Raw genomic sequence first — 144179 nt, forward strand, 5'->3', positions numbered from 1 at the left:
ACTGCTAACAGTCAGTATCTGGATAACGTGGGAAATGCTTGATAATGTATGCAATATTAACAGAGGTAGATTTTCTGGGTGATTTAAATAGACTGGCTTTCATCAAGCTGCCCACTCAAGAAAAAACTTCAAACTAACCAGTGCCTGCAACATGGTTCACGTTATCAATCAACCCACCAGGGTATTTACAAACAGCACAGGAATGAAATTAACATGTATTGATCACATCTTTACTAATGCTACAGAAATTAGCTTGAAAGCAGTATCCAGATCCATCGGATGTATTGATCACAATATAGGAGCTATACCTAGGAAAACCAAAGTTCCAAAGTCTAGGCCTAATATTGTGTATGAGAGGACATACAATACGTTTTGTAGTGATTCCTATTTTGTTAATGTAAAGAATATTTGTTGGTCCATGGTGTGTAATGAGTTAACAGATGTTGCATTTGGCACATTTAAATGGCTTATTCCAGTTACTAATAAGCACACACCCATTAAGAAAATGACTCTAAAAACTGTAAAATCCCAGTGGATTGATGAGGAATTTAACAATGTTATGGTTGTGAGGGATGAGGCACAAGGAATGGCAAATAAGTCTGGGAGCACAGGCGATTGGCAAACGTATTGCAAATTGACAAATCATGTGATTAAACTGAATAAAAAGAATAAACTACACTATGAAACAAAGATAAATGACATGAAGAATGATAGTAAAAAGCTTTGGAGCACCTTAAATGACATTTTTTGGGGGAAAAAGAGAACTCAGCTACATCATTAATTGAATCAAATGGCTCATTCATCACAAAACCAACTGATATTGCAAACTACTTTAATGATTATTTCATTGGCAAGATAAGCAAACTTAGGCATGACATGCCAGCAACAAACGCTGACACTACACATCCAAGTATATCTGACCAAATTATTAAAGACAAGCATTGTAATTTAGAATTCCGTAAAGTGAGTGTGGAAGAGGTGAAAAAATGGTTGTCTATCAACAATGACAAGCCACTGGAGTCTGACAACTTGGAGGGAAAATTACTGAGGATAATAGTGGATGATAGGAGTTGCACTATTTTCAATTTAAGCCTACTAGAAAGTGTGTGCCCCCAGACTTGGAGGGAAGAAAAAGTCATCAGACCAATCAACCTGTTACCAACCCTTAGTACATTTTTGAAAAAAATGTGTTTGACCAGATACAATGCTATTTTACAGTAAACAAATTGATAAACTTTCAGCATGCTTATAGGGAAGGACATTCAACAACACAGCACTTACACAACTGACTGATTGGTTGAAAGAAATTGACAATAAAAATATTGGGGGGGCTGTTTTGTTAGACTTCAGTGCGGCTTTGACATTATCAATCATAGTCTGCTGCTGGAACAACATGTGTGTTATGGCTTTACACCCCCCTGCTATATTGTGGATAAAGAACTACCTGTCTAACAGAACACAGTGTTCTTTAATGAAAGCCTCTCAAACATACTCAGGAATTCCCCAGGGAAGCTGTCTAGGCCCCTTAATTTTTTTCAATCTTTACTAATGAAATGCCACTGACTTTGAGTAAAGCCAGTATGTCTATTCATGCGTATGACTCAACACCATACATGTCAGCTACTACAGCGACTGAAATGACTGCAACCCTTATAGAGCTGCAGTTAGAGTGGTTGGCAAGGAATAAGTTAGTCCTAAATATTTCTAAAACTAAAAGCATTGTATCTGGGACAAATCATTCACTAAACCCCAACTAAGTCCTGTAATAAATAATGTGGAAATTGAGCAAGTTGAGGTGACTTAACTGCTTGGAGTAACCCTGGATTGTAAACGGTCATGGTCAAAACATATTGATACGACAGTAGCTAAGATGTGGAGATGTATGTCCATGATAAAGCGCTGCTCTACCTTCTTGACAGCACATCAACAAGGCAGGTCCTACAGGACCTAGTTTTGTCGCACCTTGATTACTGTTTAGTCGTGTGGTCAAGTGCCACAAAAAGGGACTGGGGAAAATTGCAATTGGCTCAGAACAGGGCAGCACAGCTGGCCCTTGGATGTACACAGAGAACTAATATTAATAATATGCATGTCAATCTCTCCTTGCTCAAAGTAGAGGAGAGATTGACTTCATCACTACTTGTATTTATGAGAGGTTGAATGCAACGTTGAATTAAACATGTTGAATGCACCGAGCTGTCTGTTTGAACTACAGCTCGGACACCCATGCATACCCCACAAGACATGCCGTAAGAAGTCTCTTCACAGTCCCCAAGTCCAGAAGAGACTATGGGAGGCACACAGTACTACATAGAGCCATGACTCCATGGAACTCAATTCCACATCAAGTAACTGATGAAAGCAGTAAAATTGTATTTATTAAAAAAAAAACATAAAAATACACCTTATGGAACAGCAGGGACCGTGAAGCAGCACAAACATAGGCACAGACATGCATACAAAACACCTTAATGTTTGCTGGACCCCAGGAAGAGTAGCTGCCGCCTTGGATCCATAATAAATACAATCTGTGGGACCTTATATAGGCAGCTGTGTGCCTTTCCAAATCATGTCCAATCAATTGAATTTACCACAGGTGCATCCAGTTTACACGGATCATCCTTGAGATGTTTCTTCAACTTGTTTGTAGTCCATCAACTTGGAGTTTGCCAAAAGGCACCTAAAGGACTCTTAGACCATGAGAAACAAGATTCTCTGGTCTGATGAAACCAAGACTGAAAACTTTGGCCTGAATGCCAAGCGTCACATCTGGAGGTACCATCCCTAAGGTGAAGCATGGTGGTGGCAGAATCATGCTGTGGGGATGTTTTTCAGCGGCAGGGACTGGGAGACTAGTCAGGATCGATGGAAAGATGAATGGAGCAAAGTACAGAGACATCCTTGACGGGGAGGCACACAGCCAAGACAACGCAGAAGTAGCTTCGGATAAGTGTCTGAATGTCCTTGAGTGGCCCAGCCAGAGCCCGGACTTGAACATCTCTGGAGAGACCTGAAAATATCTGTGCAACGCTCCCCATCCAACCTGACAGAGCTTGAAAGGATCAGCAGAGAATAATGGGGAAAAACTCCCCAAACACAGGTGTGCCAAACTTGTAGCGTCATACACAATGCTGTAATCGTTGCCAAAGGTGCGTCAACAAAGTACTGAGTAAAGGGTCTGAATACTTACGTAAATGTTTGTTAGTTTTATTGTTTTTTAAAATTTATTTGTAACGTTTTGTTTTGTCATTATCAGGTATTGTGCGTATATTGACCAAGGGAAAAAAATCTATTTAATCCATTTTAGTATAAGGCTGTAATGTAACCAAATGTGGAAAAAGGTACGATGCCTAAATACTTAATTGTATTTCAAGTTTTGCAAAAGTGGGTCTAAGATATCAAATCCAGATAAAGGCAAGAAAATGATCAGACATTCTGAAAACGTATTTAAGAATTTGACCATAGTTGTTTTCCTATAGATCCACCACAGAGTCAGACCAGCTCAGGACCCACAGGAAGCAGAGACTAGGGTCTAAAGAAGTTGAGAGCAAGGAGCAAAGATATATTTGATCCAAACAGTGAGCGTTACGGTTTTCTGACTAACCCTGGAGCAGAATTTATATTCTTAGTATTGTCAATTGCCCAGCTCCCATTCGTTGAGAAACATGTAGACCGCCACATTTATTTGTTCCACTGTGAGTGGAGATGACATTTCTGAGCAGTCTCAGAGAAGCTCTGCAGACGACTCCCTGACATCACCCACAGCATCTGAACACCGCTCTGCGTTTGGGTCAGAGTTATAGAATCCCATCCCCGAGGTCTAGAACTCTCTCTCTGAGTTCTATAGCTGAGGCTGGGAGAAGTTCAGAGACCAAAGAAGATCCAGGAGAAGCCCTGGAGAGACACAGGGTGCTGTAGTCTGACCAGACCCTGAGACATGAGAAGTGCTCCATCTACATCTCACACTTTCAACAGGAAACTCCTCCTAGTGTACCTCCTGACATTCTTTTCTGTGGCTAGGACAGAACACAAATACTGATTCCATTGAGCTTTGAGGCTCAGTCAGATCTTAGCAAATTCTCAAAATAGTTTAAAATGTTGACCTTTGAATAATAAGGGGGATTACATTTACTCAGTCTGACAATTACTCTTAAATCAAATTAGTTTAACTTTGTTGCTTAGTTTTTCCACAAGAATCACTTAAATTCAATTATGTTCATGTGAAATTTGAATATGATAGATCTAGGAGCCTTTGCTTCAGGAGGTTGTGACTGAATATATTGATGGATGTATTCATGGAAGTCTTTGAAGTGATGGCTTTGATGGGGTAGAGCCTAGCCTCTCTGTATGTAAGGCAGATGTATATCACTGTTTCACTATCTAATAAAACAAATCAAACTGAAAATCAGGGATGAGGAAAAGAGTTTTACACTTTCGTGGAAATATTTTATTTTACATCTAAATTAAACACATAGGTCTGTCGGTTTATCCAAAAACACATTCACTATGATTAACTAAACTAAATCAGATTCAACTAAATCAGTTAAATCATTTCAACAAGATCACAGTAATAACAAGCCAGACAAGATAAGCATTGAACAACATTTAAAATAATTAGAAAGGACCATGGTGACATTTGTCCCATGCATAAAAAGCATTGACACAAGTCAAGACAGTACATAAGGCAGTAATTTAATACTGCAACTAGAGCTTGAATTTAAAAAAAAAATTATTACTAACTTTACCACACTGCAGAGTATTGTGATGTGGTCTTCCACAGTTCAGTGCTGTTTTGTGAGGAAAATGTCACCCTCTGGGCCACATAAAATCTGAGATCAAAGATCATGGGGAAGTCGAAGTCATTGACTTTCCAACAAAACAAACCAACATAAGTGTCAACAAGTCAGTCTAGAAACACAGGAAGACACGTCTTATGTGCCGATTAGAGGAAAGTAATATTAATAAATGCTTATAGGTTTACTAAATTTGATCAATTACCTGGATGAGTTGAACCTCTGCTATCAACAACCTCAACTTGTATAGATTGTGCATTTGGCCCCAGCTTCTTCCTGCAGTCCTCCAGCTGTACTCGAACTCTCTTGAGAGGCAGCAGTATCCTCCGAGCTCCACTGTTACAGCCAGGACTCAGTAATTTCCTGCAGTCCTTCAGCAGTACGGTCACCCTCTTGAGGGGCGAATTGGGATCAGGTTGGTGGGGAAGAGACAGGCTGGGACTGTCCTCACAATCCTAAAATAAAAGACAACAAAAACAGACACTGTAGGTGGTGTCAAATGGAACAATATACATTGATGAACTACATAATTTTGTAATGTATGCTTACTACACTACCTCCTCGAGTTTCATAGACTCTGCATTTGGCCCCAGCAGGTTAATGCAGTCTTCCAGCAGCAGTGCAAGAGGCGGCAACGTGCACTGAGCTCCACTGTTACAGTCAGGACCCAGTGTGACCGTAGGTTCAGGATCAGGTTGGTAGGGAAGAGACAGGCTGGCACTGTCCTCACAATCCTAGAATAATAACAACAGATATTATGGAAGCTTGTCAAATTCAATATATGTCTAGAACAAACACTAGATTTCTGAAAAGGTGTAGCAAGAGGGACGTTATTGAATTGCGGTGGCATTTGGGCATGGCATTTTGGAAAAATGTACATCAACTAATATGGCAGCTTAATGACTTAATGACTATTTTACCTTTATGACAACATTGTGCCACCAGCAAGGTAGTAATACATTTTAGGTCAATTAAAAAACACATTTTATGGAGACCAGAGATGCTCAAATCAAAGGTCATTAAGCCTTTAAAGATCAAAGGTAATATGATTCGTAACTTTGATCACAATGTCATTTCATTTGAATTGAGTAACACCAATTGACACTTTGGTTATAGACACCAAATTGTCAATGGAATTATCAAATTTATGACATAAAAAGATGTGATTATCTTATTTTTTTCTAGACCCCTCCCCCGATAGTTAATACTCAGGATCCTTCTTTGTAAAGAGCGATTTAAGGCAGAAACATCAGTGACAAAACTAAGGGACATATTTTGTAATAAATTAAATTAGGTATTTGGAATAGACTTTGTTTTCATTTATTTAAATACTGGTTTACGTTCTAGCATTCAAAATAATAGATAATATATCCCTAAATCATGTCACTACAACTACTGGGACAAGCCAACTGTACCCTTAGTAAAATGCCTGAACATCATTGATGAAAAGTTCAATATCAACAAAAACATTTATGTTCTGTAACTGTTAGTCATTTTAAAGTGTTTTACATGGTTGCGAGGGGTGCAAATTCCACCACAATTCAAGAACAACCCAAGTCTTATCTTTGGGAAATGACACACATATGAAGAGGATAAGCTAGCAAACCCAACAAGGTCTTTGCATTGGTGAAAAGTAGCTATCATATTCCTGCAAAAGAGTGCACTAGCTAGCTATCTTTTCTTTATGGGCTGTTGGAGGAAGCCTCCCAGGACAAGCTTTGCTTGGTAACATTCCTGTAAAGTCAACCAGCAAGCTACAATTCGGCCTATGTTAAGGCAGGGCAAACCCGTTCTGGTGATTTCTGGTATATCAAATCAAAAATGTAAATTGTATTTGTCACATGCGCCGAATACAACAGGTGTAGACCTTACAGTTAAATGCTTACTTACAAGCCCTTAACCAACAATGCAGTTAAGACAAAAATAAGTGTTAAGAAAGTATTTACTCAATAAAAAATAAATAAAATACATTTTTAAAAAGAAAAACAACAAATAAGGTTAGTTGAGGTAAGAGGTAATATGTAGGTAGAGGTGAAGTGATGACGCATAGATAATAAACAGTAGCAGCAGTGTAAAAATGGGGGGGATAACTCTGGGTCTTAATTGAAAAGGATGCTGCTACCAGTTGACATTACTACATGATTCCATATGTTATTTCAAAGTTTTGATGTTTTCACTATCATTCTACAATGTAGAAAACAGTAAAAGTGTGTGTCCAAACTTTTGACTGGTAATGTACATGTGCAACAGTAATCATATCATATTTTTACGAGAAGCTTTTAATTAAACTGCACACACACCAAAACAGAAAGAAACACTGCTTTGTCAATCACTCATATCAATTATCACTTTGAAATCAGTTGCACGAGTGGGATTGCACATCCTGTTAACACAGCTCAAAAACCACACGGAATCTGGGAATAATGTATACGTCACTGGTTAGAGGACAACTTGTAGAAGACAGCTAGCTACATTGTGAAGTGCTGCATTTTGATTCAAGTGGGTCGCCAACACCATAAATGTAACACCATGCCCAACCCGCCATCATGCGCAAATGGATTTGTCTCCCCACAACACGCCGGTTGAAATATCAAAACCAATTATATTAATTTGGGGACAGGTCGTAAAGCATTAAACATGTATGGCAATTTAGCTAGCTAGCGTGCTGTTGCTAGCTAATTTGCCTGGAATATAAACAGAGTTATTGTACCTGAAATGCAAAGTCCTCTACTCCGACAATTAATCCACACATAAAACAATCAACCGAAACGTTTATAGTCATCTTTCCTCCTTCCAGGCTTTTTCTTCTTTGGACTTTATATGATGATTAGCAACAAACTTTCATAATAAGGTGTATTATCACAACCGTCCTCAGTTCATCTTTCAAACACCCACGTGGGTATAAGCCAATGAGGAGAGGTAGGTCTTGCATTGCGTTCAAATAGAAGCAACTTCTATTTTAGCGCCTAGCAATGCATAAGAGTAGTGTGGGTGCAATGATTGAATAACATGCATGTGTAAATGTATTTTTGTAACAAATGACCAAACAGGGGTGTAGCACTGTTTCAACACTATTCAAAGGTCACATGGAAACTTGCAATAGCCTCTACATGGTTGGTTAGATGAGCATTTGTACAAGGCTTCTATCAATATTTTGGAATGGCAGATGTTGATTTCGGGAGGCTGCAATCAAGGAAAGGGGAACAAAAACAACGACCTGCCAATCAACAGTGGCAACGGCTGGATGCTATTTAAGTGATAGTTTGACTTTAAAAATCAGTCTATTGATGTGTGGCCAGTGACAACAGTGACTTTTTTTTGACGCTCGTCAACGTTAACACATCGCTTGCCTTACTGTTTTAAAAACATAAATGCTATTTCATATCAGCGAGAAATAATAACAATAAACATGTTAAATTATTACACACCTTTACAGGGTTAGTTGTTCCACACGGCCATGTTACATCGCTTGTTTAGGGAAGACCTAGGTGGCCACCTGTGTTAATTACCACCTACCTCACTGATATGAAAGATAAGGGGGAAATCAGCATATGTTTAGGAAATCGGTTTGAAAGCAATAATTGACGTTTCTAAACTTTAAAAACACAGTTTCGGAATTGTAGTTCTCATGGAGCCAACCATGGGCGAATGTAACCACAGAAAACCCTATGTATGAAAAATTAGGGTTTGAGAGCTGTGATCCCACAGTGCTTATGACAAAGTAGACAGTACAAAAACAAAGATATTGTTTTTAGGCAATTGATATTTTGGCATCGTATTAAATAAACTTGAATAGTAACATCACCAATCTGAGGTAAAACGGGTGTAATTCGGTTAATACCCCCCAATTCGATGTGGTCGAAACATCCATGTGTAATGTAACACTGTCCACATCATGGAAAGTAGCGTAATATGCATTAGACGGCAAAATAATTCAATATCTTAATTTAGGATGATAGTAAAAGAAGCAAAGTTCCTTTTTTTTCAAGTATCACACATCTCACTAGTTTGCCCATTTGGACAAAATGCTCGTAAACACAATTTAACCAGGCTCTCTAGACTAGAGCGTCCATGTGCAAATATGCTGTTTGCTTACCATGATATTGAATTAGCTGTGTCCTTTTTTTGTAGGTTCGTTTCACGTTTGCAGCTACAGTAGTTATGTTATTATTAGGTGCGAAATGCTAGGCAAATTAAAGTTTGGAACCTTTTTGACTAGGCCACGAAATTAATAGCATTCTCCGCATGCTCCGAAACGATGTTTCTTTGTGGATAATCATGTCGGTTGGCATGGCTTGTGATGCATTACCGCCACCACCTGGACTGGAGTTTCTTTTGTTTTGACTAACTGACATCATGTAGGCTTCATTTGTTTCTTGTTGACATATTAAATCAAAAGGTGCTTAGGTATAGAGCCCAAAATACCTCGACTTCACGGTCCAATATTTACAAGAGAGAGAGAGATGGCCCAGCAGTGTTGTATACATAACCACACAAAGATGAACCAAAACACACCCCAACATCAAATCAAATCAAATTTTATTTGTCACATACACATGGTTAGCAGATGTTAATGCGAGTGTAGCGAAATGCTTGTGCTTCTAGTTCCGACAATGCAGTAATAACGAGCAAGTAATCTAACTAACAATTCCAAAAAAAAAACTACTGTCTTATACACAGTGTAAGGGGATAAAGAATATGTACATAAGGATATATGAATGAGTGATGGTACAGAGCAGCATAGGCAAGATACAGTAGATGATATCGAGTACAGTATATACATATGAGATAAGTATGTAAACCAAGTGGCATAGTTAAAGTGGCTAGTGATACATGTATTACATAAGGATGCAGTCGATGATATAGAGTACAGTATCAACGTATGCATATGAGATGAACAATGTAGGGTAAGTAACATTATATAAGGTAGCATTGTTTAAAGTGGCTAGCGATACATTTACATCATTTCCCATCAATTCCCATGATTAAAGTGGCTGGAGTAGAGTCAGTGTCATTGACAGTGTGTTGGCAGTAGCCACTCAATGTTAGTGGTGGCTGTTTAACAGTCTGATGGCCTTGAGATAGAAGCTGTTTTTCAGTCTCTCGGTCCCAGCTTTGATGCACCTGTACTGACCTCGCCTTCTGGATGGCAGCGGGGTGAACAGGCAGTGGCTCGGGTGGTTGATGTCCTTGATGATCTTTATGGCCTTCCTGTAGCATCGGGTGGTGTAGGTGTCCTGGAGGGCAGGTAGTTTGCCCCCGGTGATGCGTTGTGCAGACCTCACTACCCTCTGGAGAGCCTTACGGTTGAGGGCGGTGCAGTTGCCATACCAGGCGGTGATACAGCCCGCCAGGATGCTCTCGATTGTGCATCTGTAGAAGTTTGCTTTTGGTGACAAGCCAAATTTCTTCAGCCTCCTGAGGTTGAAGAGGCGCTGCTGCGCCTTCCTCACGATGCTGTCTGTGTGAGTGGACCAATTCAGTTTGTCTGTGATGTGTATGCCGAGGAACTTAAAATTTGCTACCCTCTCCACTACTGTTCCATCGATGTGGATGGGGGGGTGTTCCCTCTGCTGTTTCCTGAAGTCCACAATCATCTCCTTAGTTTTGTTGACGTTGAGTGTGAGGTTATTTTCCTGACACCACACTCCGAGGGCCCTCACCTCCTCCCTGTAGGCCGTCTCGTCGTTGTTGGTAATCAAGCCTACCACTGTTGTGTCGTCCGCAAACTTGATGATTGAGTTGGAGGCGTGCATGGCCACGCAGTCTTGGGTGAACAGGGAGTACAGGAGAGGGCTCAGAACGCACCCTTGTGGGGCCCCAGTGTTGAGGATCAGCGGGGAGGAGATGTTGTTGCCTACCCTCACCACCTGGGGCGGCCCGTCAGGAAGTCCAGTACCCAGTTGCACAGGGCGGGGTCGAGACCCAGGGTCTCGAGCTTGATGACGAGCTTGGAGGGTACTATGGTGTTAAATGCCGAGCTGTAGTCGATGAACAGCATTCTCACATAGGTATTCCTCTTGTCCAGATGGGTTAGGGCAGTGTGCAGTGTGGTTGAGATTGCATCGTCTGTGGACCTATTTGGGCGGTAAGCAAATTGGAGTGGGTCAAGGGTGTCAGGTAGGGTGGAGGTGATATGGTCCTTGACTAGTCTCTCAAAGCACTTCATGATGACGGATGTGAGTGCTACGGGGCAAACAGGCAAACAGGTTTCATACAAAAACTTTATTGGAATTCTTGCATAACTCTACAACTCAACTTGACATCTACAGACATTCAGACAGAGCTAGCCATAGAGGTAAAGTGCTCAATCTTTTATTTGATTTTTTAGGAAAGCTGTGATGTGTACAGAGAGAACAGAGATAGACTTACAGCAAGAGGAGTAGGTAGAACAAATTGTCCCTCATCCCGGGTAGCAAATCCTGGTCTTGGAATCAGGGTTGGGGTCAATTCCTGTCAATTCAGGAAGAACACGGAAATTCCAATTCTCTGTCATGATTTTCAATTAGGAGAATTTGGAATTGGAATTTTGTTTACTGTCTGAATTTACTGGAATTGAAAAGGAATTGATTATTTGCTTTGGACATGTAGGTTAAATGTAGCCAATCATTGATATTGATCTATTAATCCCTCAACATTCCATGAGGTGACCAGACCAGTAGTCAGATAACCAGATAACCAGTAGTCAGGTGCTTAGTTGGAATTAAATCATGCAATATCTGGACACTCGAGGACCAGGGTTTAGGTTATGATTGTGGGTAAGGGCAACTTCTACCATGACAGTAGGCAGGAGAGCTTTAGAGACTGAAAGGGAATGAGTGAGAGTGAGGAGGCAACTGGGAGAAGCACAGTCAATCACACAAGCGGGCACAGAACAAGGATATTTGGGTGTTTGACAAGCAAAAATATGCTACTTTGCTCAGGAACACACTACAGACAGACAGGCAGACACAGAGAGGAACGTGTTGCATCTTGAGGTGCCCAGTGGACACGTCTTTGACGTGTGGTGAAGCATCATGGGTAAAGTATTAGGCATCAGGTGGAAAAACACCAAAGAAGAACTCCGGAGATTGACAGTGTCCTGACACACACACACGAGCAGCAGTGTATTACAAAGACACACAATAGCAGCAGTCTGAGGTGACTGAGGAGTGGCAGGTGTGGTTTAAGGTACCTCTGGACTGATGAGGTAGGCTGGGTTAGAGGCAAGGGAGGGTTTAGTGTACATTGGAGTGTGTGTGTGTATGTAGGTTTGCGTGTGTGTTTGTTCACAGGTAAGGCTGAGAGATTTTGAGGGGTTGTGAGAAAATCACCTGATGACCATAATGGAGAAGACTACTGCAGTTTTATGTGTGTGAGTGAGAGACGGATACAGAAAGACAGGAGAAACATCAGTAAACAAGCACAATCTTTCCCATATTATCAATTTTCCTTTTTTCCTCCTCCTCCTCCCCAGTGCATTCCTCCTCCTCCCCAGTGCATTCCTCCTCCTCCCCAGTGCATTCCTCCTCCTCCCCAGTGCATTCCTCCTCCTACCCAGTGCATTCCTCCTCCTCACCAGTGCATTCCTCCTCCTCCCCAGTGTATTCCTCCTCCTCCCCAGTGTATTCCTCCTCCTCCCCAGTGTATTCCTCCTCCTCCCCAGTGTATTCTTCCAGTAGTCCTTTCTTCCAGTGTTAGGGGTACAGATCCTCTGTTGTTTCACACAGCGCTTGTCAATAGCAAAGACTTCGGATACACCCCCCCCAACCCCTTTAAAAAGTCCTCCACATTCCTCTCTGCTTAGCTCTGAAGCGGCAGCAAAATAAGCACTACTCCAACCTCCATCTGTCCTTCCCTATTTTTCCCTAACTTTCTGAATCCCAAATCGATCCCTAGCAACTATTCCCTACGCACTTCTGAAGCAATCGGCCCTAGGCATTGATCTCTCCTAGCTTCTATAGTTTCTCTCCACCAGGTGGGAGTATAGTACTGCACTACAAGTACACTCACGCTCATATTTTCAGCAGTACTCACAGCCAATCTTCACAGTATAAAAAAATATAATAGTCTTGTTTCACAACCACAGCAAAAGAGCACTGTAACACACACACAGAGTAGACCTTATCAGCTCATCTCTGGGTCTCTTGGTGTGTATCAGAGTACACACACAATCCCCCTCATTCATAGTGGGCTGGCTTTCTGGCCATGAAGCCATTCCCTCTATAGAGAGTCCAATCCAAGTCCAACTGACTGATTGAGGGTTAGCATCTCGCTACTTAGCAACCTCTGTGAAAAGCTGTCCAGGAGTGATCCATCTGTCAGTCAAACTGAAGGCCCCACTTCCTCTCTCACACATTCCTCCTGAATGGGATGGACCTGTGTGTATGTTGCAGGTGGGGAGCGGGACAACTGACAGTTCAGCAGTGATGACATAATTTCCTGTTTCCGGTCAGGCGCTGGCTCCATTGTCACCATTATTAGTGACGCGGCTGAAGCTCGTCCCGTGGGTGATAAGGGTGGGTGTGGCCACGGAGAGATCACACTGGCTGCTGTGCTGTGATTGGGCATCCAGACCGTGGAGGCTGCTGTGAGTGGACAGCAGGTGGTCGTGGCGGGGCGTGCTGCCGTGGGGGGGTAGAGTGCGCTCCTCGCCGCCTCGGTAACTACAGGGGGTGTAGCTGGGCGTAGGGGAAAGAGAAGGGGAGGAGACGTTAGTTCAGTAGTTCACAACTTTATGTACAACACACACATCCACACCAATATGTATGTTTTATCTCAGGTATAGAACTGTTAATAACAGATAGATTAGCAGCTGTCTACAGAAAAGGATCTCTTGAAGTGCCATAACTACAATAGGCTTTGGAAAGCCTGAATCCAGTTTCATCGTGTATTCATCTTTGATTATAAAAACGGCTCATATATAGTGGCATCCGTAGTCAACCCTCTCTTCCTCCTTTCCACCTTCTCTCTCACTCTCCTACCGTCCATCTCGGGAGCGATGTAGACTGCCATGGTAACTGGTCTTGCTGTGCACGCTGCCAGCCTTGCTGCGGGTGGAGGAGGTGTGGCCCAGTGAGTGGATTGGTCTGCGGTCATCAGGGGCGTGTCTAGGGTCGTCAGGCTCGTCCAGGATGGCCAGGTGAGTGGAGGAGGCATGGGTGGAGGTGCCCTGGGGGAGGAGGATTAGGAATGAAAAACAATTAGTGATATCATATTATATTACATTATGAATTATGGTTAGGGCCATGTTTTATGACAAGGTCATAGTGCCAGTAATACCTGGGTGGAGGTTCCCCGTGATTTCCTGATGATGGGGGTGTGGGGGTCCCTCAGTAGAGACTGGGAAAAGTCTGGCTCCTGGAGCACCTGTCTGCTCTCATTCACCCCACTACTGTGGAGGGAGGAGTGCAGGGAGAGAGGAGGAAGTGGGTGAGAGGGGTAAAGGGGTGAAGGGGAGGGAGTGAGAGGGGGGAGGGAGGGAGAGAGGGGGAGGGAGGGAGAGAGAGGGGGAGGGAGAGAGAGGGGGAGGGACGGAGAGGGGGAGGGAGGGGAAGAGAGAGGCATGGGAGGGTAGGAAATAAGTGGAAGGGGAGGGAAAGGAGGAGAGAGGGAGGGGCATGGGATGGCAGAAAATGAGTGGAAGGGGGAGGGAGGGGAGGATGAAGTGAGAGGGGGAAGGTGGGAGGGAGGGAGGGAGGGAGGGGAGGGGAGAGGAGAGGAGAAGGGAGGGCGGGGAGAGGAGAAGGGAGGGCGGGGAGAGGAGAAGGGAGGGCGGGGGGAGAGGAGAAGGGAGGAAGGGGAGAGGGGAAGGGAGGAAGGGGAGAGGAGAAGGGGGGAGGAAGGGGAGAGGAGAAGGGGGGGAGGAAGGGGAGAGGAGGAGGAGAGAGGGAGGGAGAAGGGCAAGCCGAAAGAAAAGGGATGGTGGAGAGAAGGGAAGAAAGGGAGTGATACACAGAAGAGGGCAGGGAGAGAGGGAAGGTAGAAGGGTGAGAGAATTGCAGAGAGGAGATGGAGATATGGAGGAGTGGGAGGGAGGAGAGATTGATGGGGTGAGTGGAGGAGGAGGGTGTTGTTGAGGGTGGGAGAACAGGCACAGAAAATAGCCTAATCACCATGGAGACCGGGTTATGGGAAGTGTGTGTGTCAGGAGGGAGGGAATGACAAGGCTTTTAATGACATTCCACATTCAAATGTTGGTCAAATTGCTCATTTGAATATTTTCTGCAATTTATCAAGCTAGCGAGTGGTTCTACATTACTACGTATTGAAATTACCGGCTTGAAATGAGAAATACACAAACAGACATGAGCACACACTCTCTCGCTTTCTCTCTCCCGGCTTACTCTTTGTTTCTGCGTCTGTGTAGGAAGCTGGCCCATTTGAAGCAGGTCTTCTTGCTGCCCACCCAGAAAACTGAGGGAATCCCCACCACCAGCATCATCAGGTACTTAATGAGGAACAGGGCCAGGTCTGGACGACTGGTCTGCTCAACCTACACAGAGAAAGAGGGGGTTGAGGGAGTGAGTCCAGAATCATCTGCTATTTCATCAGAAACATCTGCTATTTCATCAAAACAACTATTCAACCTAACACACAGCGAAAGAGGCAGGACAGAGAGGAGAGTGAGATGGTGTGTGTCCTCTTCCTCATACTGCACAGCTCACTGCCCACAGACAGTCCTCCCTTCTGCTCTACTCCACATGCCAGCGCAGTGACTGTGTGTGTGTGTCTGTGTGTATGTGTGCACACAGAGACAGCGAGAAAGGCTAGCTACCTGTAGTCTAAAACGGGGCTCTCCAACCCTGTTCCTGGAGACTACTGTCCTGTAGTCTAAAACAGGGCTCTCCAACCCTGTTCCTGGAGACTACTGTCCTGTAGTCTAAAACGGGGCTCTCCAACCCTGTTCCTGGAGACTACTGTCCTGTAGTCTAAAACGGGGCTCTCCAACCCTGTTCCTGGAGACTACTGTCCTGTAGTCTAAAACAGGGCTCTCCAACCCTGTTCCTGGAGACTACTGTCCTGTAGTCTAAAACAGGGCTCTCCAACCCTGTTCCTGGAGACTACTGTCCTGTAGTCTAAAACAGGGCTCTCCAACCCTGTTCCTGGAGACTACTGTCCTGTAGTCTAAAACAGGGCTCTCCAACCCCTGTTCCCTGGCTCTCCAAGAGACTACTGTCCTGTAGTCTAAAACAGGGCTCTCCAACCCTGTTCCTGGAGACTACTGTCCTGTAGTCTAAAACAGGGCTCTCCAACCCTGTTCCTGGAGACTACTGTCCTGTAGTCTAAAACAGGGCTCTCCAACCCTGTTCCTGGAGACTACTGTCCTGTAAAACAGTCTAAAACAGGGCTCTCCAACCCTGTTCCTGGAGACTACTGTCCTGTCCAAGTCCTAAAACTAAAGGGCTCTCCAACCCTGTTCCTGGAGACTACTGTCCTGTAGTCTAAAACAGGGCTCTCCAACCCTGTTCCTGGAGACTACTGTCCTGTAGTCTAAAACAGGGCTCTCCAACCCTGTTCCTGGAGACTACTTTCCTGTACGTTTCCACTCCAACCCTAATGTAGCATACCTTGTAATAATTAGCTGGTTGATAAGCTGAACCAGGTTAGTTAAAACTGGGGTTGGAGACAAAACCTACACGAGGGTAACTCTCCAGGAACAGGGTTGGAGACCCCTGGTCTAAAACCACAACTTTCTCTTGTGGCCACAAATAACATCACTAAAATGTGCCACTCACACACACACACACACAAACACACACATATCGACCTCCGGGAGAGCGATCAGATAACATGGAGTAAAATGTGAATTCCAGTGTGACTACGGGATGCAGAGAGGGTCACTGCACAGGGAGGACACACAAGTCAGAGCACCTGCTCGTACCACATATTCCACATACACACCAACACATTCACACACTCATCACTGCTCATATTACTTTCATTCATTCAGCTGTATACTATGAGAGAGAGAAAGAGAGAGAGAGAGAGAGAGAGAGAGAGAGAGAGACAGATGTAGAGAGAGACAGAGAGAGAGATAGACATGTGTGTACTATTGCAGCTGTAATGTCTACCAGTGGAGGCTGCTGAGGGGAGGATGTTCATAATAATGGCTGGAACAGAGTGAATGGAATGGCATCGGACATATTGAAACCAAGTGTTTGAAATATTTGATACCATTCCAAATATTCCGCTCCAGCCATTACCATGAGCCCATCCTCCCAAATGAAGATGCCACCAACCTCCTGTGATGTCCATCCTTCTCAACTGTTCTACTAACGTACATTCTCTCTATTGCAGTGGCAGACACACATCCACGTTTAACTGATACATGGCCGGGAAGATGAAAGGCTTTCGCCACCTGGTAATCTGTGTGCGGTGTGTGGTTGGTGTGTGTATAACAGAGACGGTGTAAGCACAGCTGTTATAATTAAGCAATAAGGCCTGAGGGAAAAACCCTTGAATGAGCAGGTGTGTTGGGCCGCCAGTTGGGCCGCCAGTTGGGCCGCCAGTTGGGCCGCTAGTTGGGGAACCCTGCCAGAACTCTTTGTGCCACTATAACAAGGGACCAGCTTCTGCATTCAGAATGACTGGGAGTGAATGGTAGCAGTACAGAAAGTTTGGCATCAAAGTGAAAAGTAAACACAATCGTATTGAATTTCAGCTAACTACTCAGCGAACACATATTATAACTGTCATTCTGTTAATAAAAAATGGAAGAATCTACAGCCACGTTACTACTGGATTTTCTGACCGCTGGTCACGTTTTCAAGGCTAATCCTGTAGAATCTAGCAACAGCGCTGGTCCCATTATTTTTTTAATTTTCTAATGCTTCAGCATGGAATTATTATGTTGTCTTTACCTTCCCATTTTCAACCTAGGAGCAAAGCAGGAAGTCAAATCAGGAAGTATATGCTGTGGTTTGTTGATTCCAATCATTTGAATGAACATTCTACATTACCATGGAAATTATTGCATCACAATACCAGGCAGCCATTGCGAGTGTACCCATGAGTTTACCAGCCAAGTTGCCAGGGTTAGAGGTTCCAAACCTGTTCTATTCATTCCTGTTCAATGTGTGCTAGTGCTGCACCTTGCTTTCAGCATTTTATGTGTGCTTGTTTGCTACAACACCTTGCTTCCCACTTGGCAAAACTGGTGGAATCAACGTTGTTTCCACCTCATTTCAACAACCAAAAAAATTGAGGTGATGACGTTGAATCGGCGTAAAAAACTGATTGGTTGGATCAAACGAGATGGTAACATTTTTTGTTGATTTTACATTCAAATCATGTTAGTTGAAAAATCTACCAAATGTAAATCAAAACTAGATATTGAACTGGCATCTGTGCCCAGTGAGTTGTTTCAGCTAGAAGCAACAAAGTTTCGTCACGTTGAATGCCTGGCCATCCTGTCTTCAGTCAGCAGTTCATTACCAAAAAAAATGTTTTACGGTTACACGGTAATTATGCCAGCTCTAACACACACACACACACACACACACACACACACACACACACACACACACACACACACACACACACACACACACACACACACACACACACACACACACACACACACACACACACACACACACACACACACACACACACACACACACACACACACCAGGTGCTTAATAATTAAGAGGGAGCACTACAAAGCCTCCACAGAGTGGAGGAAACTTGATGCCGTGGAGTTGGGTTGGGCAGAGTAACGTTACAATGTGTGGGTTACAGAAAACTAACTAGAGAGGGACTGGTAATAGGAGCAGTAAACTAGCAGACAGAGAAAGAGAGAGACAGAGAGAGACAGAGAGAGACAGAAACGGATATAGAAACAGAGAGACAGAGAGCGAGAAAGAGAGACAAAGAGACAGAGACAGATAGAGAAACAGAGAGCGAGAGAGACAAAGAGACAGAGACAGATAGAGAAACAGAGAGCGAGAGAGACAAAGAGACAGAGACAGATATAGAAACAGAGAGACAGAGAGCGAGAAAGAGAGACAAAGAGACAGAGACAGATAGAGAAACAGAGAGCGAGAGAGAAAAACACCTCTAGACTTACATTGACTTCAGTATGAATTCACACCCATTTCCTTTTTCCACATTTGGTTGTTTTACTGCCTGATTTTAAAATGTATTAAATTGAGATTTTTCATCACTGGCCTATGCACAATACCCCATCATGTCAAAGTAGAATTATGTTTTTAGAAATTGTTAAATATAAATGAAAAGTTCAAATGTCTTGAGTCAATACAATGCATTCGGGAAAGAATTCAGACCCCTGGACTTTTTCCACATTTTGTTAAATTGTATTCGAAAATGGATTAAATACATAAAAATCATCATCAATCGACACACAATACCCCATAATGACAAAGCGAAAACAGGTTTTTGGAAATGTTAGAAATATTTACATACAGTTGAAGTCGGAGGTTTGCATACACTTAGGATGGAGTCATTAAAACTCATTTTTCAACCACTCCACAAATGTCTTGTTAACAAACTATAGTTTTGGCAAGTCAGTTAGGACATCTACTTTCCAACAATTGTTTACAGACAGATTATTTCACTTATAATTCACTGTATTACAATTCCAGTGGGTCAGAAGTTTACATACACTAAGTTGATGTCATCACTTTAGAAGCTTCTGATAGGCTAATTGACATAATTTGAGTCATTTGGAGGTGTACCTGTGGATGTATTTCAAGGCATACCTTCAAATGTAGGGCCTCTTTGCTTGACATCATTGGAAAATCAAAAGAAATCAGCCAAAACCTCAGAAAAATATTGTATACCTCCACAAGTCTGGTTCATCCTTGGGAGAAATTTCCAAATGCCTGAAGGTACCACGTTCATCTGTACAAACAATAGTATGCAAGTATAAACACCATGGGACCACGCAGCCGTCATACCGCTCAGGAAGGAGACGCGTTCTGTCTCCTGGAGATAAAAGTACTTTGGTGCGAAAAGTGCAAATCAATCCCAGTACAACAGCAAAGGACCTTGTGAAGATGCTGGAGGAAACAGGTACAAAATGATCTATATCAACAGTAAACGAGTCCTATCTCGACATAACCTGAAAGGCCGCTCAGCAAGGAAGAAGCCACTGCTCCAGAACCACCATAAAAAAGCCAGACTACGGTTTGCAACTGCACATGGGGACAAAGATTGTACTTTTTGGAAAAATGTCCTCTGGTCTGATGAAACCAAAATATAACTGTTTGGCCATAATGACCATCGTTATGTTTGGAGGAAAAAGGGGGAAGCTTGCAAGCCGGAGAACACCAACCCAACCGTGAAGCACAGGGGTGGCAGCAGCATGTTGTGGGGGTACTTTGCTGCAGGAGGGACTGGTGCACTTCACAAAATAGATGGCGTCATGAGGTGGGAAAATTATGTGAATATATTGAAGCAACATCTCCAAGGCATCAGTCAGGAAGTTAAAGCCTCGTAGCAAATGGGTCTTCCAAATGGACAATGACCCCAAGCATACTTCCAAAGTTGTGGCAAAATTGCTTAAGGACAACAAAGTCAAGGTATTGGAGTGGCCATCACAAAGCCCTGATCTCAATCCCATAGAAAATGTGTGGGCAGAACTGAAAAAGTGTTTGCGAGCAAGGAGGCCTACAAACCTGACTCAGTTACTCCATCTCTGTCAGGAAGAATTGAGCCAAAATTCACCAAACCTATTGTGGGAAGCTTGTGGGAGGCTACCTGAAACGTTTGACCCAAGTTAAACAATTTAAAGGCAATGCAACCAAATACTAATTGAGTGTATGTAAACTTCTGACCCACTGGGAATGTGATGAAAGAAATAAAAGCTGAAATAAATCATTTTCTCTACTATTATTCTGACATTTCACATTCCTAAAATAAAGTGATGATCCTAACGGACCTAAAACAGGGATTTTTTACTAGGATTAAATGTCAGGAATTGTGAAAAACTGAGTTTAAATGTATTTGGCTAAGGTGGATGTAAACTTCCGACTTCAACTGCAAGTATTCAGACCCTTTTCTGAGACTCAAAATTGAGCTCAGGTGCATCCTGTTTCCGTTGATCATCCTTGAGATGTTTTTACAACTTGATTGGAGTCCACATGTGGTAAATTCAATTGATTGGATATGGTTGGAAAGGCACACACCTGTCTTTATAACGTCCCACAGTTAGAGCAAAAACCAAGCCATGAGGTGATGGAACTGTCCGTAGAGCCCTGAGACAGGATTGTGTCGAGGCACAGATCTGGGGAAAGGTATCAAAACATCTATGCAGCAATGAAGGTCCACAAGAACACAGTGGCCTCCATCATTGTTAAATGGAATAATTTTGGAACACCAAGACTCTTCCTAGAGCTGGCTGCCCGGCCAAACTGAGCAATCGTGGGAGAAGGGCCTTGGTCAGGGAGGTGACCAACAACCCGATGGTCACTCTGACAGAGCTCCAGAGTTCCTCTGTGGAGATGGGTGAAGCTTACAGAAGGACAACCATCTCTGCAGCACTCTACCAATCAGGCCACTCCTCAGTAAAAGGCACATGACAGCCCGCTTGGAGTTTGCCAAAAGGCACCTAAAGGACTCTCAGACCATGAGAAACAAAATGATCTGGTCTGATTCACTTTTTGGCCTGAATGCCAAGCATCACATCTGGAGGAAACCAGGCACTGCTCATCACCTGTCACCATACCTACGGTGAAGCATGGTGATGGCAGCATCATGCTGTGAGGATGTTTTTCAGCAGCAGGGACTGGGAGATTAGTCAGGATTGAGGGAAAGATGAATGGATCAAAGTACAGAGAGACCCTTGATGAAAACCTGCTCCAGAGCGCTCAGGACATCAGCGTGGGGGCGAAGGTTCCCCTTCCAACAGGACAACGACCCTAAGCACACAGCCAGTGGTTTTGGGACAAGTCTCTGAATATTCTTGAGTGGCCCATTCAGAGCCCGGACTTGAACCCGATCGGACATCTCTGGAGAGAACTGAAAATAGCTGCGCAGCGACGCTCCCCATCCAACCTGACAGATCTTGAGAGAATCTGCAGAGAAGAATGGGAGAAACTCCCGAAATACAGGTGTGCCAAGCTTATAGTCTCATACCCAAGAAGACTTGAGGTTGTAATCGCTGCCAAAGGTGCTTCAACAAAGTACTGAGTTAAGGGTCTGAATACTTATGTAAATTTGTTAATTTGATAATTAAGTTATGTATATTTTTTTTGCTTGGTCATTATGAGGTATTGTGTGTAGATTGATGAGTGGAAAAAAACTATTTAATCCATTTTAGAATAAGGCTGTAACATAAACAAATGTGGAAAAGGTGAATGGGTCTGAATACTTTCTGAGCTCCTTTGTTATGACAAGCCTAAGTAACTTAAGGAGTAAAAAGGCACATAATAAATTGCATGGACTCACTCTGTGAGCAATAATAGTGTTTAACATGATTTTTGATGACTACCTCATCACTGTACCCCAAGCATACAATTATCTGTAAGGTTCCTCAGTCAAGCAGTGAATTTCAAACACAGACTCAACTACAAAGACCAGGGAGGTTTCCAGTGTCTCGCAAAGAAGGGCAAAGAAGGGCACCTATGTAAAATGTGGCAAGGCAATTCACTTTTTGTCCTGAATACAAAGTGTTATGTTTTGGGCAAATCCAATACAACACGTTATGGAAGACGACTCTCCATAGTGTTATGGGTATGCTTGTAATCATTAAGTACTGGGGAGTTTTTCAGGATAAAAAAGAAACCGAATGGAACACCTGACGCTGAAAGATTAATTCACTTTTCAGCAGGACAATAACCTAAAACACAAGGCCAAATCTACACTGGATTTGCTTACCAAGAAGACAATGAATGTTCCTGAGTGTCCGAGTTACAGTTTTAACTTAAATCTACTTGAAAATATATGGCAAGACCTGAAAAGGGCTGTCTGCACCTGAACAAGGCAGTTAACCCACCGTTCCTTGGGTAGACCGTTAATGTAAATAAGAATTTGTTCTTAATTAACTTGCCTAGTTTATTTTTATTTAACCAGGTATGCCAGTTGAGAACAAGTTCTCATTTACAACTGCGACCTGGCCAAGATAAAGCAAAGCAGTGCGACAAAAACAACAACAACACAGAGTTACATGTGGGATAAACAAAAGTACAATCAATAAAACAATAGAAAAATCTATATACAATGTGTGCAAATTGAGTGAGGTAGGCAATAAATAGGCCATAGTAGCGAAGTAATTACAATTCAGAAAATTAACACTGGAGTGATAGATGTGCAGATGATGATGTGCAAGTAGAAATACTGGTGTTCAAAATAGCAACAAAAAACAGTAAATAAAAACATTATGGGGATGAGGTAGGTAGTTGGATGGGCTATTTACAGATGGGCTGTGTACAGCTGCAGCGATCGGTTAGCTGCTCAGATAGCTGATGCTTAAAGTTAGTGAGGGAGATATAAGTCTCCAACTTTAGCGATTTTTGCAATTCGTTCCAATCATTGGCAGCAGAGAACTGGAAGGAAAGGCGGCCAAATTAGGTGTTTGCTTTGGGGATGACCAGTGAGATATACCTGCGCGAGCTAGGGGTGGGTGTTGTTATGGTGACCAGTGAGCTGAAATAAGGCGGAGCTTTACCGAGCAAAGACTTATAGATGACCTGGAGCCAGTGGGTCTGGAGACAAATATGTAGCGAGGGCCAACCGAAGAGAGCATACAGGTCACAGTGGTGGGTAATATATGGGGCTTTGGTGACAAAATGGATGGCACTATGATAGACTGCATCCAGTTTGCTGAGTAGAGTGTTGGAGGCTATTTTTAAATGACATCTCCGAAGTCAAGGATCGGTAGGATAGTCAGTTTTACGAGGGTATGTTTGGCAGCGTGAGTGAAGGAGGCTTTGTTGAAAAATAGGAAGCCGATTCTAGATTTAATGTTGGATTGGAGATGCTTAACATGAGTCTGGAAGGAGAGTTACAGTCTAGCCAGACACCTACAGTGCCTTGCGAAAGTATTCGGCCCCCTTGAACTTTGCGACCTTTTGCCACATTTCAGGCTTCAAACATAAAGATTTAAACTGTATTTTTTTGTGAAGAATCAACAACAAGTGGGACACAATCATGAAGTGGAACGACATTTATTGGATATTTCAAACTTTTTTAACAAATCAAAAACTGAAAAATTGGGCATGCAAAATTATTCAGCCCCCTTAAGTTAATACTTTGTAGCGCCACCTTTTGCTGCGATTACAGCTGTAAGTCGCTTGGGGTATGTCTCTATCAGTTTTGCACATTGAGAGACTGAAATTTTTTCCCATTCCTCCTTGCAAAACAGCTCGAGCTCAGTGAGGTTGGATGGAGAGCATTTGTGAACAGCAGTTTTCAGTTCTTTCCACAGATTCTCGATTGGATTCAGGTCTGGACTTTGACTTGGCCATTCTAACACCTGGACATGTTTATTTTTGAACCATTCCATTGTAGATTTTGCTTTATGTTTTGGATCATTGTCTTGTTGGAAGACAAATCTCCGTCCCAGTCTCAGGTCTTTTGCAGACTCCATCAGGTTTTCTTCCAGAATGGTCCTGTATTTGGCTCCATCCATCTTCCCATCAATTTGAACCATCTTCCCTGTCCCTGCTGAAGAAAAGCAGGCCCAAACCATGATTCTGCCACCACCATGTTTGACAGTGGGGATGGTGTGTTCAGGGTGATGCGCTGTGTTGCTTTTACGCCAAACATAACGTTTTGCATTGTTGTCAAAAAGTTCAATTTTGGTTTCATCTGACCAGAGCACCTTCTTCCACATGTTTGGTGTGTCTCCCAGGTGGCTTGTGGCAAACTTTAAACGACACTTTTTATGGATATCTTTAAGAAATGGCTTTCTTCTTGCCACTCTTCCATAAAGGCCAGATTTGTGCAATATACGACTGATTGTTGTCCTATGGACAAAGTCTCCCACCTCAGCTGTAGATCTCTGCAGTTCATCCAGAGTGATCATGGGCCTCTTGGCTGCATCTCTGATCAGTCTTCTCCTTGTATGAGCTGAAAGTTTAGAGGGACGGCCAGGCCTTGGTAGATTTGCAGTGGTCTGATACTCCTTCCATTTCAATATTATCGCTTGCACAGTGCTCCTTGGGATGTTTAAAGCTTGGGAAATCTTTTTGTATCCAAATCCGGCTTTAAACTTCTTCACAACAGTATCTCGGACCTGCCTGGTGTGTTCCTTGTTCTTCATGATGCTCTCTGCGCTTTTAACGGACCTCTGAGACTATCACAGTGCAGGTGCATTTATACGGAGACTTGATTACACACAGGTGGATTGTATTTATCATCATTAGTCATTTAGGTCAACATTGGATCATTCAGAGATCCTCATTGAACTTCTGGAGAGAGTTTGCTGCACTGAAAGTAAAGGGGCTGAATAATTTTGCACGCCCAATTTTTCAGTTTTTGATTTGTTAAAAAAGTTTGAAATATCCAATAAATGTCGTTCCACTTCATGATTGTGTCCCACTTGTTGTTGATTCTTCACAAAAAAAATACAGTTTTATATCTTTATGTTTGAAGCCTGAAATGTGGCAAAAGGTAGCAAAGTTCAAGGGGGCCGAATACTTTCGCAAGGCACTGTAGGTATTTGTAGTTGTCCACAGTCAGAACCATCCAGAGTAGTGATGCTAGTCAGCAGGGCAGGTGCGGGCAGCGATCGGTTGAAGAGCATGCATTTAGTTTTTCTAGCGTTTAAGAGCAGTTGGAGGCCACGGAAGGAGTGTTGTATGGCATTGAAGCTCGTTTGGAGGTTTGTTAACACAGTGTCCAAAGAAGGCCCAGATGTATACAGAATGGTGTCGTCTGAGTAGAGGTGGATCAAGGAATCACCCGCAGCAAAAGCGACATCATTGATATATACAGAGAAAAGAGTCGGCCTGAGAATTGAACCCTGTGGTACCCCCATAGAGCCTGCCAGAGGTCCGGACAACAGGCCCTCCGATTTAACACACTAAAGGTAAATAAAAAAATAATAATAATCGCTGCCAAAGGTGCAAAGTATTGACTCAAGGATCTGAATACCTATGTAAATGAGATATTTCATTTTCAAAACATTTGCAAACATTTCTAAAAACATGTTTTCACTTTGTCATTGTGGGGTACTGCGTATAGATGGCTGAAAAAAAATATTTAATCAATTTTGAATTTAAGCTGTAACACAACAAAATGTGGAATACATCCAGGGGTATGAATACTTTCTGAAGGAACTGTACACCTACCTGGAAGGGACAGGGTATGTGGTAGTCTCTGCAGCGCTCCTGGAACCAGGTGGTCTCCCAGACAGACCTGTAGCTGTGTTCATACAGGTAGCAGGAGATGACCGTAAGCAGGGGCACCAGGTAAAGCACAGAGAACACCCCGATACGGATCATAAACTTCACCAGCTTGTCCTGGTTCTCCTTCTCCAGAGGGATCTCCATACGCACACGGTTAAGCGCCACGATCCCCGTCAGAAGCAGAGCCACACCCACCTAGAGGCAGATATATAGGTATTAGACTAGGTTAGAGAACAATCTTCAGATATCGATTATGTATTGATTCAAGGGAAACATATTCAGATATTGATTATGTATTGATTCAAGAGGACCATCTTCAGATATTGATAATGTATTGATTCAAGGGGCCATCTTCAAATATTGATAATGTATTGATTCAAGGGGCCATCACATGCATGTTAGGGATGCATAGGTCAGACTCTAAAGGCTTCTACACATCTATCCAACAGCCAACCCAACCGTCTATGGACGGTTGTTGAAAGAATCTCAGTTGTTCGCCGCAAGACATTCTCCATCGTAGTTGGTCCAGATTTAACACGTAGAATCAGCCACAGACAGTTGGTCTGAGTTGGGGAAAAACTACCCAATGCAAGATGGATAATTAATTTGCTGTAGTTAGAGGTGTAAAAGCCTTTAGAACAACTCTCCTTTCTAGAGCATAAAACACCCACCGCCACGTTGAGGCAGAGCGGCGCCAGCAGGAACCAGCGCAGCGCCGTGATGTCGTAGAGGCCCACGAAGCACACGCCACTCACGCCATCGCCCTCGATCTTGTTGAGGGCCAGCAGGGCCACGGTGAGGCAGCCGGGCAGGCCCCAGGCACAGGTGTGAAAGAGAAGGGCCTTCTTCTCGATGGCCTCGCTGCCCCACTTGGGCACGGCCGCCAGGAACCAGGTAATGGTGAGGATGACCCACCACACGCTTCCCGCCATTGTGAAGAAGTAGAGCACCATGAACAGCAGCGTGCACGCCTGGGAGGGGGAGATTGAAAATATCTCACACTTACATCCTATCATTGCTACCTTCTTTACTATACAGTAGTGGCCCTGAATGTCATAGAGTAAAGCAGCTAATCAATAAATCACTAAGAAAACAGACGGGGATGGCTCACCTTGTTGTGGGAGCCCTGTGTGATGGTGGCCGCCCGGTACTGGGTGGGGCTCGCCGCGTTGCAAGCCACCCTGTCCTCCAATAGGAAGCCCAGGAAGAACACAAGTGACACCATCATGTAGCAAGCGGCATAGAAGATGATTGGCCGCTCCGGGTAGCGGAACCTCGTGACGTCGATGAGGAAGGTGAGGAAGCTGAAGAGTGTTGCCGAGAGACAGACGATGGAAACCACGCCGATGAAGTAGCGGGCAAAGGTGAGTTCCGGGCGCTGGAAGTACATGTTGGGGCAGGGGGGCGAGCACTCCCTCACGCCCAGGAATGAGTAGCCCAGGTCGGGTTCCATTTTGAGCTTGCGGGGGCACCAGAAGCCGAAATCCCTCTGGACAGACATGGGAGAGATATCGGTGGGATTTGCACTGGTCTGGAGGTCCACCGCACGGGGGTAGGGCTCGTCACAGTCTGGGAACCTGGGGGCGGGAGCGGGAGAGAGAGAGATTATAAAAATAGTTAAGGTTGAGTTTAGCTTGAAAGAGGGATTGTGATGTTTGAGTTGAGAACCAGTTCAAGGTTCAGGCTCTACATGGAAATCAGATTAGGGTTGTGATGATGGTGATACTGGTCTATGGACAGTTTAAGATTTCTCCAACAATTTAAGAGTACGTTCATGTTAAAGTAATCTCAGGCTAAATTCAGGTTAAAGTAATCTCAGGTTAAGTTCAGGTTAAAGTAAGCTTAGGCTAAGTTCAGGTAAAGTAGGCTCAGGGTAAGTTCAGGTTAAAGTAGGCTCATGGTAAGTTCAGGTTAAAGTAGGCTCAGGGTAAGTTCAGGTTAAAGTAGGCTCATGGTAAGTTCAGGTTAAAGTAGGCTCAGGGTAAGTTCAGGTTAAAGTAGGCTCATGGTAAGTTCAGGTTAAAGTAGGCTCAGGGTAAGTTCAGGTTAAAGTAGGCTCATGGTAAGTTCAGGCTAAAGTAGGCTCAGGTGTAAGTTCAGGTTAAAGTAGGCTCAGGGTAGGTTCAGGTTAAAGTAGGCTCAGGGTAAGTTCAGGACACAGTGTTGTGTAAAGCCAACACAGAAACAGTCCCATACATACCTGCTACACTCTGTCTCGTCTGGCCAGGCCACCCCAAACATCTCCATGATTTTGTGACAGTCTCTCTTGGCGCGGTGGCACAGGGCTCGGCAGGGCATGGACACGCGGCCATACTCCATACAGACTGGAGCGTAGAGGGCACACAGAAACATCCTCAGGTCCTCCGAACACTGCAGGTTCACCATGGGGTGGAAGGGCTGAAGGAGGAAAGGAGAGAGGGAGGGAAACAATGTGGGAAAGGTGGGAGGGACAGAGAAAGAGAAGGAGATATAGAGGTGGATAGAGATAGCGGGAGATAGAGAGAGAGGGAAATAGAGGGGGATAGAGAGAGGGAGAGATAGAGAGTGGGGGGATAGAGAGAGGTAGATAGAGAGATGGGGATAGGGAGGGGGATAGGGAGGGGAGAGGGGGATAGGGAGGGGGATATAGAGAGGGGGATAGAGGGGATAGAGGGAGGGGGATATAGAGAGGGGGATAGAGAGAGGGAGAGGGGGATAGAGAGAAGGGGATAGCGAGGGGGATATAGAGAGGGGAATAGAGAGAGGGGGATAGAGAGGGGAGAGGGGGATAGGGAGGGGGATATGGAGGGGGATAGAGAGAGGGGGATAGAGAGACCGAGAGGGAGATAGGGAGAGGACGGATAGAGAGAAGGGGATAGGGAGGGGGATAGAGAGAAGGAGATAGAGAGAGGGTGAGAGAATGATATAGAGAGGGAGAGAGGGCGATAGAGAGAGGGGGATATAGAGAGGGAGAGAGGGCGATAGAGAGAGGGAGATAGAGGTGGGATATAGAGAGGTGGGAGGAGGAGAGTGATAGAGAGAGGTGGGATATAGAGAGGGAGAGGGGATAGAGAGGGGGATATAGAGAGGGAGATAGAGGTGGGATATAGAGAGGTGGGAGGAGGATAGAGAGAGGGAGAGAGGGGGATAGAGAGAGGGGAGGGATAGAGAGAGGGGGATATAGAGAGGGAGAGAAGGGGATAGAGAGAGGGGGATCGAGAGAGGGAGAGGGGGGATAGCAAGAGGGGGATAGAGGGAGGAAGAGAGGGGGATAGAGAGAGGGAAAGATGGGGATAGAGAGAGGGGGAGGAAGAGAGTGATAGAGAGAGGTAGGTTATAGAGAGGGGGATATAAAGAGGTGGGAGGAGGATAGAGAGAGGGGGATATAGTTGCGTCAGATGCACCATAAATATTTACTCCAGGCTATAAAATATTCACAGGCAGCCCTCACATCAGAGAACAGTCAGGACACACACAGTGAATATCACGCCTTTGGTCAGCCACAACCAGCCACAGCATCACATCACCCACAGAGAGCAACAAGATAAACATTTATGATATTGAGCAGGGATGGAAACTCTGGTCCTTTGGGGCCCCAGTGTCTGCTCTACTGGTAAACACACCTGGTTTCCCAGATCTAAATCAGATGCTGGTTTGAAGAAGAAGAAACAGCAGATTCTTCAGGGTTAGAAAGATGGAGAGAACCCATCCCTGCTCTAGCAGCTGGGTAGCTAGCTGCTGGCTACATCAGTGCTTTTGTCTGAATGCATTTTCTCTACAAGCCCTAGCAATCTGTGTACTGAGCCCTTGTGTCAAAACACACACACTCTGTATGCACACACACACAATCCCACTAATTTGCCCTGTCTATCACTTTAATGCTGTGAAAAATGATTAGTGCTCTTTCTTAGGCATGTAAGGGCTCACAGAAAACAGAAATCTCTCTCTCTCTCACACACACACACACAATATAATCCCCAGCAGAGAAATATAATCGTGAGAGACAGAGGCAGACAGAGATGGGATTTCCCTGTGTTTGACTAGCAGACAGGCAACCAGTGTAAGGGCTTTACACTGTCTAAATGTCACATCATATGAACAGCTCATACATCTAACACCAACATAGATACACAGAGGGCCAGTCAAATCAACCTGTGTGTACGTCCATGTGTAATTCGTACAATAGTAGCAGGCGTGTGTATACCGTGGTTGTGTGCTGGCAAGTGTCTTCACTGACATTTTCAACCTCTCCCTAACCCAGTCTATAATACCTACATGATTCAAACAGACCAACATTGTCTCTGTGCCTAAGAACGCCAAGGTAACCTGTCTAAATGACTTTCGCCCCGTAGCACTCACATCTGTAGCCATGAAATGCTTGGAAAGGCTGATCATGGCTCACATCAACACCCTCATCCCAGACACCCTGGACACACTCCAATTCACATACTACCCCAACAGATCCACGCAATCTCTAATGCACTTCACACTGCCCTTTTCCACTTGAACAAAAAGGAACACCTATGTGAGAATGCTATTCATTGACTACAGCTCAGTGTTCAACACCATAGTGCCCATGGAGCTCATCAATAAGCTAAGGACGCTGGGACTGAACACCTCCCTCTGCAAATGGATCCTGGACTCCCTGACGGGTTGCCCCCAGGTGGTAAGGGTAGGTAACAACACATCTGCCGTACTGGTCCTGAACACGGGGACCCCTCAGTGGTGCGTGCTTAGTCCCCTCCTGTACTCCCTGTTCACTCACGACTGAGCACAACTCCAACACCATCATTAAGTTTGCTGACAACACAACAGTGGTAGGCCTGATCACCGACAACGATGAGACAGCCTATAGGGAGGAGGTCAGAGACCTGGCAGTGTCGTTCCAGGACAACAACCAGTCCCTCAACGTTAGCAAGATAAAGTAGCTGATCGTAGACTACAGGAAACGGAGGGCCGAGCACACCCCCATTTGTGCACACCCTTATTCACATCAACGGGACTATAGTGGCGAGGGTATAGACCGTATACCTGGGTATTTGTAAAACTGAACCATTTCTTTGAAGTTTTTAAATACATTTGAATATTCGTAGCTACTTTTAAGTAAATACCTGCAGTCAACTTGTGCAATACATTAGGATATAAAGAACATTGTGTTCTTCATTTCACCTGTCACATTATTATGAACAATGAGAGGCACTCACTGTTGTGCAGCATGGGCCAGGTGATTTAATTACAGTATGCAACTAAATGTTTGCCAGCTAGATATCTTATAACTGTTAAGTTAACTGTATAAAATACTTGAATACTTTAGGTCAGAAACTGTACAAAATCTTTGCAATGTGCTCGTTAGCATTCAATTAATTAGCATTCTCTATGGGATTTTACATGTACTTGTTAGCATTGCTAACCTTTGGATTACAGAGTATCAGTGAGGTTTGAAAACAGCACCCCTTGTGTTCAGTGCCGGTATTACCGAATATCCCAGTATGGCACATGGTCGGTATGAAGATCTGACAATCTGAATACCAACCAAGCCTATCACTAAGGACCTATCATGACCCTCAGATCCTCAAAAGGTTTTACAGCTGCACCATAGAGAGCATCTGGACTGGCCGCATCACCGCTTGGTAGGGCAACTGCTTGGCATCCGACTGTAAGGCGCTTCAGAGGGTAGTGTGTACGGCCCAGTCCATCACTGGGGCTGAGCTCCCTGCCATCCAGGACCTCTATACCAGGCGGTATCAGAGGAAGGCCCTAAATATTGTCAAAGACTCCAGCCACCCTAGTCATAGACTGTTCTCTCTGCAACCGCATGGCAAGCGGTACCGGAGTGCAAAGTCTGGAACCAACAGCACCCTGAACACCTTCTACCCCCAACCCATAAGACCTGTAAATAGTTATCCAAATATACTGAACACAAATATAACCGCAACATGCAACAATTTCTAAGATTCTACTGAGTTACAGTTCATATAAGGAAATCAGTCAATTGAAATAAATGATTTAGGCCCTAACCTATGGATTTCACGACTGGGTAGGGGTGCAGCCATGGGTGGACCCGGGAGGGCATAGGCCTACCCACTTGGCAGGCAGTCAATTGAAATAAATGATTTACAGCCCCCCGACAAACGATCCCGCAGGTAAAGAAAATGGATGTGGAAGCCCTGGGCTGGCGTGGTTACATGTGGTCTATAGTTGTGAGGTCGGTTGGACGAACTGCCAAATTTTCTAAAACGATGTTGGAAGAGGCTTATGGTAGAGAAATTAACATTCAATACTCTGGAAACAGCTCCGGTGGACATTCCTGCAGTCAGCATGTCAATTACATGCTCCTTCAAAAATTGAGACATCTGTGGCATTGTGTTTTGTGCAAAACTGCACATTTTAGAGTGTCCTTTTATTGTTGCCTAAAGGAAGATGGTTATTCAGGCGAGTGAGCGATGAGCAGCGCTCAGACATAATTTGACGGTAATGAATCAAGACAAATGCAGAGGAATAAAAAGCTGCACTTAGAGCACGGCCCACCCCACTCTCTCTCTGTGTGTGTGTTGGCCTACCTGCCTTGTTAGGAATCTGTTTTGATCATTCCCGATTGATGCTTTCCAGATCTGTGCACGAGAAAATAAGTTCTACCCGCAAATGGGTGCAGCAATGCATAAGATCCCATGTTTTTTAGACAGTAATAGCACACCATCACAACAGCCTCAAATGACTGAGCACACACACACAGTCAATATTAGGCCAACAGCATACCACCCTGCATCCCACTGCTGGCTTGGATCTGAAGCTAAGCAGGGTTTGTCCTGGATGGGAGACCAGATGCTGCTGGAAGTGTGTTGGTCAGTGTTTTGGGACATGACCCTGTGCAGGGGGACGTTAAACCCACCATTGCGACCTGTACGCTCTAGTTGGCTGGCCCTCGCTTCATACACGTCGCCAAACCCACTGGCTCCATGTCATCTACAAGACCCTTCTAGGTAAAGTCCCCCCTTATCTCAGCTCACTGGTCACCATAGCATCACCCACCTGTAGCACGTGCTCCAGCAGGTATATCTCTCTGGTCACCCCCAAAACCAATTCTTTCTTTGGCCGCCTCTCCTTCCAGTTCTCTGCTGCCAATGACTGGAACGAACTACAAAACATCTCTGAAACTGGAAACACTTATCTCCATCACTAGCTTTAAGCACCAGCTGTCAGAGCAGCTCACAGATTACTGCACCTGTACATAGCCCATCTATAATTTAGCCCAAACAACTACCTCTTTCCCTACTGTATTTATTTTATTTATTTATTTTGCTCATTTGCACCCCATTATTTTGATTTCTACTTTGCACATTCTTCCACTGCAAATCTACCATTCCAATGTTTTCCTTGCCATATTGTATTTACTTCACCACCATGGCTTTTTAAAAAAACTTTACCTCTCTTATCTCACCTCATTTGCTCACATTGTATATAGGCTTATTTTTCTACTGTATTATTGACTGTATGTTTGTTTTACTCCATGTGTAACTCTGTGTTGCTGTATGTCGAACTGCTTTGCTTTATCTTGGCCAGGTCGCAATTCTAAATGAGAACTTGTTCTCAACTAGCCTACCTGGTTAAATAAAGGTCAAATAAATAAAAAACCGCCCTCATACCATCAAGGCCACCTAATCATCCCCAGCTGCCAATTGGCTCATTCATCCTCCTTCCCTTCCCCAGGTCGCTGCTATAAATGAGATTGTGTTCTCAGTCAAGTTACCTGGTAAAATACAATATAATGTAATCTAGTGAGATCTTGGTCATGCATAAACGCCTTTGTGAGAAAGAGTGGTAGAGCGTGTGAGCTTGGGTTTACGGGCCAAAGCTCACAGGTGAACATGTTGGCACCACAAATGGACACCTCTAGATAGTGTGTGTATGTGTGTGTGTGAGTAGCAAGAGCATGAGCGTGTGTTTGTGCATGAGTGTGTGTATGACAATTTCTGTCTCAGTGTTCATCTGGTCATGTCCTGCTCTACCTATCAGAATGGCTGAATGGGAACACCTCACTTTAAAACTACCAATCAGAGGCCTTCTTTTGATATCCCCCACAATGCACGCACACTCCCTCTACATTCCTATTGAGTGCCATGTCCTTACAGAAGCATGGGGAAACCCTTAACACAGCTCGTTTCTGCATGACTGTTACAGGCCAGCCGAATGGAGTGTTCTTTCATACCATTTCCTGCTGTGTGACTCTCTCCACCACTGTGTGTGTGTACTGTGCTGGTCTCAATCTCTACCACTGTGTGTGGGTACTGTGCTGGTCTCTCTACCACTGTGTGTGTGTGTACTGTGCTGGTCTCTCTACCCCTGTGTGTACTGTGCTGGTCTCTCTACCACTGTGTGTACAGTGCTGGTCTCTCTCTACCACTGTGTGTACTGTGCTGGTCTCTCTACCACTGTGTGTACAGTGCTGGTCTCTCTCTACCACTGTGTGTACTGTGCTGGTCTCTCTACCACTGTGTGTACAGTGCTGGTCTCTCTCTACCACTGTGTGTACTGTACTGGTCTCTCTCTACCACTGTGTACTGTGCTGGCCTCTCTCTACCACTGTGTGTACTGTGCTGGTCTCTCTACCACTGTGTGTACAGTGCTGGTCTCTCTCTACCACTGTGTGTACTGTACTGGTCTCTCTCTACCACTGTGTGTGTGTACTGTGCTGGTCTCTCTCTACCACTGTGTGTGTGTACTGTGCTGGTCTCTCTACCACTGTGTGTGTGTACTGTGCTGGTCTCTCTACCACTGTGTGTGTACTGTGCTGGTCTCTCTCTACCACTGTGTGTGTGTACTGTGCTGGTCTCTCTCTACCACTGTGTGTGTGTACTGTGCTGGTCTCTCTATCACTGTGTACTGTGCTGGTCTCTCTACCACTGTGTGTACTGTGCTGGTTTCTCTCTACCACTGTGTGTACTGTGCTGGTCTCTCTCTACCACTGTGTGTGTGTACTGTGCTGGTCTCTCTCTACCACTGTGTGTGTGTACTGTGCTGGTCTCTCTACCACTGTGTACTGTACTGATCTCTCTACCACTGTGTGTACTGTGCTGGTCTCTCTCTACCACTGTGTGTGTGTACTGTGCTGGTCTCTCTACCACTGTATGTGTGTACTGTACTGGTCTCTCTATCAAAATACATTTTATTGGTCACATACACATGGTTAGCAGATATTAATGTGAGTGTAGCAAAATGCTTGTGCTTCTAGTTCCGACAGTGCAGTAATATCTAACAAGTAATATAACAAATTCACAACAACTACCTAATGTACACAAATGTAAAGGGGTGAATAAGAATATGTACATATATAGTAGAAGTCGGGAGTTCACATACACTTAGGTTGGAGTCATTAAAACTCGTTTTTCAACCACTCTACAAATGTCTTGTTAACAAACTATAGTTTTGGCAAGTCGGCTAGGACATCTACTTTGTGCATGACACAAGTAATTTTTTCAACAATTGTTTAGAGACAGATTATTTCACTTCAGAAGTTTCAGAAGTTTACATACACTAAGTTGACTGTGCCTTTAAACAGCTTGGAAAATTCCAGAAAAGTATGTAATCAGAAGCTTCTGATAGGCTAATTGACATAATTTGAGTCAATTGGAGGTGTACCTGTGGATGTATTTCAAAGCCTACCTTCAAACTCAGTGCCTCTTTACTTGAAGTCATGGGAAAATCAAAATAAATCTGCCAAGACCTCAGAAAAATAATTCTAGACCTCCACAAGTCTGGTTCATCCTTGGGAGCAATTTCCAAACACCTGAAGGTACCACGTTCATCTGTACAAACAACAGTACGCAAGTATAAACACCATGGGACCATGCAGCCGTCATACCGCTCAGGAAGAAGACACGTTCTGTCTCCTAGAGATGAACGTACTTTGGTGCGAAAAGTGCAAATCAATCCCAGAACAACAGCAAAGGACCTTGTGAAGATGCTGGAGGAAACAGGTACAAAAGTATCTATATCCACAGTAAAACGAGTCCTATATCGACATAACCTGACTGAAAGGCTGCTCAGCAAGGAATAAGCAACTGCTCCAAAACCACCATAAAAAAGCCAGACTACAGTTTGCAACTGCACATGGGGACAAAGATCGTACTTTTTGGAGAAATGTCCTCTGGTCTGATGAAACAAAAATATAACTGTTTGGCCATAATGACCATCATTATGTTTGGAGGAGAAAGGGGAGGCTTGCAGGCCGAAGAATACCATCCCAACCGTGAAGCACGGGGGTGGCAGCATCATGTTGTGGGGGTGCTTTTCTGCAGGAGGGACTGGTGCACTTCACAAAATAGATGGCATCATGAGATGGGAAAATTATGTGGATATATTGAAGCAACAGCTCAAGACATCAGTCAGGAAGTTAAAGCTTGGTCGCAAATGGGTCTTCCAAATGGACAATGACCCCAAGCATACTTCCAAAGTTGTGGCAAAATGGCTTAAGGACAACAAAGTCAAAGTATTGGAGTGGTCATCACAAAGCCCTGACCTAAATCCTATAGAAAATATGTGGGCAGAACTGAAAAAGTCATGTGCGAGCAAGGAGGCCTACAAACCTGACTCAGTTACACCAGCTCTGTCAGGTGGAATGGGCCAAAATTCACCCAACTTATTGTGGGAAGCTTGTAGGCTACCCGAAACATTTGACCCAAGTTAAACAATTTAAAGGCAATGCTACCAAATACTAATTGAGTGTATGTAAGCTTCTGACCCACTGGGAATGTGATGAAAGAAATAAAAGCTGAAATAAATCATTCTCTCTACTATTATTCTGACATTTCACATTCTTAAAATAAAGTGGTGATCCTAACTGACCTAAGACAGGGATTTCTTACTAGGATTAAATGTTAGGAATTGTGAAAAACTGACTTTAAATGTATTTGGCTCAGGTGTATGTAAACTTCTGACTTCAACTGTATATATATGGATGAGCGATGGCCGGACGGCATAGGCCAGATGCAGTAGATGGTATAGAATACAGTATATACACATGAGATAAGTAATGTAGGATATGTAGACATTATTAAAGTGGCGTCATTTAAAGTGACTAGTGATACCTTTTATTAAATCAATTTATTACATTTATTAAAGTGGCCAGAGATTTGAGTTTTTATGTTGGCAGCAGCCACTCTATGTTAGAGATGGCTGTTTAACAGTCTGATGGCCTTGAGATAGAAGCTGTTTTTCAGTCTCTCGGCCCCAACTTTGATGCACCTGTACTGACCTCGCCTTCAGGATGGTAGCGGGGTGAACAGGCAGTGGCTCGGGTGGTTGTTGTCCTTGATTATCTTTTTGGCCTTCCTGTGGCATCGGGTGCTGTAGGTGTCATGGAGGGCAGGTAGTGTGCCCCCGGTGATGTGTTGTGCAGACCGCACCACCCTCTGGAGATCCTTGCGGTTAAGGACGGTACAGTTGCTGTGTGTGTGTACTGTGCTGGTCTCTCTCTCTACCACTGTGTGTGTTTACCTGGCTGGTCTCTCTCTCTACCACTGTGTGTGTGTACTGTGTTGGTCTCGCTCTCTACCACTGTGTGTGTACGGTGTTGGTCTCTCTCTCTACCACTGTGTGTGTGTACTGTGCTGGTCTCTCTCTACCACTGTGTGTGTTTACCTGGCTGGTCTCTCTCTCTACCACTGTGTGTGTGTACGGTGTTGGTCTCTCTCTCTACCACTGTGTGTGTGTACTGTGCTGGTCTCTCTCTCTACCACTGTGTGTGTGTACTGTGCTGGTCTCTCTCTCTACCACTGTGTGTGTGTACTGTGCTGGTCTCTCTCTACCACTGTGTGTGTGTACTGTGCTGGTCTCTCTCTCTACCACTGTGTGTGTGTACTGTGCTGGTCTCTCTCTCTACCACTGTGTGTGTGTACTGTGCTGGTCTCTCTCTCTCTACCACTGTGTGTGTGCACTGTGCTGGTCTCTCTCTACCACTGTGTGTGTGCACTGTGCTGGTCTCTCTCTCTACCACTGTGTGTGTGTACTGTGCTGGTCTCTCTCTCTACCACTGTGTGTGTGTACTGTGCTGGTCTCTCTCTCTACCACTGTGTGTGTGTACTGCTGGTCTCTCTCTCTACCACTGTGTGTGTGTACTGTGCTGGTCTCTCTCTCTACCACTGTGTGTGTGTACTGTGCTGGTCTCTCTCTCTACCACTGTGTGTGTACTGTGCTGGTCTCTCTCTCTACCACTGTGTGTGTACTGTGCTGGTCTCTCTACCACTGTGTGTGTGTACTGTGAATATCGACATTAAGTGGTTTGATTGTGGTGTCAAAGGAGGGGGATAAGAATGGTGATCAAATCTGTATTCATGACGACCTGGTTTTATTTGGGAGCAAATGTTTTGTTCTGCTGTCGCTGGTCAAAAACAAGACAAAAGCCTTCGCCCCTAAAACAAGCCTTGGGGTGATTGCACAACCCTTTGGCTTAAGGATGGGGAGGAGGCAGGGGTGGTCATCCCCTTGGTTCAGTTTTTCAAAAGTTATTTATCTGGATTTCACCTATCGCATAGGATTTCATGCATAAAAATAGAATGAATAGAACAGACAAATCATTGAATGGAATTGGGACTCCCAATCTATGCATTTTAGTTTTATGTATTTAATCCTATCCGATAGGCGAAATCCAGATAGATAACTTTTGAAAAACCGGTCTCAGGAGAATAGCCATACGATGTGCATGCTTTAGTTTCAGCCCAGCTCTAAATTGAGGATTATGGTGAGTTGAGTATTCTGAACACCTTTAATTAATGGAAGAGTTTTGTATCATACTGTGTGCTACATAGACATGATGTTTCCAGAAGACACAAGTTCATGTTAGATTCTCCATAGGAGAGGAGTGTGTGCTGGCAGCAGCATTGGGGGTGTTTATGGGGTGCTGAGCAGAAGGCCTTGTGGGTTGTGTGTGTAGGAGGAGATGTATGTGAAACAGGGAGGGTATTTTGGTAGGGGCGAAAAAGACCCCGTCTGTTCCTCCTCTACTTCAATAGCCGGATTAAGTTCCCCTCCTTTCCTCTCTCTCTCCGGTAGAAGCCACGGTTTGTATAAAGAAAGACTGAATGGAAGTTACCTTAGTGAGCCCCACGAGAGAGAGAGAGAAGTACATTTAATTTAATTGAAAGAGAGAGAGAGAGAGAGAGAGAGAGAGAGGCAGGCACCAGAGAGGGGTAGTTGTCTGGCACAGACACCTAGCAGACTCTGCCTGTCCTGGGCTGTCAACTGGGAGTTTGAGGGGGACAGTGATGGATGGGTCTGGAGGATAGTTCCAGACAGGGAAATAAATCTCACTCTCTGTTTCATCTCTTTATCTGTCTCACAGCCTCCCTCTATCGCTATAACCTTTCTTTCACCCTCTCTCTCTGTCCCTCCTTCCTCTCATCCCCAGATAGTTGTAAGGTAAAGGGTGGGGCTGTTGGTAGCAGACACAGAGAAAAACAAGTTGCACAGTGCGTGTGTGTGTGTGTGGTGAAGATTAGGGTGACGGGAGGAAAGCCAGTTTGCCAACTCTTGAAGAAACTCTGTATAATGTCTTCGGCTTAAAGAAGAGTTAGGGAGAGAGAAAAAGGGAAAGAATGGGTTTCCCTGAGGATCAGAGAGTCAATGGGATTGGTGTTTGGAATGTCAGAACCTGCTACCTCTGTCTGACCGAGCCCTGTGGTTACCAAACACACACACACAGCTTTATTTTCGTGAAATTTCAGGACTTTTGGGGGAGTCAAATGTTTTGACCATTTTGACACTACTCCTTAACCTAACCTTAACCCTAACCCAAAAACCCTAAACCTAACCCTTAAACTTAAAATAGAATTTTAACAAATTCAGGACATGAAAAGATTCCTGACTTTTCCAAAAATGTCTTGTTTCCCTTACTTGTCAGGACAGTCAGTGAATTGTTGGGGTCCTAATAAGGTAGGAAAACAAGTACACACACACACACACACACACACGGCAGCTCACTTCCTAAAGCTGTCATTAGTAGTGAGATTACTATGGCCCAGTGGTCAGGTCAGCTGACTGGTCTCTATAATATGGCCCAGTGGTCAGGTCAGCTGACTGGTCTCTATAATATGGCCCAGTGGTCAGGTCAGCTGACTGGTCTCTATAATATGGCCCAGTGGTCAAGTCAGCTGACTGGTCTCTATAATATGGCCCAGTGGTCAGGTCAGCTGACTGGTCTCTATAATATGGCCCAGTGGGCAGGTCAGGTGACTGGTCTCTGTAATATGGCCCAGTGGTCAGGTCAGGTGACTGGTCTTACTGTGCCCTAATGCCACTCTGGTGATGGTGACACTTGACACCTCACATACTACTAAACTAGCTGAGCACTAACATGCAGACTGCAATCACATGGTGCTGGGGCTTACACACACTACATATGCTTACACACACACATGCAAATTGGCGCCACACACTCACACTCTCCACATCCGCTGCTGCTACTCTATTTATTATCCCTCCTGATTGCCGAGTCACTTTTACCCCTACCTACATGTACATGCGTCAACAAGCTCAACTACCTCGTAGCCCTGCACAGTGACTTCGTACCGGTAGTACTCTTGTATATAGCCTCGTTATTGTTATTTTATTGTCTTACTATTTCCTTTTTTTAGAATTGGCTCATTTTGTATTACTTTTTAACTCTGCATTGTTGGGAAAGGGCTCGTAAGTAAGCATTTCACATTCAAGTTTAAACCTGTTGTATTCAGCGCATTTGACAAATACAATTTTATTTTATTTGACACACGCCTGTAAAACCAAAGAAGAGGTGAAGCCAATCAGGGAAGGGGAAATCATTGGCATAATTAGAAACCACCTTGTTTTTGTAGTGTGTTGCTTTTGGCTCAACTGTGTTTGTAGTCTATTCTTGTTGCCACCGGGGTCAGAGCACTTAGGGACAGCATCTTAAGACCAGTTCATCTTTTAAAAATAATGCTGACTCATCTCTTCTCTTACTCTATTCAACACTGTCAGCCCTCTCTCCATCACCCATCTTTACCTCCTTTCTCTCTCTCTTTATCGCATAACATCCTTGTATTTCTCTCCATCACCCATCTTTACCTCCTTTCTCTCTCTTTATTGCATAACATCCTTGTATCTCTCCATCACCCATCTTTACCTCATTCTCTCTCTCTTTTATTTAACATCCTTGTATCTCTCCATCACCCATCTTTACCTACCTACATTCATCTCAACAAGCTCTTTTACCTCATAACATCCTTGTATTTCTCTCCATCACCCATCTTTACCTCCTTATTGTTATTTTATTGTCATAACATCTTTGTATTTTTCCATCACCCATCTTTACCTCCTTTTTCTCTGCTTTATTGCATAACATCCTTGTAGCATTCTCCATCACCCATCTTAAACCTGTTTATTCTCTCTTTTTGCATAACATTTTATTTTCCATTTCACCCATCTTTACCGCCTTAAAACCTCTCTTTATTGCATAACATCCTTGTATTTCTCTCCATCACCCATCTTTTTTTAGTGTGTTCTTTTTGCATAACATCCTTGTATTTAGTCTCCATCACCCATCTTTACCTCCTTTCTCTCTTTATCGCATAACATCCTTGTATTTCATCTCCATCACCCATCTTTACTCATCCTTTCTTCTCTTTATCATAACATCTTTGTATCTCTCCATCACCCATCTTTACCTCCTTTCTCTCTCTCTTTATTGCATAACATCCTTGTATCTCTCCATCACCCATCTTTACCTCCTTTCTCTCTCTCTTTATCGCATAACATCCTTGTATTTCTCTCCATCACCCATCTTTACCTCCTTTTCTCTCTCTTTATCGCATAACATCCTTGTATTTCTCTCCATCACCCATCTTTACCTCCTTTCTCTCTCTCTTTATTGCATAACATCCTTGTATCTCTCCATCACCCATCTTTACCTCCTTTCTCTCTCTCTTTTACGCATAACATCCTTGTATTCCTCTTCATCACCCTAAAGCTGTATCACTCTGTCATTCATATTATCCTTCCTCTATTAGCCACATCCTTGTATTTCTCTTCATCACCCATAAAGCTGTATCACTCTGTCATTCATAATATCCTTCCTCTATTAGCCACATCCTTGTATTTCTCTTCATCACCCATAAAGCTGTATCACTCTGTCATTCATAATATCCTTCCTCTATTAGCCACATCCTTGTATTTCTCTTCATCACCCCAAAGCTGTATCACTCTGTCATTCATAATATCCTTCCTCTATTAGCCACATCCTTGTATTTCTATTCATCACCCATAAAGCTGTATCACTCTGTCATTCATAATATCCTTCCTCTATTAGCCACATCCTTGTATTTCTCTTCATCACCCATACCCTAAAGCTGTATCACTCTGTCATTCATAATATCCTTCCTCTATTAGCCACATCCTTGCACAATGTGACACAGTCCCTACTCTTATTGCATCAACCATTTCCATTTTCCAATCCTTCTCTCTCTTGTTCCGTAACCTTATTGTCCATGCTGGGCTGCCTCTCTCCCTCCTCTCTCAGGCATTCCAGAGAGAGAGGTGGCTGGTCATGATAAGAGCAGGAGGACAAACAGTTTAATCTGCACTCCTCTTCTCTGAAAAGAGAGGGACTAAAAGACAGCCCTCTCCCACACTCTCCAAGTCATTCGTCCATTCATTTTATTTATTCATTCCTCCATCATTCAATCCGGATCAGACAAGAGCTGTTCCTGCATTCCAGCACATGCCCACTTCCCCTCCTCGCTCTCTCAACTCGTTTTGCCATTCCTATATACATCCACTTTCTACCCTTCCTATCCATCCTTGCAATACACCCACCTCCTTAATTTACTCTTCACCTCCCTCCATAACTAGCTTTCTCTCTCTCATCAGGTCTCTCCTGCTCCCCTCCTCTCTTCGACTTCCTGGTATTCATCATTTTGAATTCCCGCTCAGGGTACCATAGTAACCGGTGATGAGGAGAAACGGACCAATCTGACATTAAGGCTTCTGATGGTCCTCATCCTGCAGGAGGTCAGGGGGTATGTACATGTGTGTGCGCACCCACACACACTAGGAGTATTTATGCACAGACCCCTGTGAAGAGGAAATCAAAACATGTTCCCATGTTTTGTCTATTTGAAAGTGTATGCACCACAGCCATCACAGCATACAATGAGTACCATCCCTACATACAGTCACACCCACTATCACTACCACCCACACAGCCCCTGTCACACAACATTGCCCTCTGGGCTGCATCACACCCCATTCAGTTACATCAGACTCATATCAACTACTCTCCGTGAGAGGGAAGGGAGAATACTACTCTCCGTGAAGGGAGAAGTACACAGCGTTGTACAAGATCTTCAGTTTCTTGGCCATTTCTCCCATGGAATAGCCTTCATTTCTCAGAACAAGAATAGACTGACGAGTTATTTGTTTCTGGCCATTTTGAGCCCGTAATTGGAGTAATCGAGCTCCCAACCTCACCAGACCGTGAGGCTGGCTGAGAGACCGGCCCATTCAACATCACCAGCTGTCATCATAGACAGCTCTATGGTGAAAAACATCTCGGTCCCCAAGTCAAAAACCCTGTGCTACCCAGGAGCACGAGTACAGGACATAACAAGTCTGCTTCAGACTGTTCTACCACAGGAGCACGAGTACAGGACATAACAAGGCTGCTTCAGACTGTTCTACCACAGGAGCACGAGTACAGGACATAACAAGGCTGCTTCAGACTGTTCTACCACAGGAGCACGAGTACAGGACATAACAAGTCTGCTTCAGACTGTTCTACCACAGGAGCACGAGTACAGGACATAACAAGTCTGCTTCAGACTGAGTACAGGACATAACAAGTCTGCTTCAGACTGTTCTACCACAGGAGCACGAGTACAGGACATAACAAGTCTGCTTCAGACTGTTCTACCACAGGAGCACGAGTACAGGACATAACAAGTCTGCTTCAGACTGTTCTACCACAGGAGCACGAGTACAGGACATAACAAGGCTGCTTCAGACTGTTCTACCACAGGAGCACGAGTACAGGACATAACAAGTCTGCTTCAGACTGTTCTACCACAGGAGCACGAGTACAGGACACAGGAGCACGAGTACAGGACATAACAAGGCTGCTTCAGACTGTTCTACCACAGGAGCACGAGTACAGGACATAACAAGGCTGCTTCAGACTGTTCTACCACAGGAGCACGAGTACAGGACATAACAAGGCTGCTTCAGACTGTTCTACCACAGAGCTACAGGACATTCTGCTTCAGACTGTTCTACCACAGGAGCACGAGTACAGGACATAACAAGGCTGCTTCAGACTGTTCTACCACAGGAGCACGAGTACAGGACATAACAAGGCTGCTTCAGACTGTTCTACCACAGGAGCACGAGTACAGGACATAACAAGGCTGCTTCAGACTGTTCTACCACAGGAGCACGAGTACAGGACATAACAAGGCTGCTTCAGACTGTTCTACCACAGGAGCACGAGTACAGGACATAACAAGTCTGTTTCAGACTGTTCTACCACAGGAGCACGAGTACAGGACATAACAAGTCTGCTTCAGACTGTTACAGGACATAACAAGTCTGCTTCAGACTGTTCTACCACAGGAGCACGAGTACAGGACATAACAAGTCTGCTTCAGACTGTTCTACCACAGGAGCACGAGTACAGGACATAACAAGTCTGCTTCAGACTGTTCTACCACAGGAGCACGAGTACAGGACATAACAAGGCTGCTTCAGACTGTTCTACCACAGATGCCGGGAGCTGACACTGTCGTAGTCCATGTGGGGTCAAACGACATCAGGAGGGCTAGCCGGAACATTTGAAAATGGATTTTAAAGAACTGATTTTAGCGTTAAAAAACTCAAAAAACAGCCAATCATTTCAGGTCCAGTACCATCGTTGGGCCACGGGTGTGAAAGATTCAGCAGACTGCTGGCATTACACATCTGGCTAAAAGACTAGTGTTGCTCTGATGGAGTCACTTTTATTGATAACTTTGACACCTTCTGGAAACAGAAGATACTCTACAGGAATGACGGAGTCCATCCAAATCATCTTGGCTCCTGGACTCTGTCCACACATTTCAAGGCGTTGAAACAATGACTGGTAAATGATCCAAGACCAGCTCAGTTAATCCCTACCATTGTGACAATGAGTCGTCATAATGCTGCATCAAATGTACATGATCTTAGGGGTATTGGCAAACACAATGGAAGTAATTTAATTGCACCAAATACATCTGTTTATCTTACAGCTATTGTAAGCAGTAATCATGAGCTGATATACCCGAGTTACACTATTAGCACTGAGGCGGTGTGCAATAGTAGGAAGACCACTTTATGCAGCTCACCCTGCACTATCAGCTCTAATGTAAATAACATGAGGAAGTCTACCTCTGATAAGCTTCCCAGTAAAGCATTAAAAACAATCAAGCAACCCTGAAAAATGCTAAAAAATAGCCCATATTAACATATGTAGCCTAAGAAACAAGGTCCATGAAGTCAATAACTTGCTTGAAACAGAAGACATTCATATTCTGACTGTCTCTGAAACTCACTTAGATGATACCTTTGATGATACAGTGGTAGCAATACATGGTTATAACATTTACCAAAAATACAGAAATGCCAACGGAGGTGTTGTTGCAGTCTATATTCATAACCACATTCCTGTAAAGCTTAGAGACGATCTAATGTTAAATACTGTTGAAGTAATATGGCTACAGGTTCATCTGTCTCACCTAAAGCCCATTCTTGTGGGAAGCTGCTAACAGTCTATATCTGGATAATATGTGTGAAATGCTTGATAAAACTTCAAACTGTAACCAGTGGCTGTGATTTAAATATTTACTGGCTATCATCAAGCTGCCCACTCAGGAAACAACTTTAAACTGTAACCAGTGCCTGTAATCTGGATCAAGTTGACAATCAACCTACCAGGGTAGTTACAAACAGCACAGTAATTTGCTTTGGTAGCAACAAATACAAATACACAAATTCTGATGCTCCAGATACTCAACTAGTCTAAAGAAGGCCACTTTTATTGCTTCTTTCATCAGCACCACAGTTTTATGCTGTGCTAACATAATTGCAAAAGGGTTTTCTAATGATTAATTAGCCTTTTAAAATTATAAACTTAGCCAACACAACATGCCATTGGAACACAGGAGTGATGATTGCTGATAATGGGCCTCTGTACACCTTTGTAGATATTCCATAAAAAAAATCAGCTACAATATTAATTTACAACATTAACAATGTCTACACTGTACTTCTGATCAATTTGATGTTATTTTAATGGACAAAAAAATGTGGTTTTCTTTCAAAAACAAGGACATTTCTAAGTGACCCAAACTTTTGAAAGGTAGTGTGTATATAATAAATATTTTGGGGGAACTCGCCTGTTTTGCATGTTGTTTTTGGCATTAATACATGTCACATATCAGTTTGCAAACAATGTAAAAAAATATATATATCTAATGTGTCAGTATCACCTATGTTTTTTTATTTTTATTACCTATGTTGTTTTTAAAGGCAGTAAATGAGGCTTAATGAACTGTTTCACTGCCAGACAAGGTGTAGCGGTGGTAAGGTGTTGCTGCTGTTGTGACAGCCCTATGTAGGCCCTAACAGTGTGTGGGCACCGTTTGTCACCAGTATAGTGCAATTAATGTATTGTTTAGTGTGGTGTTGTGTAGTGGATTTGCTGGCATGCATCCCACATTATATTGTTTTGCCCCATACTAAAATCGCACTGCATTTACATAAGTATTCAGACCCATTACTCAGTACTTTGTTGAAGCACCTTTGACAGCGATTACAGCCTCGAGTCTTCTTGGGTATGAAGCTACAAGCTTGGCACACCTGTATTTGGGTAGTTTCTCCCATTCTTCTCTGCAGATCTTCTCAAGCTCTGTCAAGTTGGATGGGGAGCGTCGCTGTACAGCTATTTTCAGGTTTCTCCTGAGAGATGTTTGATTGGATTCAAGTCCGGGGTCTGGCTGGGCCACTCAAGGACATTGAGAGATTTGTCCCAAAGCCACTCCTGTTTAGTCTTGGCTGTGTGCTTAGGGTCATTGTCCTGTTGGAAGGTGAACCTTCGGACCCAGTCTGATGTCCTGAGCTCTCTGAAGCAGGTTTTCATCAAGGATCTCTGTGTACTTTGCTCCGTTCACCTTTCCCTCGATCCTTACTAGACTCCAACCACCATGCTTCACCGTAGGGATGGTGCCAGGTTTCCTACAGATGTGACTCTTGGCATTCAGGCCAGAGTTAAATCTTGGTTTCAGCATACCAGAGAATCTTGTATCTCATGGTCTGAGAGTCTTTTAGGTGCCTTTTGGCAAACTCCAAGTGGACTGTCATGTGCATTTTAACAAGGAGTGGCTTCTGTCTGGCCACTCTACCATAAAGGCCTGATTGGTGGAGTACTTCAAAGATGGTTGTCCTTCTGGAAGGTTCTCCCATCTCCACAGAGGAACTCTGGAGCTCTGTCAGAGTGTCTATTCGGTTCTTGGTCACCTCCCTGACCAAGGCCCTTCTCCCCCGATTGCTCAGTTTGGCCGGGCGGCCAGGTCTCGGAAGAGTCTTGGTGGTTCCAAACTTCTTCCATTTAAGAATTATGGGGCCACTGTGTTCTTGGGGACCTTCAAAGTTAGTTGCAGATTTTTTTTAGTACCCTTCCCCAGATGTGTGCCTCAACACAATCCTATCTCGGAGTTCTATGGACAATTCCTTCAACCTAGTGGCTTGGTCTTTGCTCTGACATGCACCGTCAACTGTGGGTCCTTATATATCCAATCACGTCCAATCAATTGAATTTACCACAAGTAGACTACCATCAAAAATAATGTTCATTATTTGTAATACATTAGCAAACATTTCTAAAAAAACGATTTTTGCTTTGTCATTATGGGGTATTCTGTAAATATTGCTCAGGACATTTTTAAATATTTAATCCATTTTAGAATAAGGCTGTAACGTTCCAAAATGTGATATAAGTAAAGGGGTCTGAATACTTTTCAAATTCACTGTATATGTGCTTGTATACCAAATGTAAGCAAGGTTTGAAATTATTATGTTTTAGTCAAATATTATATCTGTTTGTGCTTCTGTCCAAAAACATAATTCCACTTTCACATTATGGGCTATTGTATGTAGACCAGTTAGAAAAAAATCTCAATTTAACAAAATGTTGAAAAAGGTCAAGGGGTGTGAATACTTTCTGAAGGCACTGTAGGTATGCTTTTCATCACGGGACTGTTCTGCTCTTCTCTGCTGCACCAAGCAGAACTTGGCTCTCTATCCCACTGAGGATATGTCATCACCATATAGGATATAGCTACTACTAGCCTACACAGTATAGATCGATGAATGGGTTTGATTTGTCTCACCGAGGTGTAGGCTAACTGGTGTTATCCCAGCCAACTGTCTGTCTCTGGTGAAGGCTATGTGTGGAAATGCATTGACGTTCTGATTGTTTCTCTGTATTTTAACTAAGCTCTATAGAAATGGCAAGATAATTAAGGCTTTTAAGACTAACTACTAAAGACTTCCCTTCATTTCTCTGACAGACTTTGAATGGAGTAATCACCCAATTCAGGGTAGCAGTGTGTGTGTGTGTGTGTGTTTTTTTTAAGGACACGGTGGTCAAGTGGTGTTCCCAGGGTTTAGTGTAGTTGATTAGAGCAGTAGAGTATGTGGGCTGCCAGGACCCCATGCTGGGAGAGAGACAGACAGAGAAGAGAACCACCACGGCGGAGACAGACCTCCCACACACCCTGACTATCCCTCTCTTCCAGTCTGAGACACTTTCTCTTTCTTTCCCACTCACCCACTTTCCCTCACCCTCCCCGTATCAAATTGACACACACCACATACTCTCTCCCTCTTCTATCCAACCTCCTTTACTCTCTCTCTCTCTCTCATGTAGTTGTCCCTTAGCTCAGGTCTATCTGGTCTCTCTCTTGTACAGGGTTATTATTAGAGGGTAGAGGGGATAAATCCAATCAGTTATTATTAATTAAATATCCTTATTATTCTCCTGTCAGACCAGGCCAACTCCAGAGTGATGTTATCATGCCCAATTTCCCCTGGGAACCGTAAGACCCTGGGAACCACCTGGCTGTCACCACGGCGTCAAATCAAATCTAATTTTATTTGTCACATGCGCCGAAAAGAACAGGTGTAGACCTTACCGTCAAATGCTTACTTAGAAGGGGGGTTGCTTAGTGGGTGCAACATTGGGTGCTCTGTTGTGACTCAAGAGCTCATTTGGCCGTTCACACACTCTTTCTCTTTTAATCTCAACCCTCTCGCCACATCCCTTTCTCCCCCCTCTCCTCCCCCTAGGCTTAATTGACTGCAGTGTCGGGTGAGAGAGAATCGTTCCACGCTGAGAATCAAACCCTCGATTGTGGAGCGTTGGGGCAGATTAGTGGCTTGTTAGCAATGGTGAATAATGTCATCTGGCACCAATAGACCTGCTGTCAATCACTCAGGATACACAGCACAGTACCAAACTGGGCTACAGGCCTCAGACAAACATACAGCACTAAACCCAGGGCCCAGCTACACCACCAACCAGGGCTACAGGCCTCAGACAAACATACAGCATTAAACCCAGGGCCCAGCTACACCACCAACTAGGGCTACAGGCCTCAGACAAACGTACAGCATTAAACCCAGGGCCCAACTACACCACCAACCAGGGCTACAGGCCTCAGACAAACATACAGCATTAAACCCAGGGCCCAGCTACACCACCAACCAGGGCTACAGGCCTCAGACAAACGTACAGCATTAAACCCAGGGCCCAGCTACAGCTCAACAGTCAGGGCTACAGGCCTCAGACAAACATACAGCATTAAACCCAGGGCCCAGCTACACCACCAACCAGGGCTACAGGCCTCAGACAAACATACAGCATTAAACCCAGGGCCCAGCTACAGCTCAACAGTCAGGGCTACAGGCCTCAGACAAACATACAGCATTAAACCCAGGGCCCAGCTACACCACCAACCAGGGCTACAGGCCTCAGACAAACATACAGCATTAAACCCAGGGCCCAGCTACACCACCAACCAGGGCTACAGGCCTCAGACAAACATACAGCATTAAACCCAGGGCCCAGCTACACCACCAACCAGGGCTACAGGCCTCAGACAAACGTACAGCATTAAACCCAGGGCCCAGCTACAGCTCAACAGTCAGGGCTACAGGCCTCAGACAAACATACAGCATTAAACCCAGGGCCCAGCTACAGCTCAACAGTCAGGGCTACAACTCTACTCGATACATGTTTTCTGTTGCTGTAATTGGATGTGGTTCACTAAAGGCAGGGTTTACACAGCGTTCTGGTGAGACAGATGTAAGCCGCGTTCGCGTGCACACACAAAGACACTATGAATCAGAGCGGGTATAGCCAGTGTCCCGTGAGGGATATTATTACATTTCCTCTGCGGGTTCCCACATCCAGAGCCCTCTACTGATGCTGCCAGGGAGACTGGGAGAGACAACTAGAACACTCGCACATTGCAACTCCTCTTGTTGCAACAATTTTGTAAAGCTGCCTTCTGGGGCTGCAGGGTAGGGTTTAGGTTAGGCAACTTCTCTACTGGATTAAATCAAGTTCAACAACAGACGTTAGTTTAAAATCTTAACATTAATATATGTTGATACAATTCAACAACAACAAAAAATGCTCAATGATTGAATACACAGAAAATAAATCACCACCTGGTTGGTTTTCCCCATGTGATGTTTTCGGGTGATTCAGACGGGGTCAAGATCATCTGAAAATGAGGAACAGCTGTGCTGGGAATTTCTGGACCAGATTGGATTTTTACACTTCATTCATAATATATTTACATAACTGGTCCACTGCAGCAAAACATAAGTTATGTCATCATCATCATGCTACAACTAGATTTAGACAGAGGAGAGAAAGCGACGTAAAAGATGAAAGTACAGCCAAATGGTTTTTGGAAGCTATATACACTGAGTGTACATGTGTAGTAAGGTGATGGGTAACAAAACAGATGAGGGCATTTTTAAAGGTTGGAGATAACATTATGCCATCATAGTCATTAATGCCTTTAACTGGAGATGCAGATGATACACACAAGTCAGACCTTTCATCATCCAATCAGAAAATACTGTCTGACACGTCGCCTCCAAGCCACAGGCATACGGACAGAGAAAGGCATGTATTTACAAGGTTTTACCCCCAACTCTACCCCTTTACAAGGTTTTACCCCCAACTCTACCCCTTTACAAGGTTTTACTCTACCCCTTTACAACTCTACCCCTTTACAAGGTTTTTACCCCTTTACAAGGTTTTACCCCAAACCCCTTTACCCCCAACTCTACCCCTTTACAAGGTTTTACCCCCAACTCTACCCCTTTACAAGGTTTTACCCCCAACTCTACTCCTTTACAAGGTTTTACCCCAACACTCCTTTACAAGGTTTTACCCCCAACTCTACCCCTTTACAAGGTTTTACCCCCAACTCTACCCCTTTACAAGGTTTTACCCAAAACTCTACCCCTTTACAAGGTTTTACCCCCAACTCTACCCCTTTACAAGGTTTTACCCAAAACTCTACTACCGAAAAATATGTCAGCCTTGAAATCTGCTGAGAAATAATTGCTAGTAGGCTAAAGCCTACTGACTGTAAAAACCTATCCTTGTCCATTCATTCTGAAGAAGGACAGAACAGCCAGTAACCGGAGTCGGTTGGATTCTATGTCAGCCCAAACGCTCCAATTACAACCTCATATCAGTCTCTATTCATAAACCATTATCCCTTTGGAGCAACAGCAATGCCCATATATACAGACACAGCTATAATCCGTACCTCCATGGCGAGTGCGGCCGTCTTCTGGTCGTAGTGGTTGAGGAGGTTGGGCATGAAGGTGGCGTTGTAAGGCAGGTCCTGGCACATCCGCAGTCCTACTGGCTCACATGTAAACGTACTGTGGCTCTCTGCTGTCTCCGCATGGATGGACAGACAGGTGGAGCAGAGGGATGAGAGGAAGAGAAGCAAGAGGAAGAGTGACCTAGGCATGACCCTCGCTCTGTGCGAGTCTGCTATTGCAGGTGATGTGCAGTCCCACCTCACTGTCATCCTCAATGAGCAGGGGAGGGGGAGAGAGGGATGAAGAGAGGAAAGGAGGGATGAGATAACAGCAGGGCTATTCTTCTTCTTCTACACAATCACACCATGGAGATCAGTGGCACTCACAGGGGAATCCTGCTGCTTCCATCCCCCAGAGGAGTGCACCCTGTCTGGCTACGGGATCCACCCAGTCAGCCTCCTCTGTCTAGGTCTGTACCTGCTGGAGGGCTGTGATCATCAGCCTAGATTTTCCACCGTTTCCCCCAGCACAGCTATGGTCTTCTCTCTCCAATGAAAGAAGAGACTGCCTATTGAAAGCATTCAGTGTTTCTTCACAAAGAACGTCCAATGGCCCAGTAGCACAAGTCAAGCAAGACCTACAAGTTAAAATACAGAAGAATGTTTAGACAAGTGACAAGACAGTCCTATACAATTGTAAATAAGTGACAAGAGACTGGGAGTTGAAAAACAGCAACCCCACCCCTCATTTACACAAGTCCCCATAGATTGTCTTTATTACATTATTATTACAGTCACTGTTATTGTTTTATGTATGTATTGATGCTCAAACAGACAGATAATTGATGAGGGTGAAAACAATTGGGTGTCAGTTCAACTTCACTGGTAAACATAAGCTTACATACAAGCAGATATATTATAAAAATGCATTTCTATCAGGATTGGCTACTGTCAACATGATACTGTCCTATGGGTCTATGACACACCTATAGGTATACAGGCCTATAGTTGTGTGTCGTCCAATACAGTATGTATCTATGTAGTAGTTACTACGCAGAGCAATTTATAGTCATTTTTGCAGGACAACCTTATTGGGCGTTGTTACTACACAGCTGCGCACACGCCCTTCCAGTCAATTCAATATATTATGTCTAGAAAATCATGCATCATCGTCTTGCATTTCCACTCTTTTCATTTAAATGTACACCCATGCAATCCGACCAACTAACGTATTCTCCCAATGTTTCGCATGGGTTGATTACCCTGCCACTGCCGGTATCTGAAAGAAATGCCATTTAAACGGTGTATAGGAGATACAGCAACCTCTGTAAATGTGTAGTAATGTAGCTATGCCGGTTAATAGTAACTAAATGCAACGCAATAATAGTGTAACATTGTTTTTCTATCTAGCCTCATGTCATTTTAGAATGTCTGAAATCTCTGAACTACAGCTCGCGAAGGAACTTGTCTCTGTTCTAACGCTACCATTCGCGTTGCATTTTTTATAGGAAGCAAAGAAAACAAATAATGTATTGGCTTGTTTTAGTAATTGTAAAAATGTATACGATAGCTAACTCGTAAACGTGACATGGTTACATTGCAATTTGTGTCGCAACCTCAAACTGATAAAGTGACTAAATATGCAAGCTATAACAAGAACAAAGTCTACGAATGAACGTCTTGTCCCCCCCCGCCCTCCAAAAAATCCCAAAGCAAATCTTCACCTTCAATTGGAATAATCGTCGATCTGCACTGCTCTTTGCTGCTGTTTCTTCCAGTGACAATACAAGCACGTCGCTAGCTCTCTCGGTCTTCTCTCTCGCTGCTGCACGCAAATCCATGAAATAATCTGTTCCCCGGACGCGCGCTTTGAGCTAGACCACCAGTGTATGCAACATTATCATCGACCAATTCAATTGATTTGTGTGATAATATCAGATAAATCCCAATATAATTCACACCGTGTCCAGTTATATATACACTGTGCATTCCTTCATGGTTGCGCAATAGTTTGCCGACTGAGTAAACTTGAAAGTCCCCATCCCACCTTAACACTGATGTAAACAGTCACGTGAAGAGAACACAGAGGATAGTAATGATAAATCAAAGAGTTAACATTTATTTGAAGAAAATGATTCCATATAAAAACGTTGCACACATTGATCGGTGCAGTCCTTAAATATAAAATCAACTAAACACATGCAACTTCATGTAAAAAATACTGCAGGCAACCAAAACACACCATGCATGAAATGTAGATTGAGATCGTGGCCAGGATCAATTCAGGAAGTTCAACTGACTTCCTGAATAAAAAATGTAAGACCCCAACCCTTACACATAAAATGTTATTGGGCCACATTCCAGTGACAATCCACCAGGGTTTAAACTCAGTGAAATCCAGCTCATTCTAATGAGTAGCCTACACTAGTTTATCCCTCCAAAGTGGTCGACACTAGTTACCAAAGTCATACACCCCACCCATTTCTACAATTAAAGTCTTAAAATGTCATTTTAAACCTAACCTTAGCCCTGAACTTAACCACACTGCTAACCTTAAATTAAAACCAAAAAGTTGTTTTTGTAGCCAATTACAACTTTGTGACTGTGGAATATGACTTTGTGGCTATGGAAGCTAGTGGACACCCACTAAAGTAGTAGTACTACAGTACAACATATGGCAGCCCTGGAGGAACAACATTCAGCTGGCCACGCATAGAAAACAACCTTTGTTGGGACAGGGTCAGTCACCTCCTTATATCAATATTGATTCCCCCCTCAGATCAGGGGATTAGCGTTGTGTGCAAAGATTACGACCCGCTTGATTTAACCCAGCACCAGATGAACCGTTTCAGCACTAAGCTGATCACTTCTGCCTGGTGTCGGGGAATGTGAGCCCATCCCAGCTACACCTGTATGACCTACATACTGGTGTCTACCTGACCACTCAAGCACCCCGGCCCCAGGGGCTGCTCTGCTGCATGGGGTTTCAGTGTGCGTCTCAGTACACTAAAGTGGTTCAGCTCTCCCTGTTCCCCTTCTTCTATATGCACCTGCAGGAGAAAGGAAATTGGGAGAAAACTGCAATGTGGGAGATTTGTTTCTAGGAATTTGAGATGAACCCTCAGAGCACCTCTCAGGCATTCTATTCCCATATCCCCACAGTATACATTCAAGCCAGGAAATAACAGAGTAGTAAACACTATGGAGTGCATCGAGGCCTGGTAGATCAGGCAGGTAGACATAATCAGGTTACAAAAACACACATGACAATAAAACATCTTTGGCTGAGATTGGTAGTTAAATACAAGAGTAGTCATAAAACAAACATCTTTGGCTTAGCTGAGAGTTAGTCGTTAAATTTAACGAGGTATATAACAGTGTGCTGCTGTTAAAAGGAGGAAATAACATGTGCAGAAAATGAAAAAAGCATGAAACATGATAAATGCCAAATGTGATTAAATGCAATTATTTAAAATACTATAACGAAGATATTGATCCATAAATAATCTCTACACTACAGGCGTTTGTAATTTTGCATTTGTGAAATGTTGGCGGATCGAGGGGAGGACAGACATTCTGAGGCAGACACAGAGACAATGTCATCCAGCAGTCTAGCTAGCCTATCACGTTGAGGGAGAGGAGAGTCTTTGGTATGAATGGAGGTAAAGGCACCAGGGAGGTTCTCTGAAGACGAAGAGGCTCAGTCACACCTTCGTCATCAAACACTGTTGACAAGAAAGCACGAGGAGAGATATTACTTCAGCTCAGTTGAAACATATCTTTAGTTGTGGCAGATCTGAAGGAAGCAGATTACATGTAAAACGGTAGCACTTCCGTTTACCATGCAGAAATAACCTCCAATTAAAGGGTAATTACACAAACATAACCTATGAGGTACTTGTGTTTTGCAGGTTCAATAAAACAAGCACAATTAGGCACCGTGGTACCCCCTAGAGCAGTGATGAGTAACTGATGGGGTGTGAGGGCCACAAAAATATGAACTCATCATGAGGGGCCACAGTGGCTTGTGAGTCTGTGTACCCACATCCATACCCACACATGCAGTCAACATTCCACTGAGGGGCCACCCCACCTTGCAAACAAAACATTTTAGCGACCCCCCCCTCTTGACAAGTTTTAAAGCTAATTTCCTGAAATTCTACACATTTTGTCTTTGGACATACAGAAATTGTTGCAGTTTTAAATATGATATCTGAGTGAGAGTAACAAACAAAATCAATGAGGGCCCCCCGGTCGTTAATTTGACCACGATTAGTACAAGTTTAGATAGCTGGCGAAATTAATTTTTTTTAGCTGACATGGGCTAATTGAGTGACTGACATAACTGCTGATGCACAACCACATGTTTAAATTACACCTAGTGTATAATACTATTCTTTTTATCCTGGGGGGATTGATCCAATTCTCAGACAACCCAAAGATTGCTAGATGTCCTTCCAGACTCCCTCCACCTACCCAAGGACGTCAGAGTACAAAAATCAGTTAACCACCTAACTGAGGAACTCAATTTAACCTTGCGCAATACCCTAGACGCAGTCGCACCCCTAAAAACAAAAACATTTGTCCTAAGAAACTAGCTCCCTGGTATACAGAAAATACCAGAGCTCTGAAGCTTCCAGAAAATTGGAACAGAAATGGCGCCACACCAAACTGGAAGTCTTCCGACTAGCTTGGAAAGACAGTACCGTGCAGTATCAAAGAGCCCTCACTGCTGCTCGATCATCCTTATTTTCCAACTTATTTTCCTCAATTAAGAACAATCCTAAATGTTTTTGATAATGTCGCAAAGCTAACTAAAAAGCAGCATTCCCCAAGAGAGCATGGCTTTCACTTCAGCTGTGATAAATTCATTAACTTCTTTGAGGAACAGATCATGATCATTAGAAAGCAAATTACGGACTCCTCTTTAAATCTGTGTATTCCTCCAAAGCTCAGTTGTCCTGAGTCTGCACAACTCTGCCAGGACCTAGGATCAAGGGAGTCACTCAAGTGTTTTAGTACTATATCTCTTGACAAAATTATGAAAATAATCATGGCCTCTAAACCATCAAGCTGCATACTGGACCCTATTCCAACTTAACTACTGAAAGAGCTGCTTCCTGTGCTTGGCCCTCCTATGTTGAACATAATAAACGTCTCTCTATCTATCGGATGTGTACCAAACTCACTAAAAAAGTGGCAGTTTCTCTTGAAAAAGCCAAACCTTGACCCAGAAAATATTTTTTTAAACTATCGGCCTATATCGAATCTCCCATTCCTCTCAAATTTTTGGGAAAAAGCTGTTGCGCAGCAACTCACTGCCTTCCTGAAGACAAAAAATGTATACTAACCGCTTTCGTCTGGTTTTAGACCCCATCATAGCACAGACTGCACTTGTGAAGGTGGTAAATTACCTTTTAATGGCGTCAGACCGAGGCTGTGCATCTGTCCTCGTGCTCCTAGACCTTAGTGCTGCTTGGTCTACAAGGACAAGTTCTGGCCTGGTTTAGATCTTATCTGTCGGAAAGATATCAGTTTGTCCTCTGACAAATCAACTGTAAATTTCGGTGTTCCTCAAGGTTCCGTTTTAGGACCACTATTGTTTTCACTATATATTTTACCTCTTGGTGATGTCATTCGGAAACATAATGTTAACTTTCATTGCTATGAGGATGACACACAGCTGTACATTTCGATGAAACATGGTGAAGCCCCAAAATTGCCCTCGCTGGAAGCCTGTGTTTCAGACATAAGGAAGTGGATGGCTGCAAATGATCTACTTTTAAACTCGGACAAAACAGATATGCTTGTTCTTGGTACCAAGAAACAAAGAGATCTTCTGTTGAATCTGACAATTAATCTTGATGGTGGTACAGTCGTCGCAAATTACATGGTGAAGGACCTCGGCGTTACTCTGGACCCTGATCTCTCTTTTGACGAACATATCAAGACTGTTTCAAGGACAGCTTTTTTCCATCTACGCAACATTGCAAAAATCAGAAACTTTCTGTCCAAAAATAATGCAGAAAAGTTCATCCATGCTTTCGTCACTTCTGGGTTAGACTACTGCAATGCTCTACTTTCTGCCTACCCGGATAAAGCACTGAATAAACTTCAGTTAGTGCTAAACACAGCTGCTAGAATCTTGACTAGAACCAAAAGAAGAATTGATCATATTACTCCAGGGCTAGCCTCTCTACACTGGCTTCCTGTGGCAGAGGCTGATTTCAAGGTTTTACTGCTAACCTACAAAGCTTGCTCCTATCTATCCTATCTTTCCGATTTGGTCCTGCCATATATACCTACACGTATGCTACGGTCACAAGACGCAGGCCTCCTAACTGTCCCTAGAATTTCAAAGCAAACAGCTGGAGGCAGGGCTTTCTCCTACAGAGCTCCATTTTTATGGAATGGTCTGCCTACCCATGTGAGAGACGCAGACTCGGTCTCAACTTGTAAGTAGTTACTGAAGACTCATCTGGGTCATATGATTGTGTAGTCTGGCCTTGGAGTGTGAAGGTGAACGGAAAGGCACTGGAGCAACGAACCACCCTTGCTGTCTCTGCCTGGTCGGTTCCCCTCTCTCCACTGGGATTCTCTGCCTCTAACCCTATTACCGGGGCTGAGTCACTGGCGCTCTTCCATGCCGTCCCTAGGAGGGGTGCGCCAATTGAGTGGGTTGAGTCACTGACATGATCTTCCAGTCCGGGTTGGTGCCCCCCCATGGGTTGTGCCGTGGCGGAGATCTTTGTGGGCTATACTCGGCCTTGTCTTAGGATGGTAAGTTGGTGGTTGAAGCTATCCCTCTAGTGGTGTGGGGGCTGTGCTTTGGCAAAGTGGGTGGGGTTATATCCTGCCTGGTTGGCCCTGTCTGGGGGTATCGTCGGACGGGGCCACAGTGTCTCCCGATCCCTTCTGTCTCAGCCTCCAGTATTTATGCTGCAGTAGTTTATGTTTTCGGGGGGCTAGGATCAGTCTGTTATATCTGGAGCATTTCTCCTGTTTTATCCGGTGTCCTGTGTGACATTAAGTATGCGCTCTCTAATTCTTTCTTTCTCTCGGAGGACCTGAGCCCTAGGACCATGCCTCAGGACTACCTGGCATGATGACTCCTTGCTGTCCCCAGTCCACCTAGCTGTGCTGCTGCTCCAGTTTCAACTGTTCTGCCTGCAGCTATGGAACCCTGACCTGTTCACCGGACATGTTACCTGTCCCAGACTGCTGTTTTCAACTCTCTAGAGACAGCAGGAGTGGTAGAGATACTCTGAATGATCGGCTATGAAAAGCCAACTGACATTTACTCCTGAGTTGCAACCTCGACAACCACTGTGATTATTATTAGACCGTGCTGGTCATCTATGCACTTTTGAACATCTTGGTCATGTTCTGTTATAATCTCCACCCAGCATGGCCAGAAGAGGACTGGCCACCCCTCATAGCCTGGTTCCTCTCTAGGTTTCTTCCTAGGTTCTGGCCTTTTTAGGGAGATTTTCCTAGCCACCGTACTTCTACACCTGCATTGCTTGCTGTTTGAGGTTTTAGTCTGGGTTTATGTACAGCACTTTGAGATATCAGCTGATGTAAGAAGGGCTTTATAAATACATTTAATTTGATCCACAGGCCTACAAATAGTGGCCGTCGTTGCCCATCCCTGGCCTAGAGCAATGGGAAAGGAGAAGGGGCTAGAATCTGTTGGAAGGATCAAGCTCCAGTGGACTGAACCCTTACCTCCCAGTCTGTGGCAGTCCTCTATGCGTAGGCAGAGTGTTGACCAATCAGGCTCCGGACCTGGAGTGAGTACTCTGGATCTGCCCTATTAGTTAGAGCCTCCTCCTCCAGCTGGCACAGAGAACAGAAACAGGAGAGATGGAGAAAGAAGTAAGTGAGTGAGTACGTGAATGCATGAGTGAGTGAGTGAGTATTACCTGTTCTTTGAGGTATGTGTGAGAGCAGGGTCCTAGACCCCTCAGTACCAGTCCCACTATGAAGCACCAGATAGAAAGTCCTGTTTCCAGTCCAGCCAGAAGTACACATGGGAACCACAGAGACAGGGCAGTGTCCTGGAGAGAATGAAAGAGATATATACATACACACACAGCCATTGGAAAGTATTCAGACCCCTTGACTTTTTCCACATTGTTACATTACAGCCTTATTCTTAAATTGATTAAATTGTTTTCCCCCCCTCATCAATCTACACACAATACCCCATAATGACAAAGCAAAAACAGGTTTAGAAATGTTTGCAAATGTATTAATTACAAAAATACCTTATTTACATAAGTATTTGAGACCCTTTGCTATGAGACTCGAAATTGAGCTTAGGTGCATCCTGTTTCCATCAATCATCCTTGAGATGTTTCTACAACTTGATTGGAGTCCATCTGTGGTAAATTCAATTGATGGACATGATTTGGAAAGGCACAAACGTGTCTATATAAAAAGGTCCCACAGTTGACGGTGCATGTCAGAGCAAAAAGGTTGAAGGAATTGTCCATAGAGGTCAGACAGGATTGTGTCAAGGCACAGATCTGGGGAAGGGTACCAAAAAATGTTTTCAGCATTGAAGGTCCCCAAGAACACAGTGCCCTCCATCATTCTTAATTGGAAGAAGTTTTGAACTACCAAGACTCTTCCTAGAGCTGGACGCCTGGCGAAACTGAGCAATCGGGGGTGAAGGGCCTTGGTCCCTCTGACAGAGGTCTAGAGTTCCTCTGTGGAGATGGGAGAACCTTCCAGAAGGACAACCAACTCTGCAGCACTCCACCAATCAGGCCTTTATGGTAGAGTGGCCAGACGGAAGCCACTCCTCAGTAAAAGGCACATGACAGCCTAACTGGAGCTCACCAAAAGGCACCTGAAGACTCTCAGACTATGAGAAACAAGATTCTCTGGTCTGACAAATCCAAGATTGAATTCTTTGGCCTGAACGCAAAGTGTCACGTCTGGAGGAAACCTGGCACCATCCCTACGGTGAAGCATGGTGGTGGCAGCATCATGCAGCGGATATGTTTTCAACGGCAAGTACTGGGAGATTAGTCAGGATCAAGGGAAAGATGAACGGAGCAAAGTACAGAGAGATCCTTGATGAAAACCTGCTCCAGAGCACTCAGGACCTTACTGGGGTGAAGGTTTTACCTTCCAACAGGACAACGACCCCTAAGCACACAGCCAAGACAACGCAGGAGTGGCTTCGGGACAAGTCTCTGAACGTGCTTGAGTGGCCCAGCCAGAGCCTGAACTTGAACCCTATCGAACATCTCTGGAGAGAACTGAAAATAGCTGTGCAGCAATGCTACACATCCAACCGGACAGAGCTTGAGAGCATATGCAGAGAAGAATGGGAGAAACTTCCCAAATACAGGTGTGCCAAGCTTGTAGCATCATACCCAAGAAGACTCAAGGCTGTAATCACTGCCAATGATTCTTCAACACAGTACTGAGTAAAGGGTCTGAATACTTATGTAAATGTGATATTTCAGTTTTTTATTAATTAGCACAAATTTCTAAAATCCTGTCATGGGGTATTGTGTGTAGACTGATGAGGAAAAAACTACTTAATTTTAGAATAAGGCTGTAACCTACCAAAATGTGGAAAAAGTCAAGGGGTCTGAATACTTTCCGAAGGCACTGTGTGTGCGTGTGTGTGGCAATAGTGAGGCTAATAGCCATACAGATTGAGAGCGAGAGAGACTTTATACATATGTATATTTTTGTGGTGTCAAAGGAGCATAGAGACAGAGCGAGAGAGAGAGGGATAGAGACTTACATAAATCCGTGTGGTGTCAAAGGGGCAGTCTGCGTTGACTGGCGAGCGGGCGTTGATTGGCAAGTCAGTGAAGTTGCAGCCCAACATGAGGCCCCTCCCCTCGTTGGCAATGGTGAGGCTAATAGCCAATAGGAGCCCGATGCCACAGGCTGCAGAGAGTAGGGCATTCAGGAAGGAACTAATCAGAAGACCTATGTGCTGGAGTTGGGGAACAGAAGGACAGGGAGAAAGAGAAAGCGAGGGAGAAAGAGGGGTGAAGTCAAGGAGGTGGGGAACATTTTGATGAGAGGAGGTGAAGAGGTGACAGTTGCAGACTTAATGGTGTTCATTGTATCTTACAAATTATATTTTCTTGTTGTTGATGGTCTTACCAGCTTCCAAACTGACAGATTTCTTGACACCAATATGGCAATGATTCCTGTTGCAATGCTCTGAAAATGGAAACAGAACATTTCAGTTTCTGTCTATAACATCACGTTATTACTAATTGTTACTATCGTTATCTATAATTCTCTGACTGACCAGCAGTCCAGAGGTGACGGAGATGATGTTGGCGGCGGTGAACTCGGTGGTGATCTGGTCGTTGGGTTTAGAGATGTGGCGCAGGATGCTGCCGTGGATGATGGCTCCCAGAATGAAGTTAATGTGACCCACCAGGATCAGAGTAAACCCCTTCTTCATCAGACGCCCCGGGCCCTTCTCCTTATCTGACAGATCAGCACACGGTCATCATTGTATGGTCATTTTTGTAAAGTAGGCTACCAGGGTTGGGGTCAATACCATTGATTCAGAAAGTAAAACTAATTCCAATTCCACATTGTCCTCATTGAAAAGCACTGAAGATAATTGTTATTTCAGTGTACTACTTGAATGGAACTGGAATGTAAATAAGATTACAGTCGAGTGCACAGAAATCACCATAGAGAATGGCAGTTTAATCTCATTCTAGTTCTGTGAGTTTACCTATATAAAAGTAAGTAAGCCTCTTCAACTTTGGCCTATTAGTTGGTAGAAACATTTATAACACTAAAGGTGTGGAATGTTGACTTATACAAACAATAGACTGATGGTTCTAATAGGCTCTACATGATCAAACAAGATAGTACTAGTCATTAGTCGGATTTCGTTGCTAAACGTTTTGCAACTGTCTACTCCAAATGGAAAATGTTTTGGTTTCTATTGCAAATTCAGGTAGGACTCTCCCTGTTTCGTTCTGATCGCTATGTTTGCTTCCGTTTGGTTCTTAAACTGTCACTTGTTTCCGTTGCAAGACTTAATGAATACACCCCAGATTTACCTAGAAACCCAATATTGAATTGCATTGAATTCGAGTCAGGCAGAAATTAGCATGAATCAGGGAAGTTAACTCTCACGACCTCTTCAAGCCAGAATTTTGAATAAAACTATATTTTAACATACTTTACCGGACCGTGCGGTTGGTAATTTTGGTGGTAGGAATGTGAGAATATATCCACAGGAAAGTATAATTCTATAACTTTTCAAAGCTATGGTAGAGCCGTTCAGATGAAGCATGTGCAGAACCATGTAAACGTGCACAAGCTCGGTAAATAGGCTATTTCATGCGTGTATTTTTTATGTTGTGAGCAAGATAGAAATCTGAACTCACTACCGGCGCTTTGAAAAATTGATGTAATTACACTCGTGTGGACATATCGTCACACATTCCTACCGCCAACAGGACCAACCGGTAAAGTACGTTAAAATGTACTTTTATTCAAAATTCTTGCTTGTAGCGGTGGTGAGAGGAAACTTTCCCGATTCAAACGCTAATTTCTGCCTGACGTAGAATTAAATTCAATGCAACTCAACGTCGAGTTTCCAGGCAAACCCCATATAAGCATCTGAAACACTGAATCAACAGTGTCCCTTATTGAACTCCCCAGTCCTCACCAAACGTTTAGCTAATTTACTGTTAAAAGCATCATTGGTGGATCATCGGTTTACTTTCGAAATACGCAAATGAACACCTGTGCAACCTAGACATAATGGTTGCCTCTCTAAAGTTAACACAATAAGTTGCTTCCACCACTAAAATATAAGCTATTTAAAGTTAACTTACCGAAACCACACATATCGTTGCCGTATATTACGCAAGATTGTTTCTAAGAGTTAAACAAAACGGCTAATTATTTTTGTTTTCATGAAGCAGTTCCTCGCACTTTCCGAGTCGGTGACGTCACGGGCTTCACCTGTCGAGCGGAAGTTGGGCGTTCATTTTTGTTCTTCTTCATTTGGGGGTTTTCAATAGTGTGCAACTGCAGCACGTAATTCGGGGCGTTCCTGCATGTGGGCGTTCCTGCGTTTGCGAAGGACAGTGCCTACAAAAAGACGCCATTACTATTGATCTCTATGTTAAGGGAATTACTGCTGGTGTTGTGTAGTGACCTACATGTTATGCCGAGAGAGAATAGTTATGTTGTCTTTTTGTAGGCACTAACCCCTCCATGGCTCGTTGGACAAAGCCTATGGGGAAATTAATGGCGTTTTTGACGCAGAAAATAAGGTTTGTGGTAAACACAGGCTTAGAAGATCTCAAATGTTTTGTTCTATGAGATAATCTTAATCAGCCAATGTAATTTTTTGTACATTTTGAAGCATTTATGTCAGAAAAAAACACACAATGCCCATAAAGGGTTCATAATTCATAAAGGTCATGTTAACGAACTGACATTATCTCATAGAATAATACATATAAAATCTCCTAAACCTGTGTTAATCTCAGACCTTATTTCCAGTGTTTATCCCAAATCCCTATTCGTTACCCATTAATTTTCTCCATAGGAATGGCTGAACAAACCAGAAGTAACTAATTTCTGTTTTTTAGGACTACAAGCTGGCGAGCTCTATTAGCTTGGTGGTAGTTGAACTAAATTCATATCTAGGAAGTGTTTCAGTAGTTAACCTTTTTTGCCATGTACTGGTGCAGTGAACTATTGGAACTACACACTACTTTTTTGCAAAAATGTTACCAAATATGGGTGAAGTAGGCAATCATTTCTTGCTTCAGCACACGGTCATCATTGTAAGGTCATTGTTGTAGAGTAGGCTTCCAGGGTTGGGGTCAATACCATTTCGATTAAGAAAGTAAACCAAATTCCATTCCCAAATTTTTCTCATTGAAAAATGCTGAAGATAATTGGAATAGAGTGCTGAGTACCATCACTCTCTTTCTTGGTCAAATAGCCATTACACAGCCTGGAGGTGTGTTGGGTCATTGTCCTGTTGAAAAACAAAGGATAGTCCCACTAAGCACAAACCAGATGGGATGGTGTATTGCTGCAGAATGCTGTGGTAGCCATGCTGCTGTAACCGATGTGAAATGGCTAGCTAGTTAGCGGTGGTGTGCGCTAATAGTGTTTCAATCGGTGATGTCACTTGCTCTGAGACCTTGAAGTAGTTGTTCCCCTTGCTCTGCAAGGGCCGTGGCTTTTGTGGAGCGATGGGTAATGATGCTTCGTGGGTGTCAGTTGTTGATGTGTGCAGAGGGTCCCTGGTTCGGGGCGAGGAGAGGGACGGAAGCTATACTGTTACACTGGTTAAGTGTGCCTTGAATTCTAAATAAATCAGTGACAGTGTCACCAGCAAACACCATCACACCTCCTCCTCCATGCTTCACGGTGGAGCCACACATAAAAATTGTATTTATTTAATTTTACCGGGCAAGAACAAATTCTTATATAGGTCAACTTTTGTACTATGTGGATAGTAGATTGACATAGGCTAGTGTTTTTGCTGTTCGTTAGGCCTACTCATCTTGTTGGCTGATGAAAAGTAAATGTGGACAGTTCTTCCAATATCTTCAATATGTTAAATTGTATTCTTCATGCTATAAAATAATATAAAATAATGCCATGGAATACTAAGCAAATCTTGTCTGGTAAATGATCTAGTGTAGCCCACAGCCATATGGGATAGCCAGATCACGGCCTAACATAAGAACAACTCAGAGTATGGTATTCTATTCTTCTGAAATAGACTACATTATCTTCATATCATGTTTCTTTAGACCGGTCTAAAATAAATAATGGATTTATTTTGATGGTGTATGCTATATTACATGGATTTATTAGACTTTTAAAAATGTAGATGTTCCAAAGATCTGCATCAGTGGCTTGTAGGCTGTGTATGGAAGCTCGGAAATGCTAAATGTGTTTATGTTCATTAACCTTCATTTACTGTGGGACCGGCAGTTATTTGCTTGACAATCACCAGCTGACAAAATTTCATGACCGCAACAGCCCTAATGGAGACTATGGAAGTGTTCTGCACTCTTGTCTACATGAATGGTGGAAGGAAATGATTTTTGAGTGAATTAGTTTGTTCTGGGAGGGTTTGAATAAATTGGGGAGGGTGAAGTTTTCCCAGGGATGTGATGCCTTTGATGTTTGAGTTGGGAGTTCAAGGGAGGGCAATCTCGGTTAAACCAGAAGTAAAATCTCACATAATTTGGTCAACTGTGCAGAATCTGCCCATGGGACATTAACGGGACAAAGGTTATTGGGGTTACATATTATGTTCATAGCTGTTGTTCAGTATTTAGTATACACTAAGGATCATGGTCCAAACACACCAACACAGTTGTGAAGAGGCCACGACAACGCCTTTTCCCCCTCAGGAGGCTGAAAAGATTTCGCATGGGCCTTCCGATCCTCAAAAAATTCTGCAGCTGAACCATTGAAAGCAGCTTGACTGGCTGCATCACCACATGGTAAGGCAACTGCTTGACATCCGACCGCAAGGTGCTACAGAGAGTAGTGCGTACGGCCCAGTACATCACTGGGACCGAACTCCCTGCCATTCAGCACCTCTATACAAGTTAGTGTCAGAGGAAGGCCCTAAATATTGTCAAAGACTCCAGCCACCCAAGTCTCTTTGCTACCGCATGGCAAGCGGTTCCGGAGCGCCAAGTCTGCGACCCAAGGCTCCTGAACCGCTTCTACCCCCAAGCCATAAAACTGCTGAACAGTTAATCAAATGGCCACACAGACTATTTAAATTGACTCCCAACCCCCCCTTGTTTTTACACTGCTGCTAATCGCTGTTTTTGATCTATGCAGTCACTTTACAAATGATCTCGACTAACCTGTACACATTGACTCGGTACCGGTACCCCCTGTATATTGCCTCGTTATTGTTAATAATTTTCGTGTGACTTTAAATTTTTTTTGAAACTTTCATTTATTTAGGAAATCTTTTCTTAACTCTATTTCTTGAACTGCATTGTTGGTTAAGGGCTTGTAGTAAGTAAGTATTCGGCGCATGTGACAAATAAAATGTGCTTGGATTTTATTATCTTTCCTGATTGCATAGTCCCCTTTTTTTTACCCCTACCGACATGTACACATTACCTTAATTACCTCAACTACCTCACATTGTCTCAGTACCGGTACTCCCTGTATATAGACTCACTATTGTTATTTTATTATGTCACTATTTCCTTTTTTTCTTATTTGCTATTCTTTTCTTACTTTTTAACTCTGTATTGTTGGGAAAGGGCTCATAAGTAAGCACTGTATTATGTGACAAATAAAATTGGATTTAATTTGGATCATAATCTATACACACCAACACAGTCGTTAAGAGGGCACGACAACGCCTCTTCTCCCTCAGGAGACGGAAAAGATTTGGTATGGGCCCTCAGATCCTCAAAAAGTTCTACAGCTACACTATTGAGATAATCTTGACTGCATCACTGCATGGTATGACAACTGCTTGGCATTCTACCGCAAGGCGCTACAGAGGGTAGTGCGCACGGCCCAGTAGATGACTGCCATCCAGGACTTCTATACCGGGCAGTGTCTCCAGGCAACAAGTCACAGACTGTTCTCTCTGCTACCGCACGACAAGCAGTACCCACTAATTCTGGAACCAACAGGATCCTGAACAGCTTCTACCCCCCAAATAATACGATTGTGCAATAGTTAGTTAAACCCTCGCCCCCTTTGTATATAGCCAATTTTCATTACTCATTGTGTATCTAATATTACATGTTTTACTTTCCTATTCCTACATTATCTTCCTCTCTGCATTGTTGGGAAGGGCCCGTAAGAAAGCATTTCACCGTTAGTCCACACCTGTTGTTTACAAGGCATGTGACAAATACTATTTGATAATGGTGAGCGTGAACCACACAGAGTAGGTGGAGGTACAGTTGAAGTCGGAAGTTTACATACACCTTTGCCAAATACATTTAAACTCAGTTTTTCACCATTCCTGATATTTAATCCTAATAAAAAGTCCCTGTCTTAGGCCAGTTAGGATCACCACTTTATTTTAAGAATGGGAAATATCAGAATAATAGTAGAGAGAATGATTTATTTCAGCTTTTATTTCTTTCATCACATTCCCAGTGGGTCACAAGTTTACATCCACTCTATTAGTATTTGGCAGCATTGCCTTTAAATTGTTTAACTTGGGTCAAACGTTTCAGGTAGCCTTCCACAAGCTTCCCACAATAAGTTGGGTGAATTTTGTCTCATTCCACCTAACAGAGCTGGTGTAACTGAGTCAGGTTTGTAGGCCTCCTTGCTCACACACGCTTTTTCAGTTCTGCCCACATATTTTCTATAGGATTGAGGTCAGGGCTTTGTGATGGCCACTCCAATACTTTGACTTTGTTGTCCTTAAGCCATTTTGCCACAACTTTGGAAGTATGCTTGGGGTCATTGTCCATTTGGAAGACCCATTTGCGACCAAGCTTTAACTTCATGACTGTTGTCTTGAGATGTTGCTTCAATATATCCACATAATTTTCCCACCTCATGAAGCCATCTATTTTGTGAAGTGCACCAGTCCCTCCTGCAGCAAAGCACCCACACAACATGATGCTGCCACCCCTGTGCTTCACGGTTGGGATGGTGTTCTTCGGCTTGCAAGCGTCCCCCTTTCTCCTCCAAACATAACGATGGTCATTATGACCCAACAGTTCTATTTTGGTTTCATCAGACCGGAGGACATTTCTCCAAAAATTACGATATTTGCCCCCATGTGCAGATGCAAACCGTAGTCTGGCTTTTTTATGGCGGTTTTGGAGCAGTGGCTTCTTCCTTGCTGAGCGGCCTTTCAGGTTATGTCGATATAGGACTCGTTTTACTGTGGATATAGATATGTTTCCTCCAGCATCTTCACAAGGTCCTTTGCTGTTGTTCTGGGATTGATTTGCACTTTTCGCACCAAAGTACGTTCAACTCTAGGAGACAGAACGCATCTCCTTCCTGAGCGGCATGACGGCTGCGTGGTCCCATGGTGTTTATACTTGCGTACTATTTTTTGTACAGATGAACATGGTACCTTCAGGCATTTAGAAATTTCTCCCAAGAATGAACCAGACATGTGGGAGGTCTACAATTTTGAGGTTTTGGCTGATTTCTTTTGATTTTCCCATAATGTCAAGCAGACGCACTGAGTTTGAAGGTAGGCCTTGAAATACATCCAGAGGTACATCCAGAATGGTTGAAAAATGAGTTTTAATGACTCCAACCTAAGTGCATGTAAACTTCCGACTTCAACTGTATTCAGAGTTACTGTTAGCACTTCCTGATTAAACATCCCAGTTGGAAGGAGATTCAGTAAATAATGAAACATTTGGGCAGAGGTGGTGCATTACATATTTATTTACAAATAGAAAATACAAACCATTTAAAGAGGAAACAGAAAGTCATACATTGCAGAGGCTGTCATAGGATACACACTTGTCAGAAGGCACACGAGCACAAACTTACTTCTCATGCGCACGCACACACACCCTCTTTCTCAACCACTAACTACACTGCCCAAGTGCTCCTCAGAACATAGATAGACTACTATAAAGAAAAAAAAGCACATTGAATATTACAGTAACCGTAAAACAGATTTTAATTTCACAACATTGTGTCCTACTGAACGTGACCCAGGTTACCTAACTGCGTTCAACAGCATTTAATTGTTGCATTTGGCAAGACAACAGCTTGGCTAAAGCAGTACCAGTCACACAGCCAGGCCACTACATTAACAATTTATCCACTTATATCTATATATTTACTCCTCATACAAACTCCTCTTTGGATGTGTACAGTAAAGTAAAACCCTTACTTGCTGTACACAACAAAAAAACACTTTCTCAATAGCCAGAATATTCAACGGAACGTCCAAAGGAAACCATTTCTTTATCCAAGTCCACTATAAGAAATAAGGTTTGCCAAACAATGTAAAGTATATATTTTTTTACAGAACAGATAAAGTTGTGATAACAAATCAGAGGCATGAATACTGTTCACCACCCAAACACCTCTTAACTACAGCTCCAGCCATTGGACAGCTCCAGTAAATCATTCAGCTTGTTCCTCTGCTTTGACTGACAGCCTGTAAATACAGCCCCTCCCAGACTATTGGCTCCATCAGTTGAGACCACAGTAAACTCTGAGTGTAAAAAACAAAAATGGGAAAGATACAATGACACATTTGTAACATAAATATAGCCAATTCAGATCTTTTTCATTGGTTAAAAGACCAATTAGTGGAAAAAAAGATCAGAATATGGCAGGCTGTCTAAACGCAGCCTACAATGGTCACCTACAGGTAAGTTCACTGCAGACATTCATGCACAGCTGTGCGTGACCACACTGAAGCAGAGAACTTTAAGGCGGATAGCATGTGCATGTATACAGCCACCGAGAAGGCAAATGGCAAAGATATAAAACACAAACAAGTAACACTGACATATGATAACTGTGTTGGCTTCCTTTCCAAAAGAAGTTGCTACTGTGTATATAGAGAGAACTAAACAGAGTGGGACTGACTCGGACAGCCCCATAATAAGGCTCTATGGTCCTCCAGACAAATAGAAGACACCACACAAGGTTTTGGGTGAAAGAGTCTGAGGCAGGGGGCGTGTGCATGTGTGGTGGTTGGGGCCAGCAGAGGTATAGGTGTAGGCCTAAGCCTGCCAATAGGTGTATATGTACTGAAGTGGGGATCCATGGATCCTTAGGGGTAAGAAAGGGAGGGTTGTAACAAGCATGTAGGGGGTATTATAGGTAATGGAGTGGGGGTCCATGTTGATCCTGTTATGAGGACACAGTAATGGGATTGAGGGAACCGTTCCTGCTGAAGAACTTGGTGAAGGCCTCTTCTAACACAGTGGCCATCCTGCTTTGGTCCACCTGTAGGGACAATCAATCAATTAACATGTTGTTGAGCATATTGAAGATATTATGGATGCCATGCTTCAGAGATATACAGTGCCTTCAGAATGTATGCATACCCCTTGACTTATCCCAGTTTGTTGTTACAGCCTGAATTCAAAATGGAGTAAAAATATTTTTTTCACACCCATGTACACACAATATCCCATAATGAAGTGAAAACATGTTTAGATATTTTTGTAAATTTATTGAAAATTAAATACAGAAATATGCAATCTACACAAGTATTCACACCCCTGAGTGAATACATGTTAGAATCAATCACCTTTGGCAGCGACTACAGCCTAAGAGCTTTCTCCACCTGGATTGTGTTCAAACTGTCAGGTTAGTTGTTGATCATTGCTAAGACAAGCCATTTTCAAATCTTGCTATAGATTTTCAAGCTGATTTAAGTCAAAACTGTAACTAGGCCACTCAGGAACATTCAACGTTGTCTTGGTTAGTAACTAGTGTCTATTTGGCCTTGTGCTTTAGGTACTTGTCCTGCTGAAGGTAAATTTATCTCCCAGTGTCTGTTGAAAAGCAGGACTGAACCTTGTTTTCCTCTAGGATATTGCCTGTTCTTAGCTCTATTTTGTTAATAAATTTGAAAAAACTCCCTAGTCCTCGCCGATGACAAGCATACCCATAACATGATGTAGCCACCACCGTGCTTTAAAATATGAAGAGTGGTAATCAGTGATGTGTTGGATTTGCCCCAAACATAACACTTTGTATTCAGAACAAAATGTTAATTGCTTTGCCACATTTTTTGCAGTACTACTTTAGTGCCTTATTGCAAACAGGATACATATTTTTGAATGATTTTCTTCCTTTTCACTTTGTCATTTAGGTTAGTATTGTGGAGTAACTACACTGTTGTTGATCCATCCTCAGTTTCCTCCTACCACAGACATTAAAAGCTGTAACCTTTTTAAAGTCACCACTGGCCTCATGGTGAAATCCCTGAGCGATTTCCTTCCTCTGCGTCAACTGAGTTAAGGCGGCCACCTATATCCATGTAGTGACTGGGTGTATTGACACACCACCCAAAGAATAATTAATAACTTCACCATGTTAAAAGGGATATTCAATGTCAGTGTTTTTTACCGATCTACCAATAGGTGCCCTTCTTTGTGAGGCATTGGAAAACCTCCCTGGTCTTTGTGGTTGAACCCGTGGTTGTAATTCACTGCTCGACTGAGGGACCATACAGATACTTGTATGTGCGGGGTACAGAGATGAGGTAGTCATTCAAAAATCATGTTAAACACTATTATTGCACACAGAGAGAATCCATGCAAGTTATTAACCTCTTGAAACTAGGGGGCACTATTTTTATTTTTTGGAAAAATAACGTTCCCAAAGTAAACCGCCAATTTCTCAGGACCAGATGCTAAAATATGCATATAATTGACAGCTTAGGATAGAAAACACTCTAAAGTTTCCAAAACTGTCAAAATATTGTTTGTGAGTATAACAGAACTGATATTGCAGGCAAAACCCCAAGGAAAATCCAATCAGGAAGTGCCTCTTATTTTGAAACCGTTGTCTTCCTATTCACCCCTATTGGCCATTGAAAGGGATATCAACCAGATTCCTTTTTCTACGTATTCCCTAAGGTGTCTACAGCATTTTGACGTAGTTTCACGCCTTTATGTTGAAGAATGAGCGTAAACGACTACATTGCGTAAGTGGCCAGCTGAGGGCTCTCAGAGTGATTCTTGTGTAAAAGACAGGTAGTCATATTCCCTCTCGCTCCTACTGAAAAAACAAATTGTCCCGGATGATATATTATCTAATAAATATTCGAAAAACACCTTGAGGATTGATTATAAAAACGTTTGCCATGTTTCTGTCGATAATCATGTTAAACACTATTATTGCAAACAGAGAGAATCCATGCAAGTTATTAAGCACATTTTTACTCCTGAACTTATTTAGGCTTTCCATAACAAAAGGGGTTGAATACTTACTGACAAGACATTTCAGCTTTTTATTTTAAAATTCATTTGTAAAAAATCAAAATCAAAAAAACATAATTCCACTTTGACATTATGGGGTATTGTGTGTAGGCCAGTGACAATCCATTTTAAATTCAGGCTGTAAATGTGGGAAAAGTCAAAGGATGTGAATACTTTCTGAAGGCACAAAGTAAGAGTGGGAGACTCTAAAAACAGACAGTCCTATCTATAGTAGAGTGGAGAGCAGGAGCTGCTATCTGGCATTTGGGTGTGTGTTTATAGGGGTCAGTGAAAGCTGAAGTGGGTGCAGGGTGTGATCCTCTAAATGGACACTCACTGCCTCTCCTATGCCAGCTACAACAATTACACTCTCACAAACCCTGACACACACACACACACACACACACACACACACACACACACACACACACACCTCTCTACCACAGAACCCCTACAAACACTTATTCCTCTCTCTCACAAAAGTACACCCTTACCTCGCTGATGAAGCCCAGTTGTACCAGCTCAAGAGCCAGTTCCTGTACATTCTCATCTGAAGCAGAACAGACAGCAGGGTCAGTGGAAACACACACACACACACACACACACACTGTCTAGCAGTGAAGTTGCCCTTTAGGTGCAAAATTAACTGTGTTGGTAACACCAACATTAACCACAAGAGTTACATTGGACTTTAGACAGAAACCGTAGTGCCTAGTCTCTTCCTGTTATAATCTTACCATCACTGATAGACGCATAATGTGTGTGTCTACTGCAGAAAGTGTCAGTGCCCAGCCCTCCCCAGAGAGCAGCTGCCAGCAGCATACACACGCCTGCCATTCAACACGCAGGCCTGCAACACTAGACGCCTGCCGTGTGTGTCTGGACACACCCACCTGGCCATGCAAAGACTTGTTCCATGTATATCCCTGACTTTAACCTCTATTCCTTACAGGGTTCAATAATATCCCATTTGTACTGTCTAGGGATCCCTGATATGGCCTATGCATTCCCCCACCCCCCCCATTCCATCTTATCTGCACGTTAGACTCTCCCACTACTTTTCACACATACACGGCACACATGCATGTATTTCCACGCACACAGTCTGTTGGTGGCAGCTATGCATGCGATAGGAGCAGCCCCACTGGTGTGGGTTAGGCTGGGGTTACAGTACACTAGGGCAGGCCAGTGTCTGGAGTCATAAAGACAAAAACACAGACAGGCTTGGATGGCCAAAGTCATGCCATTCCCAGACAACACACACAGAGTCCGAAACAAGAGCTGGGAGGGTTATAACTGTAAATCTCTCCAATTGTGAAATCTGACATTGTTTAATTGCAGGAATGGACAACTGATGGGGGTGGGGCCCACAATATATCTGAACTCATCATGAGGGGCAGCAGTTGCTCGCAGGTCTGGTACCCACATCCACCTTGTGTATTCTACTATTCTAACTCACAACAGCAAGTTGAGACCCCGAATGAGTGTACCCCCCCCAAAAAAGATATACATATACAATACCAGTCAAAGGTTTGGACACACCTACTCATTCAAGGGGTTTTCTTTATTTTTACTATTTTCTACATTGTAGAATAATAGTGAAGACATCAAAACTATGAAATAACACATGGAATCCTGTAGTAACCAAAAAAGTGTTGTATATTTTATATTTGAGAATCTTCAAAGTAGCCACCCTTTGCCTTGATGACAGCTTTGCACACTCTTGGCATTCTCTCAACCAGCTTCATGAGGTACCTGGTATGGATTTCAATTAACAGGTGTGCCTTGTTAAAAGCTAATTTGTGGAATTCCTTTCCTTCTTAATGCATTTGAGCCAATCAGTTGTGTTGTGACAAGGTACGGGTGGTATACAGACGAAAGCCAAGTCCATATTATGGCAAGAACAGCTCAAATAAGCAAAGAGAAACGACAGTGCATCATTTAAGACATGAAGGTCAGTCAATCCGGAAAATGTCAAGAACTTTTAAAGTTTCTTCGGGTGCAGTCGCAAAAACCATCAAGTGCTATGATGAAACTGGGACCCAGAGTTACCTCTGCTGCAGAGGATATGTTCATTAGAGTTACCAGCCCAAATAAATGCTTCAGAGTTCAAGTAACAAACACATCTCAAAATCAACTGTTCAGAGGAGACTTTGTGAATCAGGCCTTCATGGTAGAATTGCTGCAAAGAAACCACTACTAAAAGGACACCAATAAGAAGAAGAAACTTGCTTGGGCCAAGAAACATGAGCGATGGACATTAGACCGGTGGAAATCTGTCCTTTGGTCTGATGAGTCCACATTTGACATTTTTGGTTCCAACCACTGTGTCTTTGTGAGACGCAGAGTAGGTGAACGGCATGAAGGAGAGGTGAGGGTGCTTTGCTGGTGACACTGTCAGTGATTTATTTAGAATTCAAGGCACACTTAACCAGCATGGCTACCACAGCATTCTGCAGCGATACGCCATCCCATCTGGTTTGCGCTTAGTGGAACTATCATTTGTTTTTCAACAGGACAATGACACAACACACCTCCAGGCTGTGTAATGGCTATTTGACCAAGGAGAGTGATGGAGTGCTGCATCAGATGACCTGGCCTCCACAATCACCCGACCTCAACCCAATTGAGAATGTATGGGATAAGTTGGACCGCCGAGTGAAGGAAAAGCAGCCAACAAGTGCTCAGCATGTGGGAACTCTTTCAAGACTGTTGGAAAAACATTCCCGGTGAAGCTGGTTGAGAGAATGCCAAGAGTGTGTAAAGGTGTCAAGGAAAATGGTAGCTACTTTGAAGAATCTAAAATATATTTGTTTAACACTTTTTTGGTTACATGATTCCATGTGTTATTTCAGCATTTTGATGACTTCACTATTATTCTACAATTGTAAAAGAAAGAAAAATCCTTGAATTGAGTGTGTCCAAACTTTTGATTGGTATTGTACATATTTTAAATTGATCTGAGGGCTGCCATTTGCCCATCCCTGGTTTAAAGGAATGCTGTGTGGTTATGTTATCTTACCCAAACACCTGTCTATAACACATAGTTTGATGGAGACTTGTGGTCTGTCTGGGCTGTTAGGAGAGGGACCATCCTGTAAGACTTAATCCTATTGGTCCCCTTGGGAGCTGTATATGGGCTGTGGATTGTCAGGCTATTATTATAGAAGACCTAAGGGTCCAAGCGTTCTAATAAAGCACACTGGGTTGCCAATAGCATAGATCTCAGTGTGTGTGCAGTCTTCCTTTTCTTTTAGCTGTTCGTATACTTTGATCTCCAGCCCCTGCCTGCCCAGATCAATGTCTGTGTGTTTCTATCTCTTGTTCTTACTGGGTAACAAGTCACAGCTTAAGTGTCTGTTGAGTTTGTCCTCCAGCTTCAACAGTAGTGTCAGCTGTGGATAGAAAGGAGATGTAACGGTTACACATTCAGTGACTGGCCACTAGAACACACTCGTCTATGGTCATCTAACTTTTATTCACTGATCTAAAAATAATTAGATTAACGCTACTTACATGATGTTTTGCACCCTCCTCCACCGGCTCAATATTACACTGCATCTGAACAACCTGCAGAAGGTAAGAAATGTAGATAGGAATCCAACAAATAAAATGTATTACGTAGTATTACCATTATTAGTTCATTGAGTGGATTTGTATACTTTCCCCACTCACCTTGCGTGTCTCTAGTTCAGCAGGTTCTGGGGTGGGGGATTTGACAGAAGGGGTGACAATGGGGGACTTAACAGGGGACTGCTGGGGCTGCTGGTGAGAGGGCAAGCCAAATGCTGTCAGGGGGTAGATGCCATTCCTGTTGGGTAGGGAGGGCAGCGGGGTTACTTTACATGTCATGATTAGACGGGTAAAGTACACATTTTATTTGTTTGTGACCAATCAGGGGGGGACAAATCACAGACAGGCAATAATCTTACACACATTTAATTAAGGCCAAAGTGAAGACCCCCGGATTGTTCAAAAGCTTGCCAAATCAAAACTCTGGGAGCAAATCTTGAGTTTGCAGGTATTCTCATTCATCTTTCAAATAGAGATTCTAACAATACTTCAACTAAAAGTAAGAGTGGTGGAAGGGCTGGATACAAACACATTTGAGATACAGGCAAAGCAGAATAACAGTCCAAGTTAAATACTGCCACCAGGTGGTTGTATAGTGCATTACAGGATCATTGTCTAGTACTGAGTGCTGTGGGTTAACTACGCCCTCTAGTGGTGAGCATGCTGGACATCTGTCCAGTCGTGGTCAATAGTTGATGGGGAGTTCCTTACCGGACATCCTCCAGGAACTTATCCAGCTCCAAGGCAGGAAACTGAGACAGTCTGATGAGGAAAGAAACAGGATCAGCACAGGTTTCTGAAGAAAATACCCTGAGATCAAAAACCAATTGTGGCTTCCTTGAAGTATAAACTGTTGTCTCTTACTTGAGCTGCACACCCTCCTTGATCTCAGCGATGATGAGGTTGGGGTCCATGTTCTTAGTGATCTCCTCTAAGGCATTCTCAGGGATCATGTCTAAAAGAGGTATGGAAAAGATTAGGGGTACTCACACTGGTGGTGAGAATGCGTGTGTCTTGTGTTTGAGACTCAAACTGGAGTGTGTGATAAGACTCACACTGGTGCCTGATGATACAGAGTATGTGAGTGAGAGTGTATGTGTGTACAATAAAACTCACGCTGGTGGCTGACTATGCAGTGCGCAGCTAACAGCTTCAACAGGGGCACCTCAAACAGAGCCTGGTGGAACAGCAGCTCTCTGGCTGTAGGTCTCTTAAATGGGTCAGCCTCCAGACAAGTCTGGATAAACTCCTGCAAGGTACACACACACACATGGCATCACACACACAGTTCCAGGGAAAATCTTATAATACATGCACGCATGTATATATGTACTTCTGTCCTTGAGCTGTTCTTCTCTATTAATGTTCTGTATTATGTCATGTTTACGCACACAGACAAACACACTCCTACCCTCTGCAGTAGGTCTTCCAGTGACTGTATGGCATTGTTGATGGCCTCCTGAGAGACGTAGGAAGATTCTCCATTCCCCTGGATCTCCAATACTGCCATCTACACAACACACAATGATATCACCACCACCCACGCAACACAAGTCGCAACACCGTCACATAAAAATGATGCGGAGTAATGACATCACAAATTCTGGCACAGAGATAAATCGACATGGGAAATCGGTGATGTTAAGTGTCCCATCTCACCTCCAAGGCACACATCCCAAAGGAATAGATATCCACTGCAGTAGTGACATCTGCAACAGCTACAGGTGAGAGATTGTAAGATAGGAAACAATGGATTGAGTGACTCAATAGTCCATCATTTCCTGAGAATATATGCATTCCTTATACCCTACAAATAACCTATCCATAAATGTCCTTCTTTACCGCCATATTCTGGGGCGAAGAAGTGCAGGTTTTTCTGCTCCTCTCTGCAGGTCTTTACATGGTTGTTGATGGTGTCTGGAGCCACTGAAGGAGAAAAACACAGATATACTGGGTTAGACACAGTCTATAAATCTGTTATAAATATGTTATCTCTGGAAGATAAACCCATACAGGGCTGGCCTGGACATTGCTGCTAAGCCCATAATAAACCAGTGGCTATGACTAGAGTCCTACCTGATCCTATCTTGATGAGTCCGTTGTGTTGGATGAAGATGGTGTCACAGGTCAGGTTCCCGTGGATGATGGGCGGCTCACAGGAGTGGAGGTAACTACAGAGCCACATCAGAAAGCAGAGAAGTAAAGCACTGTGGTTTTTTGGCTGACCTCATAAATCAGGGTAGGTTCAGCAGCGCACGACACAGGATAATATTTTGGAATGGAAATTTAAAAAATGTTGACAACATCGGGTATTAGTACCTCCCCATTTCACTCGGTTTTAAAACGTTCAGCCCTGTTTCGTGCCTACTGAGCAGGACCCTGGCTGCCCATTTGGATTGGATATGGGGTCCAGGTATTAGCATTGCAGCTATGGCAGAGTTGGTCTGTGTGAGAGAAAGACTGACCTGAGGGCTGAGAGGATCTGGGTGCACCATCTCTTCCAGGCCTAAAGAACAAACAACATACTTCCTGTTACATGTAGACTATTGAACTTCTTCTTATACGCTAAGCATCCTTTGATGTGCTACTGTGTTGTAGGTGACGTGGTGGGGAGGGTCAATTCTATTATGATATCTGCACCTTTTCATTCATAGTCTTGTGGTTCTTCTTGGTCTTCTTCAGAAACTGCTTCAGACTTCCCGAGGACATGTACTCAGTGATGAAAATAACCTGAGGTGTAGACAAAGGAAAAAACAAGTTAAGAAGAATCATTCAAATTATGTTGTTACATTGTTCCATAATTTCCCTCACTCGCATTCAGTCCTGATTATATCAACCAGGCCAAACAAGGAAGGTTTCTCCTCTCGTAGCAGACAGAACTTACCCTGGCACGGTTGATGTCATTGATGTCAGCCCAGTACTTGTGGAACTTGACGATGTTGAGATGTTCCAGCTGAATCAGGTTGTCAAACACAGACTTCACCTTCTCCTGTTCACAGAGGTGGATAGACATGGTAAACATTTAACTAAACAGGGTCTGTAGTGGTGGGATCAACTGTTTGTATCAGTGTGCAAGGCATATAACATTAGATATTCGCTCAAGTACAAAGATAACAGTTCTACTAGACAAGAGAGAGGAGGGGGGAAATAACAAATGCTATCTCTTCCTCCAGGCCAGATTGCATCATGAGATAGAAGCCTCAAAGCAAGTGAGTGAAATGATGGAACAATGTAACAACATAATTTGAATGATTCTTCTTTTTTTCCCTTTGTCTTCACCTCAGGTTATTTTCATCACTGAATACATGACCTCAGCAAGTCTGAAGCAGTTTTTCCCCCATGTAAACTACACATTGCATTGCATTCCATGTCTGAAATGTGGTATATAAATAAAATGATGTTATTTTATTGTAAGGCCAGAGCTGCTTGTATTCAGCTACTTAGAAAGGAAGCTTTGAGCGGTTTGAGTTCAGATTAAGTAATGAGTCAATAAAAGGACACTGGGGGTCTGATTTCAGACTGAGCATCCTGCTGGTGTCGCCGCCAGGCATACTGTACCTCCTGCAGCTTGAAGTTCTTCCTCTCTGAGAACATGACCTCGTTCCAGACCACCTCCACCCCTTCCTCCGTGTCCATGGCCAGGTAGGCAGCATCTATCCCTGGGACATTCCGTTGGTTCACCTGGGGGAGAGAACAGAGGCAGAGACATGGTTCAGTACCTTCACAAACACAGTTGCAAAACGTTAATTGACAGTCCAATGGTCTCTCATCTCACCTCCTCTCTGCGTTTCTGCCAGCGGCCGCAGGGGCTCTCCTCCAGGATCTCCGACTCATCTTCGCTCTCCTCCTCCTCATCCTCTGTGGGGGTGGTGGCGGGGGGCCCCGTTACAGGGGGACACACAGACGCAGGTCCCTGGCCACTTGGGGTCACCGTCTCTGCCTTGGCTTCCGGAACCTGGAGGGGTTTACCGTCTCCCTCTGACATCACAGCAATACAGGTCTCTGAGAAGGACTATGCTACTCTTCTCCTCTGGGGGGATGTGAAGGCAGAACACCTTTCTCGCTCTTCTCAAACTGTAGCAGTCGCGCCCCCTTCCACTCCCTCCTCTCTCTCACACACCCTGGGAGCTATGAGACACTATAGGCAAACGGGACACTTAATATCACACACACACACACAACTTACATAGCAATCAATACCTTACCTGTTATATGAAATAAGACCTCAACTTTTCTTTATGAACTACTAATCCAATTGGGTCAAGACTTGCTTTGTCACTCCTCAACAACAACTCTATGGTTACCAGTAAAGGCAGCAAAGAAAAGAGATTTACCAGAATTAAAATTGAAAAGTGGCTTACTTGCTATGCAGTTGTTATAGTGGACTGTAATTAATGAGGCAGCCAAGTAAATTGTTGTGTTAGTTTGCTAACGTTAGTGAGCAAGCTAATTGCCTGTCGGGCACTCAAGTTAACTTTACACGCCTCTCTATACCAAACTCAGGACACTAGATATAACTAACAGAAGCTAGCTAATTGATCAACTTTCACTAAAACGTAAAGTTATCCCCGGCCATTGGTCTCATCTACAAAATGCTACATAAACAGTTACATGCATTCAGAAAATGTCAAGCACTAACTCCGATAAACAACAAACAAGCTGAAAACACAACTTTAGCTAACGTTAGCAAAGTTAGCTAGCTATCTCGAGAACTAGCAAGATAACTTAGGCAAGCAGTTTATTAGCTATTGTCAGCTAGCTAGCGTATTAACAAGTCAGCAATAGTCCCATTGTTACCCAGCAATTATATCAACACACACGGTTAGCTACTTACTTATAAGAAAGCGACGACATGTATTTATTGTAAAACCCCTCACAGTGCGTAATTCATCTAGCTAATAACGTTAGAAGCTAGCTATCTATAAATGGCCAGGGGGAGGGACACCGATTCGCAGAATATCAGAACTACTTCCACCATTGTACGCAATGCGCATGTAAAGCGCAGCTTTGATAACCTATACCTCAGTGCTCGAGAGGTAAACATTGCTCCTCTACCACTGATCTAGGATCAGATAACTCTACCTCCAACTCAACCCTATCCCATTCATTAATTAGGGCATTTGTTGGCAATAGCCCCTTATTTATCAGCGCTTAGTTATCAATGTTGTATTCGCATCATGATACAAAGTAACCATGTTTGGCTAGAAAAAATCTTACAAGGATACAAAAAGTAACGTTTAACGTAGCCACTGTATAAGTTGAAGTATAAGTTTACATTCACCTTAGCCAAATACATTTAAACTCAGTTAACAATTCCTTACATTTAATCCTAGTTAAAAGTCCATGTCTTAGGTCAGTTAGGATCACCACTTTATTTTAAGAATGGGAAATATCAGAATAATAGTAGAGAGAATGATTTATTTCAGTTTTTATTTCTTTCATCACATTCCCAGTGGGTCAGAAGTTTACATACACTCAATTAGTATTTGGTAGCATTGCCTTTAAAATGGTTTAACTCGGGTCAAACGTTTCAGGTAGCCTTCCACAAGCGTCCCACAATAAGTTGGGTGAATTTTGACCCATTCCTCCTGATAGAGCTGGTGTAACTGAGTCAGGTTTGTAGGCCTCGTTGCTCACACACACTTTTTCAGTTCTGCCCACATATTTTCTATAGGATTGAGGTCGGGGCTTTGTGATGGCCACTCCAATAACTTGACTTTGTTGTCCTTAAGCCATTTTGCCACAACTTTGGAAGTATGCTTGGGGTCATTGTCTATTTGGAAGACTCATTTGCGACCAAGCTTTCACTTCCTGAATGATGTCTTGAGATGTTGCTTCAATATATCCACATCATTTTCCCACCTCATGAAGCCATCTATTTTGTGAAGTGCACCAGTCCCTCCTGCAGCAAAGCACCCCCACAACATGATGCTGCCACCCCCGTGCTTCACGGTTGGGATGGTGTTCTTCAGCTTGCAAGCCTCCCCTTTCTCCTCCAAACATAATGATGGTCATTATGGCCAAACAGTTATATTTTTGTTTCATCAGACCAGAAGACATTTCTCCAAAAGTACGATCTTTGTCCCCATGTTCAGTTGCAAACTGTAGTCTGTTTTTTTATGTCGGTTTTTGAGCAGTGGCTTCTTCCTTGCTGAGCGGCCTTTCAGGTTATGTCGATATAGGACTCATTTTACTGTGGATATAGATACTTTTGTACCGGTTTCCTCCAGCATCTTCACAAGGTCCTTTGCTGTTGTTCTGGGATTTATTTGCACTTTTCACACCAAAGTACGTTCAACTCTAGGAGATAGAACGTGTCTCTTCCTGAGCGGTATGACGGCTGTGTTGTCCCATGGTGTTTATACTTGTGTACTATTGTTTGTACAGATGAATGTGGTACCTTCAGGCATTTGGAAATTGCTCTCAAGCATGAACCAGACTTGTTGAAGTTTACAATGTTTTCGGAGGTCTTGGCTGATTTCTTTTGATTTTCCCATGATGTCAAGCAAAGAGGCACTGAGTTTGAAGGTAGGCTTGAAATACATCCACAGGTACACCTCCAATTGACTCAAATGATGTCAATTAGCCTATCAGAAGCTTCTGAAGCCATGACATCATTTACTGGAATTTTCCAAGCTGTTTAAAGGCATAGTCAACTTAGAGTATGTAAACTTCTGACCTACTGAAATTGTGATACAGTGAATTATATGTGAAAAAATCTGTCTGTTAACAATTGTTGGAAAATTACTTGTGTCATGCACAAAGCAGATATCTTAACCGACTTGCCAAAACTATAGTTTGTTAATTAACAAGAAATTTGTGGAGTGGTTTAAAAACGAGTTTAAATGACTCCAACTTAAGTGTATGTAAACTTCCGACTTCAACTGTATGTATATAGGGCAGCAGCCTCTAAGGTGTAGGGTTGCGTAACCGGGTGGAAGCCGGCTAGTGAAGGCTATTTAACAGTCGAATGGCCTTAAGATAGAAGCTGTTTTTCAGTCTCTCCGTCCCAGTTTTGATGCACCTGTACTGACCTCGCCTTCTGGATAATTGCGGGGTGAACAGGCCGTGGCTCGGGTGGTTGACGTCATTGATGATTTTTTTGGGCCTTCCTGTGACATCGGGTGCTGAAGGTGTCCTGGAGGGCAGGTAGTTTGCTCCCTGGTGGTGCGTTTGAGCCCTGCGGTTGCGGGTGGTGCAGTTGCAGTATCAGGCGGTGATACAGCCCGACAGGATGCTCTCAATTGTGCATCTGTAAAAGTTTGTGAGGGTTTTAGGGACAAGCCACATTTCCACAGCCTCCTGAGGTTGAATATGTAACTACTATGATAAGGCATTTTGGCTGATCCAAATGTGGTATCAGGTTGGGTGTAAAAGATGTTGGGTACTGTTAAATTGGTGAAGGTAAGCTGAAGTGACTTGTGAAGTTTGTGTTTCTTCCGCCCAGAGGGAGTGGGCGCTCTGTGCGTTTTGACTTTCGAATCAGAGTCTTTACCCCACAAAGTCATGTTAGGATATTTCAGTTATCCTGTTAGATCTTTAGTGGAAAATCCACTGCTGTGTTTCAGGTACTACGATTATGGTCATGTTGCACCAGTGTTTAGGAGGGAGATTACAAGATGTGGGAAGTGTGCAGGAGGGCATGAGACAAGGGACTGTGTAGTTTCAGTGGTAAAAGTTGTGTCAACTGTAGGGGTGCCCATGTTGCTGGAGATCGGAAGTGCATGTGTTGTATGCTGAGGCAGGTGTTGTATGCCGAGGCAGTGAAGAAAGTAGAGGAAGATGGGTCAAGGGTGAGTTATGCTGAGAGGATCCTTCTGAGTAGTAGATTTGTGACAGCACAGGCCTATGAGTTAAATATGCCTCAGTAAGGTTAGCGTCTTAGCGTTCATTCTGTAGCAATGGTTATCAACTGTACCGCAGAAATGGAAAGTAAATCACAGAAAATAGATGTTGTTTTGGCAGCAGCTGAGAAGTACTTGGGTGTATGAGATTTGACTTCAGAAGAGTTACAGGGTGTGTTGACTGGTGGTGTCCCTTCCTTCCAGGTCGTTGGCCTGGGGTAGGATCAGATTCAATTAGTGGAATAAGGTGGTGGGTTTTAATGAGTGTAGGGTTATTTGGTATGGTAATTAAAAATATATGTTTTATTACACTTTTCCCGTTTCCCACGATGTATTACAACGTGTAATGGATTTATACTATAGTTCAGTTGGGGGCGGTAATGCAACATATTGGATGCCAACCGCCATTATACCTCATCTAAGAAGGTCACAGCATCGAGTCACCGCACGACACAGAAAACGGACCAGACCCTAAAATACACGCCACTAAAATCACACATGGATCTATAGGAACCAGTATATCGGTGAATATAGCTATGTTAGACGCGCCTGTCCATTACCACAAGGTTACACATCGCTGTAGTTTATGCTAGGTTATGTATGCAGGGAGAATTGCAGTTGCTGCTTGGAAGTGAAATCTTTTATGGAGGCTTGGAAGGACGCGGGGGAGCGAGGAGCCGAAGTGGGGAAACTGGAGATTGCTACAACGTACTGGAAACTACAGCTTCTGCTGGCTACGAGTAACCCACGCGCACGGGACGGGGTGAAACATGGCCGCGAATGGCAACAATTTAACATCTGGGATGGGAGAAATTATCCAACTGAACGTTGGTGGGACACGGTATTACATCGTTTAAATTGACCAATTCAGTCTAAAAGAACTGTAAATGTGCTTGATCTCAGGGAGGGCAGGATAGTATTAACAGACTCGGACAGGCAGACAGACGGCTTGGTCGTTTCTTTTTAGGTTGATATGATGTCGCAGACAATAACATGGAATTCGGGCTAAAAATGCACGAAAAGCACGCAACACACGCGTCCGCATTGTCAAGACGTGTTTACATTGTTGCAAAACGTATTTTAGGATATGTCTGAACAATGTGTAGTAAAATGCCCGAATTATTGACGGTGTTCAAGTCACATATGTGTTAGCAGCAGCATATGAATTACCCAAGCATGATATCCTACATTAAACACTTTCCATAATGTATGTGTGTATTGATCTGTAACATGATCCCACCTTGGCTTGGACATTTGAATACAATATGTGGTGATATCCTACACCTGGGCTTGTGTATCTCTCTGGATGAATATGAGGAAAAACGTGAAAACCTATGATAATTCATGAAAAATAGTATTGTACAATACAATCCACTGTTATTGAATCTCATTCATTTTGTGTTGTCATGATATGTCTGAGTCGGTTTGATCTTAGGTATATCCTCTCCTTCCTCAGGTTCAGCACCTCTAGACAGACTCTCATGTGGATCCCAGACTCTTTCTTTTCAAGGTGGGTCAATCCACACATCTCTATCTCTGCTAAAATGTGATCTGGCTACAGCTCTGGAAAGGTGACCCAGTTCACTTCATGTTTATCTCCCAGCGAATCAATTTTGATAATGTACAGTGTATCAAACAGCGTTAGGACTACAGGATTGCCGCACAGTTGAGATAAAGCCAGAGCGAAAACTGAGATTAGCTTTTTTATGGCTAACTCGAGCAAGAGGTTAAGTGTGTGTATGTGCCTGTGTGTGTTTCAGTTTGCTGAGTGGGAGAATATCATCTCTACTGGATGAAACTGGAGCTGTGAGTTCTGCGTCTTTCTAAACTAAACATTCCACAGATGTACTCTCTTATGCTCTTTTATACAGTGATATTACTGTACCAATGGTATTTATCCCCCTAAAAAAACATGACTTCTAAATGTCCCTCTTGTCCTCTAGATATTTATTGACAGGGACCCAACAGCCTTTGCGCCCATCTTGAATTTCCTTCGAACCAAAGAGTTAGACTTAAGGTAAGAATACCTGACCCTCCTTACATACAAGGTCAATATGTGTATATAGTCTACATTATGGGGAAGCATATTGGGCCAGGTTAGGTCTTGACTGATGTTCTCTTCTCTTCGTAGGGGGGTAAACATGAACATTCTCCGCCATGAAGCTGAGTTTTATGGGATAACGCCATTAGGTATGGCCTCCATGCACTAAATTGAACAATTACTATGCTACTATCTGGTATTACTATGGTATTACATAGTTATTTATTTGCTATATTTCTCACTTAATGTCTTTAGCTAATTTGGGGAAAAACACAAAAAATTATCACTTTATAGTTTTCCCTTGTCCACTTACCTATTAGCTAACAGATACAGTATACCTACCTGTATAAAATATACAATATAAAACTACTTTCCTGACACGAAGTGCTGATTTGGTGGCATAATTATGTTTGGTTTCTGAAGTATTTCTGAATATCTGTCTCTTGTGTTGCGGTGGCTGTCTTCAGTGAGGAGGTTGCTGCTGTGTGAGGAAATAGAACGTTCGTCCTGTGGCAGTGTTCTGTTCCATGGATACCTTCCCCCTCCAGGTACTGTATATAGAACGTTCGTCCTGTGGCAGTGTTCTGTTCCATGGATACCTTCCCCCTCCAGGTACTGTATATAGAACGTTCGTCCTGTGGCAGTGTTCTGTTCCATGGATACCTTCCCCCTCCAGGTACTGTATATAGAACGTTCGTCCTGTGGCAGTGTTCTGTTCCATGGATACCTTCCCCCTCCAGGTACTGTATATAGAACGTTCGTCCTGTGGCAGTGTTCTGTTCCATGGATACCTTCCCCCTCCAGGTACTGTATATAGAACGCTCGTCCTGTGGCAGTGTTCTGTTCCATGGATACCTTCCCCCTCCAGGTACTGTATATAGAACGTTCGTCCTGTGGCAGTGTTCTGTTCCATGGATACCTTCCCCCTCCAGGTACTGTATATAGAACGTTCGTCCTGTGGCAGTGTTCTGTTCCATGGATACCTTCCCCCTCCAGGTACTGTATATAGAACGTTCGTCCTGTGGCAGTGTTCTGTTCCATGGATACCTTCCCCCTCCAGGTACTGTATATAGAACGTTCGTCCTGTGGCAGTGTTCTGTTCCATGGATACCTTCCCCCTCCAGGTACTGTGTATAGAACGTTCGTCCTGTGGCAGTGTTCTGTTCCATGGATACCTTCCCCCTCCAGGTACTGTGTATAGAACGTTCGTCCTGTGGCAGTGTTCTGTTCCATGGATACCTTCCCCCTCCAGGTACTGTATATAGAACGTTCGTCCTGTGGCAGTGTTCTGTTCCATGGATACCTTCCCCCTCCAGGTACTGTATATAGAACGTTCGTCCTGTGGCAGTGTTCTGTTCCATGGATACCTTCCCCCTCCAGGTACTGTATATAGAACGTTCGTCCTGTGGCAGTGTTCTGTTCCATGGATACCCCCTCCAGGTACTGTATATAGAACGTTCGTCCTGTGGCAGTGTTCTGTTCCATGGATACCTTCCCCTCCAGGTACTGTATATAGAACGTTCGTCCTGTGGCAGTGTTCTGTTCCATGGATACCTTCCCCCTCCAGGTACTGTATATAGAACGTTCGTCCTGTGGCAGTGTTCTGTTCCATGGATACCTTCCCCCTCCAGGTACTGTATATAGAACGTTCGTCCTGTGGCAGTGTTCTGTTCCATGGATACCTTCCCCCTCCAGGTACTGTATATAGAACGTTCGTCCTGTGGCAGTGTTCTGTTCCATGGATACCTTCCCCCTCCAGGTACTGTATATAGAACGTTCGTCCTGTGGCAGTGTTCTGTTCCATGGATACCTTCCCCCTCCAGGTACTGTATATAGAACGTTCGTCCTGTGGCAGTGTTCTGTTCCATGGATACCTTCCCCCTCCAGGTACTGTATATAGAACGTTCGTTCTGTGGCAGTGTTCTGTTCCATGGATACCTTCCCCCTCCAGGTACTGTATATAGAACGTTCGTCCTGTGGCAGTGTTCTGTTCCATGGATACCTTCCCCTCCAGGTACTGTATATAGAACGTTCGTCCTGTGGCAGTGTTCTGTTCCATGGATACCTTCCCCCTCCAGGTACTGTATATAGAACGTTCGTCCTGTGGCAGTGTTCTGTTCCATGGATGCCTTCCCCCTCCAGGTACTGTATATAGAACGTTCGTCCTGTGGCAGTGTTCTGTTCCATGGATACCTTCCCCCTCCAGGTACTGTATATAGAACGTTCGTCCTGTGGCAGTGTTCTGTTCCATGGATACCTTCCCCCTCCAGGTACTGTATATAGAACGTTCGTCCTGTGGCAGTGTTCTGTTCCATGGATACCTTCCCCCTCCAGGTACTGTATATAGAACGTTCGTCCTGTGGCAGTGTTCTGTTCCATGGATACCTTCCCTCTCCAGGTACTGTATATAGAACGTTTGTCCTGTGGCAGTGTTCTGTTCCATGGATACCTTCCCCCTCCAGGTACTGTATATAGAACGTTCGTCCTGTGGCAGTGTTCTGTTCCATGGATACCTTCCCCCTCCAGGTACTGTATATAGAACGTTCGTCCTGTGGCAGTGTTCTGTTCCATGGATACCTTCCCCCTCCAGGTACTGTATATAGAACGTTCGTCCTGTGGCAGTGTTCTGTTCCATGGATACCTTCCCCCTCCAGGTACTGTATATAGAACGTTCGTCCTGTGGCAGTGTTCTGTTCCATGGATACCTTCCCCCTCCAGGTACTGTATATAGAACGTTCGTCCTGTGGCAGTGTTCTGTTCCATGGATACCTTCCCCCTCCAGGTACTGTATATAGAACGTTCGTCCTGTGGCAGTGTTCTGTTCCATGGATACCTTCCCCCTCCAGGTACTGTATATAGAACGTTCGTCCTGTGGCAGTGTTCTGTTCCATGGATACCTTCCCCCTCCAGGTACTGTATATAGAACGTTCGTCCTGTGGCAGTGTTCTGTTCCATGGATACCTTCCCCCTCCAGGTACTGTATATAGAACGTTCGTCCTGTGGCAGTGTTCTGTTCCATGGATACCTTCCCCCTCCAGGTACTGTATATAGAACGTTCGTCCTGTGGCAGTGTTCTGTTCCATGGATACCTTCCCCCTCCAGGTACTGTATATAGAACGTTCGTCCTGTGGCAGTGTTCTGTTCCATGGATACCTTCCCCCTCCAGGTACTGTATATAGAACGTTCGTCCTGTGGCAGTGTTCTGTTCCATGGATACCTTCCCCCTCCAGGTACTGTATATAGAACGTTCGTCCTGTGGCAGTGTTCTGTTCCATGGATACCTTCCCCCTCCAGGTACTGTGTTCCCACAACTCCTCTAACCTAGAATTCTGCATCCTCTGGCACAGGTGAATTACAGGACATTGTACTCTCTCTCTATTCCTCTGTTTGTTTACAAGGGAAATATAAGTGCTCTAGTGACGCTCTTTCTAGTGTTAGTTGTGTCTTTGTACTTTTGGTATCTTTGACATTTAGAAAATGTGTTAGTAATGTAGAATTTGATGTATTGTTTCATGAGTTAGTTGGTTGATTGGTGGATTAAAGAATGTGCTTCTCCCAGCCCGTAACTCCAGCCCCACCGCTGCAGCCTCTGGCCTTGCCGCTGAGGATCGGCCTGGTCCTAGCGGAGCAGAAGGGGGGTTCCCCCAAACCTGCCCCCCCCACACCTCCCTTCCCGGACCCCCTGGAGCCGAGGCGCCACACAGACTGGGTAAGCAGGGGGGCAGTTAAGGGTTAAAAAACAAGGATGTGTGTAATGAGGCATGGAGCAGGGCTGGAGCTGGGCTGTTCTACTCCCCAGACTCATTAGAACACTGTGTGCCTGTTTAACGAGCAATCAGAATACTCAGTCCTACCATTGGTCAGGAGATGGGCTGTGTGTGTGTGTGCCAGGGTTTCCGTTAGCCTGAAATTGCCGACTTTTGTCCCCAAAAATGTTTTTAGAAAAGCTGATAAATAAAATTGGGGCGAAAAAATGCATTTTAGCCTATTCACTGATGGAAATACCAGTCTATGGAAATACATTTGACTAGTCATACTTATCGGTCTATAGGTCATTTGCATAATTGTATGAAATTAAATTGGCTTGTGTGCACAGTATATTTGTTATTTATCGTATCACAAGTGTACAGCATACAAATGCAGAGCCTTTGAGTAGAAAATCTGTTCGACCACGCTGAGCTGCTGCAGCATCTTGTGGTGCTTTCAACACAACTGGGAAAATACGAGGTCAAATCATGATGTCAGTGATCTTCAGTTCAGAAAGTCAGAGCTCTAGAAAGAGGCCAGAGTTTCCGAGTTGGAATTAGTTCGGAAAGTCAGAGCTCTAGAAAGAGGCCAGAGTTTCCGAGTTGGAATTAGTTCAGAAAGTCAGAGCTCTAGAAAGAGGCCAGAGTTTCCGAGTTGGAATTAGTTCAGAAAGTCAGAGCTCTAGAAAGAGGCCAGAGTTTCCGAGTTGGAATTAGTTCAGAAAGTCAGAGCTCTAGAAAGAGGCCAGAGTTTCCGAGTTGGAATTAGTTCAGAAAGTCAGAGCTCTAGAAAGAGGCCAGAGTTTCCGAGTTGGAATTAGTTCAGAAAGTCAGAGCTCTAGAAAGAGGCCAGAGTTTCCGAGTTCTCAGTTGAACGCGGCATCAATCAGCAATGGAAGGCAGGCTTCATAAAGCGCGTCACACACCACTTTACAATGTGCTGGAGGCAAGTATGCATTTTGAAAACATGCACTTAATTGTTTGAAACCTGAATGTTTTAATACAGTATTATGAGGCATGTCTGAACTTGCTTCAAAGTAGGCTATTAGATCTTCTCTTTCTAAATTTATAACAAATATTTTCATCTCTGTCACATGAAACCGCTCGCATGTGCAGTGCCCTTTTGACAACTGTGTTGTCCCGCTAATGTCATTATGGAACGAACATTCACGCGGAGCCTCCTGCCTTGTGTGCATTGCTGCGCTTATAATGTGAATAAGTAATAGTTTATCAACATTTTAAGCTAAAAGTTCTGATCTGTTGCATCAGACTCATTGCTTTTAAAAGGTATTGTTTGTTTATGTAGCCTAGGCCTACTTGTTGTATGAATTTGGGATCTGTCTATAACTGTCCCAGAGTCTGTTTGGTATAGGCTATTTCTTTCTTAAAAAGCTGACCAATAGAATAGGTAGCCTAAACCTTTCTACTATAGTAGATTGACATAAGTTAGTTGTTTTGCTACTTGTCTTGTTGGATGAGGAAAAGCATATGTGGACAATTATTCTAACATGTTCAAAGTGCACATCAGAATTAGGTAAGGACCGCATATCATTGTATCCTAGACTTGCGTGTTCTGTTAATATGATTTTACATATTCTAAATGTGATTTACATCATTCTTTGCACCATGGGTCGACACCCTAACCAGGTGACGCATCCATTGCGTATGGGTCTGGTCAATGTCTCAAATGTCCAGTAAATTAAAATGGTGCCGGCAAATGTCCGGCGCCACACTTTCCCAACGGAAACCTTGGTGTGTGCATGTTTGTGTGTGTGTGGCTGCATTACAGCTGGAGTTAACATGACATAGTCTGGATGGGGGTAAGAAGCACCAGAGTCAAAAGCTCCCAGTTAACCTAGTTCTGAGATGGTGTGTGTGTGTGTGTGTGTGTCTGTGTGTTAGAGCCACAGCCGGTTTAAGCTGGTCAGAGACCATGACAGGGCTCTTAGTGTAGTACGCACAGAACTGAATTATTCTATGAATTATATTGATGACACAACATTTTGTTGACACCCTCACCCAAATACATTTTACATGGTCATGAACAGACATGTCTAGCATAAAAAGTAGGGGGAAATGGTACCAGCACCGGCCTACCCAAACCAGGCAACTGACAAAATAAAGTGACACCATTCTTTCATGAGAAATTCCATCATTTGGTGTTTTGTTGAAGGTGGTGGAAAATGCTGTCTCAGGCGCCGTGACAGATGATTTACATCGTTTTCATGCTCATCAAACAATTAGTGACATTGTCATTCTGTGGGGGCATAGCCATGGTAGCCAAAATAATGGCCTGCCTAGCATTTTTATACTTGACTCTAAGCATGATGGGATGATATTTTCACCTGTGTGAAAGCACCTGCTTTCAATATACTTTGTACTATATACAATATACTCTGTACAGTTACCTGTACATTGTACAGCACTGTGTGTGTCCAGGCAGTCAGTCAAGTACTATGTTATGTTTCCAGGTGCTGTGGTGGATCCTAGGAAGGTGCTGATTGTAGCTGGACATCATAACTGGATCGTAGTGGCTTATGCACACTTTGTCATCTGTTACAGGTAACTCTGGCCTTTGGAGTTGGATCCATCCACTCAGAGTTGATATTACTGATAGATTATAAATCTGGAGTGTGTGTACTAACGTGTGTGTATTCTCCACTCCAGGATAAAGGAGTCATCAGGGTGGCAGCAGGTGTTTTCTAGCCCCTATTTGGACTGGTCCATTGAGAGAATCGCTGTCAACGCCAAGGTACTGTTGTACTGCTATAATCACAATGGATTGTCCTGAAAGTTGCGTTTTCTATCATATGTATTCTTTTTAAGGTGGTAGGCGGTCCCCATGGCGATAAGGACAAGATGGTGGCTGCCGCCTCCGATAGCAACATCATCCTCTGGAGCATCCAGGACGGAGGGAGCGGCAACGAGATAGGTAGGGGGGGGGGTGTGTTTGAGAGATTGTGAAAGAGAGACATGTTTGTGTGTGTGTTATTGACTCACTCTATCCCCTCCTCTCTCTCGCTCCCCCTTTCTCTCTGTCTCTGTTCTATCTATCTATCCCTCGCTCTCTCTAGGTGTGTTTAGTCTGGGTGTACCAGTAGATCATCTATTCTTCATTGGGAACCAGCTAGTGGCCACCAGTCACATGGGGAAGGTGGGGGTCTGGAACGCTGTCACACAGCATTGGCAGGTAGTAATACATAGGGTGTGTGTGGCTGTGTGTCATTGGAAGTGGGTATGTATGTATTTGACATTGTGTGTATGAGAAAGGGAGAGAGTTTAAACCCTTTCTTTTCTCTCCATCAGGTGCAAGATGTAGTTCCCATCACCAGCTGTGACACAGCTGGCTCCTTCCTGCTTCTGGGTTGCAACAACGGATCCATCTACTATATAGGTACACACACTTCCTGAATTGAAATGGAATTGACCCCAGCCCTTCTTGGTTTCATATGCTCTCTCTCTCTCTCTCTCTCTCTCTCACACTCACTCACTCACTCACACACAGACATGCAGAAGTTTCCTTTGAGGATGAAGGATAATGATCTGTTGGTGACAGAACTGTACCACGACCCATCTGACGATGCCATAACTGCCCTCAGTGTCTACTTCACACCCAAGACCAGTGAGTACATACACAGATACATTCTCAAACACGCATGCGTACATGCATGCACACACACCAACGAAGACTGAAATATTTTATTTGGGCCTCGCGGGTGGCGCAGTGGTTAAGGGCACCAAAGACCCTGGATTCACGCCCAGGCTCTGTCGCAACCGGCCGCGAACGGGAGGTCCGTGGGACGACGCACAATTGGCCCAGCGTCGTCCGGGTTAGGGAGGGCTTGGCCGGTAGGGATATCCTTGTCTCATCGCGCACCAGCGACTCCTGAGGCGGGCCGGGCGCAGTGCACGCTAACCAAGGTTGCCAGGTGCGTGGTGTTTCCTCCGACACATTGGTGGTTTCCAGGTTGGATGCGCGCTGTGTTAAAAAGCAATGCGGCTTGCTTGGTTGGGTTGTGTATCGGAGGACGCATGACTTTCAACCTTCGTCTCTCCCAAGCCCGTACGGGAGTTGTAGCGATGAGACAAGATAGTAGCTACTAAAACAATTGGATACCACGAAATTGGGGAGAAAAAGGGGTAAAATAAAATTTAAAAAAAAGAAAGAAATATATTATTTGAGTTCAGCCTTTCTTAGCAATGATCTTTTGTGACCTATTCTCTCTCTTTCTATGCACAGTGTTGTAATAATGTGCAAATAGTTGAAGTACAAACAGTGCTTTTTTCTTCGGTGAGGGAACTTCATTTACACTTTTTTTATGACATAATTCCTCAAAGTTCGTAGCCTACTGACAGGTGTAGCCTACTGACAGGTGTAGCTTACTGACAGGTGTAGCCTACTGACAGGTGTAGCTTACTGACAGGTGTAGCCTACTGACAGGTGTAGCCTACTGACAGGTGTAGCTTACTGACAGGTGTAGCCTACTGACAGGTGTAGCCTACTGACAGGTGTAGCTTACTGACAGGTGTAGCTTACTGACAGGTGTAGCTTACTGACAGGTGTAGCCTACTGACAGGTGTAGCCTACTGACAGGTGTAGCTTACTGACAGGTGTAGCCTACTGACAGGTGTAGCCTACTGACAGGTGTAGCCTACTGACAGGTGTAGCTTACTGACAGGTGTAGCCTACTGACAGGTGTAGCCTACTGACAGGTGTAGCTTACTGACAGGTGTAGCCTACTGACAGGTGTAGCTTACTGACAGGTGTAGCCTACTGACAGGTGTAGCTTACTGACAGGTGTAGCCTACTGACAGGTGTAGCCTACTGACAGGTGTAGCTTACTGACAGGTGTAGCCTACTGACAGGTGTAGCTTACTGACAGGTGTAGCCTACTGACAGGTGTAGCTTACTGACAGGTGTAGCCTACTGACAGGTGTAGCCTACTGACAGGTGTAGCCTACTGACAGGTGTAGCCTACTGACAGGTGTAGCTTACTGACAGGTGTAGCCTATTGAATATCATTGTAGAATAGGCCTATACATAAAATCCTTTATTAATTAATTTTTTTAATACCCTCAAACTTCAAACTCTAATTTCAAAATAGGCCATCATACGTGTTAATCGTGAATGAAAGTAATTGACATTTTACCGGTGAAATGTCCAAACTTGAATTAGTATTTTGTGAGTGAATTAAAGCAGACGGTGTTAACAAACTATTAGCCTTTCTTGTATTTTGTTTCAGTCAGTGCATATATCCTGCCTAGTGACAGCATCAGATTAGAAAGGACTGAGGAGGTATTTTTGGTGTAACATATTATAAGACTACTATGCTACAGTATACAGTGTATTTGGAAAGTATTCAGACCCCTTGACTTTTTCCACATTTTCTTACGTTACAACCTTATTCTAAAATGGAATAAATCGTTTTTTCCCCTCATCTATCTAAACACAATACCTCATAATGAGAAAGGAAAACCGGTTTTTAGACATTTTTGCTAATAAAAATGGAAATATCACATTTACATAAGTATTCAGACCCTTTACCCTTTACTCAGTACTTTGTTGAAGCACCTTTGTCAGCGATTACAGCCTCAAATCCTGTTGGGTATGACCCTACAAGCTTGGCACACCTGTATTTGGGGAGTTTCTCACATTCTTCTCTGCTGCTGTACAGCTATTTTCAGTTCTGCCCAGAGATGTTCGATTGGGTTCAAGTCTGGGCTCTGGCTGGGCCACTCAAGAACAGTTAGACTTGTCCCGACGCCACTCCTGCGTTGTCTTGGCTGTGTGCTTAGAGTCGTTGTCCTGTTGGAAGGTGAACCTTTGCCCCAGTCTGAGGTCCTGAGCGCTCTGGAGCAGGTTTTCATCAAGGATCTCTTTGTATATTGCTCCAAATATTGTTTCTCATGGTCTGAGTGTCCTTTAAGTGCCTTTTGGCAAACCCCAAGCGGGCTGTGGTACCTTTAAGTGAGGAGTGGCTTCCATCTGGCCACTCTACCATAAAGGCTTGATTGGTAGAGTGCTGCAGAGATGGTTGTCTTTCTGGAAGGCTCTCCCATCTCCACAGAGAAACTCTGGAGCTCTCTGAGTGACCATCATGTTTTTGGTCACCTCCCTGACCAAGGCCCTTCTCTCCCTATTGCTCAGTATGGCCGGGTGACCAGCTCTAGGTAGAGTCTTGGTGGTTCCAAACTTCTTCCATGTAAAATGATTGAGGCCACTGTGTTTTTGTGGACCTTCAGTGCTGCAGACATTTTTTGGTACCCTCCCTCAGATCTGTGCTTAGACACAATCCTGTCTCGGAGCTCTATGGATATTTCCTTCGATCTCATGGCTTGGTTTTTGCTCTGACGTGCACTTTCAACCATGGGACCTTATATATAGACAGGTGTGTGCCTTTCTAAATCATTTCCAATCCATTGAATTTACCACAGGTGGACTCCAATCAAGTTGTAGAAACATCTCAAGGATGATCAATGGAAACAGGATGCACCAGAGCTCTAATTTGAGTCTCATACCAAAGGTTCTGAATACTTCTGTAAATAAGGTATTTCTGTTTTATTTTATTTTTTCAATTTGCTAAAAAAAATCTAAAAACTTGTTTTGTAGGTTGATGAGGAACACATGTATTCCCATCCATTTTAGAATAAGACTAATGTGACAATGTGGAAAAAGTCAAGGGGTCTGAATACTTCCCGAATGCACTGTATGCTATTATATTCAGTTCTGTTGTGTAAAATACTAATGAATCACAGTGATCTTGCGAGACATTGATTCAGCTCTGATTTAACTTTACTAAACAAGCACCATTGTGGGAAGTGATAATCTTCTATTTGTAATAATAATAAGTGATTTTACATTTGTCATGTAGCGGACGCTCTTATCCGGATCGACTTACAGGAGCAATTAGGGTTAAGTGCCTCGATCAGGTTTTTCACGTACTGGCCAAACGTTCTCAACCGCTAGGATGTCTGCTGCCCTAGTGATGAGTAGGACTATTAGACGTAGGAAACAGGTATTGATGAGGGTTATTTTAATTGATTCTTGGTGCAGAAAGGACAGCACAGTAACTAAGTGGTCACATATCGGTCTGGGTTCCACTGCGCAACAGGGCGTCCGTGGAGTTCTCTTAAGGATCGGCCCCTTTTTTCAATTTTAGCCTAAAATGACATACCCAAATCTAACTGCCTGTAGGTCAGGCCCTATAGCAAGGATATGCATATTCTTGGTACCATTTGAAAGGAAACGCTTTGAAGTTTGTGGAAATGTGAAAGGAATGTAGGAGAATATAACACATGAGATCTGGTACAAGATAATACAATCTTTGAAATGCAAGAGAAAGGCCATAAAGTATTATTCCAGCCCAGATGCAATTTAGACTTTGGCCACTATTTGGCAGCAGTGTATGTGCAACACTTTAGACTGATCCAATGAACCATTGCATTTCTGTTCAAAATTTTGTGTCAAGACTGCCCAAATGTGCCTAATTTGTTTAATAATACCTTTTCATGTTCAAAACTGTGCACTCTCCTCAAACAATAGCTTGATATTCTTTCACTGTAATAGCTACTGTAAATTGGACAGTACAGTTAGATTAACAAGAATTTATGCTTTCTGCCAATATCAGATATATCTATGTCCTGGGAAATTTTCTTGTCACTTACAACCTCATGCTAATCACATTAGCCTACGTTAGCACAACCGTCCTTCAGGGGACCCACTAATCCTGAAGAAGTTTTTAAGAACTTGGATTCTAGATCTCCTTCGTGTGATGATAAGGTTAATTCGGTGGATCAGTTTGTGTGCATATGCATTTGAGGTGGTATTTTTCTGTAAACTAAGCACTCGGACATAAAGTCTCTTAAAAAGGTGTTTTGCCACCACGAGCAGATTGTCATGTTCTGACCTTAGTTCCTTTGTTATGTCTTTGTTTTAGTATGGTCAGGGCGTGAGTTGGGTGGGTTGTCTATGTTCCGTTTTCTATGTTGTGTTTTTGCGTTTGGCCTGGTATGGTTCTCAATCAGAGGCAGGTGTTGTTAGTTGTCTCTGATTGAGAATCATACTTATGTAGCCTTTTCCCACTTGTGTTTTGTGGGTGTTTATTTTCTGTCTTTGTGTATGTCACCAGACTGGACTGTTTTGTTTCATATCATTCTCGTTGTTATTTTTGTTTTAGTGTTCTGAGTTGAATAAATATCGTCATGAACACGTACCACGCTGCGCTTTGGTCCGATCCTTGCGACTCCTCGTCAGAAGAAGAGGACGAGTGTTACACAGATTTATAGGAAAATTAAATACAGAAATCTATGCTGAGCAAAAATATACATGTGGAGCGTGGTTCGCTCTGCGTTGTGTACTTTTAATTAGGACCCTGCCGCAACTGAAGGTCTGCTAGTTGAATTCTTTTTATTTGCTCTGCACACAAAGAGACAACACACATTATGTTAGCCCTTGGCGCAGTAATAGCTCTCAGGCACCTTGCTAGCCGAAGGTCAGGCAAAAGAGAGCGTCAAAAGGAAATAACAGGTGCTGTGTGCACACATTCAATGCACAACAGCACAGTATACAATACAAGTAAAATGATACAGAACAAAATTCAGACAACATAAAAGACATACATGCACACGAAGAGACAACACACAATATGTTAGCCCTTGGCGCAGTCATAGCTCTCAGGCACCTCCGCAAGCACATGGACACTCACTCAAACACTGTCCCAAGTACTCACAAGTTACAATGGATACCGTAGTTAGCGAGCTTTGTGAAACTTGTTAACATAAATCTTTATCTTGTCCACATTGTAACAAACTTATGGTTGCATAACAGCACATTGTGTAACATTACCATTACCGTTATATTGAACAATTTCAGAGCCAAGGACAACATACCTTGCTAGCCGAAGGTCAGGCAAAAGAACAATAAGGGGGTAAGGAAATACAGATAACCCGCGATGGGCCAAACCAAAATATACAAAACTTTTACAATCACATGTATGTACAATATTGATATGAAAAAGTGTTTGTACACCAAAAAATAACATTAGCATTGCAGCTGTAATTAAATAAGAAAACACACTGAATTATTATTATTATCAAATTATTAACATCCCTTCTTGACCTGGCCTATTTGAATTGGTCCTCGTGTGCAACTTGGTGCATAATCTAGGGGAACAACATCACACTGCTACACATGCAACATGTAAAATGTTGGTCCCGTGTTTTATAAGCTGAAATAAAATGTATGAAATGTTCCTTACGCACAAAAAGCTTATTTCTCTCAAATGTTGTGCACACATTTGTTTATATCCATGTTAGTGAGCATTTCTCCTTTGCCAAGATAATCCATCCACCTGACAGGTGTGGCATATCAAGAAACTGATTAAACAGCATGATCATTACACATGACAATAAATGTCACGCCCTGACCTTAGAGAGCCTTTTTATTTCTCTATTTGGTTAGGTCAGGGTGGGATTTGGGTGGGCATTCTAGTTTTCTATTTCTTTGTTGGCCGGGTATGGTTCCCAATCTGAGGCAGCTGTCTATCGTTGTCTCTGATTGGGAATCATACTTAGGCAGCCTGTTTTCCACCTGAGTTTGTGGGATCTTGTTTTTGTTCAGTTACTGTGTAGCCTGCAGAACGTTACGTTCGTTTATGTTTTGTTTTGGTGTTCATCTAAAATAAAGAAAGATGTATGCTTACCACGCTGCGCCTTGGTCTCATTACGACGACGGACGTAACAGATGATCTCACCACCAAAGGACCAAGCAGCGTGGCCAGGAGGAGCAGACATCCTGGACATGGGAGGATATATTAGACGGTAAAGGATCCTGGACGTGGGAGCAGATCCAGGCCGGAATGGATTGCCTTCCATGGGAGCAGAAGGAGGCAGCGAGGGAGGAACAACGACGACACCGTGGTTCGCGACCTCGACGCAAGCACGAGAGGTAGCCCCCAATAATGTTTTGGGGGAGGCACACGGGGTGGTTGGTGGAGCCAGACCAGAGCCAACTCTGGTTGCAGACCAGAGCCAACTCCCCGCACTCGCTATAAGGAGCGTGTGACCCTTCAGGCACCATGCTTTGCGGTTACACAGACTGTGTTGCCGGTGCTGGAGTGGGCATTCAGCCAGGACGGATTGTGCCGGCTCAGCACTCCTGGTCTCCGAAGCGTCTCTTCGGCCCAGGATATCCTGCGCCGGCTTTGCGCACTGTGTCTCCGGTGCACCTTCACAGCCCAGTGCGTCCTGTGCCAGCGCCCCACAGTTGCCGGACTAGGGTGAGCATCCAGCCAGCACGCATTGTGCCAGCTCTGCGCTCCAGACCTCCAGTCCGCCTCCACGGCCCAGTATATCCTATGCCGGCTCTACGCACTATGCCTCCAGTGTGCCTTCACAGCCCAGTGCATCCTGTGCCAGCGCCCTGCACTTGCCGGACTAAAGTGAGCATCCAGCCAGGACGGGTTGTGCCAGCTCTGTACTCCAGACCTCCGGTGCGTCTCCACGGCCCAGTATATCCTGTGCCGGCTCAACGCACCAGGCCTCCAGTGCGTCTCTCCAGCCCGGTGCGTCCTGTGCCAGCTCTACGCACCTGGCCTCCAGTGATGATCCAGGGCCCGAAGCCTCCAGTGTTGATCCATGGCCCGAAGCCTCCAGTGATGATCCATGGCACAAAGCCTCCAGTAATGATCCATGGCACGAAGCCTCCAGTGATGATCCATGGCACGAAGCCTCTAGTGATGATCCATGGCACGAAGCCTCCAGCGACGATCCATGGCCCGGAGCCTCCAGCGACGGTCCGCGGTCCAGAGCATCCGGCGACAGTCAGCAGTCCAGAGCCTCCGGCGACGGTCGGCAGTCCAGGGCCTCTGGCGACGATCTACGGTCCGGTTCCTCCGGCAATGATCTACGGTCTGGCCTCTGGCGACGATCCGCGGTCCGGTTCCACGGAAGCGGAGGGATCAGCAAGCGGAGCGGGGTCTACACCCCGAAGCCGCCACCGAGGCTGGATGCCCACCCGGAACCTCCCTCATAGAGTCAGGTTTTGCGGGGGGGGTAGCCTGCAGAATTTTACGTTTGTTTTATCTTTTTTTTTTCGTGTTCATCTACAATAAAGAAAGATGTATGCTTACCACGCTGCGCCTTGGTCTCATTCCGACGACGGACGTAACAATAAAATACTACTCTAAAATATCTCAAGTTTTGAGGGAGTGTGCAATTGGCATGCTGACTGCAGGAATGTCCACCAGAGCTGTTGCCAGAGAAATTCATGTTAATTTCTCTACCATAAGCCGTCTCTAACATCTCTTTAGAGAATTTGTCAGTACATCCAACCGGCCTCACAACCACCGACCACGTGTAACCACACTAGCCCAGGACCTCCACATCTGGCTTCTTCACCTGTGGGATTGTCTGAGACCAGCCAGCCAGACAGCTGATGAAACTGAGGAGTATTTCGGTCTGTCATAAAGCCCTTTTGTGGAGAAAAACTCATTCTGATTGGCTGGGCTTGGCTCCCCAGTGGGTGAGCCTGGCTCCCAAGTGGGTGGGCCTATGATTTCCTTATATGAACTGTAACTCAGTGAAATTGTTGTGTTTATATACATGTTAGAATGACCTTGGGCAGCGATTACAGCTGTGAGTTTCTGGGTAAGACTCTAAGAGCACACCTGGATTGTACAATATTTTAGCACATTTATTATTTTTTAAATTCTTCAAGCTCTGTCAAGTTGGTTGTTGATCATTGTTAGACAGCGATTTTCAAGTCTTGCCATAGATTTTAAAGCATGTTTAGGTCAAATGTGTAACTAGGCCACTTAGGAATATTCAATGTCGTCTTGGTAAGCAACAAAAGTGTTGTGTATATTTGGCCTTATGTAATTGTCCTACTGAAAGGTGAATTTGTCTCCCAATGTCTTTTGGAAAGGAGACTAAACCATGTGTTCCTCTAGGATATTACCTGTGCTTAGCTCTAATCCGTTTCTTTTTATCCTAAAAAACTCCATAGTCCTTGCCAATATCAAGCATACCCATAACTTGATGCAGCCACCACCATGCTTAAAAATACAGTGCATTAAGAAAGTATTCACGACAAAGTGAATTTCTTTGCCACATTTTTTGCAGTATTACTTTAGTTCCTTATTGCAAACAGGATGCATGTTTTAGATTATTTTATGTACAGGCCTCCTTCTTTTCACTCTGTCATTTAGGTTAGTTTTGTGGAGTAACTCCAATGTTGTTGATCCGTCCTCAGTTTTCTCCTATCACAGCCATTCAATTCTGTAACTGTTTTAAAGGTGCACTATGCTGAAATCGACATTTCCTGGTTGCTAAAATTAATAATATTTTGCCTAATTTCAGTTTGACAAAGCAAACAGTCATTGGGAAGAGAATCATTGCACCATCTAAACCACTGTGAAATATATTTTCCATAACCAAAAATATTGTAATTTCAGCTGTTTGAAGCCTGTGTACACTGAGTACACCAAACATGAGGAACATCTTCCTAATACTCAATTGCACCCCCCCCCCCTTTGGTTCAATTTGTTGGGGCATGGACTCGACAAGGTGTGGAAAGCGTTCCACAGGGATGCTCGCCCATGTTGACTCCAATGCTTCCCACAGTTGTGTCAAGTTGGCTGGATGTCCTTTGGGTGGTGAACCGTTCTTTATTCACACAGGAAACTGTTGAGTGTGAAAAACTCAGCAGCGTTGCAGGTCTTGAAAAAACGGTGTGCCTGGCACCTACTACCATACCCCATTCAAAGGCATTTAAATCTTTTGTCTTACCCATTCACCCTAAGAATGGCACACATATACAATCCATGTCTCAAGCCTTAAAAATCATTCTTTAACCTGTCTCCTTCCCTTCATGTACACTGATTGAAGTGGATTTAATTAACAATTGACATCAATAAGGGATCATAACTTTCACCTGGTCAGTCTGTCATGGAAAGAGCAGGTGTTCTTAATGTTTTGTAAGGGAGTTTCTCTCGTTGTCTCTGCTCCCTCTCTCCCTAGGTGTGAGTGGTAACTGGATAGAGATGGCGTATGGGACCAGTTCTGGAGCAGTGCGGGTTATAGTCCAACACCCTGAGACAGTAGGCTCTGGACCTCAGCTCTTCCAGACCTTCACTGTCCACCGCTCCCCAGTCACCAAGATCATGCTCTCTGAGAAACACCTGGTCTCAGGTAAGAAGGGACAAGGGGAATATTGTGATATATTTGATCCGAGTTATTAGAGCTGAGTGATTAAAAAAAAAATGTAGGTCTGTTTTTGAGGTCCTCTTTTTGAGGTCTGTTCGGTTTTGGTTCGATTATTAAAAAAATTATCACGATTTTCGATTCGGTTTTGATAAAACAATTTAAAACATAATTAAATGCACTATGCATTATGTGGATTGAATGCTGTAACACAGAATAAAACAATGAATAAAAGTCCCATGATAGTAGTGACTGCCCATTACTGATTACACTTATTAACCAGCTGTAACGGTTTTCTTCCGTCGAAGGTGAAGTACAGGCGGACCAAAATGCAGCGTGATTGTTATTCATGTTTTTTAATGAAGAAAACTATACATGAATAAACTAACAAAAAACAATACATGTGAGAAAACCTAAACAGCCTATCTGGCGACAACAAACACAAAGACAGGAACAATCACCCACGACACACTCAAAGAATATGGCTGCCTAAATATGGTTCCCAATCAGAGACAACGATAAACACCTGCCTCTGATTGAGAACCATTCAAGACAGCCATAGACTATGCTAGATACCCCTACTATAATACAAACCCAATACCTAACAAAAACCCCAAGACAAAACACACCACATAAATAACCCATGTCACACCCTGGCCTGACCAAATTAATAAAGAAAACACAAAATACTAAGACCAGGGCGTGACACCAGCATTTATTCCCATTACTTTAATAAAATATTTCAGTTGTGTATATTACATTTGTTTTATTTGATTACTTTCTTATTTAATTCAAACTCCTCATCTCTATAGAGCTGCTGCCAATCAAAATCACTATTTTAGGTGTTCTTCAAAGTAAATAAAGGCATATTATTATGACTGCTGAGTACCAACTATCAATCACTTTTTATTTTATTTTACAAGGTAAGTTGACTGAGAACAAATTCTCATTTATAGCAACGACCTGGGGAATAGCTACAGGGGAGCGGAGGGGGGATGAATGAGCCAATTGGAAGCTGGGGATGATTAGGTGGCCATGATGGTATGAGGGCCAGATTGGGAATTTAGCCAGGACATCCGGGGTTACCTTTACGATAAGTGCCATGGGATCTTTAGTGACCACAGAGAGTCAGGACACCCGTTTATCATCCCATCCAAAAGATAGCACCCTATGTCCCCAATCACTGCCCTGGGGCATTGGGATATTTTTTTTAGACCTGAGGAAAGAGTGCCTCCTACTGGCCCTCCAACACCACTTCCAGCAGCATCTGGTCTCTCATCCAGGACCAACCCTGCCTAGCTTCAGAAGCAAACCAGCAGTGGGATGCAGGATGGTATGCTGTTGATAGGGTTGCATGTTGCATTAATACTTTTGTTCAGTATATTTGAAAATAAATCATTTACAGCCAATAATAAAGAGGAAAGACAGCAGTGGGATGCACTTAGATCATGTACAGTGTTTTCAGGTAGAACTGCTCTCTATTTATCCCCTTCTGATCTCACATCCTTCTCTCTTCCGTTGCAGGCGTAAAAGAAACACAGACCGGACACGTAGGCGCGCAATGGATTATGGTCATTGTAGTTGATTATCACGTTTTCTACGCTAAACTATGTAGAATATTGGCCTGTTGGAAACTACAACAGTTCGGGTTGATCTGATTTATCTCTAGATAAAGTGTACAATGTGCACATTGAGCTCACAAAAAAAAAAAAAAAAAAAAAAATGGAATTCAAATAATTAAACCGACATCGGTCAAATTACCAACATTTCAGTTAATCGCTCAGCACTAGTTATTATGGAAGCGGGATACGAAAATGACGATGATGATGATGATATATCTGTATGTATCCAGGGTGGGTCTGGCTCCAGGGTGGGTTTAGCTCCACAGTTGTCTGTCTCCAGAGTGGGTCTGGTTCCAGGGTGGGTCTGGCTCCAGGGTGGGTCTGGCTCCAGAGTGGGTCTGGCTCCAGGGTGGGTCTGGCTCCAGAGTTGTCTGGCTCCAGGGTGGGTCTGGCTCCAGGGTGGGTCTGGCTCCAGAGTTGTCTGGCTCCAGAGTGGGTCTGGCTCCAGAGTTGTCTGGCTCCAGAGTGGGTCTGTCTCCAGAGTGGGTCTGGCTCCAGAGTTGTCTGGCTCCAGAGTGGGTCTGGCTCCAGAGTTGTCTGGCTCCAGAGTGGGTCTGGCTCCAGAGTTGTCTGGCTCCAGAGTGGGTCTGTCTCCAGAGTGGGTCTGGCTCCAGAGTTGTCTGGCTCCAGAGTGGATCTGGCTCCAGAGTTGTCTGGCTCCAGGGTGGGTCTGGCTCCAGAGTGGGTCTGGCTCCAGAGTGGGTCTGGCTCCAGAGTTGTCTGGCTCCAGAGTGGGTCTGGCTCCAGAGTGGGTCTGGCTCCAGAGTTGTCTGGCTCCAGAGTTGTCTGGCTCCAGAGTGGGTCTGGCTCCAGAGTGGGTCTGACTCCAGGGTGGGTCTGGCTCCAGAGTGGGTCTGGCTCCAGAGTTGTCTGGCTCCAGAGTTGTCTGGCTCCAGGCTGGGTCTGGCTCCAGAGTTGTCTGTCTCTGGGGTGGGTGTGGCTCCAGAGTTGTCTGGCTCCAGAGTAAGTCTGGCTCCAGAGTGGGTCTGGCTCCAGGGTGGGTCTGGCTCCAGAGTGGGTCTGGCTCCAGAGTTGTCTGGCTCCAGAGTGGGTCTGGCTCCAGGGTGGGTCTGGCTCCAGGGTGGGTCTGGCTCCAGGGTGGGTCTGGCTCCAGAGTTGTCTGGCTCCAGGGTGGGTCTGGCTCCAGGGTGGGTCTGGCTCCAGAGTGGGTCTGGCTCCAGAGTTGCCTGGCTCCAGGGTGGGTCTGGCTCCAGGGTGGGTCTGGCTCCAGAGTGGGTCTGGCTCCAGGGTGGGTCTGGCTCCAGATTTGTCTGGCTCCAGGGTGGGTCTGGCTCCAGAGTTGTCTGGCTCCAGGGTGGGTCTGGCTCCAGAGTTGTCTGGCTCCAGGGTGGGTCTGGCTCCAGGGTGGGTCTGGCTCCAGGGTGGGTCTGGCTCCAGATTTGTCTGGCTCCAGGGTGGGTCTGGCTCCAGGGTGGGTCTGGCTCCAGATTTGTCTGGCTCCAGGGTGGGTCTGGCTCCAGAGTTGTCTGGCTCCAGGGTGGGTCTGGCTCCAGGGTGGGTCTGGCTCCAGAGTGGGTCTGGCTCCAGAGTTGTCTGGCTCCAGGGTGGGTCTGGCTCCAGAGTTGTCTGGCTCCAGGGTGGGTCTGGCTCCAGAGTTGTCTGGCTCCAGGGTGGGTCTGGCTCCAGGGTGGGTCTGGCTCCAGGGTGGGTCTGGCTCCAGAGTGGGTCTGGCTCCAGAGTTGTCTGGCTCCAGGGTGGGTCTGGCTCCAGAGTTGTCTGGCTCCAGGGTGGGTCTGGCTCCAGAGTTGTTTGGCTCCAGGGTGGGTCTGGCTCCAGAGTTGTCTGGCTCCAGAGTGGGTCTGGCTCCAGGGTGGGTCTGGCTGTGTTTCATATACATTGTGTGTCTCTCGTCTGTCTGTCCGTGGGTGTGTGTTTTGTCTCCTTTCAGTGTGTGCGGACAACAACCATGTGCGTACGTGGACAGTGACGCGGTTCCGAGGCATGATCTCCACGCAGCCTGGCTCCACCCCCCTCGCCTCCTTTAAGATCCTCTCATTGGAGGAGACTGAGAGCCACGGCAGCTACTCATCAGGCAATGACATTGGTGAGAGAGGGGGAGCTGGAGGGAAGGAGAAAGTGAATAGATATGGTAAATGGAAGGGGTGGATGGACAATTGTTAAAGTAAATCTAGAGCCCAGTATCCAGGGTGGGTCTAGAGCCCAGTATCCAGGGTGGGTCTAGAGCCCAGTATCCAGGGTGGGTCTAGAGCCCAGTATCCAGGGGTGGGTCTAGAGCCCAGTATCCAGGGGTGGGTCTAGAGCCCAGTATCCAGGGGTGGGTCTAGAGCCTAGTATCCAGGGTGGGTCTAGAGCCTAGTATCCAGGGTGGGTCTAGAGCCCAGTATCCAGGGGTGGGTCTAGAGCCCAGTATCCAGGGGTGGGTCTAGAGCCCAGTATCCAGGGTGGGTGTAGAGCCCAGTATCCAGGGGTGGGTCTAGAGCCCAGTATCCAGGGTGGTGTGGTCTCCCCTCAGGTCCATTTGGTGAGAGAGACGACCAGCAGGTGTTTATTCAGAAGGTCATCCCCATCACCAACAAGCTGTTTGTTCGCCTCTCCTCCACTGGGAAAAGGTATTACACATCAGTTATACACACATATCATGATGTTATAGCCTTGTCTGATAAACATGGTCATTTAGCTCTTTCATCCAGCGTTTTCACAATTCCTGACATTTAATTATTGTAAAAATTCCCAGTCAGTTAGGATCACTACTTTATTTTAAGAATGTGAAATAATGAAAGAGAGAATGATTTATTTCAGCTTTTATTTCTTTAATCATTCCCAGTGGGTCAGAAGTTTACATACACTCAATTAGTATTTGGTAGCATTGCCTTTAAATTGTTTAACTTGGGTCAAACGTTTCAGGTAGCCTTCCACAAGCTTCCCACAATTTGTTAGGTGAATTTTGTCCCATTCCTCCTGACAGAGCTGGTGTAACTGAGTCAGGTTTGCCTCCTTGCTCACACACGCTTTTTCAGTTCTACCCACAAATTTTCTGTAGGATTGAGGTCAGGGCTTTATGATGGCCACTCCAATACCTTGACTTTGTTGTCTGTAAGCCATTTTGCCACAACTTTAGAAGAATGCTGGGGGGTCATTGTCCATTGGGAAAACCCATTTGCGACCAAGCTTTCACTTTCTGACTGATGTCTTGAGATGTTGCTTCAATATATCCACATAATTTTCCTCTCTCATGATGTCATCTATTTTGTGAAGTGCACCAGTCCCTCCTGCAGCAAAGCTCCCCCATAACATGATCCTGCCACCCCCACCTTCACGGTTGGGATGATGTTCTTCGGCCTGCAAGCCCCCCCTTTTTCCTCCAAACATAACTATGGTCATTATGGCCAAAAAGTTATATTTTTGTTTCATCAGACCAGAGGACATTTCTCCAAAAAGTACGATCAGTAGTCTGGCTGCGTGGTCCCATGGTGTTTATACTTGCGTAGTATTGTTTGCACAGATTAACGAGGTACCTTCAGGTGTGAATTATAAGTCAAATAATCTGTCTGTAAACAATTGTTGGAAAAATTACTTGTCATGCACAAAGTAGATGTCCTAACCGACTTGCCAAAACTATAGTTTAACAAGAAATTTGTGGAGTGCTTGAAAAACGAGTTTTAATGATTCCAACCTAAGTGTATGTAAACTTCCAATTTAAACTGTAAATTCACCAAATGTGGTCCAAGTAGACATTCCACCTATAACCCAGGTATTGCTAGCACTATGCTCCAGCCATAGAAATCCTATGAAATTACTATTAATGTACTATTACTGTAGTATTGTAATTAATTTACTATTACTATAGTATTGTAATTAATTTATTATATTATTGTAATTAATTTACTATTACTATAGTATTGTAATTAATTTATTATAGTATTGTAATTCATTTACTATTACTATGGCTCCAACACACTGAGCTACCAGAACTGTGGCTGCTCTGTTCTGGTCTGAATGCAGTCAGTTCCGGTCTGTCCCAGTCTGATGTGGTCTGTTCTGCTTGTCCCCACAAGGATCTGTGAGGTGGCGGCAGTGGATGGGACCACCATCTCGTGTTTCACAGTTAGGGAGTGTGAGGGTTCTAGCAGGATGGGTTCTAGACCCAGGAGGTACCTGTTCACAGGCCATGGCAATGGCAGCATTCAGATGTGGGACCTCACCACCGCTATGGACACTGCCAACAAGGGAGAGGAGAAGAAGAAAGATGGTAAGGAGAGAGTGTGTGTGTGTGTGTAGTGGAAAGGTGTGTCTGTGTGAAAAGATAACAAATCATTTGTATAGGAACATTATCAAAATCAAATCAAATTTATTTATATAGCCCTTCGTACATCAGCTGATATCTCAAAGTGCTGTACAGAAACCCAGCCTAAAACCCCAAACAGCAAGCAATGCAGGTGTAGAAGCACGGTGGCTAGGAAAAACTCCCTAGAAAGGCCAAAACCTAGGAAGAAACCTAGAGAGGAACCAGGCTATGTGGGGTGGCCAGTCCTCTTCTGGCTGTGCCGGGTGTAGATTATAACAGAACATGGCCAAGATGTTCAAATGTTCATAAATGACCAGCATGGTCGAATAATAATAAGGCAGAACAGTTGAAACTGGAGCAGCAGCACGGCCAGGTGGACTGGGGACAGCAAGGAGTCATCATGTCAGGTAGTCCTGGGGCATGGTCCTAGGGCTCAGGTCCTCCAAGAGAGAGAAAGAAAGAGAGAAAGAGAATTAGAGAGAGCACATGTGGGGTGGCCAGTCCTCTTCTGGCTGTGCCAGGTGGAGATTATAACAGAACATGGCCAAGATGTTAAAATGTTCATAAATGACCAGCATGGTCGAATAATAATAAGGCAGAACAGTTGAAACTGGAGCAGCAGCACGGCCAGGTGGACTGGGGACAGCAAGGAGTCATCATGTCAGGTAGTCCTGGGGCATGGTACTAGGGCTCAGGTCCTCCGAGAGAGAGAAAGAGAGAATTAGAGAAAGCACACTTAAATTTACACAGGACACCGAATAGGACAGGAGAAGTACTCCAGATATATCAAACTGACCCTAGCCCCCCGACACATAAACTACTGCAGCATAAATACTGGAGGCTGAGACAGGAGGGGTCAGGAGACACTGTGGCCCCATCCGAGGACACCCCCGGACAGGGCCAAACAGGAAGGATATAAGGATATTATGCATCTGAGGGCATTGTACCTATCCATGGCTTGTAGTCTGTTTATTATCTATCCTGTTGCCTAGTCACTTTACCCCTAGCACAATTACCTCGTACCCCTGCACATCGACTCAGTACCTGTACCCCATGGATATAGTGAAGATATTGCTACTCATTGTGTATTTATTGTTTGATTGACAGAGGTGGGCGGGCCAACAGAAGAGGAGCTGCTTCAGCTATTGGACCAGTGTGACCTCAGCACCTCTCGCTGTGCCACGCCCAACATCAGCCCCGCCCCCTCGGTACTGCAGCCCAGCCGTCTCCGAGGGTCCTGCTCCAGGTCAGTCTCTACACCCCTGAGTCCGACTCTTTATGTTGTGCACGTTTGTCTGTCTACTGTCTCTTTTTCATGCTGTCTATATCTATTTCTCTGACCCCCGTTGTCTTTATCTCTCCAGCCTCCAGCTGCAGGCCCAGGATCCCATTCCAGAGACGGCCACCTACGGAGCTCTGCGACCCTACAGAGAGAGCCCACTGCTGGCCCGAGCCCGGCGCACAGAGTCCTTCCACAACTACAAAGACTTCCAGAACTTCTCCCTAGGGAAAGGCCTGCTGGAGAGCCCTGAACAGGCTCCAGGACAGGGGGCACGCCCAGGTACAGAAGCCAGAACCCGGTCGCTGTGTGAGGCTGGAGAGGAGGTTGGGAGGAGGGGCTCTGCCATGGAGCTCTGGGCTAGCCGAACCACTAACACTGCCTACGCTAATGTCTTTGCTAATGTTGCTGTGGTCACAGACGCTGATGCAGCTGAGGGTATCACAGAATCGCCACGGCAACCGCCTGAGAGCCCTCGTGGAGACATTCGTCAAAGGCTCCAATCGGAGGAGGAGGAGTGGGCGGGGCTTGGATCAGGGGCGGAGGCTAGGTCTGAGGTGAGGAGGAAGGCAGGGTTTGAGGGGGGGTTGTTTCTGGGCAGGAAGAGGGCACCTCCCGTCCCCCAGCTCTCCTCGCTGTCCTCGGGGGTATCCTCGGGGGGATGCAGTGACTCCTCCTCCACCGCCTCCCCCTCCCCCACTAAGCTGGCCTCCACTTCCCCCCGGCGCAGGAAGTGCAGCGAGCCGGCCAATCAGGACAGCAGCCTGTGAGTGAAAGACAGCTCTGATGCAGACACACCCCTTGTGTCTGTCAGTCAACAGCTTCAGGTAGAAGTTACCCCCGTAAACACTGATCTAGGACCAGCCAACCCTCCACAAGCCTAACCATTAGGAGGAACTGGCCTTAGATCAGTGTCTGAGGGCAAGGATCATGACTTTAACCCTTTATATATCTCCATCATTGCTGGTATCTGGTTGCTACACAATTAATAATAATAAATCATTTGGTGGGTGCTTATATTTGTTCTAACGTCATACATGTACAAGTGTGTATTAATACTTGTGTGTGAATTGGACATGTGTTTTTTGCATATCCCAACTCTCCAGGAGACACCCTTGGAGTGTGGGTTCACGGCCAGGGTGCACCTCCAATGTTTGTTCCAATAGTCCCTCATGACATCATTCAGACTTTTTGTGTTGGATGCATGTAGTTTACCGACTGTTAACAAAGTGCTACATACGTTTATTTCCCCCTTGTGGTCACTTTCCCAAACCAGTAGCCAGAAGCCATGTGTGTTTTAGACATGAATGAATTCAACACTACACAGTAAATCACTTTATCTGTACTTCCTGATCGAAACAGACCGACGTCTCATGCTGAAGATCAATGTGACTTTCCATGGTATTGTTTCTTTAAATATAAGGAGGATTACATTTTGTAGTGCCTTCTTTGACATCAGCCATAATCTACGTATCCCCCTGTCCTGTGATGGAGAGAGGATCTAGAGTCTTAAGGGCAGATTCAATCAGATTGGCAGCCGCATAGCGTCGTTTTGGAGGTGTCGGAGGTGGAACTGCGTTAGAGCTGTCAAATCCACAAGAGGCTCGTTGCGTAACCTGCCATTGGATGCAACGAAACCACACCAGACTGTAATCCCAACAAATCCCATGCGGCTGCGTTAAAGTTCAAACACTCAAATTAGACTGGTGGGCATAAATCCCCCATCAAATGAGCATGAAAACATGCATCAGCCTCACATCAATGACATCAGTCATTATTTTTAACATGATAGAAGCCTGCACTTTTCTAGTGCCGTTTTGAACCTCTAACACAAAGGGATAATAAGGATGGCGATTGATGTGTGACAGGAGCATCCGCTCACCGATATGCCAGCTCATACCGCTTGTACACCTCCAACACATTCAGGCTGTATCACAACCGGCCGTGATTGGGAGTCCCATAGGGCGGCGCACAATTGGCCCAGCGTCGTCCGGGTTTGATCAGTGTAGGCGGTCATTGTAAATAAGAATTTGTTCTTAACTGTCTTACTTAGTTAAATAAAGGTTAAAAACAAATGTGCTGCTATGTGGATGTCGGCAAACACTGGTTAAAGCTCCATCTGATTGAATCCAGGCCTTAGACCAAAGGTTGTACTTCTGACTGTCCAGTTGTCAAAGGTTGGATAGCTGCAATTATTGTCACTCCTGTCACCCAACGATAGCTTTCAGATAGAGAAAGAGAATAGTTGAGAGAGAGAGAGAGAGAGAGAGAGAGAGCAAGAGTTATCAATGGAGCCTATCCTTTAGTTCCCTTCCTAAGACATCCTCTACCCCATCACTGGACCAGACCTGGGTCAAGTACATACAACTTGAGGTGCACTTGATTTAGCTTGTCCACTACAATGGAACCAATAGAATAGTCCCAAAAGTGCAAACTCTGCCCAACACTCTAAATCAAGCACACCCCTTGTATTTGAATGTACTGTATTTGACCCAGGTCTGTTTTAGACAGAGGTGTTCAATAAGAGATGGAATGTTGAACATGTACAAAGATGTACATTTAAATAATATGCAACCTGATTATACTGTATATGAAGAGTATACCTACAAAATCCATATATATATGTATATGTAACCATACTGATGCATTTAATATTTATGTAACTATCTACATATTTGCTGTTGTTTGCGACAAATCTGTTTGTTCTCATATAATATATATTGATATGAATCATATTTTATCGTACCTAAATTGTATTTGCACTCGCACTATGAAGACTAAATAATGAAGTAACATTTTATTTGGTATGAGATGATATTTAGCCCTTTGAGGAATAATGCCTGTCCCTCTGTGTCTAAGGCCTGGATTTATTCCGATCCACGTTAGATCCGCCTTATAGTGCGATTTGACATTTAAAGGTCATTTCCTACTGAGCCGACATATCCAGTGTTTACCGTGAATGTGGTTTCTACGAAAGTGGGAACATTGCCTTTAAATGTTGTATTGGGGCGATCAGATTGAATCTATTTGAATGTTGTATTGGGGCGATCAGATTGAATCTATTTGAAAGTTGTATTGGGGCGATCAGATTGAATCTATTTGAATGTTGTATAGGGGCGATCAGATTGAGTCTATTTGAATGTTGTATAGGGGCGATCAGATTGAATCTATTTGAATGTTGTATAGGGGCGATCAGATTGAGTCTATTTGAATGTTGTATAGGGGCGATCAGATTGAGTCTATTTGAATGTTGTATAGGGGCGATCAGATTGAGTCTATTTGAATGTTGTATAGGGGCGATCAGATTGAATCTATTTGAATGTTGTATAGGGCGATCAGATTGAGTCTATTTGAAAGTTGTATTGGGTCGATCAGATTGAATCTATTTGAATGTTGTATAGGGGCGATCAGATTGAGTCTATTTGAATGTTGTATAGGGGCGATCAGATTGAATCTATTTGAATGTTGTATAGGGGCGATCAGATTGAGTCTATTTGAAAGTTGTATTGGGGCGATCAGATTGAATCTATTTGAATGTTGTATAGGGCGATCAGATTGAGTCTATTTGAATGTTGTATAGGGGCGATCAGATTGAGTCTATTTGAATGTTGTATAGGGGCGATCAGATTGAATCTATTTGAATGTTGTATAGGGGCGATCAGATTGAGTCTATTTGAATGTTGTATAGGGCGATCAGATTGAGTCTATTTGAATGTTGTATAGGGGCGATCAGATTGAATCTATTTGAATGTTGTATAGGGGCGATCAGATTGAATCTATTTGAATGTTGTATAGGGGCGATCAGATTGAATCTATTTGAATGTTGTATAGGGGCGATCAGATTGAGTCTATTTGAATGTTGTATAGGGGCGATCAGATTGAATCTATTTGAATGTTGTATAGGGGCGATCAGATTGAATCTATTTGAATGTTGTATAGGGGCGATCAGATTGAGTCTATTTGAATGTTGTATAGGGGCGATCAGATTGAATCTATTTGAATGTTGTATAGGGGCGATCAGATTGAGTCTATTTGAATGTTGTATAGGGGCGATCAGATTGAGTCTATTTGAATGTTGTATAGGGGCGATCAGATTGAATCTATTTGAATGTTGTATAGGGGCGATCAGATTGAGTCTATTTGAAAGTTGTATTGGGGCGATCAGATTGAATCTATTTGAATGTTGTATAGGGGCGATCAGATTGAGTCTATTTGAATGTTGTATAGGGGCGATCAGATTGAGTCTATTTGAATGTTGTATAGGGGCGATCAGATTGAATCTATTTGAATGTTGTATAGGGGCGATCAGATTGAGTCTATTTGAATGTTGTATAGGGGCGATCAGATTGAGTCTATTTGAATGTTGTATAGGGGCGATCAGATTGAATCTATTTGAATGTTGTATAGGGGCGATCAGATTGAGTCTATTTGAATGTTGTATAGGGGCGATCAGATTGAGTCTATTTGAATGTTGTATAGGGGCGATCAGATTGAATCTAGGGCTAAACTACATCTCTTCTCATATTTACACTTTCACTGCAGCCAGATACTAAAGAAAATAAATAGATCTATTTATGTTGCTTGTTATAACATTTAGTATAACACCGTATGTACAAACACATTATTATGTTGCTGTATATAGTATGTATCAGTGCTTACTGACCTATGGTATATTACTAATCTGTTATTCACCTGTTGGCACTGCTGTTGTGTCTGAGCTGACTAGACAGGATGAAGTCTAAAGACTGGACCTATTTATGACCCTTTGGTTCAGCTTGGGTTTAGCTGGCTAGTAGTATTCACACTAACCTGGTAACCTTGTATTGTAAAGTTGGGTATAATAGGGGTGCAGGCTTTTGCTTCATCCCAGCAATAACAAACTTGATTGACTCATAGGGATAGATTCAATCAGTTTTGCCATTACGGCATAGCAGTTTCATTGTTTTTATCAAGGCAATGTTGGAGGTGTTGAATTAGCAAATGTCTCCCGGTGTTCTACATATCACGGACATGGCCATTGGGTGCGCCGAGTCACATTATTAATAATCCCATGCAGCCTTGTTACAAGTTTGAACTATTTAAAAACATTTTAGTAATTTAGCAGACGCTCTTATCCAGAGCGACTTACAGTAGTGAGTGCTTACATTTTCATACTTTATTCGCCCCATGCTCTACCACCTGAGCTCCATGCTCTACCACCTGAGCCCCATGCTCTACCACCTGAGCCCCATGCTCTACCACCTGAGCCCCATGCTCTACCACCTGAGCTCCATGCTCTACCACCTGAGCCCCATGCTCTACCACCTGAGCTCCATGCTCTACCACCTGAGCCCCATGCTCTACCACCTGAGCCCCATGCTCTACCACCTGAGCCCCATGCTCTACCACCTGAGCCCCATGCTCTACCACCTGAGCCCCATGCTCTACCACCTGAGCCCCATGCTCTACCACCTGAGCTCCATGCTCTACCACCTGAGCTCCATGCTCTACCACCTGAGCTCCATGCTCTACCACCTGAGCTCCATGCTCTACCACCTGAGCCCCATGCTCTACCACCTGAGCCCCATGCTCTACCACCTGAGCTCCATGCTCTACCACCTGAGCCCCATGCTCTACCACCTGAGCTCCATGCTCTACCACCTGAGCTCCATGCTCTACCACCTGAGCCCCATGCTCTACCACCTGAGCTCCATGCTCTACCACCTGAGCTCCATGCTCTACCACCTGAGCCCCATGCTCTACCACCTGAGCCCCATGCTCTACCACCTGAGCTCCATGCTCTACCACCTGAGCCCCATGCTCTACCACCTGAGCCCCATGCTCTACCACCTGAGCTCTATGCTCTACCACCTGAGCCCCATGCTCTACCACCTGAGCTCCATACTCTACCACCTGAGCTCCATGCTCTACCACCTGAGCCCCATGCTCTACCACCTGAGCCCCATGCTCTACCACCTGAGCCCCATGCTCTACCACCTGAGCCCCATGCTCTACCACCTGAGCTCCATGCTCTACCACCTGAGCCCCATGCTCTACCACCTGAGCCCCATGCTCTACCACCTGAGCCCCATGCTCTACCACCTGAGCCCCATGCTCTACCACCTGAGCTCCACGGGAATGTGTGTTGTAACATACACCTTTGTTAGTCTGATATAAATGTTGTATAAATGTTGTTATATTTCAGGGGGTAACGCAGGGAGGAAGCACCCGCTTGGTGTGGATACTCTTGTCAGTGTGTGTGTGTGTCCTCGACGGTGTCTTTAACACACTTGGCAGCAGCGCTGACCTCAGGAGAGTAACCTTCCCTTTAGAGACGTTAGCAACTTTGTTGTCTGAAAATGGCATTTGACAGCAGTGTGATTTATGAGTGTAATAAAGTGATGTTGCTGCATCTGAACGTGTGAGTTGCCAAGGGCCATACTTTCTGCTACAAGCACTTTTTAAAACTTTGACAATAGTTGTGAATGTGCCTGTGAACGTGCAGCTACTATTGCCCTTGTCAAAATGGCCTCCTTGAGTTGGGGAACAGTCGTAACTGCCAGTTTGGTGTGTCCCTTTTTAAGGGACATAAAAACAAAACTAACAGGTATATGGCTCGCTGAAATACCATCCCCTTAGGCCTGTGTGTGTCTGTGATGTGAATTGGTTGACATGAAGGACCTAATACTTGTTGAATGGCAGGCCTTAGTTTTGCAGCTCCAGTTCTACTGCTTGGTAGAGGGGTTTGCGTGGCCAGGGTGAGTTACTACAATGGGACTCCCCTAGAGGGATCTGTGGATGTGTGTAAACTCAAGGTTCAGACAACAGTGATAAATGTGTGCCTATCTGTCACCTACTACATATGTCTAAACTTCATACAGTTTAGTGTGGTTTTAATATTGGTTTCTCCACAAAAACTCTGTTGTTGACGAGCATTCTGTTAATCTGTTGGTAGATGATGACATTTTCATAAGGCCTTTGTCAGTGTAATGTCTCGATGTACCACCTGTCATAGGAATTGTTACACTGCGTTGAGATGAAATAGGTGTGTGTTCTGTAACTATTAACTGCTGTCCTCTCTGACGTCTCCTCTAGTCTGCACTGATGGAGTAAAACACAATAACCCTGTATATCAGCCTTCTGTCCTCTCTGACGTCTCCTCTAGTCTGTACTGATGGAGTAAAACACAATAACCCAGTATATCAGCCTTCTGTCCTCTCTGACGTCTCCTCTAGTCTGTACTGATGGAGTAAAACACAATAACCCAGTATATCAGCCTTCTGTCCTATCTGATGTCTCCTCTAGTCTGTACTGATGGAGTAAAACACAATAACCCAGTATATCAGCCTTCTGTCCTCTCTGACGTCTCCTCTAGTCTGTACCGATGGAGTAAAACACAATAACCCAGTATATCAGCCTTCTGTCCTCTCTGACGTCTCCTCTAGTCTGTACTGATGGAGTAAAACACAATAACCCAGTATATCAGCCTTCTGTCCTCTCTGATGTCTCCTCTAGTCTGTACTGATGGAGTAAAACACAATAACCCAGTATATCAGCCTTCTGTCCTCTCTGATGTCTCCTCTAGTCTGTACTGATGGAGTAAAACACAATAACCCAGTATATCAGCCTTCTGTCCTCTCTGACGTCTCCTCTAGTCTGTACCGATGGAGTAAAACACAATAACCCAGTATATCAGCCTTCTGTCCTCTCTGACGTCTCCTCTAGTCTGTGCCGATGGAGTAAAACACAATAACCCAGTATATCAGCCTTCTGTCCTCTCTGACGTCTCCTCTAGTCTGTACTGATGGAGTAAAACACAATAACCCAGTATATCAGCCTTCTGTCCTCTCTGACGTCTCCTCTAGTCTGTACTGATGGAGTAAAACACAATAACCCAGTGTATCAGCCTTCTGTCCTCTCTGACGTCTCCTTTAGTCTGTACTGATGGAGTAAAACACAATAACCCAGTATATCAGCCTTCTGTCCTCTCTGACGTCTCCTCTAGTCTGTACTGATGGAGTAAAACACAATAACCCAGTATATCAGCCTTCTGTCCTCTCTGACGTCTCCTCTAGTCTGTACTGATGGAGTAAAACACAATAACCCAGTATATCAGCCTTCTGTCCTCTCTGATGTCTCCTCTAGTCTGTACCGATGGAGTAAAACACAATAACCCAGTGTATCAGCCTTCTGTCCTCTCTGACGTCTCCTCTAGTCTGTACTGATGGAGTAAAACACAATAACCCAGTATATCAACCTTCTGTCCTCTCTGACGTCTCCTCTAGTCTGTACTGATGGAGTAAAACACAATAACCCAGTATATCAGCCTTCTGTCCTCTCTGACTTCTCCTTTAGTCTGTACTGATGGAGTAAAACACAATAACCCAGTGTATCAGCCTTCTGTCCTCTCTGACGTCTCCTTTAGTCTGTACTGATGGAGTAAAACACAATAACCCAGTGTATCAGCCTTCTGTCCTCTCTGACGTCTCCTCTAGTCTGTACTGATGGAGTAAAACACAATAACCCAGTATATCAACCTTCTGTCCTCTCTGACGTCTCCTCTAGTCTGTACTGATGGAGTAAAACACAATAACCCAGTATATCAGCCTTCTGTCCTCTCTGACGTCTCCTCTAGTCTGTACCGATGGAGTAAAACACAATAACCCAGTATATCAGCCTTCTGTCCTCTCTGATGTCTCCTCTAGTCTGTACTGATGGAGTAAAACACAATAACCCAGTATATCAACCTTCTGTCCTCTCTGACGTCTCCTCTAGTCTGTACTGATGGAGTAAAACACAATAACCCAGTATATCAGCCTTCTGTCCTCTCTGACGTCTCCTCTAGTCTGTACTGATGGAGTAAAACACAATAACCCAGTGTATCAACCTTCTGTCCTCTCTGACGTCTCCTCTAGTCTGTACCGATGGAGTAAAACACAATAACCCAGTATATCAGCCTTCTGTCCTCTCTGACGTCTCCTCTAGTCTGTACTGATGGAGTAAAACACAATAACCCAGTATATCAGCCTTCTGTCCTCTCTGACGTCTCCTCTAGTCTGTACTGATGGAGTAAAACACAATAACCCAGTATATCAGCCTTCTGTCCTCTCTGACGTCTCCTCTAGTCTGTACTGATGGAGTAAAACACAATAACCCAGTATATCAGCCTTCTGTCCTCTCTGATGTTTCCTCTAGTCTGTACTGATGGAGTAAAACACAATAACCCAGTATATCAGCCTTCTGTCCTCTCTGATGTCTCCCCTAGTCTGTACTGATGGAGTAAAACACAATAACCCAGTATATCAGCCTTCTGTCCTCTCTGACGTCTCCTCTAGTCTGTACTGATGGAGTAAAACACAATAACCCAGTATATCAGCCTTCTGTCCTCTCTGACGTCTCCTCTAGTCTGTACTGATGGAGTAAAACACAATAACCCAGTATATCAGCCTTCTGTCCTCTCTGACGTCTCCTCTAGTCTGTACTGATGGAGTAAAACACAATAACCCAGTATATCAGCCTTCTGTCCTCTCTGACGTCTCCTCTAGTCTGTACTGATGGAGTAAAACACAATAACCCAGTATATCAGCCTTCTGTCCTCTCTGACGTCTCCTCTAGTCTGTACTGATGGAGTAAAACACAATAACCCAGTATATCAACCTTCTGTCCTCTCTGACGTCTCCTCTAGTCTGTACTGATGGAGTAAAACACAATAACCCAGTATATCAGCCTTCTGTCCTCTCTGACGTCTCCTCTAGTCTGTACTGATGGAGTAAAACACAATAACCCAGTATATCAACCTTCTGTCTTTCCTCAAACACCAACCACAACTGTGTCATACATATCACAGGTTTTCAAGCCTCACTCCAATCCTGTTGGTTTCCACACATTTAATGTTGATGTTGGGAGAGTGTCTATTGTAAAGGCCAGGATTGAATTAGCTCGTGGATTTTTGGATAACGTGTCATTTAAAGGTAATGAGCCGATAGATGCAGCGTTTACAGTGAATGTGGTCTCCGCGAACGCTGGAACGTTGCCTTTAAAACGTGCATTGCCGACAAAGCGACATCGGATGGAATTCCGGCCAAAGTGCCTGCATCTACCACCCACTGGTTTTCAATACCACCAACAAAAGCAGCATATCACACTATTTAAGTTACATCACAATATTTATTTCTCAAATACATTATTAATCGGGAGACATTCAAAAAAACAAATTCATTACAATATGACGGGTCTTATCATGAAAAAGTAAAAAAGCATTCTAGTACCTAGAATTTTGATGAACTGTTGGTGCCCAGCTCTCTACACAAAGCTGCACAAGAAGAGTCAATTACCGTAGTTTTATTCAACTGGTCACTGTCTATGTTCTAACCAGGCCAGGTGCAGGAGAGGGGCAGAGAGATCTAAACTAGGACACTAGAGTGGCCTGTCTCTCTTCAGCTATGTCACTACACAGATCATCCAACTGTACAGCCAACCATGTGCCATCGCTCTAGCGCAGGGCTTCACAAACTAGGTCCTGGGGTTTGCCCTGGCACTGCACAGCTGATTCAAATAACCAACTCATTGTCAAGCTATATTTGAATCTGCTGTGTAGTGCCAGGGCAAACCAAACGAGACGTGCACTCAAGGAGGGGGCCCCAGGACCTCTGGAATCCCTGCTCTGGAAGATGTCTCCTCAAACCAACTATTGTCTGGCCCAAGGATTGTCATAGTCGTCTGGGCTAAACAGCTGACTCAAGACGAAGTTGAAGATGGAGATATGTAACACAGTTATAAGACATTATGAACATAGGCCAGACCACATACAAAGAAAAAAAATTACTATATATATATATATATATATACTTTTTACATTAATAAATTAATACTGCCAGTGTAAAAAAACAAAACGACAACATTATTTACTGTACCAAGAAAACTTGCTGAAAATCTCTACGATACACTATATATACAAAAGTATGCAGACAACTCTTCAAATCAGTGGATTTGGCTATTTCAGCCACACCCGTTGCTGACAGGTGTATAAAATCGAGCAGACATCCATGCAATCTCCATAGACAAACATTGGCAGTAGAATGGCCTTACTGAAGAGCTCAGTGACTTTCAACGTGGCACCATCATAGGATGCCACCTTTCCAACAAGTCAGTTCGACAAATTTCTGCCCTGCTGGAGCTGCCCGCGTCAACTGTATGTGCTGTTATTGTGAAATGGAAACGTCTAGGAACATCGATGGCTCAACCGCGAAGTGGTAGGCCACACAAGTTTCAGAATGGGACTGCCAAGTGCTGGAGTGCGGAGATGCCACACAAAAATGCAACATTCACAACCGAGTTCCAAGCTGCCTCTGGAAGCAACGTCAGCACAAGAACTGTTCGTCAGGAGCTTCATGAAATGGGTTTCCATGGTCGAGCAGCCGCACACAAGCGTAAGATCACCATGCGCAATGTCAAGAGTCGGCTGGAGTGGTGTAAAGCTCGCCACCATTGGACTCTAGAGCAGTGGACATGCGTTCTCTAGAGTGATGAATCTGGCTGTCCGACGGACGAATCTGGGTTTGGTGGATGCCAGGAGAACGCTACCTGCCCGAATACCAGTGCAAACTGTGAAGTTTGGTGGAGGAGGAATAATGGTCTGGCGCTGTATTTCATGGTTCAGGCTAGGCCCCTTAGTTCCAGTGAAGGGAAATCATAACGCTAGAGCATACAATGACATTCTAGACGATTCTGTGCTTCCAACTTTGTGGCAACAGTTTGGGGAAGGCCCTTTCCTGTTTCAGCATGACAATGACCCCGTGCACAAAGCAAGTTCCATACAGAAATGGTTTGTCAAGATCAGTGTGGAAGAACTTGACTGGCCTGAACAGAGCCCTGACCTCAACCTCATCGAACACCTTTGGGATGAATTGGAATGCCAGGCCTCATCACCTAACATCAGTGCCCGTCCTCACTAATGCTTTTGTGAGGTCGGGCACAGCAAGACCCCACAGCAATTTTCCAACATCTAGTGAAAAGCCTTCCCAGTAGAGTGGAGGCTGTTATTGCAGCAAAGAGGGGACCAACTCCATATTGATGCCCATGATTTTGGAAAGAGATGCTCCGTGAGCAGGCGTCCACATACTTTTGGTCATGTAGTGTAGTTTGAAACACAATGTTAGGTGTGTGGAAGCACCACACAGCACTATGGTTAACCTCAAGAAAAATATTACCACATCAAAACTTCCGTCAACCACTTACCACAACATTGATCAACCAAATACTGTCAGATGATACATTTGTGGATATAGTTCATTCACATAAACAGTTGGCTTTGACACTGATTATAAAAATGGTCTTGTCACAAATACCATTAAAAATGTCATTGATGCTAGGTTTACTAGGCACAGTTACCACACACTTACAGTAGGTTCGCTGTTATGATTAAAATTAAAGAGATGAGAGGCATTGCTTTGAGTTCCACACTTGCTGAAATGTTTAGCTGTTTCTAGGTTATGACAGTTGGCATAAAGTAAAAAGGACAAGTATAGGAGTTTTAGAAAGCCTGGGGTTCTTTCAGTTCTGAATCCAGGATTCCTAACTTGAGTTCAGGGTTCATGGTTTCAGTTTGAGGTCCATGTTTTGTGTTCATGTTTTGACTGCGTTTGTAAGTTGAGTTCTGGGTTTTCAGTTCAGTTGTAGTGTGTCGAGAGCCCAGGTGTTGGTGGTTGTAGTGTGTGTGTGTGTGTGTGTGTGTGTGTGTGTGTGTGGGGGGGCATCTAGAGGTGTGTGTCTGTGAACATGGTGTGTTCCTTCCTCACAGAGCTGAAGGCTTTGATGGCTTCCACAAACTCATCATCCTCCACATACTGCAACAGAAACAACAACATGGTTAGGAGATCATATAATGGAACACAATCTGAAATCATCAGTGGGATTTAAGCATTATATTGTATGACTTTCTACTCCTCCCACCTCCTCCCCCTCTCAACAGTCCAGAGTTGTCCTCTCTCCTTTCCCTTTCCCACCTCTCACCAGTCCAGAGTTGTGTCCCCTCTCCTACCCCTTTCCCACCTCTCACCAGTCCAGAGTTGTCCTCTCTCCTTTCCCTTTCCCACCTCTCACCAGTCCAGAGTTGTGTCCCCTCTCCTACCCCTTTCCCACCTCTCACCAGTCCAGAATTGTCCTCTCTCCTTTCCCTTTCCCACCTCTCACCAGTCCAGAGTTGTGTCCCCTCTCCTACCCCTTTCCCACCTCTCACCAGTCCAGAATTGTGTCCCCTCTCCTACCCCTTTCCCACCTCTCACCAGTCCAGAATTGTGTCCCCTCTCCTACCCCTTTCCCACCTCTCACCAGTCCAGAGTTGTCCTCTCTCCTTTCCCTTTCCCACCTCTCACCAGTCCAGAGTTGTGTCCCCTCTCCTACCCCTTTCCCACCTCTCACCAGTCCAGAGTTGTGTCCTCTCTCCTTTCCCTTTCCCACCTCTCACCAGTCCAGAGTTGTGTCCCCTCTCCTACCCCTTTCACACCTCTCACCAGTCCAGAGTTGTGTCCCCTCTCCTACCCCTTTCACACCTCTCAACAGTCCAGAGTTGTGTCCCCTCTCCTACCCCTTTCCCACCTCTCACCAGTCCAGAGTTGTGTCCCCTCTCCTACCCCTTTCACACCTCTCAACAGTCCAGAGTTGTGTCCTCTCTCCTACCCCTTTCCCACCTCTCACCAGTCCAGAGTTGTGTCCCCTCTCCTTTCCCTTTCCCACCTCTCACCAGTCCAGAGTTGTGTCCCCTCTCCTACCCCTTTCACACCTCTCACCAGTCCAGAGTTGTCCTCTCTCCTTTCCCTTTCCCACCTCTCACCAGTCCAGAGTTGTGTCCTCTCTCCTACCACTTTCACACCTCTCACCAGTCCAGAGTTGTGTCCCCTCTCCTACCCCTTTCCCACCTCTCACCAGAGTTGTGTACCCCTCCTTCCCAGTCCAGAGTCGTGTCCCTCCCCCTCTCACCAGTCCAGAGTCGTGTCCCTCCCCCTCTCACCAGTCCAGAGTCGTGTCCCTCCCACTCTCACCAGTCCAGAGTTGTGTCCCTCCCCTCTCACCAGTCCAGAGTCGTGTCCCTCCCCTCTCACCAGTCCAGAGTCGTGTCCCTCCCCCTCTCACCAGCCCAGAGTCTTGTCCTCCCTCCCCCATCAGAGACTTCCTGTCCTGTTCGATCAGCTGACTGACGCTGCGGTGCAGGGAGTTCTGGGAGTAGGCGTGGCTGAGCTGTGATTGGCTGGGCACTCGGAGGACCGACATGGGGCTGAACCGTGAGCCTCCGGCCACAATCTTACTGTCCGTCAGGCCCTGGGGGGGTGATGGGTAACAGGAAGTAGAGGTGGATGAAATGCAATGATATACCGCCCGTCATCAACACAATCATCAGTCACATACCAATACAATAGAAGTATCCCACATACTAAAACATTAACCCACCCACTAGTAGAATATAAGTATCCCACATACTAAAACATTAACCCACCCACCAGTAGAATAGAAGTATCCCACATACTAAAACATTAACCCACCCACCAGTAGAATAGAAGTATCCCACATACTAAAACATTAACCCACCCACCAGTAGAATAGAAGTATCCCACATACTAAAACATTAACCCACCCACCAGTAGAATAGAAGTATCCCACATACTAAAACAGTATGTCACACACCAAGAGACACACGACCCACATGTCCACATGAAATGGTCATTGCTAACCATTAATGTGTACATTCTAAACAGAAGGACAAGGCCAGGCACAGCTGAATCAAGAATCACCCAAATCATCTCACCCTCCAGGAGAAATCAGTGATACCAGTTGATTGTAAACGTGTTAGTCTGAGACTCAAATCATGCATGCATCCATTTGGGGTTATAGGGTGGTACATGCACACTCTCTCATCCTGCCAAGTGTGTAAGAGTTAGCGGGATGCATGCACACTCCCTTTCCCCCTTAACCAGTCAATAAGGTTGTATACAGTAGGGTGCATGCACACTCCCTTTCCCCCTTAACCAGTCAATAAGGTTGTATACAGTAGGGTGCATGCACACTCCCATCCCCCTTAACCAGTCAATAAGGTTGTATACAGTAGGGTGCATGCACACTCCCTTTCCCCCTTAACCAGTCAATAAGGTTGTATACAGTAGGGTGCATGCACACTCCCATCCCCCTTAACCAGTCAATAAGGTTGTATACAGTAGGGTGCATGCACACTCCCTTTCGCCCTTAACCAGTCAATAAGGTTGTATACAGTAGGGTGCATGCACACTCCCTTTCCCCCTTAACCAGTCAATAAGGTTGTATACAGTAGGGTGCATGCACACTCCCATTCCCCTTAACCAGTCAATAAGGTTGTATACAGTAGGGTGCATGCACACTCCCTTTCCCCCTTAACCAGTCAATAAGGTTGTATACAGTAGGGTGCATGCACACTCCCATCCCCCTTAACCAGTCAATAAGGTTGTATACAGTCAATAAGGTTGAATACAGTAGGGTGCATGCACACTCCCTTTCCCCCTTAACCAGTCAATAAGGTTGTATAAAGTAGGGTGCATGCACACTCCCATCCCCCTTAACCAGTCAATAAGGTTGTATACAGTAGGGTGCATGCACACTCCCATCCCCCTTAACCAGTCAATAAGGTTGTATACAGTAGGGTGCATGTACACTCCCATCCCCCTTAACCAGTCAATAAGGTTGTATACAGTAGGGTGCATGCACACTCCCTTTCCCCCTTAACCAGTCAATAATGTTGTATACAGTAGGGTGCATGCACACTCCCTTTCCCCCTTAACCAGTCAATAAGGTTGTATACAGTAGGGTGCATGCACACTCCCTTTCCCCCTTAACCAGTCAATAAGGTTGTATACAGTAGGGTGCATTCACACTCCCTTTCCCCCTTAACCAGTCAATAAGGTTGTATACAGTAGGGTGCATGCACACTCCCTTTACCCCTTAACCAGTCAATAAGGTTGTATACAGTAGGGTGCATGCACACTCCCTTTCCCCCTTAACCAGTCAATAAGGTTGTATACAGTAGGGTGCATTCACACTCCCTTTCCCCCTTAACCAGTCAATAAGGTTGTATACAGTAGGGTGCATGCACACTCCCATCCCCCTTAACCAGTCAATAAGGTTGTATACAGTAGGGTGCATGCACACTCCCTTTCCCCCTTAACCAGTCAATAAGGTTGTATACAGTAGGGTGCATGCACACTCCCTTTCCCCCTTAACCAGTCAATACGGTTGTATACAGTAGGGTGCATGCACATTCCCTTTCCCCTTAACCAGTCAATAATGTTGTATACAGTAGGGTGCATGCACACTCCCTTTCCCCCTTAACCAGTCAATAATGTTGTATACAGTAGGGTGCATGCACACTCCCTTTCCCCCTTAACCAGTCAATAAGGTTGTATACAGTAGGGTGCATGCACATTCCCTTTCCCCTAACCAGTTAATAATGTTGTATACAGTAGGGTGCATGCACACTCCCTTTCCCCCTTAACCAGTCAATAAGGTTGTATACAGTAGGGTGCATGCACACTCCCATCCCCCTTAACCAGTCAATAAGGTTGTATACAGTCAATAAGGTTGAATACAGTAGGGTGCATGCACACTCCCTTTCCCCCTTAACCAGTCAATAAGGTTGTATACAGTAGGGTGCATGCACACTCCCTTTCCCCCTTAACCAGTCAATAAGGTTGTATACAGTAGGGTGCATGCACACTCCCATCCCCCTTAACCAGTCAATAAGGTTGTATACAGTAGGGTGCATGCACACTCCCACCCCCTTAACCAGTCAATAAGGTTGTATACAGTAGGGTGCATGCACACTCCCATCCCCCTTAACCAGTCAATAAGGTTGTATACAGTAGGGTGCTTGCACACTCCCTTTCCCCCTTAACCAGTCAATAATGTTGTATACAGTAGGGTGCATGCACACTCCCTTTCCCCCTTAACCAGTCAATAAGGTTGTATACAGTAGGGTGCATGCACACTCCCTTTCCCCTTAACCAGTCAATAAGGTTGTATACAGTAGGGTGCATTCACACTCCCTTTCCCCTTAACCAGTCAATAAGGTTGTATACAGTAGGGTGCATGCACACTCCCTTTCCCCCTTAACCAGTCAATAAGGTTGTATACAGTAGGGTGCATGCACACTCCCTTTCCCCCTTAACCAGTCAATAAGGTTGTATACAGTAGGGTGCATTCACACTCCCTTTCCCCCTTAACCAGTCAATAAGGTTGTATACAGTAGGGTGCATGCACACTCCCATCCCCCATAACCAGTCAATACGGTTGTATACAGTAGGGTGCATGCACACTCCCTTTCCCCCTTAACCAGTCAATAAGGTTGTATACAGTAGGGTGCATGCACACTCCCTTTCCCCCTTAACCAGTCAATAAGGTTGTATACAGTAGGGTGCATGCACATTCCCTTTCCCCTTAACCAGTCAATAATGTTGTATACAGTAGGGTGCATGCACATTCCCTTTCCCCTTAACCAGTCAATAAGGTTGTATACAGTAGGGTGCATGCACACTCCCTTTCCCCTTAACCAGTCAATAAGGTTGTATACAGTAGGGTGCATGCACATTCCCTTTCCCCTTAACCAGTCAATAAGGTTGTATACAGTAGGGTGCATGCACATTCCCTTTCCCCTTAACCAGTCAATAAGGTTGTATACAGTAGGGTGCATGCACACTCCCTTTCCCCTTAACCAGTCAATAAGGTTGTATACAGTAGGGTGCATGCACATTCCCTTTCCCCTTAACCAGTCAATAAGGTTGTATACAGTAGGGTGCATGCACACACTCTCTCCCCTCCTACCTCATAGTTCATAGTGTAGCTCTTTAGAGTCACGTTGCTGTCCTCTAGACAGTCTGTTACCGTATCAAACTGCTGGGGCAGAGGCAGTGTGTGACACATCAGCTCTGTGTGTGTGTGAGTTTGCAGTGCGTGTCAACTTTAGAGGAGGATACATACGGGTCATAACGGTGTTGAGCACACACGTGTTAACAAAATGTAGAACAGGGATCATCAGCTAGATTCAGCTGCAGGGCAATGTTTTTCTTGAGCGGAAGATCAGGGGGCCGGAACCTAATTACAATTTGCACACTGCAAATTGACCACAAGAAGCCCAAGCAGATATAATATTTGACTAAAACATAACCATTGTATCTCTATTATGTGTGGGAATAGCTGGAAACAGATTTCCAAAATTAAAATCACTTGGAGCTGATTTGCTGGTGTTTTTAGTCTTTTATGTCCAACAATAAAAAAAGGAATAAATATATATATTTTGGCAACACTTGACTTGGCACCCAGCGTCATAACATGTTGTAATATGGTCATAACCATGTCACAACAGCTGACAACCTGTCATAACCTGTTATATGGTCATAACCATGTCACAACAGCTGACAACCTGTCATAACCTGTTATATGGTCATAACCATGTCACAACAGCTGACAACCTGTCATAACCTGTTATATGGTCATAACCATGTCACAACAGCTGACAACCTGTCATAACCTCTTATATGGTCATAACCATGTCACAACAGCTGACAAGCTGTCATAACATGTTGTAATATGGTCATAACCATGTCACAACAGCTGACAACCTGTCATAACCTGTTATATGGTCATAACCATGTCACAACAGCTGACAACCTGTTATAACCTGTTATATGGTCATAACCATGTCACAACAGCTGACAACCTGTCATAACCTGTTATATGGTTTATAACACTGTCATTACCCATATATTTAGACCTGCTGTGACATGTGTTATTTTATGGCTGGCTATGACACCTACATAAGAGTGTCAAAACCCACATTTATGTTCCTGAAATCTGCTCCTGCATTCTTCCCAGTCATCCGAAACAGAGCATTGGAATAGGTGCATGTCTGACATCAACGTGTGCACAATTACATGATCATTTAATATGGTCAATTTCAAAAAATGTATACATAACAAACATACTGTGTGCTATGGTGTAATGGAATGTTGTGCCTTGTGTGGTAGGTTTTGTAGGTGTCATAACCAGCCATAAAATAACACAATATATGTCACAACAGGTGTAAATATGGGCCATGACAGTGTTATGACCATATTATCCTTCCAAACTCATATTAAACATCTCCAATCCAAAATTCAATCTAGAATCGGCTTTCTATTCCGCAACAACGCCTCCTTCACTCACGCCGCCAAACATACCCGAGTAAAACGGACTATCCTATCGATCCTTGACTTCGGCGATGTCATTTACAAAAATAGCCTCCAACACTCTACTCAGCAAACTGGATGCAGTATATCACAGTGCAATCCGTTTTGTCACCAAAGCCCCATATACTACCCACCACTGCGACCTGTATGCTCTAATCGGCTACATATCCTCGCTACATATTCGTCGCCAGACCCACTGGCTCCAGGTCATCTATAAGTCTATGCTAGGTAAAGCTCCGCCTTACCTCAGCTCACTGGTCACGATAACAACACCCAACCGTAGCACGCGCTCCAGCAGGTATATCTCACTGGTCATCCCCAAAGCCAACACCACTTTTGGCTGCCTTTCCTTCCAGTTCTCTGCTGCCAATGACTGGAACGAATTGCAAAAATGGCTGAAGCTGGAGACTTATATTTCCCTCACTAACTTTAAACATCAGCTATCTGAGAAGCAGCTGTACATAGCCCATCTGTAAATAGCACATCCAGTCTACCTACCTCATCCCCATATTGTTTTTATTTACTTTTCTGCTCTTTTGCACACCAGTATCTCTACTTGCACATCATCATCTGCACATCTATCACTCCAGTGTTAATCTGCTAAATTGTAATTACTTTGCTACTATGGCCTATTTATTGCCTTACCTCCTCACGCCATTTGCATACACTGTATATAGACTTAATTTTTTTCTATTGTGTTATTGACTGTACGCTTGTTTATTCCATGTGTAACTCTATGTTGTTGTTTGTGTCGCACTGCTTTGCTTTATCTTGGCCAGGTCGCCGTTGTAAATGAGAACATGTTCTCAACTAGCTTACCTGGTTTAATAAAGGTGATTTATTTTTTTATTATGACATGGTTATTATGACATGGTTATTATGACATGGTTATCATGACATATTATGACATGGTTATTATGACATGGTTATTATGACATGGTTATTATGACATGGTTATCATGACATATTATGACATGGTTATTATGACATGGTTATTATGACATGGTTATTATGACATGGTTATCATGACATATTATGACATGGTTATTATGACATGGTTATTATGACATGGTTATTATGACATGGTTATCATGACATATTATGACATGGTTATTATGACATGGTTATTATGACATGGTTATTATGACATATTATGACATGGTTATTATGACATGGTTATTATGACATGGTTATTATGACATGGTTATTATGACATATTATGACATGGTTATTATGACTGTGTCATAACATGGTTATTATGACATGGTTATTATGACTGTGTCATAACATGGTTATTATGACATGGTTATTATGACTGTGTCATAACATGGTATGACACTGACTGTCAAGTAAAGTGTTACCCATTTTTTTTGCTCAGAAAACTTGGAGGGCTAATTCAGATCACCCGCGGGCCGCCTGTTGGGGAACAGAGAGACTTATACAGACAGAGAGACAGAGACAGGCTTACTGCAACAGTGGAGAGGTCAGTGAGGAGGAGAGTACTGGCGTGATGTTTAGAACACATGTCAGAATACGGCCTCTGAGAGGGAGGAGACAAGAGGAGGGGTAGGAGAGGAGGAAAGAGGATAACAGAAAGGACAAGTAGGAAAGAGAGGGGAAGGAGGAAGAACGGGAAGAAAAAGAGGAAGGCAAGAAGGAAATGGAATACAGAAAATAATGACAGAATATAAAAAGAAGGAATCTGAAATCGTTTGAAGCAAATGTACAATTAGCTGTCAATGTCTTTACACACATTATTACACATACAGAAAAAGGATTCAGGCATTTCAGAACCACAAGAGGGCACCTCTGCTTGTACATAATAAATGGGATGTCATCGCCCTCTAGTGGGCATGAGGCTGAATTGAAGAGCTCATTTCATAAGACTGCCTGTTCACAAATCTTCAGTATAAGAAAAGTGTATATACTTAATTTAGAACATATGGACAGGTATTAGCAATGACAAGATAGAACCATAACCCCATTGCTAATAGTTATTCAATCCTTTAAGGTCTACACAAACTACCTAGGGTTACGGATAGGGGAGGGGGTGTTTGGAATTGGGTCTCTCTCACCATGAAAGCGTCTCCTCCCGCCTGGCTCCTCTTCTGCAGGGGGACGAGAGGGGGGCGTTCTCTAATGAAGGGTTCTTTCCTCAGGGCCCTCCTCAGCACCAGGCCCAGCAGCACAGCCAAGACCAGGAGACCCAGAAAGACTAGCAGCAGGATGAACCACATCTCAGAGTAGACTGGAGCTCCCTGGGTCCCCACACCCTGCTTCCCTCCTGGGGTGGGCTCCACCGGACCTGGGAAAAGAGAGTGTGGAGGTGTGCAGCTTAGAGTAGGAACCTGATACACCCAAACACTAGGGTTTAGCATAGAGCAGTGGTCACCAACCATTCTGAGTCAAGATCACGTTCCAAAGAGTCTAAAAGCAAACCGAGATCTACCGCTCAGAATAAAAATAACAAACATGAGTTAAAAAATGTGCAACATTAACCTCATAAAAACAGTTCTGTAGGAATGAGGTTTGTGCATTAGGTGTAATACATTATCACAGTGTCACGCCCTGACCTGAGTATTCTTTGTTTTCTTTATATATTTTCGTTCGGTCAGGGTGTGACATGGGTGATGTATGTGTTTTGTACTGTCTAGGGGTTTTGTAGGTTTATGGGGTTGTTTACCATCTAGGTGTTTATGTATGTCTATGGTTGCCTAGATTGGTTCTCAATTAGAGGCAGCTGTTTATCGTTGTCTCTGATTGGGAACCATATTTAGGCAGCCATCTTCTTTGGGTATTTCGTGGGTTATTGTCTATGTGATGTTGCATGTTAGCACTCAGTTCATTTTGTTTGTTTGTTTAGTGTACTTCGTGTTTTTTCGTCATTCTTTAAAAGTATGTATTCACGCTGCGCTTTGGTCTCTTCACTACGACGATCGTGACACACAGCATATTCATTATATGCTTGACCTGCCAATATTGTTCTTCTCAGACCATATTATATTTCAAAACTCGAGCTTTGATAACAAAATAAATCAGTTGGTGAAGCACAGCTGAGGATACATTTAAATAATTAACTTTTTTATTTTACTGGACTGGTGGTACCTGAAACTGATGGTCAATGTCAGGAGAGAGAGAGAGAGAGAAGCCTCTCACGGTCCCTGCTCTCTCCATTCCTCCGGTGAGAGGGGACACCATCTTCCACCTGATGGCCAAACTCGAGTCGCATCACATTATTTCTGCCTTATGCACAAATTCATGTTGTTCCTATGACCAGAGAAAGTGAAATATTCCTCGATATTAAAATAGACACAGAGAGTTGTTGATAATAACAACGCAGGGCTGTCGATACACTTGGCTACTCATTCATTGCAGCTGCAGCGCTGGTTGAAGCACAAGTGCAAGAAGCACGTTTTAAGTTTTTTTTAAAAGTGTTGAATTGAAACAGTATTTATTGACAGTGCTGAATAATAACTTAAACATGAACTCACTCATAGAAACAGCAGCTCTTCGCTGTATTCTTTGACAGACTGGCTCTGGTCATGGTTTTTTAAATTATGAAATCTCATGTAGGCTCCTATCAAACTTTGCTGTGGCCAGGGTCGTGAAAGCTGTAGGCACAGTGATTTGAGCTATCCGATTGGCCAGCGCAGTAGGAGCACTTGATTTAGCTCTCCTGGTACACAGGGTAGGTGGAGTTTGTCCCTTCAAACGAATGAAATGTTTCAAAATGGCAACACTTTGCCTATCACCAACAGCGCAAGACAAAATAAAAAATTAAAAAATAGGAACGCAAGGCTTTATTGTTGGCGAAGATCGTCGACCAATCGATCGAGAATGACCGGTTGGTGACTCCTGGCATAGAGATTGTTTGTGTGTGTGTGTGTGTGCTGTCTCACTCATGCCTGTAGCAGGACTGTATCTGATGATAGGGGTGCTGGCACTGCCAATGTCTGTAGTACATGTCACCTGGAGGGAGAGGGCTGAGGGAGGGAGGGAGGGAGGAAGAGAAGGAGGAGAGAGAGAGATCTGTAAGAGTAGTAGAGTAGTGTTACAAAAAACACTCATCTTCAGAACTAATCGAAAGATATTGCTCATAGAGGGACTGGGTATCTGTGAGGTGTGTGTGTGTGAAGTGTATATGTGTTGTCTCACTCTTCTCTGAGGTGCGGGGTATATAGAGGTAGCTGTGGAAGCCAATGTAGACTCTCAGGTTGTTGTCTGTCAGTGAGTAGTCTCTCAGAAGACCGTTCAGAGAGAAGGAGGCACTCCAGTCCAGCCACACCAGAGTCAGGTTACTGTACACCTCAAATGGAGCGATATACTGAGGAGCTGGAGAAGAGAGGGAGAGTTAGTGTAGTAACAGTAGTCCAGTTGGAGGCGGTACTACCCATGTTGTTATAACAGGGCTAGGGCTAGAGGTCAGGGGTTAGATGTCAGGGCTAGATGTCTTACCCTCAGTGAGTGTAGTAACAGTAGTCCAGTTGGAGGTGGTACTACCCATGTTGTTATAACAGGAAGCTCTGAGCTGGTAGCTAGAGTAGGGCTGCAGACCTGTTACGTTGTAGTTCCTGCCCCTCCCGAAGAACCGCATTTCTATTGGTCCCTCCACACAGAGCCGCGGGACTGGCTGGGGAGGCTGGGGGCAGGAGGAACGAATGTGCAGCTCACAACTAGAGAGAGAAGGGAAAAGAGCAGAGTGAAAGTGGAAGGTGTTAATAAATATATATACTCTACCGTTCAAAAGTTTGGGGTCACTTAGAAATGTCCTTGTTTTAGAAAGAAAAGCTCATTTTTTGTCCATTAAAATAAAATAAAATTGATCAGAAATACAGTGTAGACATTGTTAATGTTGTAAATGACTATTGTAGCTGGAAACGGCTGATTTTGAATGGAATATCTACATAGGCGTACAGAGGCCCCTTATCAGCAACCATTACTCCTGTGTTCTAATGGCATGTTGTGTTAGCTAATCCAAGTTTATCATTTCAAAAGGCTAATTGATCATTAGAAAAACCTTTTGCAATTATGTCAGCACAGCTGAAAACTGTTCTGATGATTAAAGAAGCAATACAACTGGCCTTCTTTAGACGAGTTGAGTATCTGGAGCATCAGCATTTGTGGTTTCGATTACAGGCTCAAAATGACCAGACACAAAAACTTTTCTTCTGAAACTCGTCAGTCTGTTCATGTTCTGAGAAATGAAGGCTATTCCATGTGAGAAACTGCCAAGAAACCGAAGATCTCGTACAACGCTGTGTACTACTCCCGGTGCACAACTGAGTAAGAGGACAAGTACATTAGAGTGTCTAGTTTGAGAAACAGACGCCTCACAAGTCCTCAACAGGCAGCTTCATTAAATAGTACCTGCAAAACACCAGTCTCAACCTCAACAGTGAAGAGGTGACTCCGGGATGCTGGACTTACTGGCAGAGTTCCTCTGTCCAGTGTCTGTTTAACACTTTTTTGGTTACTACATGATTCCATATGTGTTATTTCATAGTTTTGAGGTCTTCACTATTATTCTACAATGTAGAAAATAGTCAAAATAAAGAAAAACCCTGGAATGAGTAGGTGTGTTCAAACTTTTGACGGGTACTGTATGTGCTTGTGTTACTCTCTCTACCTCTCTATGAGTCCGTTGGGGGTGAGCGGTTCGTCCCACTCCACCTGTGCTGAGCGTGATGTCAGAGCCACTGGGCGAGGGAATGGCTGCTGTGCTGGGGGGGAGGCCTGGGTGTGTAGCTCACTCATGGGACCCTGGCTGCAGCACTGATAGCAGGTACAGGCCTCTACTCCTACCCAGTACTGAGTGTATGGACTCAGACCATGGAGGGTCTGCTGACGAGATATCCCCTCTGAAAGCTGAGAGACAGACAGAGAGAGAGCGACAGAGAGATTGTCACAGAAACGTTATCTCTTCGGTGTGTGCTTGTGTGTTACCCGTGTATGTGTGTGTGTTACTAGTGACTGTGTGTCTCAATAGTGCTTGTTACCAGAGAATGTGTGTGTTACCAGACTGTGTGTGTGTTACCAGATTGTGTGCGTGTTACCAGTCTGTTCGTGTGTGTTACCAGTGTGTGTGTGTTACCAGTGTGTGTGTAGCGTTGGGGCCCTGTGAGAACACCCTGTAAAGGCTGACGATGCCATTGGGCCTTGTGGGGGGGCGGATGTCAACAACAGCAGAGGTTGCTAAGATACGCAGGAAGGTTGGCGGGCCAACACCCTCAGGAGGGGCGGGACCTGTTCTCCCATTGGCCCATTGGCTTCCTGAACGACCAACAGAATTCACCGCCCAAACCTGTCAATAAAAAAATGAATAACACAACTTTAGGATTATGTTTTGTTTATGACAAGTATGTTATCATCGTACAAAATCAAAACACCAACCCAGCAGGCTTTTGTTCCAGCACTAACACACTAAACACTTGTACTAACAAAATTGCTCATCAGAAAAAAATGGGAAAAGCCCCCTTGCTGCTCATTTATGAGGCTGTATCAGGAGTCCTCCATCAATGTACCTGACTAGGTCTAAGAGTTAGTCCCCTGTCTGTGTCCACGCCCATCGCTGTCACGTGACTAAGAGTCCACTTCAGTCACTGTACCTTTCTGGCTGTGTGTGTGTGTGTGTGTGTGTGTGTGTGTGTGTGTGTGTGTGTGTGTGTGTGTGTGTGTGTGTGTGTGTGTGAGTGTGTGTGTGTGTGTGTGTGTGAGAGTGTGTGTGTGTGTGTGAGAGTGTGTGTGAGAGTGTGTGTGTGTGTGAGAGTGTGTGTGTGTGTGAGAGTGTGTGTGTGTGTGAGTGTGTGTGTGTGTGTGTGTGTGTGTGTGTGTGTGTGTGTGTGTGTGTGTGTGTGTGTGAGAGTGTGTGTGTGTGTGAGAGTGTGTGTGTGTGTGAGAGCGAGCGAGTGAGAGAGAGAGAGAGAAAAGAAGGCAGATGTTTTACGTGCACCCAGCCGATTGTGTTATTTGTTGTTTATTTGCGTTGTTTGTAACTTATTTTTTTTAACTTCTTCTTTTAACTTCTACGTTAAACGCTTAAACTTCTACGCTTCTCTTATGACCGAAAATAACTTGTATACATCAGGACTGCGATTGTTCACCACGGACTAGCAGAATCCTTTTTTTCCTTTCATGACTCTGACGAGCCCGACGCAAAGGATATGCTCCTTCCTCGGAAACAGGCCCCGATCAACGTGATCTGCGTGAAGAGGAGGCGGAGAAACAGGAGCCAAAGGTCTGGGTGCCTTCTGAGAATTCGTAGGCGATTGAATAAGCCCCCACTTCCCTCCATTCTGCTAGCAAATGTGCAATCTTTGGATAATAAAATAGTTGAGTTACGCGGAAGATTAAACTACCAATGGGACATAAAAAATTGTAACAACTCCTGCTTCACAGAGTCGTGGCTGAATGACAACAATATCAACATACAGCTGGCTGGTTATACGATGTACCAGCAGGATAGAACAGCGCCGTCTGGTAAGACAAGTGGACAAGGGTCTATGTATTTTTGTAAACAACAGCTGGTGCACGATATCTAAGGAAGTCTCGAGCTATTGCTTGCCTGAAGCAGAGTATCTCATGATAAGGTGTAGACCACACTATCTACCTAGAAAGGTTACATTTGTATTTTTCGTAGCTGTCTACATACCACCACAGACTGATGCGGGCACTAAAACCGCACTCAATGAGCTGTATTCCACCATAAGAATAAATAAACAGGAAAATGTTCACCCAGAGGCGGTGCTCCTAGTAGCCGGGGACATTAATGCAGGGAAACTTAAATCTGTTTTTCCACATTTCTATCAGCATGTTAAATGTGCAACCAGAGGAAAAGAAACTCTGGACCTCCTTTACTCCACACACAGAGTATCATACAAAGCTCTCCCTCGCCCTCCATTTGGGAAATCTGACCCTAATTCTATCTTCTTGATTCCTGCGTACAAGCAAAAACTAAAGCAGGAAGCACCAGTGACTAAATCAATAAAAAAAAGTGGTCAGATGAAGCAGATGCTAAGCTACAGGACTGTTTAATAGCACAGACTGGAATATGTTCCGGGATTCCTCCGATGGCATTGAGGAGCACACCACATCAGTCATTGGCTTCATCAATAAGTGCATCGATGACGTTGTTGTGTCTTTACTATCATTAAATTGAAGACTTGTAGTTTTCATCAAAGATTCTCTGTAATTACTATTACACGATCAACTGAATAATCATGTAACTGTAATTAACTAGGAAGTCGAGGCACCAAGGAAAATATTCAGATTACAAAGTTATCATTTCCTAAAATAACTTTTCAGATATTTTATCTGATTAATTAGTCTTCGAATTAATGAATTATTTACTTTACCTCACGTTAGTCTCATTCCAAACGTCGTAAATTGTTGGTTATCTGCACAAACCCAGTCTGCACTATGAGTCATCCATACATCAATTGTCTTAAATCATTTATTTATGACTAACTAAGTAATTCACAGAAATGCATAAACAAACAGTAAATATGGTTACAAGAAATGATAGGAGAATGTGCCCTAGTGGGCTAAACCGGCATCGCGGCTTGTTAGACAAAAGGGGAAGTGGGGGTCGACTAAGAAGTCACTACAGAGTGATAATTATAACAATTGAAATGCTAATCCTTTACACATGAACGCTCACTCATTCGGGAACAATTGCAATCAATATATATATTTACGCTCAGTGTGTCGTCTTGATCGCTGTTGAAAAGTTTGTTTCTTTTGTAGAATTGTCCGTCTCGCTCCCTCTCTCTCTCGGTTGTGGTTAGAGGGGATAGTTCAGAGTGACATTCATTCATTTGTTATAGAATGGCTGTTTCGGCATCTGTCGTTCTTGGCGTTCAATGATACCGAATTCCTAGCTGCAGACTAGTAACTAATATCAAAGACTTGTTCTTATTCTGTCGGTATCGATAGTCTAAGAGTTTAACCACGTGGTATGGTTAAAAGATTCAGCAATGGTCTACAACCTTTGTCCTCTCCGAATGGAGAAAAACATGGTCTGGTGCTAATTTCCCAAAGTTGGGTTTTATTCGGAATTGCAGAAAAGGTGCTGTCCCAGGATGCCTGACCCTAACTGGGCTCAGGGGCGGTCCTCGGATTTAGTTCAAATCAAAAGGGGATTGTATTTTCCTTAATTAAACAGTCCAAAATCATATTACACAATTTTACAAACAGTATCATACTCACTCATTCATCTTATACAACAATTAGATGTAAACCTCATATCTGAGGCTATTATATAAACAGCGTTATGGTAATGTGGCCACACCGTCTCCCATGAGCTTCGCCAAGTTGTAACAAACGGACCAGTTCGTAGCTGGATTCTTCATCTATCTTTTATACATTCTCCGGAACATGACATTTTTTCGTACCTTAAGTTCTGTGAGATGGAAGAAATTCCTAAAATAAAATTTACTCTGCCTCTTATACTATGCGGCCATGTGGCAGGGTCTTCTCAGGAATTTACGACCTCTCTCTGACCACAGCAGCCTAGTTGAAGGAGGCAAGGGGGAGGCAGGGAGAGGGGGATGGGGCTTGCTATACCCAAAGAGGGCAACGTCATTACAACGTCATCCCCACAGTGACCGTACGCACATACCCCAACCAGAAGCCAAGGATTACAGGCAGCATCTGCACTGAGCTAAAGGCTAGGGCTGCTGCTTTCAAGGAGCGGGAAATCACGCTATGTCCTCCAACGAACCATCAAACAGGCAAAGCGGCAATACAGAACGAAGATCGAATCGTACTACACTGGCTCCGACGCTCGTCGGATGTGGCAGGGCTTGCAAACCATTACAGACTACAAAGGGAAGCACAGCCGAGACCTGCCCAGTGACATGAGCCAACCAGACGAGCTAAACTAATCCGATGCTCGCTTCGAGGCAAATAACACTGAAACATGCATATGAGAGCACCAGCTTTTCCAGAAGACTGTGTGTTCACGCTCTCCACAGCCGATGTGACTAAGACCTTTAAACAGGTCAACATTCACAAGGCCACAGGGCCAGATGGATGACCAGGACGTGTACTATGAGCATGCGCTGACCAACTGGCAAGTGTCTTTTCAACCTCTCCCTGTCCGAGTCTGTAATACCAACATGTTTTAAGCAGACCACCATAGTCCCTGTGCCCAAGAACACTGCCTAAATGATTACCGAACCGTAGTACCCACGTATGTAGCCATGAAGTGCTTTGAAAGGCTGGTCATGGCTCACAACAACACCATCATCCCAGAAACCCTAGATCCACTGAAATTTCCATAAAGCCCCAACAGATCCACAGATGATGCAATCTCTATTGCACTCCACACTGCCCTTTCCCACCTGAACAAAAGGAAAACCTATGTGAGAATGCTATTCATTGACTACAGCTCAGCGTTAAACACGATAGTGCCCTCGAAGCTCACCAATAAGCTAAAGACCCTGGGACTAAACACCTCCCTCTGCAACTGCATCCTGGACTTCCTGACGGGCTGCCCCAGGTGGTAAGGGTAGATAACAACACATCCGCCACGCTGATCCTCAACACAGGGGCCCCTCAGGGGTGCATGCTCAGTCCCCTCCTGAACTCCTTCTTCACTCTTGACTTCATGACCATCATTAACCTCTTGAGCTTATGGCTCAATACTGCCCCCGTTGGAGGAAGTGCGTGCCCATAGTAAACTGAAAATATTTTTTTCCAAAATTGCTAATATATGCATATAATAATAATTATTGAATAGAAAACACTCTAAAGTTTCTAAAACCGTTTAAATTATGTCTGTATGTAAAGCAGAACTCTCAGGGCAGCCTTTCTCCCAAACTCTCTCTTGTCAAGAGAAAAGTTGGGTCAACTTTGACGTCATCGCCCCCACCCTTCCCAGGCAGCTACCGATCTGGGAACAGTATGTATTTGTTCAGCGCGATGTCTGCTTTCAATTGGCACGTTCATTGTTTGAATTTCGCGCTCCCTCATCCTTTGGCGGGCGAAAATGCCCGGTTCACTCTCACATACATGCACTCTATTGCGCGCGGCCGATTTGGGGAACGTTCTTTTCCAATAGACACCAGTTGAAGCCGGTTCGTTTGTTCGCGATGATCATTTTGCTCGATTCTGCACTTAGTTTGACCAGTTTAGTCGACATATAATATGTAATTTTGAAGATTTGATGTGCAAGAGTGCGGGACCAGAAGGAGCAGAAGTTATTTTGGGTGCATTTCAGCTGAAGCTGTTAGCATATGCTAATACAAAGACGCACAACTTGAAACCAAACGATGTATTGGGTAAGTATGACTCCTTCTACGTCTTCTGATCGAAGAACATCAAAGGTAAGGGAATATTTATGTGGTTATTTTGGGTTTCTGTGGACTCCAAACGTAGAGGAGACACTGCTAATATCTGAGCGCCGACTCATAGCATAGACTAGTGAACGAATTCTGTAACGTTAAAAATAAATGTAACACAGCGGTTGTATTAAGAAGAAGTGTATCTTTGTAACTATATGTAGAACATGTATATTTAGTCATGTTTATTGCTTGTTATCTGATGTTATCTGTCGGAGCTATCATAATTTCTCCGGACATTTTGAGTAGCATTTTTTGAAATGTCGTCATTGTAAACAGAGATTTATGGATATTAATGGCATATTATTGAAAAAAAAAAAATGTACTGTGTAACATGTAATATTACTGTCATCTGATGAAGATTTTCAAAAGGTTAGTGAATTATTTATTTTTTAATCCTACTTTTAAATTTTATATTTTCTGGGACAAAATGGCCGCCGCTTGCCTTTTGTTTCGGTGGTGGTCTAATATAAATGTGTGCTATGTTTTCGCCGTAAAACATTTTAGAAATCTGACTTGCTGGGTAGATGAACAAGGTGTTTATCTTTCATTTGAGCTATTGGACTTGTGTAGGTGTGGAGGTTAAATATTTCTAAGAATATTTTTTCGCATTTTGCGTTATGCTAATGAGCTTGAGCCGTAGTCACGATCCCGGATCCGGGATGGGTAGCATCAAGAGGTTAAGTTTGCCGATGACACAACAGTGGTAGGCCTGATCACCGACAACAACGAGACAGCCTACAGGGAGGAGGTCAGGGACCTGGCCGTGTGGTGCCAGGACAACAACCTCTCTCTTAACTTGTATAATTTTGCACGCCCAATTTTTCAGTTTTTGATTTGTTAAAAAAGTTTGAAATATCCAATAAATGTCGTTCCACTTCATGCTTGTGTCCCACTTGTTGTTGATTCTTCACAAAAAATACAGTTTTATATCTTTATGTTTGAAGCCTGAAATGTGGCAAAAGGTCGCAAAGTTCAAGGGGGCCGAATACTTTCGCAAGGCACTGTACTACCTCAACTAACCGGTGCACCCGCACATTGACTCGGTATCGGTACCCCCCTGTACATAGCCTTTCTACTGTTATTTTACTGCTGCTCTTTAATTACTTGTTACTTTTATTCCCTATTCTTATCCATATTTTTTTTGAAACTGCATTGTTGGTTAGGGGCTCATAAGTAAGCATTTTACTGTAAGATCTACACCTGTTGTATTCGGCGCATATGACTAATAAAATTTGATTTGATGTGAGTGTGTATGTGAGTGAGTGTATGTGTGAGTGTGTGTGTGAGTACATCTTTAGAATGCAGTGAGAGTGAGTGCCAGCTACAGGTGAACTGAGGAAGATGTCCACTGTCAACCCCTCACCTTCTCACTGGAGAACTGGAGGAGTGGGAGACAGGGAGACAGGGGGAGGACAGGGAGGGAAGAGGGGATGAAATTGAGACAACGTGCAGAGAAATACAGTAATGACGAGAGAGCGAGAGTAGGAGGTAACGGAATGGAGAAAGAGAGAGTGAGAGTAGGAGGTAACGGAATGGAGAAAGAGAGAGTGAGAGTAGGAGGTAATGGAATTGAGAAAGAGAGAGTGAGAGTTGGAGGTAACGGAATGGAGAAAGAGAGAGTGAGAGTAGGATGTAACGGAATGGAGAAAGAGAGAGTGAGAGTAGGAGGTAACGGAATGGAGAAAGAGAGAGTGAGAGTAGGAGGTAACAGACGGGAGAAAGAGAGAGTGAGAGTAGGAGGTAATGGAATTGAGAAAGAGAGAGTGAGAGTTGGAGGTAACAGAATGGAGAAAGAGAGAGTGAGAGTAGGATGTAACGGAATGGAGAAAGAGAGAGTGAGAGTAGGAGGTAACGGAATGGAGAAAGAGAGAGTGAGAGTAGGAGGTAACAGACGGGAGAAAGAGAGAGTGAGAGTAGGAGGTAACAGAATGGAGAAAGAGAGAGTGAGAGTAGGAGGTAACGGAATGGAGAAAGAGAGAGTGAGGGTAGGAGGTAACAGACGGGAGAAAGAGAGAGTGAGAGTAGGAGGTAACGGAATGGAGAAAGAGAGAGTGAGGGTAGGAGGTAACAGACGGGAGAAAGAGAGAGTGAGAGTAGGAGGTAACGGAATGGAGAAAGAGAGAGTGAAAGTAGGAGGTAACAGACGGGAGAAAGAGAGAGTGAGAGTAGGAGGTAACGGAATGGAGAAAGAAAGAGTGAGAGTAGGAGGTAACAGATGGGAGAAAGAGGGACAAAGATGCACCATAGTCCCCCACACACTCACATGCCCCATAGTCCCCCCACACACTCACACGCCCCATAGTCCCCCCACACTCACACACCCCATAGTCCCACCCACACTCACGCCTCATAGTCCCCCCACACTCACATGCCCCATAATCCCCCACACTCACACGCGCCATAGTTCCCTCCACACTCACACACCCCATAGTCCCCCCCACACTCACGCCCCATAGTCCCCCCCACACTCACACGCCCCGTAGTCCCCCCACACTCACGCCCCATAGTCCCCCCACACTCACACGCCCCATAGTCCCCCCACACTCACACGCCTCATAGTCCCCCCCACACTCACACGCCCCATAGTCCCCCACACTCACACGCCCCATAGCCCCCCACTCACACGCCCCATAGTCCCACTCACACACCCCATAGTTCCCCCCACACTCACGCCTCATAGATCCCCCCACACTCACACGCCCCATAGTCCCCCCCACACTCACACGCCCCATAATCCCCCCCCCACACTCACACGCCCCATAATCCCCCCACACTCACACGCCCCATAGTCCCCCACACTCACACCTCATAGTCCCCCACACTCACATGCCCCATAATCACCCCACACTCACACGCCCCATAATCCCCCCCACACTCACACGCCCCATAGTCCCCCCCCCCACACTCACGCCTCATAGTCCCCCACACTCACATGCCCCATAATCCCCCCACACTCACACGCCCCATAGTCCCCCACACTTACACGCCCCATAATCCCCCCACACTCACACGCCCCATAATCCCCCACACTCACACGCCCCATAGTCCCCCCACACTCACGCCTCATAGTCCCCCACACTCACACGCCCCATAGTCCCACCCACACTCACACGCCCTATAGTCCCCCAACACTCACTCGCCCCATAGTCCCCCCCACACTCACTCGCCCCATACTTCCCCCACACTCACACGCCCCA

At 44.3% G+C, this 144179-nt stretch overlaps 5 protein-coding genes across 8 annotated transcripts in view; 1 reads left to right on the top strand and 4 right to left on the bottom strand.

Annotated features, from left to right (window-relative positions):
- Window positions 1-12389: 12389 nt before the first annotated feature.
- Window positions 12390-53939, bottom strand: LOC112262002 (frizzled-3). The gene is made up of 11 exons (XM_042330128.1): window positions 53658-53939; window positions 52321-52571; window positions 51934-52196; window positions 28287-28483; window positions 27198-27663; window positions 26758-27057; window positions 26030-26281; window positions 15119-15267; window positions 14055-14166; window positions 13757-13944; window positions 12390-13453 (listed from the first exon to the last, which is right to left on the bottom strand). The coding sequence occupies exons 2-11, from the start codon at window positions 52340-52342 to the stop codon at window positions 13225-13227; spliced, it is 2178 nt and encodes a 725-aa protein (XP_042186062.1). The 5' UTR covers window positions 52343-52571; window positions 53658-53939; the 3' UTR covers window positions 12390-13224.
- A 90-nt stretch (window positions 53940-54029) lies between these two features.
- Window positions 54030-63933, bottom strand: LOC112262003 (keratinocyte-associated protein 3). The gene is made up of 7 exons (XM_024437665.2): window positions 63783-63933; window positions 62225-62409; window positions 62074-62133; window positions 61703-61900; window positions 59859-59993; window positions 59662-59772; window positions 54030-55658 (listed from the first exon to the last, which is right to left on the bottom strand). The coding sequence occupies exons 1-6, from the start codon at window positions 63793-63795 to the stop codon at window positions 59683-59685; spliced, it is 681 nt and encodes a 226-aa protein (XP_024293433.1). The 5' UTR covers window positions 63796-63933; the 3' UTR covers window positions 54030-55658; window positions 59662-59682.
- A 5385-nt stretch (window positions 63934-69318) lies between these two features.
- Window positions 69319-81413, bottom strand: LOC112262004 (nuclear receptor-binding protein). 2 transcript variants are annotated; one of them, XM_042330129.1, is made up of 19 exons: window positions 81256-81411; window positions 80627-80715; window positions 80197-80559; window positions 79980-80102; window positions 79306-79410; window positions 79062-79151; window positions 78887-78927; window positions 78498-78592; window positions 78264-78347; window positions 78081-78139; window positions 77833-77931; window positions 77538-77670; window positions 77286-77376; window positions 77133-77183; window positions 76524-76659; window positions 76365-76418; window positions 76180-76243; window positions 73343-73398; window positions 69319-70863 (listed from the first exon to the last, which is right to left on the bottom strand). In XM_042330129.1, exons 3-19 carry the CDS (start codon window positions 80404-80406, stop codon window positions 70768-70770), a joined length of 1587 nt encoding a protein of 528 aa, XP_042186063.1. In that variant the 5' UTR covers window positions 80407-80559; window positions 80627-80715; window positions 81256-81411; the 3' UTR covers window positions 69319-70767. The 2 variants fall into 2 exon arrangements, with proteins under 2 accessions (XP_042186063.1, XP_024293434.1); XM_024437666.2 differs by lacking the exon at window positions 80627-80715 and having other exon boundaries at window positions 81256-81413.
- A 3257-nt stretch (window positions 81414-84670) lies between these two features.
- LOC112262201 (BTB/POZ domain-containing protein KCTD3) lies at window positions 84671-113758 on the top strand. 3 transcript variants are annotated; one of them, XM_042330131.1, is made up of 20 exons: window positions 84671-85106; window positions 85722-85775; window positions 86026-86071; window positions 86209-86282; window positions 86397-86455; window positions 86774-86854; window positions 89866-90015; window positions 92524-92614; window positions 92720-92804; window positions 92879-92984; window positions 93127-93242; window positions 93359-93446; window positions 93558-93674; window positions 103070-103240; window positions 106784-106939; window positions 107369-107465; window positions 108912-109105; window positions 110249-110387; window positions 110506-110702; window positions 110841-113758. In XM_042330131.1, exons 1-20 carry the CDS (start codon window positions 85036-85038, stop codon window positions 111188-111190), a joined length of 2442 nt encoding a protein of 813 aa, XP_042186065.1. In that variant the 5' UTR covers window positions 84671-85035; the 3' UTR covers window positions 111191-113758. The 3 variants fall into 3 exon arrangements, with proteins under 3 accessions (XP_042186065.1, XP_042186064.1, XP_042186066.1); XM_042330130.1 differs by having other exon boundaries at window positions 110506-113758; XM_042330132.1 differs by lacking the exons at window positions 84671-85106; window positions 85722-85775; window positions 86026-86071; ... (1 more) ...; window positions 86397-86455; window positions 86774-86854 and adding an exon at window positions 88326-89600 and having other exon boundaries at window positions 110506-113758.
- An 8481-nt stretch (window positions 113759-122239) lies between these two features.
- ush2a (Usher syndrome 2A (autosomal recessive, mild)) overlaps window positions 122240-144179 on the bottom strand; it is a 456140-nt gene continuing 434200 nt past the window's right edge. Inside the window, exons 75-83 of the mRNA XM_042330430.1 lie at window positions 135732-135941; window positions 135267-135505; window positions 134096-134313; window positions 133796-133972; window positions 133540-133623; window positions 131716-131945; window positions 131109-131180; window positions 124530-124715; window positions 122240-123244 (exon numbers count right to left, since the gene is read on the bottom strand). Coding sequence (XP_042186364.1) covers window positions 123155-123244; window positions 124530-124715; window positions 131109-131180; window positions 131716-131945; window positions 133540-133623; window positions 133796-133972; window positions 134096-134313; window positions 135267-135505; window positions 135732-135941 — 1506 coding nt within the window. The 3' untranslated portion in view covers window positions 122240-123154. The remainder of the gene's footprint in view (window positions 123245-124529; window positions 124716-131108; window positions 131181-131715; window positions 131946-133539; window positions 133624-133795; window positions 133973-134095; window positions 134314-135266; window positions 135506-135731; window positions 135942-144179) is intronic.

Source organism: Oncorhynchus tshawytscha, linkage group LG11 (genome assembly GCF_018296145.1).
Source record: "Oncorhynchus tshawytscha isolate Ot180627B linkage group LG11, Otsh_v2.0, whole genome shotgun sequence".
NCBI classification, from domain to species: Eukaryota; Metazoa; Chordata; class Actinopteri; order Salmoniformes; family Salmonidae; genus Oncorhynchus; species Oncorhynchus tshawytscha.

What these genes read in the sequence shown, in the direction of transcription:
- LOC112262002 (XM_042330128.1), bottom strand. Translation starts at nt 52,342, where the DNA reads ATGGAAGCAGCAGGATTCCCCT. An exon ending in GGAAGCAGCAGGATTCCCCT is followed by an intron (nt 52,197 to 52,320) that starts GTGAGTGCCACT and finishes TGAGGATGACAG; the next exon opens with TGAGGTGGGACTGCACATCA. An exon ending in CACGGGGAACCTCCACCCAG is followed by an intron (nt 13,945 to 14,054) that starts GTATTACTGGCA and finishes CTCCTCCCCCAG; the next exon opens with GGCACCTCCACCCATGCCTC.
- LOC112262201 (XM_042330130.1), top strand. Translation starts at nt 85,036, where the DNA reads ATGGCCGCGAATGGCAACAATTTAACATCTGGGATGGGAGAAATTATC. An exon ending in AGAGGAGAAGAAGAAAGATG is followed by an intron (nt 109,106 to 110,248) that starts GTAAGGAGAGAG and finishes TTTGATTGACAG; the next exon opens with AGGTGGGCGGGCCAACAGAA. An exon ending in CTCCGAGGGTCCTGCTCCAG is followed by an intron (nt 110,388 to 110,505) that starts GTCAGTCTCTAC and finishes TTATCTCTCCAG; the next exon opens with CCTCCAGCTGCAGGCCCAGG.
- LOC112262003 (XM_024437665.2), bottom strand. An exon ending in ATCTGTCAGTTTGGAAGCTG is followed by an intron (nt 61,901 to 62,073) that starts GTAAGACCATCA and finishes CCCCAACTCCAG; the next exon opens with CACATAGGTCTTCTGATTAG. An exon ending in ACACATACCTCAAAGAACAG is followed by an intron (nt 59,773 to 59,858) that starts GTAATACTCACT and finishes TCTCTGTGCCAG; the next exon opens with CTGGAGGAGGAGGCTCTAAC.
- LOC112262004 (XM_024437666.2), bottom strand. Translation starts at nt 80,406, where the DNA reads ATGTCAGAGGGAGACGGTAAACCCCTCCAGGTTCCGGAAGCCAAGGCA. An exon ending in ACAAGACTATGAATGAAAAG is followed by an intron (nt 78,928 to 79,061) that starts GTGCAGATATCA and finishes TTTGTTCTTTAG; the next exon opens with GCCTGGAAGAGATGGTGCAC. An exon ending in TTGGGATGTGTGCCTTGGAG is followed by an intron (nt 77,932 to 78,080) that starts GTGAGATGGGAC and finishes TGTGTTGTGTAG; the next exon opens with ATGGCAGTATTGGAGATCCA.